The sequence below is a fragment of the Thermobia domestica genome, chromosome 3 (genome assembly GCF_964235325.1).
Source record: "Thermobia domestica chromosome 3, izTheDome1.hap1.1, whole genome shotgun sequence".
Taxonomy (NCBI): Eukaryota; Metazoa; Arthropoda; class Insecta; order Zygentoma; family Lepismatidae; genus Thermobia; species Thermobia domestica.
The window spans coordinates 50221380-50365232 of NC_137456.1; the positions used below are offsets into that span (position 1 = coordinate 50221380).

General features: G+C 37.5%; 1 protein-coding gene across 2 annotated transcripts; it reads right to left on the reverse strand.

Moving 5' to 3' along the window:
- Positions 1-29799: 29799 nt before the first annotated feature.
- On the reverse strand, positions 29800-118957 carry LOC145680384 (endochitinase-like). Of its 2 annotated transcripts, none has more exons than XM_081750822.1 (11): positions 118898-118957; positions 56507-56599; positions 53880-54052; positions 52012-52189; positions 43300-43522; positions 40772-40898; positions 35917-36117; positions 34778-34856; positions 32889-33103; positions 31126-31233; positions 29800-30086 (listed from the first exon to the last, which is right to left on the reverse strand). In XM_081750822.1, the coding sequence occupies exons 2-11, from the start codon at positions 56583-56585 to the stop codon at positions 29952-29954; spliced, it is 1518 nt and encodes a 505-aa protein (XP_081606948.1). In that variant the 5' UTR covers positions 56586-56599; positions 118898-118957; the 3' UTR covers positions 29800-29951. The 2 variants fall into 2 exon arrangements, with proteins under 2 accessions (XP_081606948.1, XP_081606947.1); XM_081750821.1 differs by lacking the exon at positions 118898-118957 and adding an exon at positions 60854-60881.
- Positions 118958-143853: the final 24896 nt, after the last annotated feature.

Sequence of the window (143853 nt, forward strand, 5' to 3'; positions counted from 1 at the left end):
CAAGAAACTAAGAGTAATTAAGAGAAAGTAATCAAATCATCGCCCAAATATTTGAGGATTTGACCGAGGTAACCATTTACAATAGCATTGACATTTACTTATTGGGGGAGATCGGGGCTGGTTGACGAACTGCATATACCTCCTTCATTAATTAACATAATGAGCTGTTGCTACTGTCATAAAAGAGCGACCTATGGATGCAGCTGCCACCTTTATATGGAATTTGTAACTTGCGGATTATGGTGTCTATTAGATAAAGAGTTTTTGCCAGTCTGAAGTATTTTTTTCAGTTCTCTGTTACATCACAGAATCGTCACTACTTGGGGTACAGAGGTAAGTAATATAGCATTAGTTAGATCTGAACTTTGTTTTTATGGATATTCAAACAATAAAACGTAAATGCCAAACAATTGCTGAGTAATTACGACTTTGTTGCACAAAATGGGCTTGGGGTTAGTTGGCGTATGGCATTTGGGGTTGGTTGGCAAGTGCGCCAAACAACCTCATGTGAAATTTTATATCATTTTATTTTTATTGTTACATTGTTTGTTTTATTGTTATATAGTTTACAGTTCTACCAATCTTTTACTTCAATGTTATAGAATAGCATGCAGATATTGGATTGCTGTCAAAATTTAGAAATCGAGAAAAGACTGTATGCCGGACTCTGAATTTTCTGAATATAGTCTGGCAGTCAGTCCATGGTACCGTGCATGTGCGTCCGCATAAAATATTTTTGCATTTTCATGGCCTTTACATCCTCCTAAACAATATTAGGAAGGGTGTCGCTCTTACACCCCTGGGCATTTTGCATAATACCCATTAACCCTTTCGAATCCAATGACGTTAAGCAATATTTAGGACTTTTTTTCAAGTATCTACTGTTTCAACACAATTCATCAGAATTTTATGGTTCATATGTCATTCTCTTTAAAATGATGCAGTCTTTCAAATACTATAAAGATCATACCCTTACAACGTACAAGAAAAGGGAAATTTAGAAAAAAAACTGGGAACTTTCTCTGAAAAATCCCTTTTTCGACATTTGGGGCCCTGGGTGAAAGCATGGTACCCCAATATACATTGAGATATTGGCAATGTTCATGCCAATCATTATTTTGATATCTCATATAATGACGTCGTTATATAAAGTTTCTCAATTCTCTGTGCAAGGGAAAAAAACAGGTTTCACTGGTGCATAGTTAGGTTATGATGCAAACTACAGGCTTTGGTACAAGTAAGCAGCTAATGTTTGATACTAATTGTCTGTAATACTTCACGACATTGTCTTGTCATTGGATTCGAAAGGGTTACTATGGAAACTAAGTGCTGCTATTACTGATAAATCAAATTTTGGGCATTCACCTCAAAGTTATTATTCTACCAGAAACTTTCCGTTGTGTACACTTAGGTTTTTTTTCTTATCGATCACAAGTTGCTTTAAACATCTTAAAAGTGTTGAAGAATATGTTTTAAAAGTACACACACACACACACACACACACACACACACACACACACATATATATATATATATATATATATATATATATATATATATATATTGTTTCTGTAAAAATATCCTTGGCTTCCTGAGAGGATTGAACGAATTATATGGTCTTTAGCACTGACCTGAACACTTGTATATCACTAAACAACATTTTCATTTTCACAGTCACTGCGAGCAAAAAGAGTCTACAAGTCATGAATAAAATATTTGGTCTCCTCTTCGTCTACGTTTGTATTTGCAGAGGCGATTGTTTTATTTTTTTCGTTATTACACCGTGCTTCGTCGTGACAGAGATAAAACACAGTGCGTGACAGTTTAGCTGCATTGCAACGACAAAAAGCTATTAAGAATGGTTTATCAGATGAACAACGACAATGAATCATATCAAACACTTCTGGAGGTGCCAATGCAGTATTTGATAGCAGTGGCGCAAGAACAAGAGATTTCGAGCGTTTCCAGCCATACAAAGGTATCAAACTTGGGAGGCTAAAATTCGCACCCTGACATCAATATAACAATTTGAATGTGTGCTTTACGCACATTTAACTCGAACACTTCCGCTGTAGATGAGAGACTTTTCAAATCAGGAGATGACGTAGCCTTTCGCCTTGATATCTTTGCTATCCACGCATCGACTCGTACATCAGATATATTTTCTCTCCTTTTGCTATCGTAGGAAAGAACATGAAAGACGTGGTTTCTTTTACATCGCCGATATCTGCATGAAATTTTCCAAGTAGCTTGAGTTTGTTGCCTCAGTGCACTCCCTTTTCGATGCAAAACACTGGGCAACCCTGTCCCACCCTGAGAGAGCATGTACATCTGGAAGATCTGGAAGAAATGCCTTATCTGTTTCTACGATTGCACCAACGCCGATAACGGACCTGATAGTCCCACTGCTTTCTATAGTTAACACTCGCGACAGTTTAAGCGTGAGAAAGAAGTACATGAAAAGTATGAGAACATCGGTATCGCGCACGTAACTGTGAGCGCTCTTCACTCTTCACTCCCTTTTGGGCAATCCTCACTACTTGCTGTACTATGATCACACCTGCTTCTTCGTATGTTGTCCGCAAATCAGTTTTGTGTGCTATCTCTTTGGAGTGGAGTCCTTTCCAGTTATGACCAATTTATAGTCCAGATTTCTGAAGTTGCTGGATAATTAACTCTATCAATGGTATCTTGTTCTCAGTGACAGTAAATACGTTTTCCGGATGAAAGTGATGTTCCCAAGCTCGGCTTTTGCCTCCTGCTACCAAACTGGCCAGCTTGGGCTAATCTTGTGCCACTCTTAATGCTGTAGTTGTAGTATCTGTCGAATACCAAATACACATTAGAGAACCTTGTCTTCTGAAACACGTATTCACATACGTTATTGGAATAGCCATGAACAGTTCTATTGTTCGGACAGTGTACACCCACAGTATAGCACTTCCATCAATCACTGTATCTTCTGGTCTGAGGATTACTCTTGCAGATGCATCAACTTTTAGCTGATTTAACATGAGTGATTTCGCCTTTGTTATTCTCATCTCCCGGTAGTCATCAAACATGACAATTGGTACCGGGGCAAGTTCATGTTTGAGGACAGGTTGAAAATTGATGTCTCTTGGCCTTTGTAATCCAGGAACACGAGAGCAGATCAATGTGGCGTCACATACATCTGTAGTTCCAACGCATATCGACTTCCTGTTGATTGTCATCGTTATAACTTCCTTTGGTATGGAGAAACCTGCCTGCCATGTAGCTGAATATTTAACCATTTGATCTATTCCAATATTCAACGCATTGTAAACATTCACTTTTTCAGACGCGATTCTTCCAGTGACTATGTTGGTAAGAAATTGGCAATGGTCATTCGTGTCAAACGGATCAATACACGTTTCTAGCTTACTCCTGAGTTTCTCTCTGTCAATTCTATCTGCTCGAATCCTTGCTGGTTTCCATTCTTTGTAAGTAGTGACTTGATCCCTCTGACTGTCGTTGGTCAAGTCGGATAGATCTTGCAAAATATGGCTAAAAATGGGCATGCTGTATGCCCACGTCTGTATACTTTTTTGTCAGTCCGATGATTCCACGGGATGCTTTACTGTATCTCGTAAGTGTCGTTTCGATATACATGTCAGACCAGATGCCGTTCCACAGCCCTTCCTTGTGATGCATGACGTGCTCCCCTTCCATGAATTTCTTTAGTACATCACCATGACATTTTTGCATTGACTACAAATAATACAAACCGCACCTTGTTTAATTGTGATGACCAGCAGAAAAGAAATATGGCAGAAATAATAATAATAATAATAATAATAATAATAATAATAATAATAATAATAATAATAATAATAATAATAATAATAATAATAATAAAACAGGCTTTACTAAATTTTCCACACTATAGTTTGGATGCAGAGCTGCTTGATGCTTTTTTTTTAAATATAAGCTCTTCCTTTGAATTTACCGCAAGAAAAATAGGTCTAAAGCTCTGAAATTCTATAGGAACATCTTACCAGATTGCATTTTTGGAACACTTCCAAATGCTGCCTTCAAAATATCTTCAAGACCATTTAATGTTATTAGACATCCAACGCAACCAATAAAGATCATTAGTCTGTGTATTCCCCCAAGTTTTGGAATGAAAGTTGAAAAGCGTTTTGGGTAAAACCAGCTAATGTGCACAGCCAACTTATACAGTTGTTGGTCGCTTGTGAATATAGTCACATTTTGTCCGCACATATTGGTAAGTCGTATGGCTTGCTGTGAACATGGTGTCGAGTCTGCAGGATCCATGTCTATTAAGGGGTATATATGACCCTTGTGGCTGTTAGAGAGTCTTGTCCTCGTATTAGATCTAGCAAATTCTAGGGTATCGTGCTCAGTTACTATCCGTTTTATAAATTGGAAATCAAAGTCTCTACCTCTTGATAAGAGTCTGCTCTAAAATTATTGTTCACACAAATATTTTTTTTTCTTACTGGCAAATTAATGTTTTCTCGTCCCACCCATACTTATTTCCCATGGTTAATATAATTTCTTTTTGAATTTTCTGTATATACATAAATTTTACATTATTAAATATGAACTCAACAACAATGGTAAACTGCTCAAAGTATTTTTTGACCATTAAAACATAGGTATACACACCTATATTCATATGAAAGAACAAGAAGTTGAAGAGAGATTAATGAAACTAGAAATTCCGTTAATGGCGGCAGCCATTTCATATTAACGTGTTTTATACAAATTGCCCAAGGGCGTTAGGGCGACACCCTTCCTAATATTACTTGGTAGGGTTAAAAGATTATGAAAACGTGAAAATATTTTATGCGGACGTGAATGCACGGTACACTCAAAATCAGGGGTTTGACGGCCGGACTAATAGGCCTAATTCTCAGGATCAAGAATATTTTGTATGTGCTCTTTTGTTACAAAAATGTAGGCCTAGCTATTGCTTTTTCTTTCTTTGTGGAAAGTAGGAAATAAATTGCATTTCTCGATAATTCAGCTAAAACATATCTTAGTTTCTCTTAGCTACTTTGTGAACAGCGGGAAATAAACTACCTTTCTTGATAGTTCAGTTATTTTAATTACATTTTGAAATAATATGAAGAATTAACCTACACCAAATCATATTAAAACTGATATGGTTTGATAATATTGTAGCTTTCAATGTCATGACAACCAAGCTAGAATGAAAGAAAGAAGTTTTCATATTTCATAATGCTGATTCTTTTAAATGTTGTGAATAAAAGTAATTTCAAACTTCAAATAGCCTACTTCATTGCAATATATATAATAGAATTCAGAAAAATAAAGTATAATTCTAATAAATCCAATTTTTTGTGTGCTTTGCTATATTTAAAAAGAATGCCAACTAGCCCCACGCTATCAGCCAACCAGACCCTCAGTAGGGGTCGGTTGGCATACTCCGTTTTAAAAGAAAGAAAAATTATTTCTCGAAAACTGTAAGCAACAAAACAAAAACAAAAATGGAATTTATTAGAGGAAACATTGGTCTGTCCGTACACATCCATTACATTGCAATACAGTGCACAATCTGCTCATAAAAAAATAAAGAATGAAAAGTTCGCCAACCAGCCCCGGTCTCCCCTATATGTTTAAAATGTTGGTTATTTTGTGAAGACCGGAGAGACATATGATGTAAAAGTTCAATAAATCGTTCATGCTCTAAGGCAATGAGAGATAATTTGCTTGTAATTATGTGTTAATTTTGATGAATTTATAACTGTTAAAAATGAATGTTTTCGTTATTTGCTGAAGTGATTGGCCACTTTCTGCACTGAGGTTATAGTTTGGGGCTCCCGACCTCTTGGACATTACTAGTGATGGGCAGTGGGAATATTCCCAGTGGGAAGGGATTTAAAAAAAATAGGAATATTCCCGGGTTTTTCCCTGGTCTATAAATTCCCGGGAAGGAATTTATATCCATTTCTTTATCTTCCAAATTATAAGAACCGTATGACTAATTACATTATTTTAATATATTATGATTTACTTCTAGATTTTAAAGAATTTGGAGGTTAACCATTTCCATTTGCACTAAAAGGTAGGGTAATTGTTTAGTATTGGAGGCCCAAAACTAGCAAAAAGTAGAACGATTTACGGAACAAATGAGTTGATAGTGGTGTTCAATTAGTCAAGAAAGTATTGAACATAATTTTGTTTAGGGCAGTAGGGGATTTGTACAAACCGTAAAGGTAAGTGGAAGTGATTTATGTGAGAAAAGGAAATGAATTGTTGGTAACGAAGATAGAAAACAACGTGCCCTGCGGGGCTCTACCCCGCCTTCACTCGCTAACACTCGCTCGGCAATGCTGTCTGAATTTAATGTTGGTAACGTAATTTAACGTATGAAACCATAAAACAACCGCATCAGAATAGAATATCGCAAAAAGAGTAGGTTCAAAATCTGGACCCACCAAACTAAACAATAGCCAAAAGTAGCAAAGTACTAATTTACAAATGATGAAAAGAATCCATTTTGTAAAGTAATGTAGAATTATGTAGAAATAGAGATGAAGTACTATTAATAAACCCTGAACCACCGTTAGTAATAGACGTCGGTCTGTCTCCTGTCTCTGACTCGAATTTCTGAAAAGGTACTCGGACTTCTCTTACATGTAAATTAAAGCATGAAATTTCGAGAAATGGGCAGGTAAATATGTCGTGTATGGCAATATTACATGCAAAATTATAAAGATAAGAAAGTATCTTGCAATCGCAAATGTTGACAAAATGGTGGGACATGTGTCTTCTGGCAGTTACCCAACCTAATTTGTTTATAACACTTAAAAATTTAATACGTTTATATCAGTAGTAGAATCAAGTTCAGATAATCCACTTACATGTATATTTAAACTTTTTAGCGGTTTAAAAGTATGTCGACTTACTATACCATTTTTGAAACATATTTACTTTCGTAGAACATATTGTAAATAAATATAGATTTATGCGTACTATCTAAATATAATAAAATATTAATAAAATAACATCGTTCAGAATATACATTTTAAAGGCTCCGCTGCGAACAATAGTAATAATATACTGTGATATAAAAACGAATTTAACTTTGAAATCATAATATAGTAATAGAATGCAATTTTATTTGTGATTGTAGATAAATTCCCGGAAAATTCCCATTTTGGGGAATCTTCCCGGGAATATTCCGGAAAAATATCTTCCCGGGAATTTACCCATCACTAGACATTTTATATACATGTTACAGTTGGCAATATTTTTTAAAATGACGCAGTTGCAAGAAATTTATAAAGCGATCGTTGCTTGTTTTCGCACCTTTGATACTTGACCAACAGTTTTTGGCAGTTGTGATTACCATATATTCTCCTAATTTCACGACTTTTAGTAGTATTGTCAACTTTAACATTCATTATTATATCTCCTAAACGGTGTAAAATATCAAATTGCTGTAAACGGCATTATGATCATTACATCTTTTGAAAATAATCTACGTAATTAGATGTGATACTTATCTCAGCTCTTTTTCGAAATAAAGACCTTTGCAAGAAGTCAAGTTTTGAATTCCTTGTAGCTTTTTTCTTCTGTTTGATAGAAATACATCATATGCTGACCATAGTATTCGACACTAAGGTGCTTTCGATGTGCGATGCACCATCCGTCTCACTTGCGTCATCACTGTTATAAAGACCTCCAAAATTGGGATATTTCTGGATTTTTGTGATATTATAGCATAATTAGTTTGCAACACTGAACAATAAAAGTGGTATTGTTTGTTTTCGATTTGTATGTAGACTTAAAATTTGTAATAACTTAACGTAGTGCTATTCAAAAAATACAACTTTGTGTTGAGTTGGCAATATTTTACATCCGGTGATATTAACCAATACGTGGCTAGGTGTCCCCCTTCCTACAGTTGCTTGATGCAAGGTTTCGCTTCCTTCCCTCTTTTTGTTTTTCTCTGGTCACAATGGGAGAAACGTCGAAAGGAAACGGGCGGCGGTAATTTTGTCACCGGAAACTTCGTCACCGGAAAGTTCGTCACGGTAATTTCGTTAATGGTAATTTTGTCACCAAAATATTACCATATAGGTAATTTCGTCACCGAAAATTTTGTCACGATAATATCATCACCAGTGTCTTTTAGAATATAATACAAATACAATGAATGAATCGGAAAAGTTTTTGAAATTGCTTTCTTTAATCTTCAACTGAAGCAAATCAAAATATAATAATAATAATAATAATAATAATAATAATAATAATAATAATAATAATAATAATAATAATAATAATAATAATAATAATAATAATAATAATAATAATAATTATTATTATTATTATTATTATTATTATTATTATTATTATTATTATTATTATTATTAAATAAAGAGTTACATATTTCAGATATCGTATTTGAGGGGATACGGCTGTTTCGGTGTAGGATGTTTTGATGTAGGACGTTTTGGTGCAGGGCGTTTCGGTGTAGGACGTTTTGGTGCACGGATGTCTCGGTGTAAGGACGTTTAGGTGTGAGGCTGGTTCGGTGTAAAAGTTCCCATGTTTACATCGAAATGTCCACTCTTCAAAATGAAAATTATTCGTTACGGAGAAATAAATTCATGAAGTAGAAAATATAAATTAATAAATAAAAAAATTAAATGCTGCTGTAATTGACAGGGGTTACTTATTTATAGTGGGTCCCCTCGCTTCACTCTATGTCAGAACTTCTTATATCCTCAAATGTTATAATTATGAATTGATTGGGAAAATGTTTTACGGTAATGATATATAGTAAAAAAAACAAGTGTGTGATGTATAAACATTGTGTACACCACACATACCTTATTACGGCAATAACTGTGCACAAATCGCAAAATGCTGCACAATCTTTGAAAGGAAATTTTCAAACACAGGAGGTTTTTCTTCAAAATAACCGCTTTTATATCATGCATACCGAATAAGATTAGCAAATCTAGGAGAAGAAAACTGATTATGAATCAGTGTTGGGATCTTAATTATATTATTACGGAGATGTAAATTGATGTTATAGTTGTAGAGAAGGACAGTGTCAGATAAATGTCTCAAGAAAATTTTTTAATGGCCTAAAGAGCACAAGAAGAGCCTGAATCCTACCAGTTGTTCCCGCAGAAATGGTTTATATTATGAGTTACTCTTTTGTTCTTAAAATAGGTTCAAAGTTGATGAAATGTGACCACTCCACGAAGCTAATAACAAAATGGACTTTGGATTAGACGCTTGAAGAAAAATCTCTTGGAACCATGATCTCACAAGACTTGATGTTAATTTTTCCGGATTTGATGCTTTTACAAGGATGTTTACAAATTTAAAGAGGTTGTGTTGGACTACAAGACCAAATGTTCCATTGTTTTCCTACAAAACAATTAACAGTGGTGATAACAAAACACTATTTACAGAAATTATAGGCTGTATGATGTAGCTATGAGTCATAGAATTTACTGACTGCTCCACACTTTCCACTGTTTGTGTCTCTGTAAACACTAGAGTACGTCCCGTCTACATTTAAAAATTAAACCATATTGATCAGAGTTATAAATATTTTCTTTTCCAATAACATGTAGTGCTTCTTCTTCGCGACAAATGCATTGGTACTGGCTTCTAACTTTTTGGGCTATAGATTTAATCAAACGTCCTGTTAAAGTAAGTACAGAAAGGGGTTTCACGTCAGTGTGCACCTTCTCTCAGTAATCCCTGCCAATTATAATTGTTCTTGGCTAACTGCAGAACATTTCAAACCAGAAGACTATTTGTAATAGTAATCATCATATTGGATCCACCAATTTGAATTTTGTAATTTTAACGTCAGCTTCTGAATCACCTGTCCTAAAACCCCCTTGGCAGTAAGCTGGCCGTATCATTTAATCTTCTATTTTAATGATTATTTTCTGTTTATGCTTGGAGGCCACCTCTAAAAGGGTGGTTTCTACCCTTAAATCCGCACCATTGCCAAAATAAAAAAATATACGTGACGATTATTTTTTGATATTCTACAAGTTTGCAAAGTTTCATTCAAATCAGTAAATTACACTTCCGTAAGTCTCCTTGTTAGTGCTGTTCAAATGGAACACATAAGTTAATTGGCGGACATGAAGTCAGAAAAAAGAAAAAAAATACGCTGATGTTACGAAGAGACTGAGCAATAACAATGAGACTCAATTACAATATTAATCAGTTTACGCTATTGCAGAGTGACTACACTATGACACTTCATGACTGTTCATTACAAGCATATGATTAATGCAATCAAATATTAGGCTATACACCGAAACGTCCTTTACAGCCAAGCGTCCTTACACCGTAACGTCCGTACACCGAAACATCCGTACAACGAAACGTCCAGCACCGAAACATCCTACACCGAAACACCCTACAGCGAAATGTCCTACACCGAAACATCCTAGACCCGTATTTGAGATAAGAGATAAAAGTTTCCAGTAATTCTATCACAGAAATATTATCAACTCGTGTACAGTATTGCTTTTTTTTTCACCTGACTCACTCAACGTGGAGAAAGGTTCAAGAAATTGGATTCACAGAACGGTGCAAGAGCAATGAATATTATGGGAGAAAATGAACGGATTGACATTTCTTCCCGCAACAGATGTGCATCAGGAATACAAAAGGCTTCGGAGGAAGAGCTGGAACTTCTGGACTATTTTGATAGTACTTAATTCAACAAGTTGAAGAAACGGTTTCAACTGAGCTACATCAAGATGCTGTGGGTCAACCACCAAAAAAGAAACTAAAAGTGTGTTTCAGATTTTGCAGAAACGGCTCCAGTCTTTGTGCATAACGTATAACACTGGAACTAAATGTTTGAAAAAAAATTGCTTGTTGTTTCCTATCATGTTATGAATAGTAGAAAATCAACCTGTAAAACACTTATTGCATTATAACAAGTTATATTTTTTTCTATTTTCTGTTCTGAAATTTTGAAAACTTAATATTTGTAAATAGTGATATATAAATCCATTAGCTACACATTTTGCCTGTGCTTTTAACATTTTCTGAAGCTGACATTATGTTCTTTTATTATTGTTTGTTCTTGCGTCAAGTATCCGAAACTTCGATTTTCCAGAGTCGAACACCAAGTGAATTGTTTTCCAAGTTTGATTAAGATAAGAGTAGCTGTTTTGGTCGTTTACTTTGTCTCTACTTAGTTCAACAAAGGTGAAAAAATGACCATGACAAAATTTCCTACATTCTAATATTTTGGTGACAAAATTACAGGTGACGAAATTACTATGTCAAAATTTCCGGTGACAAAATTACCTAAGTTCAGAGGAAACACCTTGGCATATTTCTTCCTCGTTGGCAGCAACACGGTCGCATTACTAGGTGAAAGTCAAATGGTGCGAGGATGTTTCCTCTCGACGTTTCTCCCATTATGCGATTGTTTCAATGGAGGCACAACCAACCCCTGTTTCCATGTCAAATTTTGCAGATGACCCCCGTTGGAGATATTCACGATACGCCACTGGTGTCGCTACTATTTTTATTGCATTCTACACATACGATTTAGTAGTTCATTTTTTTGTTTGACGGCTCTATGTGCATTATTAGCTGAGATAAAGGCCTGCTACGGGTACTCAGATACAAGTCTGCAACAACGCCTCTAGCGGTTAAATGGGAAGGGATATAACAAAGTTTGTCCTCTAAACGTTGCATGGCATTTAATGTACTTTTGAACGATTTCAACAGTTATACCACTTTGCATTGCAAATTTCGAAGTTGCTCCCCGTTGGAGGTATTCACGAGAAGCCACTGTTCACGCTACTATTGTTATTGCATTCTACACATACGATTTGGTGATGCAATTTTTTGTTTGAAGGCTCTACGTGCAATATTAGCTGCGATATAGGCCTGGTACATTCTTATTGAATCACCCGGTATATATATATATATATATATATATATATATATATATATATATATATATATATATATATATATATATATATATATATATATATATGCAAAATGGTGTCTAGTAGTAGTAAACCAGAAGGAGACCCGCACGCTGAGAATTAGTCGACAACGTATGGAACCGGCTGGGCTAGCCACTTATGTCCTATCCGTACCTCCTAGTGGTGCAGACTGGTAACTTCCTGTCCACGGTGAAACTTACAGGTTTCCCTAATGATAGGAAGGCGAACATGGAGGGCTATCACCAACATGCCTGCTAGGCACGGTGATTTTTGCCAAATACCTTCAACTTGTCTAAACAATCATGATAGGACACAATAAACCAAGAAGACCTTTATTCTCCGGAAGCCGAACTGTGTCTGGGCAAGGCAACGTTCAGAATCACATGCAGGCAGAGGGTGCTAAGAATCCCCGGAGTTACGGACTAGGTTGCTATTTAAAACTGACCATGGCTACATACAATGCAAAATCCCTGGCTTCAGAAGCAAGATTCCAGGAGCTGGAAGAAGAGCTACAGAAAGTCAACTGGGACATCGTCGCATTGAGCGAAGTAAGAAGAAAAGGAGAAGAATTAATCGAATTGAAGAAAGGACACTTATTCTACTACAGAGGATCAGAATGTGGCAAGACTGTCGGAGTGGGATTTCTTATCAACGAAAAATTGAAAAACAAGGTCCTTGAGGTAGATAGTATATCTAGTCGAGTAGCAAGGCTTGAAGTCAAACTCTCCCAGAGATACACACTACAAGTGATTCAAGTGTATGCATCTACTACAAGCCATTCAGAAGAGGAAATAGAAGTGGAAATGGAAATGAAATCTTTATGTCCCACGGTTATGCCGGTTAGGCTAAAGGAGACGGTGATAATGAGAAATGAGTGAAATGGTGGAATGAAGAAAGTGGGAGGAAACGGGAGAACCTCGAGAAAACCCACGATCACGGTGTTTGTCCACCACAAAGTCCACACGGCGCGAGCTGGGATCGAACCAGGGACCCCAAGCACCGGAGGTGAACGCTCTACCACTGAGCCACCGCGCCCCCTAAGTGGAAATGGAATATAGGTTGTTGCGGAAAAGAGTTGGAAAGACCTTCACCCAGCACTGTATTGACAATGGTTGACTATGATTATATATCCAGTGAAACTTGTAGAAACCGGAACTTGAATAAAACGAAAATCTGTCTATAACGGAAACTCCTCACAGTCCTTATCGCTGTTATTCCTTCGAGTAAAATTCGGACCCACCGCCTTCTGTTTTATACAAGTTTCACTATATATATTAGCTAAAATGCTAGTTCTTCGCACAGTAGGACGAAGTTTGTGCAAAATATTTGAATCCCCCAACTCCCCATATAATGCTCATTTCAAAGATTGATTACCCGGTTTATTTCGACTGAATCTATTCTTTGTTCATGTCATACTCACCGTGACTTTTTATTTTTAACTCCCCCCTCACTTCCCATACCAGTGGAGGCAATATTTTACGTTAATGGCATTGGGAGTCACCATTCATCTCCGTGACCCCGAACACTAACATAAGAATTTCACACTAATACCAGTAATTTTCGATTATTTGTATATGTGATCCCCCTGTGACCCTCTTGGGGATGATAGATGTATCTCACCCCTACAACATTTTTTCCTGGTTATAAGTAATACGTGTACAAAGTTTCGTTAAAATTGCTCCGGGCGTTCCAGAGTTATGCTACACAATATATAGATACATACAGACACACCTACATACATAATTTTTTTACATATCATCATCTTGTGACCCTCCTAAGGATGAAAGGGGTATCTTTCGCCCATAGTGTAAGTAATACTTGTACCAAGTTTGGTTGAAATTGCTCAAGGCGTTCCAGAATTATGCTAGAACATATACACACATACACATAGGGTCTACATCCGTTCACATATACGTATTTTTTATATACAGTACATCCATGTTTATCCAGGCTATCTGGGTCCAAAGGCAATCTGGAAAATCGAAAATCCGAATAATCCTGATAATATGGATAATAAGCAAAACAAATCCTGAGTCAAGTCACTTCAACGTCTTGTGAGTAAAGCTTTCTAAAACTCGATAAGAATCATTTTATGTACAGTATTACCATAATTTACTGTAATATCTATACACGAACTGTACATTTAATCAAAACAAAAAGAAAATGTTTGTCGTACTTATGGTTACGTTCTTGCTATCATAGTTAAAAATTATTATCTATGTGAACATTAAATTTTAAAAAGTTTCTACAAATCCGGTTTGGATTATCCGGAGATCCGGGTGAACGAGGGCCGGATAAACGAGGTTGTACTGTACGTAGATTAAAAACTTCAAACTTGTTAAGGCATTATCTATACATATAAAAAGGATGTATGTATGTATGTTCGAGCATAACTCTCGAATGCCTGGAGCAATTTCAACCAAACTTGGTACACGTATTACTTACAGTAAGGAAACAAACACTATGGGCGAAAAATACCCCTTTCATCCCTAGGAGGGTCGCAGGAGGATGATATGTAAAAAAATAATATATGTAGGTGTGTCTGTATGTATCTATATATTGTCTAGCATAACTCTGGAACGCCCGGAGCAATTTTAACGAAATTTGGTACACATATTACTTATAACCAACACAAAATGTTGTAGGGGTGAGATATACCTACCATCCCCACGAGGGTCACAAGGAGATGACATATACAAATAATCGAAAATGACAGGTATTAGTGTCGATTTCTCAGTTTTCGGGGTCATGGCGATAAATGGTGACAATCCAGATAGCGTTTCAGTCTCAGTGGAGGTCAGATACCCCTACCATCTCTAGAGGGGTCACAGGGGGAATGACGTACAAATAATCGAAAATGAGCGATATTTGTTTGGAATTCATGGTTTTCGGGGTTGTAGAAATGAATGGTGCCAAACCCGATGGCGTTTCTGTCCAAATGTGGCTAATAAACCCCTATCAACCCTTCGGGGTCACATGGGGGATGACATGTATAGTCGGGATGAACCGAGTAATCAATTATTGAAATGTATATTGTTAGGGTAGTTGGGAGTTCAAATATTTTTATAAACCTGATCTCCCCGTTCGAAGAACGGGCATTTCAGCTAGTTTAACCAATAAAATACAAACCAGGGACACACACAGGCGATAGGTTCTGGTGGTCCGGACTCAGCTCCCCCCCTCAAAGCTGCTTTTCTGTGAATTTAGTCTAATTTTAGGAGCGATTTTACAAATTTTAAAATTCTTTATTCTCAAATTGAAATTGGACCCCCCACTAGAAAGAATTTGCTGTGTATGCGCCTGATAAAAACAGTAGAGGGAAAGTGGTTTGGATTGATTGCAACTACCGTTTTAAGAGTGATTCGTGCAATTAAATAGGGATATTCATTGGTGCAATGATCGGCATCAGAGTGATAAATTTCGTAATAAATTCCAGCGAAAAATTCTACGGGTGCTGAACGCCTATCAAAAATCCTCTATAAATGTTTGATCCTAAAAGCACCCATCTAATTAGTTAATTATTAGTGTTTAGCGTTTCTTTCCAGCACCGAGGCTATATATAACTTGGACCTACACTTTGACATGGGATCCGAACCACCGCAATGCGCTTAAACTTAAAATCTCTCCCACTGGGAATCGAACCCAGGACTTCCTGTGTGGCAGATATATCCTAGGCACTAGACCTGTCTCAAATCCAGTCTCATGTGTAATTATAATATGCGCTTATCCTAGACACTTTTGTCTGATTATCAAATGAAAACCACCGCTTAAGTTGAAAATTACGTATGTGTATACAGTTACTGTAAGCAGTAATGAAAGTGATGTTTAATTTTGTATAGGTGAAAATTCTTTGTATCTCCTTAACATGCACAACGATATGTTCAAAAAATATTTCTAATGTTAAACAAACCACCTGTAGACCTTGTAAACATATTTTATATTTAAGTCAATAGTCGTAACAAGGTACAATACTTTTTAGTAAAAACACTGTATAAGATGTGAAGTTTCAATACTATAACAGTATCTTCATCAGACTTAAACAAAGTAATCTAGTGTTTTTTTTGGAGGGGGGAAGACCCTGCTATGATCCAAGCTTCCAGCAAGTGCGCCCTGTGGACAAACATCAAGTAGTTTTCTCTAGTTATTTCCGGCTCCTCTCACTTTCTTCATTTCACTATTATCGTCTTTTTTCTTAAATTTGTTACATAATCACTGGAAAAAAAATCAAAATGTTGTTTCTACTCTTTCTACATCCCGTGGTGTAGGCCAATGTTGTGGTTGCAATGAGGTACTTAAAAGAACACCAAAAGCGATTCTACTAATGTAATGTCATATAATGCGTTGCCCTTCTTCCTAAGATGCCTCTATTGGCATGCAATAGGTTGTAATAACTTTATCAAGAACGTGGTATGTATAAGCTTTAATGTATGACATTTTAACGAACATACGTAAGACACTATAATATTTATACATGCCATTAAATTGTGTAATTGTGACTCTATATTATGTTTGCAATTGTAAATAAAAAGTACATTATATATCTAAAACAAGGTGACTGAATGAGAAATGGAAGAAGAATACATGTTGATTTCGAAGTTACGACTACTTACTTTATAAATTTATAGTTTATATCTATTCTCAGGTTATCGAAATGACTAATGAAAAATATATAACTACAGTAGTTATGCAAGTCAAAGAAATATGAGTCGAAATGTTAAGTTTTGTGTAAATAAGTTTATAGTTATAAATGAATTTATAAGTACAGAAAAAGGAACATGTCATACGAATAGTTATTTTAGAGAACCTAACCTATTCATTGAAAACCATAAAGTGAAAATTGTAAGAGAATAACACTTACCCGAATAATAAGAAAATATATATACTTTATTATAAGTAGGCCACTTGTGATACTTTTATTGAAGTTATAGCATTTGTTCCAAAGGACGAAACTGAACATGCCCATAAATATATTATAATGAAAGCAATACAAGAAAATATGAAGGTAAATATGTGAGTAATGTTCGTCGGCCACATGGCAGAGGGGCGTAATTTGCATTTTTAATTCTTTACAGGAGAGAAGAAAAAAGATTTTGCTTGATTTGAATCTCTCGGTACTCTCTCAGATTAGAAGCAAACACAAATCTTTTTTATTTTGATATTTGAGGTCAAAGTTTATTTATTATGCCTTTTATCATGTGCATTTTCATGCATAACATTTTTATTGAATTTCTACATGTTAGTGTCGTACATACGCCCTTATGTCATAAACAATTTATTTCCAACAAAGTACTTAAATGAATTTCTACATACCGCTGTTGTTTACTTACGCAATAATAAAACAGTATACACAATGATACAGTATACACAATGAATTAAAAACACAATTATAACAGTAGTCCTTTCCGTCAGTACTTTTTTCTATCAGAGGAATAGTAATTTTTCTAGATTGGACTTTACCACGTTCTGTTTACACAACCAAGATAACGAAAGAGAATATTCAATACCTTTTTTTTTTCATACATAGAAATGCAATAGTGAGATTCAATAGTGCTGATTAATTTTTACCCATAACAAGATTAATTCCAATCTTTATTAGCTATTTCAGATTACGCACAAGTACTTTTACTGAGTGCCCGAGTAGGAAATCTCTAAGTAGTCCTTAGCGTAATCGAATGTAACAGGATTTATGAAAAAGCTGTGATACTCTTACAGTATTACTTTAGTGTTACTGAGTTTCATTAAATCATTCTTCATTTCCTTGCAAATTGGTAGCAGTCCTAAGTACAGATGAAAAGGATTGTATTTCTTTCTAGGTGTTCGGAAGGATCTTGAATGTGAGGATTCTCTTAAAGGCTCTGTCATCCTTTCCTTGAAGAGAATCTTATTTTCGTATTTTGTGCATCTTAGCCATCTTAACTTTTGTCATGGAAAAATAACACCATTCTGATCTTTGAATGTAGCTAACTTATAATAGCTTTTTGCGCCATCAAAATTATAGAAATATTCTGTTGTCATCGAATGTTCCGTGAATGGCTACAGCTTTCGTCTTGCCATCTTAGCAACTATACACCAATCAGAAGGTGTATAATTATCTATGTTCTTCTTTGCGCATTCTATGACTCTATGCATGGAATCAGCTTCCATCTGAGTGTGTTCTGATTCAAGAAACTTGTGGTCAATACAGGTTACACTTGTATTATGGCTGTATACATACACATTGCTGCATTTTCCTTGTTTAAATTCTGTCCACTACAACAGTCTGAATACATCGTCACTTGTTTACTCCAGGAGGTAAATTTCGCAAGTAGAGTAGAATGCAGGAGGCAATTTCATCAGGGCCTCTCTTACCCCTTGTTTCATCCCATATGTAACAAACCCCTTCGCGCGTGGCTAGATTGTAGATGGTGAGGTTGTAAACATTAAGTTTACGAACATAATACATAACACCCGTTTTACGTGAAGGCGTTGTCAAGACTTGTTTGAGATCAAAACAGATAGCTATATGAGTATCGTCCTTTGTTGTTTTTTCTTTGTCTTTTTGCTCTTCTTACCTTGCTTCTTTTCTTTTCAAATGTTATTCATAAACCAATTTCTCTCTTTCTTTTTCCTCAGAAGACAAATTTTTAAAACTGACAAGTTTTATATTGATCTTTCTTCGGCTTGTGTATCTTGATATTCATTTCTTTCAGAATTTTCCAGTATGAAGTAAGCCCCATCACATTTCCAGGTGGGACTTTCTTCTCCTTGCAGTATTCCTTATAAAGGTTGTAAAGCTTCACATACGACAGTCCTGCCTCAACATAATAATAGCAGGTTGAAGATCGACAATAATGAGAGTCAACTCGGGACATCGATAGCACATGCTCTTTTACAATGTTTTTGACTGCTGATGTTAAACTGTGTTTCGGTTTGTGTTTCCCTCAAAGCTCGTGACGATACAGCACGATACCACTAGCACCATCTATCACTAAACATACAACTGGCCAAATGACTTGCCTTGAACACGTTCATTGCAACCGTGCGCTATGAGACAAGTCATTTGGCCAGAATGTTTAATGTAAAGCATAACTTGGAACTAATCTTCTAAGTTGTTGTAATATCTCTGAATATAATAATTACTGTTTATCTTCCAGTTTCCTTTGCCGGCTTGGAAATTCACTTAACAATGCGCCGACAGCTAATGTCCCATATTCTGGAGACCTACATCCCAAGTGGAATATTTGTTGTGATTTCTTGGGGCAGTTTCCTGATCAACCCAGAATTGATACCTGGAAGAATGGTTCTTTTAGTAACCAACCTATTGTCGTTAATCACAATGTTCGAAGCATCGAGGTACGAGTAATTAAATCATGTTACACTCATTATTATATCATCATACAAATCTCAAGCACTTACCGTATGTTAGCTTCTACCGTACCTCCAATTCGTGACTATTTTACCTTAATAAACACTTCCAATTAGTCACAGCCACGTCCATGCACCGTGGCGTACTGAGAAAGAAAACGTACGTTGCAAACAAAAACACGTAAGTTATATGTGTTAATCCTGTAGTTTCTGGTAGTGATGAGCGCAAGAGTCTTGGTCTTGCAGTTTTTGCAAGAGTTTTGCATGCAAGACCAAGACCAAGATCAAGACCAGGAATCCCGATGCAAGACCAAGACCAAGACCAAGACCATACCCGCAAGACCAAGACCAAGACCAAGACCAAGACTCTTGCGCAAGAGTCTTGCACAAGTACCGGCAATACTTGAATTTTTTTATAGAATGTAAAAAAGAAGGAGATGAATTTCTTGGCTTCAGTAAAAATGCTGTTAGAGTGGATGTGTTCCCTGTAGTTTATGCAATCCGTGTGAGTCGATCTGCCTCTGTAGCATACAGCTACAGTATATCGTTTTCTGAATTGGTTGTTCGCGTTTTCTGTAGATATTGCTCGTTTTCAAGCCATACAGGTGTCATCTTGCGGCATGTGAGCTTTCTCAGTGGACAAACATTGTGGACGTGGATTTTCTTGGCATTTTTCCGTTTCCTCCTACTTTCTTCATTCTACCATTTCAGTCATTTCTCATCATTACCGTCTCTCTTAGCCTTGATGTATAATCGTGGGACGTTAAACTAGATACTTCATTTCATTTCAAAGCATATTAGTCTTGTTCTTCTTCCAAAACTAAACAGAAATGTAATAATCAACATCGGTAATATCGTACCCCATAGGTTTCGACTACATGGATATGGCCTTGGCTCTGAGACTCAAGCATACGTTGGAAATTTTTAATGTGTGCTCATAAAATTAATATCAAAATAACATTTTCATGACATTGACAAAAACTTAGAGCATGTGACCGCAAGTTTGATTTCATGGGAGGATGCTTATACGTTGAATAATTGTTTATTAATATAACTTTTAGCCTCCTTAGGTATACGGCACATCGAGGATTGAACGATATAACCAGACCAGCAACCAGAGAGGGGCTAGGGGTCCTGGCCCCCATAAGTTTTCGTTACCCCTCCTGACATCAGTACAAAAATCACAATTAAGATATTTTTAAGGAAATTTTTAATGACTTGCCCCTCTAACTTATTCGTGCCCCCCCCCCCCAAATCTGTGTGGCTGGTTTCGGGCCTGCATATAACATTTTAAGTTTCTCCATGTTATTTTTGTTTCCTATATTGTATATTATTTTTAATTTTTGTTTTTGAAGTGTTTAACTATTTTTTTTACTTAAGTACTTTCTTTTTTTATGTGTTTCAATACTTTTCTTTTGTAATTGTTAATATTTTCCATATATATCTTGCTTTAAAAAAAAAACGTATGCACATGGTTAAGTGCTCGGAGAAGGCTGCAGAGCCTTAACTTCGCCACGTAAAAGAAGTCATAAATAAATATTATAAAATTGAAAGTGACTATTTTTGTGACTCCTAAACCACCCAACCGATCTCGATCTAATTTTCAACATAGATGAAGTTCTGGCCTGGAGCGTTTTTTTATCATTTTACTTCGATGGTGCAACGTAGGGGATGGAAATTAGAGAGATATATGTAAAAAAGATATATATAAATATAAGTGACTGTCTTTGTGACTTCATCACTCTTGAACCAGTTGATCGATATCAACCAAAGTTTCAACATAGATGAGGTTCGGACTTGGGGTTGTTTTTATCAAATCACTTTGACGGTAGAACTTAGGGAGGAGGTGGGGATGGAAAATGTACAAAAATAAATAAAATTTAATAGCTCTTGAACCACCCGACCAACCTCGATTTCATTTTCAACATAGATGAGGATCGGACCTGAGATGGTTTCTGTCATATCACTTTGACGGTGCAGTTTAGGGGAGGGGGAGAGGATATATATTTAAAATGATCGAAAATGACCGATATTAAAATGGAATCTATAGTTTTGGGTTCGCTGAGATAAACAGTGACATTTCTTATGCTGTTTAAATCCAAATTCAGTCCCGGAGCTTGGCGGAGGGAAGGGAAGATATATAAAAATGATCGTAAATGACACGTGATCAAAAATGACCAAATATTAGTGTCGAATCCATAGTTTTCAGCGTCGCTAAGGTGAACAGTGATACTTCCGATCCCGTTTAAATGCAAATTCAGCACCGCAACTTGAGGGAAGAACGAGATATATATATATAAATTATCGAAAATGACCGTTATCAATGTCGAACTCATGGTTTTCGAGGTCATTGAGATGAACTGCCTCGAACTTCCAATGCTGCGCCTCGCAACATGGGGTAGGAGGAGATATATAAGTTTATTGAAAATGACCGATATTAGTGCCGAATCCATAGTTTTCGGGGTCTCTGAAACGAAGAGTGACACTTCTGACGCCGTTTAAATCCAAATTCAGCCCCGCAACTTGGGGAGGAGGAGGGGAGAGAAATATAAAAATAATCGAAAACGACCGATATCAGAGAGCGCTTTACTAATAGTAAAAAGTGACTTACTAACGAAATATATTATTTATTATCATTATTATTAGTTTAACCCAGCGAAATGGGTAATTAATACTAGTAATCCATATTCACAAGTAAGACTTCAAATCACTTGGAGTTTGATGACGTTACTTTGTATTTTTAATACAGGTCAAAAGTATTTATATAAATTGAGTTTACACAAAAGACAGACAATTGAGTCGTTTTCAGTTTTTACTCAAATTATTCTAAAATATTAAGAGGTTTGATAATAATAATTATTATTTTAATTTTCTCTTTTTTTTGGTCAATATTGCTAAACATATGATCATCATCATAATAGCTATTCTGCCATTATTGACAGGTTACTTGCTGCAACGAGAAGGTTCGACGATCTTCGTCTTGACGTAGCAATTTTCTATTTTAATGCCTTTCTTTAACTAGTCTCCTTCGCTCCCTCCCCCTCTTTCCTTCTACAATATCCTCTAGCACGTCCCTCATAATACAGTTCCTCCTCAGCTAATATTCTAATAAGTTCCTCTTCCTCCTCAGCCAATATCCTAACCAGTTCCTCTTCCTCCTCTTAACAATATCTAAAATTCTTCTTCTTCCCCTCTACTGCTAATATATCTAACACCTCATTCGTTTTCCGTTCAACACAGCTAATTCTCTCCTTTTTTCTCCATGCCCAAGTTTCGAAAACCTGCAATTTTTTCATCGCTTTTGCGTAATGTCAATGTTTCTGCTCCATAGAGTACATATTATTATCAGTAAAACGAAATTCAATATTTAATTGGATTGGAAGTTTGTTTAATACAAGGAATAATAATCGTAGTTGAAAAGAAAGATCTGACGCCTTTAGAGTGTAAAAATAATTTTGCAATTCATGGTATTTCAATAATTTGTGCCGTCTTGATTTTCTTTCATGGGTCTCAGGGATAGCCTCCTCAATTTGGGAACCAGTGGAGTGTTGGATCTGTTAAAAAATATAGAAAGATTACGAAACGTTGAGATTTATGCATATAAGTAGTGAAGCGTGGGTACCCATTAAAAAAATAAAGGTCATCACCTATGTTGTACACTATCATCATACTTACACGAGGTTAAACTATATTACATTTAGAAACATACATTGTATTTCCATTACTATTGGCACATTGTAGAGTTTATTATCCCTTATATTCATAGTAAAATTTACCTATGAAAATCTTGAGTTTTCTTAAATGCAAGACTTGCAAGACTCTTGCATGCAAGACCAAGACCAAGACCAAGACTGGGTGTGCAAGACCAAGACCAAGACCAAGACCAAGACCAAGACCAAGACCAAGGGTTTCAGTGCAAGACCAAGACCAAGACCGGGTGTGCAAGACCAAGACCAAGACCAAGACCACCCCGGTCTTGGTCTTGGTCTTGCATTTGCTCATCACTAGTTTCTGGACTTAACGACCATCTGTGTGTAGGACAGCAAGAAAACGTAAGTTGTATATGTACTTTCTGTAAAATAACAATTCATGTGATGTTGTCTACAGTAACAGTATATATATATATTTCGGTACGTCTAGTTGTGACCGTATGTGCAGATTAATAATGAGGACACATTCTGATTATCAGTACGCAGCATTATTGGAAGAAGTAAGTATGTGTGTTTATTACGCTCATCCATGAGAGCATTACCATGTACGATTAGACACAGAATTCATAGTGTACGTGTCAATTATACGGATTTTCCGTATGTCGCATGCAACTTGTCTGTACACAACAAAAATGTGATGTTAAAGTAGGTGTTAAAACAGCATACTTTGATTATCAGTTCAGTGTATTATTTCCACACCGTGGCATCTCTTTCGAATAGGCATTTCCTTTCTGACTAAAAGTTTTAATTTAATGATTGTATTTTGTAAAGGTAGTCTTCAATATAGCACACATAAAAAATCTCAGAAAAATATTTCTTAATTGCGGAGCACAGAGCTTCAAAGAATCCAAAAATGCGTTCCTTTTATTATTAGAGTTTCTTACTTTAAACTACAAATCAGTTCGAGGCAAGATGGCGTCAGGATAGAAAGAACTGTCTCGAACTCCAGCTTAATACTATGTTTTGTTTAATACAAGTGTTATTTTTTTAATGTTGTTTATTTTGGATGCAATTTTTTTTTTTAAAAAATGTGGACATTCATGGCGTGACTACTTTTCATATTCACAATAATTTAACTGTATAACCATATAGTTTAACACAGGGGATTTCGGGCTGTATGCCTGCTCCATTTTGGTTACAGCTTAATTTGTGATGACCACAAGTTTAGTGCAAACTAATTTCTTTAATACAATTTTACTTCTTTATAACAAATTATAGAGCAGTAGTCGACATGGTTAATGGCTGCGACACTCCTTTTATAAAAAAACTACAAGTGTTATAAGAATAAGATAATAAACTACAAATAAATTTAGTAGGATAGTGAAAGGGAAGTGACAAATAAAATTCGTACTATATACAGGGTGGCCCAAAAGTAGGTATACAGACCAGCATCGACCAGTATGACATTTTAATTGATTATGATAATGAATTAATTTGGTTTCATTTGTTCCGAGATTAAGGTATAAGTGAAAATAAATTAAGAACAGATAAGGAAGAAACTAAGTCAATACCTGTATTGATAATAAGTAAATGACACAAAATGTCGTGTCCGATCAGTACGGGACAGTATACCTACTTTTGAGCCACTCTGTATAAAAATAACAGGTTAGTAAGACCTATTCGCCTAGTTTAAAATACACTAAAATAATTTGTTATATTTATGATTTCAAATATTTTAGATATATATCAATAGGATTATTTTGTTATTGTTTTAGACCAGAAATGTTAGAAGTACGACTAGTACATCAACTTAAATTAAAAATAGATCACTCGCAGATTGAGAATATCCAGGCCACCATATTATAGTTACATATATAGGTTTTCTTTATATTCAGAACTTGACTTCCAGTTCTTTGAAAGACATGTTCTATTGGGGACTATACATTTCTTCCACTCTTAATTTTACACATTGAAAATTTGTCGTCACATCACTGGTTTAGTTGGACTGGAACACGTTCCGACAAATATTTGTCTTAGATATTCTGCAGTTCAGTAACAAATTGGCTCGTGAGCCGTGTGTCTTATAGTCATTCGATAAAAGATTGTTTCCAACTAAATCACCCCGAGATACATGTTATAAACGTAGTTAATCTCCATACTATTGTATTACGGCTACAAATACAACAATTTCTGTACCAAAAACCTCTCAATGCCTTTTAAAAATATCATATCCTACTACATCCTTTACATTATTTCTATCATTCACTGTACATATTAGCAATTGGTCATAACACAACATTACTATAATTAGATATTCTAGTATATTCAAATAGTTGATTATCATCAAATAGACAAATAGGGCCCTAGTTAATTTTTTTTTTAAAAAAACGTCATCTTCCGTTACTTTTCTTATTATTGTTTTATTGCCAACGTCTTAGACACTTGGAAACATATATCGTATCTTTCTCTATGTGGTTTCCTTAATAAGTGGCGCAGACAGCTTCCTCTCAACCGACAGATAACGTACAAAATGGTGATCATTACTTTATACGTACGAATAACGAAGCGAAAATCAATCGCAAATTTCGATTAATTAGAATCAATGCATGAACGGAAGGAAGTGTTTTCCGTAATCAGGTAGCTCTAAAGTACTTTATAACGCAATAAAATATCAGTGGAAATGTTTATTATAGCATAAATATCTAGTAACTAATAGTGAGAATTTATATTAATTTTTATTTTTATCAACGAAGAAAGTTTTACACAGTATGTTTGACATTTATACCAAGCAATGCCCAAGTTTTTATATTTCCCGTAATCCTTCAAGAAAATTGTATTGTAAGGGTATGAATTTTCTGACATTTGCCACGAGTAAAAACGCTGCCATTTGTTTTTGTTATATGCAACAGAAACATAGTATGAGTTCTAACACGACAGCAGATAAAGTAATATCAATTAACTGTTTAAATAGAGCAATATGAAACAGGTAATAACTGCAATAGGCAATGGGAAAAAGTACAGTATGTGGGTCAGTGGGATAAGCTCATGATGTCGTTTATTTAGATGACGTTACTCATGGCGAAAGAAACTAGACACTATACATAGGTGGTCATAATGGCAGATGCAGATGGGCGTATATTACATACCTAGCTGACGTATATAGCATACGGAAGACTGTTAGATGTCAGATATACTGCAGCGGCATTATGCAACTTCTATACGGAAAAAGCAGTATGCATATAGCATATAGATTAACGTAGTAAACATACGTGAGACGTACATTTCTAAAAGATACCGCTCTTCGGATAACTGATTTTTCTAAGTTGACTCTTGTTTTAGTACACACCTATGCCATACTTATCGGTAGTTTGTATTCGTTCGATTTTTCTACGAAATTGCTTTGCCCTGTTAGAATCTACTTATTTATATGAAAATAATGAAACTTCAATGTTTAACAATCCTTCACTTTGATACGAAAAGCCAGCTTTAACTGTCTTTATGCAAATTTATAAACTCAAATTATCTATAAGTAACGAATTCGAAAAAGCAAAAATTTCAAAATCTTTTGACCCAATATGTAGGCAGTCAAATTTAAATGGGTTTCGCTCCAGCTGCAGATTGTACTATAACTCTGAATATTTTCTCCTTAATTATGACCATGTTGTATGTGGGTATTTTATTTATTTATGTTTTGTTTGACTAAATATGTTACAATCATGCAATTAATTGTTTATTAATACAAATTTAGATCACAATGCAAAATGTTATAAGCATTAAACATATGAAAATCTATGAAATTCAATATAGAAAATTGATGTGTTTAAATTCCAAAATTTAAAAGTATACGCTAATTATGTTTACATGTTGTCTTCAAGTCATGCCGTCCTTTTATATGTAGTTTTATGTTTCTTTTATAGATCTGGAATTCCTAAATCTCTAAATGTACAAGCTGTTGATGTTTGGCTTTTATCCACCATACGTTCGTATTTTCTGCGCTGCTTGAATATGCTTGCCTCTTATTCAAGTTACGGGGCAAAGAGGACAATACCAAATTACATGTAGCTGAACCTAAAAAGTTTCTATACGTTGCAACTTTGTACCCTGTGAAGAAGCGACCGAAGAAATTTAAAATGGTAAGTACTGTAGGTCTATTTATAGTCATAAGCGCGTAAGTTTTACCGAATCATGAACTATAAAGTGTGACAATTTAATTCACGAAATGCTCGTTGCACAATAGTGAAGGGTCAATCAAAACGACGTAGCAAGTTCTTACATGTGCTTGACTGAGTTACAAATCAGTTGAGTTAATCATTACGGAGTAACAGAGTGCGAGTGTTCGTCGAGTTTAAGATTGAAATGATGAAAAAATTCGGAGAACTTTTCATGGGTTGACCATAGATCTTACAATCATTAGTATTTTATCAATTATGATTCAATCACAACCCTCACGAAAATAAAATGGATATCAGGATAAACCTGATACGCGAAAGACAATTTTACTCTTACTGGTTAGAACAATTTGTTGGGAATCAATACCATTTTTAAGATGATTGTTAACACTCTTTCAAGCAGGGGTAATGGGTTACTACCATTGTGCGGTCTGTTGAAGCCCATCTTCCAATTATACCTTCTGGTAAAGATTATTGGGCTATTAATTAAAGATTACTTTCTCTCAGAGACGTGAGAAAGTGTCCAATCCTGTCACATGTATTTCACTCATTTGGGAATGCCTCGAACCTATTCTCCAGAGCAGAAAAGGAAATCTCGTATGTCAGAATTTTGCTGTTTGCGGTAAACCTGGAGTAGTGTTTTGTGTTTGCGAATTCCTAGTCTACAAATCAATTCAGAAACTTTACCAATCACTTTATTCTCCTGACTTACAAGGCAGGGTATCCCGGTGTAATACGCCGATTGTGATAAGATTTCACAGACATAGAGAACATTGAAAAAGAAGCGATACATATTTCTTTTTTTTATATCGGCCAACAAGCGCATCGAAAGGGTCAAATAGGGGCACAAACATGAGTTCAAACTGAGATTATGTTTACAGTTACCACAGTAATCATACAATTTGTTACTAACCTTGTGAAAATAACTTAAAGACCATATAAAATTTATATACTATACAACTCTGAGCTCTGCTGGTCATATCTTTTTCTTTCCCTTTTTCACGGAAGTCCATTTGGAAGCTTTGGATGACGTATTGATTTTTACTCTTTATACAACACTAACGTTCGGTTGCTACTACCTGGTGTTGCCAGTGGTAGAGGAAAACATTACGTCAACCGCGAAAATGTGAGGAAACATCTCTTTTTAAAACTTCACTGTCATTTAGGCATTTCACAGCAGACAGTTCAGATATTACTGAACGGAAGATACATTCTGAAGTCCTCAGAAACTTCTTCCAAGTAGAAACCATTTCTGTTAGCTAAAATATAGGAACCATTCTCCTTTTATTCTTTCCAAAAGCAAGTTTGTAATTCCTTAAAAAAAAAATTAAGTATACTAGTATACCGGTAGTTTTACACATTTAAAATAGTACTAGTTACAATTCACTTAATTTTACACAGGTACACGTATTAATAGAAGAAAATGTACAGTAGTTTCTTGTAATAATTGAAAGATATTAAGAATATTATAATAATACATGTGCGGGATATAAGCTAGTAGATTTATTTAATCTTATCATATGCAATTGTATATCCTACTATATCTACGTAATCTATGTATGTTTTAGGTTCTCAACCATATAGTATGTAATATTGGAATATTATTTCATTCGTCCCTTTTGGATCATGTAATGCTCAATCTAAGAGAATCACAAGGGTAGACCTTGAGGACCACTTGTGGTTCTTGGCCCACAGTTTGAGAAGCACTGTTCTAAATAGAACCTAAATACTATACATTTGCATTCTGATGCAATATACTGGTTCTCTTACTTATTACTTTTAATAATTACTTTCTGCCACTCTTGTTAACAGTGTGTTGAGATGTACTTAACTAAAATTCAAATATTTATTTGCTTCATTGTTTTTACAGGCGAACAAATTCATCCTTTGCTGCTGCCTGATTAAAACTTACATGTGGCGATTGTTTAGCTGCACATCGTCTTTCTTCGTGGTGTCAGGCAAATGGAATACTTTAGATAAAGTATCATTGTTCATGTTTCCATTTGCATTTCTAGCTTATAATATTATTTACTGGTTTCTTTTTACCCCTGCTTTAAATGGCAAGAATTTAAAAGATCAGTGTTCTTAATTATGGTTGAAACCAGGCTCTAACAATCCTTGGGTTCAGGAGAGCTTATAGTTCACCATATCTATGTGCAACTGTAAATAAACATTCAAACTTTGCCAGAACACTAACTATACGTTAATAATAACCCCAGTTACAGCTTCGGCAAGATATAATTGCCCATCTACTAAATACAGATGTTTAATATGCATCTATAAAGAAGTTAATTGCTTAACAAATATGATCCCCTTTTGTGTTTCTAAAATATACTCATTTTGTACTTAGAAGACATGCTCAAAATGTGTTTGATGAAGACAATGATACATTGTAAGAACTATAACAAAAGTTATCTAATCAATAAAAGGGAAAGAATCTTGTTGCGATCAAATTATGAGAAACATGCTGAACCACTTGAAATGGATATTTGGATGCTGTTATCAGTCACCCTTATGATTTTATTCATATCCACGAGGTCTTCCGATTGGTATACGTCTTATCTTTGGAAGCTTTTCCGTTGCACGCTAATAACATTATATACATTGTTTGTTATATCTCCCCCTATTTTACTATCTTCTACACATGTGTTTGGATATTTAACCTAATAGTATCAAGTAATAGTAACTAATTTAGGGATAAGCGAATAGGTGAAAATTTTACTTATGAAAACTACATTTTGTAGTAAATAAAGATAAGTTTATTACAACTATATTGTACTTGTTTTTATAAATGCAAATATAATACTGTATGTTGTTTAGAGATATTCTTTCATTGTACAATAATAAGTGTCAGTATATTGTGGATTGTCACAGAAATAAGCAAGTGCATTCCAGACAGTTCCATCCGGACATCGGTGTAAGACAGGTTCTCCACCAGAGCAAGTCACATACTGAAATCAAATTAGTATTTTTTTAAGTTGCTATTATCATTTTTAGGAGAAGTAAATGTAAATAATTCCGAGTGTTTTAAACTAAATATGGAACTGACACCAAACCTATAGCCTCTAGAATATAGAAGTTCATAATCTATCATTTTGGATGTAATCACTCAAATTGTAAGTTTTTTCAATTCCATATGCGTTTTTTTTTTTAATGGTGATACTGTTGTTCTCTCATTTCATCATTTCCCGAGATACCATAATTGTTTGTGCATTTATAATCTTGTCAATTAGGTTAAAAGAGCGATGTTTCACTTAAAATGTAGTCTCATTTTGATTTATTTATGTTCTTGTTATAAGCTTAAAAACAGACTATAGAGTAAATTGAATGAATGTTTACATTGAATCTATAAGTCTTAAGTTTGTACTTCATCTAAGGCCATATAATAAACGAAAGTGAAATATTATAGAAGAAGAATATATTGACGTGCATATTTCAAATTTATAGTACATATATCCCTCTGTACCTGAAGTTTATTCTCAAAAAATAGACTGAATACAGGATTTATCATATATTTATGTTTTGAAACCATACGCGACATTACGCCTTACAATTAAGGACGATTACCGATAGTTTAAGACACTTGACTGAAATTATAAGTCTTTTTTCAAGAAAATCTTAACCGATTTCACACATGTGACAGACTTGTTTAAAATGTTATCACACAACAGAGACAGTATGATGTATTATGAAAGTGTTAAGAAACTTTGCAGTACAACCCCCTGAGATGTTATGCAATCATAATCACACTAGAGACTATACGGTTGCCTATAAGCATGTTGTAATAAACACCAATATTAAAGTTAGTATTATCTTTCAGTTAATCTGATTGTGAATGAAAGCCCTCATACATGCATTAGTAAACTAATGAAGTTTCTCTTCAAAAATTTGCTAGTGTTCTAAGTAAAAATTACACTTCATACAAAGTAATTATCTAAGTCAATATCAAATATTAAAGATATCAATGAAGCATGTTTTTTAAATACTTACAACCGAGCAATCCGCTGTTGCGTAAGGTCCACCTCCATTAGAGCAATCTACATTGTTTGGATCAACTGTAGGTACAGGTCTGTGAGTTCCTCCACCACCACCACTTGTCTGAAAGTAAGTTAAATGTTATTACTTTAAACTTTGCTTAAAGTCTTAATCAGTTAATAAGAACTATTTCTCAGAAAGAAACCGCAAGACATATTTTTGTGCTGATACTAATACAGTTAGTTGTTTGGAGTTCAATATCTCTTTTTAGCTCTGAGGTGTATGAGACGTGAACTTTTACTGTTGACTGTGACTGTGAACGTTAACTGTGAAGTTTTAATCATATGCACTCTAATTGAAAATTGAGTCCAATTCAAGATCTTAGCACCAAAGGCGACAATAGAACATTTTAGCTATGAAGGAACCCTGATAGTCAAACAGTTACCACATAAATACGGAAAGCTTTGCTTACACATAATAAGATTCATTAATGCAATGCAAGAAATTGCAATAGAAAAGAGTAAATTTTTGACGTAAAGTTTAATTCTTTTTTATTCGTAAAAATAAAATAATGAAACTTGCCAATAAATTGTTATGCTTTAATTACATGGATAGACATAATTCTCTACACAAGTTTACTCAGAATATTTCCAAAACTTGGAGAAAGCGATGTGTATCCTTAGGTTACTGGTATTATATCATGTATGGTAGATCAACTGGTCTTATGTTACACGTATAAAACTATGAATTGTCCTTGCACTTATAGATCTGTTTGAAGCGAATCTTTCATTATTTTCCTTAATAAGTGGGGTAGTCTCGTATAGCATTAATTTATCAATTTTGGAGTGTCGTTCCGTACTAGTTTTTGCAAAAGTTTCGTGAACACAACGCGAAAACCGAAACGAGTAATTGTAAATGCTACATCAATTATCGCAAACTAAAAGGCATATTTTTGTTGCGTTGACGCAAATCCGTTAAGAATAAGACCCTTTGTCTATCTCGAAAACTACACGTGATGGTCTATCCTCAAGCACGTCATTTTAGCCATCTCGATTAGATATATTGATAAAATGTACAGGATGGGCAAAAAGTTACTTTCCCTAGTATGTGAAGATATACTTGTTTTGGGGAACATAACTTTATGCCCACCCTATATGTATCGTCTTTCGCCTTATTTTTTTATACGCGTACAATAAAAACCTTGCAGAAATAATGGCAGCTTTTAAAACAGATGTTGAATCTACATAATTATCTTACTAATGTAACGTATATTTTAATAGAAAACTATTTTTGTTTTCTTTTTATTAATAAAATTCGAAGCACCACGTTCAAAAGTTAATGTTTCCTCTTGGAACCAAGGATGTTATAAATAGAGGATCTGCCCATATGTATCTTCATCCTGAAGCCAAAAACAACCTAGCATCGGCACATCTGATTGGCTACTCACGTTTCTGCCATCGTCTGATTGGCTACTTTCGTTTCCGCCATGATTGTTGGCTCAAAACATTGCGATCCTATTGGGCGGAGTGGACAGAGTAGGGGTGGCGAAACTGTGACGTATGGCTTCAAGATTTTGTTGTAAGGGCAGATCCTCTATTTTATAAGATCCTTGCTTGGAACTCTCTATTGCTGGCTGTTAATACTGATGGACAATTTTTGAAAATTTTAAAATTCTGAAATTAAGGAAACTTTCCAATTACATTTATTTTTTAAAAATATTTTAGAATTAACTATTATCAACTCTAGAGATCATTAATTAGCTTGTATTAACTTCTTACCGCACTTGTTGTAGTAGGTGGCAAAGTAGGTACAATATAGTCTTTGAGATCATCGTAAACAGCTTGCATCATCGAATGGTTTCCAAATCCACAAATGTTGTGGAAGTCGTCGAAGTCAATGGCCCAGACCATTGCTCCTAAATAACCCTTTTCTTTCACCAACTGAGTTTTGTACTTCACACTGTCTACGTCCTCATATCCTATCCACTGGTTACCTGTCAAAATAAGGAATGTGCTGTCTACTTTAACTGCCCTAAGGTATTCCATTTAACGTTGAATATCCTCAAGAAACGAAGAAAAAAACATATAAACAGAAATTAAAATCTGTAAAATTTGACTTTTTTTTAAAAGAAAGACAGATTTGTTTGTTCGGAGTTTAATTTCCTTTTTAAACATAGATGCTACACAAGACGTAAATCTACAGTTTAACATGAGATCCGAACCTCATGAGCCCTGACTTGAAATCGAATCCTTGTTATATCGAATACAATCATTTAATCATGAGGGAATTCAAAAGATATATTTTTAAGTTGAATTCTGCTGTTGGCTCTATTGCTGCTTTTAAAACGAAATGAGCCGTGTCAGAAAGAATTCGTTAATTACGTTTTAGTCACACAATTAGTTAGTGTCGTATTAGTTCTGTATTAAGGATGATTTACTTTTTGGTAATCAGAGTTAGCTTGGAGTTTTTCTAATAAGCTAATTTGGGCACGATTAACTAATATAACCCCAATACATCTGGTGAGAAAAATAAATGTGGTAATTACCGAAATCTAGACGTGTGCATGCGTAGTCTGTAGAAATAAAAATATATGAAATGCAATTTTTTGTGGTTTGACATTACAACAATTTATTTATAGTTATGAAATCGGATTATAGTTAATTTATTGATTCTTGAGGGATGTGATTAATTGCCTTTGTATTCTCATATTGCAAATTTATTGTGGCTAAACCAGGGTACCCCATGTGATTAACTTATTCAGCTACTACGTCCTAATCAGAGATTCTGACTACACTTCCGATAACCATGCTTTAGTCAAACCCTTAGTATGACGCTAATCATACGTCAAACGACTCTGCATAAAACCCAGCATAATTTATTGGTTATTATTGTAGGTGATCAGTGAATTGTGCTGACATCTTGAAATTGTCTGATTTTTAATTAGGAACACAACACAAATGATGTGATAATATTTTGTGAACTGTCACTGATCTTTTCCCAGTCTGTTTTGTCCAAAAGTCGTTCTTTGGAATGTGTAATTCGTTACCTACTTAGAAATTTGGCCAAGTAGTAGTTAAAGTCAGAGATGAAAAATCAAATATATTTTCTTCTTTCTGAAACATAACTTATAGAGCATGAGGTATCACATGCATTTCCTTATCTTGTGATTGTTTTATTTTGTGTGAGATGGACTGATGATGTGTACAGAAGTGATTCGAAAATATGCATCCGCACCTGAAGACTTAAATATCGCACCCATGGGTTAAACTCCATACCATATTTACAAGGAATCAAAATAGTATAAACAGTAATGCATATATTTTTTGGTAACATTTTATATTTAGCTAAAAGTTTGATCTAAATCAAGTATTTTTGAGAGTTTATAGTTGTTTGGCTAATAATCTATGATAAAAGAAACAATGCAACTTTTATCACCACTTTGTAATAATGTAGTGTTTAGTATAGTGTAAAACAATGAACGTTTTGAAAATGCCATTTGCTAACTTGTAAATGCCGTGCTAGAAAATTGCGTTAATGAAATATGTTTAGAACATATACTCGCGGCATGAGCGAATACTTTGTAAGGTACAAATGACACATCAGAACTCGGCATGACCACACCTGACATACATAATATCAAAGATAAAGAAAATATGGTAGTTCTTACCTTTGTATGTGTAAGGAAGCAAACCAATTTCATCGTAGTCTTTTACCCAAGCATCATCCGTTTGTAACGCGTCACAAATCTGTTGAAGGAATAATGAAGATAAATATACAATAATAATAAACTTCAACAACCATTTACCAGAGTAATTTTAAGGATGAGTGATGACAGAATAGTATTGGGGGTACAAATCTTCATATGCCTATATATGGAATGGAATATAGAACTTATTTCAAACCCTCGTGACGTTTCTTAAGATCAAAATATATATCTCAAGATGTATATCATAAATCGTGAGGTTACGAATGGTAAGAAAATATATCAACACATTATTTCATATAGTAATCAACAGAAGAAAGAGATGATAAATTAGAATAGTTTGTATCCTGTGGGGGAAGCCATCTTGGCAAGTACCTGAAAGTTTGTTTCAGGGACCATAATTAACACTTTGTCATTCACTACTTAACTGGCTGATCGAACTTCTCGCAAGTGAAAATGGACTGTTATAATTTGTGATGTACCTTTTATTTTGATCATTCTAATATTTGTACTAGATTCTAAGGCATGTCCTAGAACTATTTCGAGAATCTCTTTTTCTTAAACAGAGGGAAATATTAAAGAAACTTCCATACGTATTCGTTAACATCTTGGTTGAAAACATGAATCCAATTTAGGGCCTATGTTTAGCAGAAGGGGTCCAGCTCTTTTCTCTACAAAATGTCACAATTTTGTTAATTTCTGTTCACATTAGGTTAGTTTAGGGTAGGTTATGTTAGTCTAGGTAAGTTTAGGTTAGGTTCGATTAGTTTGTTATAATAGTGTATGGGTCCAGGATAATTTTCCAAAAAATGATAGAATTTCGCTTATTTCTACTAATATTAGGTTAGTTTATGTTAGTTCAGGTTAGCTTAGGTTACTTTAGGTTAGGTTAGGTTAGATTTGGTTACGTTCTGTTACGTCGAAGTACTTGCATCATTCATTTCTCCTGTAAATTTTGTGTTTTTTTACGTGCTTCTGGACCCCTTGTACTAAACATACTCCCAATTTAGTTGTTAATAGTCTTATGACTGTTGAGCTTACTAAGGATATGTACTACAACTGTTTTAATGACTGAGGCCTATATTAAAGGGTTTTTAGCTTACCTCGAAGAAAGCAGCCGTGCCACTAGCATTGGTATAAGGGAAAGGGTCTCCACCACCACCACCGTCCCACTTCTTGATGGGAGCTCCAAGGTCATGGCTGTTGGGGTCACCGAGAGTGTATGTGCGACCATAGAAAGGAATTCCCACCACTAACTTGTTGGCAGGGTATCCAAAATCTTCCCACAGTTGCATTGCGTCATGCTATACAGAAAGACATTAATAAGAATTAACAAATTGAGCCAAGAAGTCATGAAGTACCTTAATCCATCACCTTTTGGAACTTGGTGTGACGAAATTAAAGATAACTGAGTAAAACAAACAGTATTCCAATTAAAATTTAAAATAAAAACAATTAAACTTTTAGTTATAAGATCTAGTGGCGGATCCAGGATATGATCAAAGGGAGGGGCTACACAATAATTTGCCGGTTTATCCAGTGTATAGCAGGATTGAAGTCCATTTTATCCAATGTATACCTGAGCGTCAAGGGGGCTATAGCCCCTATAGCTCCCCCTTGGATCCGCCACTGATAAGGCCATATACTATTGAGTGACACAAAGCAAAGGGAAACACATTTTATTTATTTTTTTCCTTTGTTTAAATGCACAATGATTTTTTTGAGCTTTCCAAAACTGGACAATGCCAGGTGATAACAAAATGCTCTTCTTTGTGGTACACTTATTTACCATGTAGGATACAGATAACTCATATTCAACAACTCCCAACTGTGACATGAATAAGAATAATGATAATCTCTTCAATCATTATGATGTAGTTCTTTTCCTTAATATTAATTTTTCACAGTAATAAGCAAGATATGATTCTCTTAATAAATGAATTGACTTATTGAATATTTGTCTTAACAATAAGTTATTTTCTGTTTTGAACCACTTTAAAAATAACTTTACAAACCTTAATAATAAACCGCAAACGCCTGAGTCTGTCATCACGTTAGTTTCTATTAACAAACAGTTATTTTAATAGATGTCGCTATGTGCACTATTGTTTGCTTGTCTCACGCTAATAATGATGCCATCTTTGCTATCGGGTGTTAAACTATGCAGGCAGTTTGCCGATGTAAAACTATTGTAACAATTTGTTTTCAACCTAAAAATTGTATTGCTTCAATTTAGTTATTTCAACAACACAGGACAAGGACTGTAACTATACTTAGATTTGAGTAATAATATGTATGTAATCACATGTTTAACCACATAGTAAGCTAATCAAACGTATTTAGTACAGTGTTCGTAGTTTGAGGGAAAATTTCGAGGTAAATTTGGCAAAAGAGAAAAAGAGAATTTTTTGATAAAACGTGAAAATCCAGGGAAATTCTCGTGCTGACTGATTTGCAAACATAAAATGCTTAATTTTTTTTGTTTATTCTTCAGAAATAAGACAATACAATAGCAACAGTTTGTGTATGTGCTCAAAGTAGCCCCCATTGCTGGCTGGGTTCATTTTTTGTAAAAAAAAAAAAGTGAAGGAAAAGTAAATGAAATAGAAGCAAAAATCAAATATATAAAACAAATGTGGTTGGCACCTCCTTTAATACAACTAAACTAATCTTATCACCAAACTTCTATAATAGAAATTCAACATTCAAGAGAGCAGGGGAAATTTGATAAGGAAAATTTTGAGTCAAGTAAGGGAAATTTTCATAAGGAAATCTACGAACACTGATTTAGTAATATAGGGCCTTATGCAGAGTCGTTTTGAAGTGTGATTAGTGACATACTAAAGAGTTCGACTAACATATGTTTCCTGCAATAGTCAGGCCTTTTGTGCGACACTAATCATATGTCAAAACGACTCTGCATAATGCGGATATTGTTTAGCTTGGAGATTGGAGTGGTTGATGGGCAAGCTTAAAATAAATTAATACATAAAATTGCTAAATGTGACTAATTAGAGCTTTTACCTAAGTGCGATTTGAAGCTATTGTGTATAGCAAGCCGAAGGCTCGGGGGCAGGGCTTACTTTTAAATGAAGTAATCACTCAAAATGTATCTATTAATTGCTGTTCAGCTACAGTAAATGCTAAGTTTGTTTAATCTACTATTACGGGCATTTAATGGCAAGAAATAAGTACTGTATATTAGTGACTTATGAAAATAATGAACGATCTAAGAAATATATTCTGTTACATTTTGTGGAAGTTTCTTTATAAGATATCTCGAATAGTTGACAACGTTTATATTGGTTGCTTAATTAGAGTATAATCTTTCATTTCAGCATCAAGGCATAGAATGTGATCCAAACCATTACTGTGGTTTTATTCGAAGCAAATGTCCTCATATTCGGGCCTTATTCTTTAATGGCTTTTCCAAATTCGCGGATCGCAACACAACGCAAATATACAATTATTATTTTTTGAAGAAAATTGTATAATATTTTGGTAGCTGGTGACTTTAATATGCCATTAATTAGTGGTACGGATTATGATCTTTTGAATGGGGATATGTACTGTAGATCTTTTGCTAATTTTATAAGTTTACATAATATGTTCTCTTTAAATAATATAAAAAAAAACTGTAATTCTAGAACATTAGATTTAGGTGTTAGTAATATTGGAAATGATATTGTGGTACAAAGATGCGAATTACCACTTATAAAAGAAGATTTGCATCATCCTGCACTAGAAATAATTATTCCATTCAGAGATCATGGCCGTATGCTGAAAAATGAAGTAAACTTTATTTTCAATTTTCATAAAGCTGATTTTTTAAGAATGTATCAATTAATTCGAGATAAAGATTGGACTATCTTAAGACAATTTGACAACATCAAAGATGCAACAGAAACTTTTATATGATACTGCGTGAAATAATTACTAATACTGTACCTAAGGAACGAGAATGTAGTGTTAAAAAGTATCCTTGTTGGTTTACTAAAGAGATAATCGGTATGTTAAAATTAAAGGAGTATTATAGAAAACATATGAAAGGTTCTGCATATAATGGTGATATGTATAAAATAATGAGAAGGGATTCAAAGAAAATGATATGTAAAGCGTATGAATACTATGTTAAAGAAAGTGAGAAGGGAATTAAAGAAAATATAAGGTCATTTTGGTCTTTTATAAAAGTTAAAAGAAATAGCAATAATTCTAGTAATAAGGTTATGACCTTGAATGGTGCTGTACTGGATACAAACAAGCAAGTAGCTGATGGTTTCGCAAATTATTTCCGTTCGGTATATGATAAAAATGTAGCATCATATAACTGTTCTGACTCAATACAAATGAAAGTAAGTAATACTTTGATAATGGATAAAATCTCAGATGAGGAATATAAAAGAGCTCAAACTTGAGACCCTTATTATTCCTTCTCTTTATAAATGATATGCCAAGATATGTTAAGAACTCAAAATGTATGTTGTATGCAGATTATGTTAAGTCGTATAAAGAAATACAAACGAATTCTGATATATTGAAACTACAAGATGATTTAAATAACATATATACATGGAGTATAAAAAATAAATTAAATTTTAACATTAATAAATGTAATTTAATGATAATTACAAAACAAAGAACTGTAACTGAAACTCTGCCATATTCAATAGGTAATCAATATTTGGAGCGTATATTTATGTCTTGGGAGTTACAATTAGCAGCGAAAAGTCATTTAATAAACACATTTCATTGATCACACAAGATGCCTTCAAGCAATTGGGGTTTGAAATCAGAAGCACTAAAATGTTTACGAACGTAAATGTCATTGGAACTCTTTTTAAAACTCTAGTACTGCCAAAATTGGAATATGCGTCAGTGATCTGGACAGCTAAATGTAAAACTCAAGAAAACCAGATAGAAGCAATACAAAAAAGATTCCTAAGGTACTTATATTAGAAGAAAACAGGACAATCTGCTCTTGTAAATAGAATATCTTACTCTAACTTGTCTACACAAAATAGTAAATGGCATATTTAATAATAGTGAATTTTTACAATATATTAAATTTAACAGAACTTTAAGAACAAGAAATCTGTTTTGGTATAAAACATCCAAAACAAATACATACAATAATTCACCGTTGGTCAGAATGTGTAAGCTGTATAATAATATAGCACAAAGTGGAGAAGAATTTGACAATCTTAACCAGGAAGCATTTATAAAATTAATCAAAAATATTTTTTTTACTGAATAATGGTACAAAATAAAATAAATATAGGCGTAATTATGGACTTTACCTATGTATTGATGTCTACTTGCTTGCAAATATATGTGCGTGTGTTTATATATGTATGTATTCATATAAAACCTATATAGGCCTACCTGTAGGGTATGTACTTCAATATGTGTATCTGGAAATATTCAGAAACATAAACCATAACTGTTGTTTATAGCGATATCTATTATCTAACTTTAGGTATCTGAGAAGAATGTTTCTTGCGATTTTTTGTATTTTTATTTTCAATATTTTCTTTTTAATACTATCGTGTTTTTCTTTTTTAATTTTTTATCATTTACTAATCTAGTAATTGTTCCTTTAATGTATATAATAGATTGTAAGAACCTTCTGTAAATGGAGAATGTTTTCTCTGTTAAAGGTAAATAAATAAATAAATAAATTATAACTGCTATATCGACTATTGCAAAGGAGCTCATGTGGTTAGGATTCCAAGTTAATCAGTAGGCCCGTCTCATATAGTCTCGCTGCTGAGAGGGACGTTAAACTCAAAATCAACAACAACTATCGCAAAGTTTGATTTGAATTGACGCATCAACTATGAAATAAGATCCCGAAAACTGAATGCCAGTACCGGCACAAAAAGCACATGTGTTAAGAGTTAAGCTACACTACAACAGCCACAAAATGAAACATTTTAATTTTATATTACATTAACTTACCATATTCAATGCATCGTATCCGCCCTGATCTAATCCTGGTCGTTTATACATGGGACTATGGACATCGGCAAATCCTGTCCATGAACCTCGAAGATCATATGTCATACAATGAATTGCATCAAGAAGTCTGAAAGAAGTGAAAAAATGTTTAGAGTTTACTTTCTTAACTTTTCTAAAAAAGAAAAAAAAGTTAGTAAGAATAAACAATAATGGTTATGATTTTCGCATTAGAGTACTGAATGTTGATATGGTGAAATATTGGTTGTTGGTTGTAGTAGGTAAACGGGCTACCGACAAAGAATTGAAAATGTTACAATAACATGAGTTAAACTGTTTTGAATATAACTAAACTTCTAAGTATTCATTAACTGATTGCTTTGTAGTTACGTCGATTGTTAACAGTAGTATTACCCACGAAATGAGAAATTTATTGACTTGTTCTGATTCTTATCTCGAAAACGAGATGAGAAGTACACTTTTTAAATTCGAGATGAGGCGAAGAACATGCCAATTCTCATATCCTTTTCCAGCAGCGCAAATATGTCTTCAACATTGGAAGGGGGAGGGGGAGTAAGACCGTACATTTTTCTTTTTCTTTTTTGTTAAGCGATGCTCAAAATATTTACGAAGCTGTAAAACAATCCTGTGGAGGATCAGGGAAGCAGAATTGTCTTCAACATTGGGAGGCGGGCAGATTTGAGGCTTATTCTGGGGAACGTCAATTCATCTCAGTTTCCTTTGTGGCAATCAGACACAAATAATCACATTCCCCTCCCCAAAAAAACAAACACATTTCAAATCAGATTATTGGGGGGACAGTCCCCTCAGTTCCAAGATTGGAGGAGACATATCCCCCTCATCCCCCGGGATTTGCGCCAGTGTCCTTTTCGAGATGAGACGAAAAATCTCATGAGTCTCATGGTCTCATGGTCAACACTAGTTCACCCAAGCCTTCGATCTCAAACGTTGTTTTCCCGTTACATTATTCGTACTATAAGAACTAATAAATTGACAATATGATTGTACGAACACAATAAACAGCATTCATCAACGAATATACAAGCCATCACAAAACATACCTAAATAATCAATATGGTTTAAATGTTGTTATACTACATCTTTCATGGATATTTCGCTACACGATAAGATTATGGAAACTTCTAGATGAATTATTTTAAAAAAATCAGGGCTTACAGTTTGTACATTACATAAAGTTACAAAAGGAGATAAGATAATTTTTCGAGACGAGAAAATAAAACCTTATTTCTCGTACCGTCTCGTCTCATGGGCAATACTAGTCAAGACCGAGGGTATATAGTCCTTGCCCATAGCCTACTGAATAAGTGGAGCCCTTGAAATAGTATTTCAGCAAGAGGTAGAATGATTAGATGTATACGATTTGCAGATGATATTGTGCTTGTTACAGAACATAAACAGAAAATCAATAAGATGTAAGAAAACTTAAGAAAGGGCTGTGAAGAATATGGAATGAACATAAATGTTAGAAAGACAAAAGCTATGGTGATTTGAACGAAGCGGGCGGTGTCAAATATAGAGATAGGAGGGGGAAAAACAAAATAAGTGGCTACTTTTCGATACTCAAATAGTATTATTGTGATGATATGAAGTGCGAACGTGAAATAAAAGCAAGGATAGGAATGGCGACCTCTTTAGGAGGAAGAGAAGACTATTTTGTGAGACCTTCAATAAGAAGTTGAGAAAAGACTCACAAAATAAAATGCTTTGTGTAGAGTATTGTACTGGATGGGCCAGAAACATGGACATTACGCAAAAGTGGTGAAGAACGACTAGAACCTTTCGAAATGTTAGTGTGGAGAAGAACAGAGAGGGTATTCTGGGTAGAGCGGAAAACGAATGAGAAGTTGTTAGAAATGGTGGAGAGAAAATAATAATTTTAGATATTTTTAAGAACAAGAATAGAAACTGGGTGGGACGTTGGGAAAGAATGAACTGTGAGGGACGTGCTAGAGAGTATGGTGGTAGGAAAGAGACGGATAGGGCGAAGGAACTATACAATTAATGGATTATATTAAAACAGGGAAATCGTAAGTGAAGACGAAGAGGTTAGGGGAAGACCGTGGAGCATGAAAGCTTCTCAGTTGCAGCAAGTGATCTGTCAATAATGGCAGAACACCTATGATGATGATTGGTAGTATAAGGTTACTTGCTTTTTATTTTTTTATTTTTTATTTATTTACTTTTGTGGATCCTACGTTAAGATGCTGGTGTAACACAACTACAATATTGAAAAGTGACGTTAAATTAAACCTATATGGAAAACTACCATTTAATAAACAAGATTATTTGATGATCATTAAGCTCTTTAAAAGTCCATATTTACCTTACTCATATTCCTGATGTATCTAACCACTGAGAATTCATGATTTCTATGGCCCTCTCATTTATGACGTGAATATGAAAGTTAAAGCAAGATCTCATTTCTGAGAATTGAAAGTATTCGTCCATCAAAACGAGCAAATTCAGTATACGCTGAATGGATTACTTACTGGCTTAATTGTGGAACGTGGTATCCATCTTGCAGACGGAACCGAGCCACTGGAACAGCAGCTGTAAGCTCCCATCCTTTGCCTGCCTCGTCGAATGCTTTCCTTAACGCCTTCACAAACTTCAAATAATTATCTTTGTCAGCGTATCTGCCTCCCCTGTCAGTTGCACCAGGGTATTCCCAGTCCAGGTCAAAACCATCAAAGTTATATTCGTCCAAAAAATCTGCAATCACAAGATATATATATATATATATATATATATATATATATATATATATATATATATATTTAGTATTAATATAAGCTTCCTTAAATACAAATGTTTCATTATTATTGTAAATGTTGCTGAACCTGATTTTATAGCTCTTTTTCTGATTCTAAAATTCAGTATGTTTATCTTAATTTCCCTTCTCGTAAATGGGTTTGTTTGCTCTGTAAGCGGCTATTCACAGAACACATCTATATGAAAATCTAGTGGGACTAGAGTGTCACGTAGGTCATAGGCTAGACATATACGGGCTTTTACATTTTCTTATATTCTCTATTGAAATTCAAGTTCTTTGGGCTCAGACAAAAAGTATAAAGACGTAATTCTTTCTATATTCTCCGTGGAAATTCAAGTTCTATGCTCAGACAAGAAATATACAGACGTACTTTCTTCTATATTCTTCGTTGAATTCAAGTTCTATGGCCTGCTCAAATGACAGCCAATCAGATTCGGGCAATGTCAAGGAACAGTGACGCTGTTGCAACTGTTTTTCTTGACGTCACAAGGAGGGGAGGGAGAAAGTAGGCTACTTATCAGAGTTAGCAGCTTTAGGAGTAAAAAATAAAGAAGAAAATATAAGAATATATGGCTAAATATATTTAGTTGAAGTACTAAATAAACTAATATTGTATATGCAATATTCAACTCATTTCGTTGATCTAATTGAAAAGCACAATACAACATTTTCTCCTTGTTCAACTCATACATGAACCTAGGGCTTTCTTTACATGTAGGAGGATTTTTGTATTCCTGCCAACTCTGCAGAACATTCTTCTTCCTCTACATCTAGCCCAGTGATTTCCAATTATCGTCAGAATTATTACGTGTATCTTCGTTGTCAGTAGTGCTCTCAACGGGTCGGGTCGGGTCGGGTTGAAGACCAACCCGACCCGACCCGTGACCCGAATTGACTGACCCGACCCGATGACCCGACCCGACCCGACTGACCCGAACCGTGATCCGACCTGATTGACCCGACCCGACAACCCGACCCGATCTGACCCGACTGACCCGACCCGAAAACCCGACCCGAGTGACCCGACCCGATAACCCGACCCGATAACCCGACCCGAGTTGACCCGATTGACCCGACCCGACAACCCGACCCGAATAACCCGACCCGACAACCCGACCCGAGATGACCCGATAGACCCGACCCGACAACCCGACCCGACAACCCGACCCGACCTGACCCGACTGACCCGACCCGATAACCCGACCCGAGTGACCCGACCCGATAACCCGACCCGAGCTGACCCGACTGACCCGACCCGACAACCCGACCCGAGTTGACCTGACCCGACCCGACCCGACCCGACCCGTAACCCGACCCGAGCTGACCCGATCCGAGTCGGGTCGGGTCGGGTCAACCCGATCCGTTTGAGAGCACTATGGTCACAACACTGGGTGAACACCAAAATGCACTCCCATTGGGAATTGAACCCGGACCACGTGTACCGAAGTCTTACACGTTAACCACTAGCTAGATCAAGCGGGGATTTGTATATGCATCTTAATGAATATTTGGCACTTTTGAGGTTTGGTTATTTCTTTTTATAACTGATACCAATGTCCGACGTGGGAGAAATTTATTTTTATTTTTATTTTATTTATTTATTTATTTATTTATTTATTTATTTTTATTTTATTTTTTTTCTTTAGTTCTATGTGACGAAATTTGTCTTCAAGGTCAGTGTTCTCACCTGCTGGGACGGCAGGGCGTCCTCTCGCAAGGCAGTAGCAAGAGTCTCTTGGCGGAGACAAAAGGAAATCGTTTAACTACAATGATAAGGGTTGAGGAAACAGGAGAACACCTGTGATTTTTTCCAACCCTTCAACTTTCATTCCAAAATAGGTTCTTATGATTCCGGGACCCTTACAACTTTGATTTTTCTTTCTCGGTAATTAAAACGTATTTTACAGTATATATAGTTGCACGTAAGAAGATACATAATGTAAATTTAAAAATACAGGTTGATATTTAATTATCAAGTACTAATTTTATTTCATCACTTTCAGTCCAACAAATGAAATTCAAACAATTCGCTCCCTAGGTCTTGGTCATCAATGCTGCGTCTTATTCTTTGTTTTGCAGTCAAGCCTTGGTCCTGCATTTCGTAGTCTTGGTGATCTTTCATGCTATACAAGAGCCAAGAATGCTCACCTCATCGGTACAAATGAAGACCAAGTGTGATTTTGATTATGGTATTTCATACTATACGGAAAGCTAGAAAATACGCTCATCGCTACTTGGTGATCACCAAAACAAGGCCAAGAGCAAGATTACTATGCAATTCGTCTTGCATATCCAATCTTTATCTTGTTCTTGTATCGATGTCCTTGGGCTTGGTGAAATAAAATGAAATATTCACTTCAAGCAGGGGTGTAACCAGCAGGTTCGTGTAGGAAGGGCCCGTCGTTTTTGAGGGGGGGCGGCTACAATGTACAAAGCAAAAAATGTGTTGCTGCTAGTGTTTTTCAGGCCTAAAAGAAAGGAAAATTTTGGTTTCCTTCTGGAAAACTAAAAACACTATTTTATCTTATTTATTATTATTATTATTATTATTATTATTATTATTATTATTATTATTATTATTATTATTATTATTATTATTATTATTATTATTATTATCCATAAATTATATTCAAGATAGTTTTTATTATGCTTAATCAAGAACTACTGCCCGGGACCAAACGCTATACTTTTGTGCATAACTATAAAAATAACCAGAAAGTTCTGTCCCTTTTCGTGGAGGTCTGTGTTCAATTGGACCTCACACCGTGAGTTGAATGCGAGTGGAGATAAGGCGAACGTCAGTTGTTGGTGTGGGTATATCCAACATACTACCTGGTTGTGGCAATTCAGATACACAGTGAACTTGCGTAAAGACAGAGGGAACATGGGACATCCACAGAGCGTCATAAGAGCATGTATGCTGAACGAGTTCAAATGGAGGTCAAACGCCGCTGTAGCGGGACAGAAAATATGCCAAGCCTTTGTTGAGGGTGTCGTGACGACGCGGACAGTGCAGCGATGGTTTAACAAGTTTAAGGACGATGACCAAACACCCGAAAACACCACATGCCAGAAGACCAACACATGTACGTACAAAGAGGAACTGGAACTACAATTCAGTGTGTGGAGAAACCATTCGGCAGCACATCCATCAAGTTGGGAAGAACTACAAGTTGGGTCTCACATGTTTTGACTCCGGGCCAGAAGGCAACGCGGCAGTCGCATGGGTTTATTTACTGTTTCGGCCATTTCTGGACAGGGCGTTGACATGTGATAAAAAGTGGGTCCTATACGAAGCTCCACGGCGCCGTCATCATTGGTTAGCATCCCATGAACCGATTTCAAAACAGCCGAAACCAGCACTGTACCAGAAGAAGGTCCTTCTGTGTGTTTGGTGCATCGTGCATCGGGAACTGCTACCAGCTGGTCAGAGTATCAATGCAACTGTGTAGTGTCAGCAGTTGAGCTGTGCTCAACAAAAACTCAAAACTCTGGAGCCATCACTTCTGAATTGCAAATGGGTCCTCGTTTACGGGACAACGCTAAGTCCCACGTGGCTAGGATGACTCAGGACACCATTCTCCGCCTTGGATGGGAAACAATATTGCAACCACTATATTCCCCGGGTATTGCACCGTCCGATTATTACCTGTTCCATTCTTTGGACAATCACCTTAGAGGCTGCCAATTCAAATCCCTAGTAAAAGTCCAAAATGCACCTGATACCTTCTTCGTTTCACGGCCCACCAACATCTACCGCGATGAATTTCATGGCCTTCAGGAACGTTTTCAGAAGGTCGTCGATGTTGATGGGGACTATTTTTGATCTTCCAGGTTAGGTGACGTATCGATGTTCGAAGGTGGTGGGTGAAAAAGCAACAAAACTTTTCTTGGTTACCTTTTTATTTAAATTTAAGACCTTGTATACAGAACCTATGTACACAAGATTGATTTTCTTTAAATTTCACTTAATTTCTTTATAGTTTCCTGACAAAAATATTTATTTATTATTCGTGACTAAAAAAAAACAATTATTTTATTACACTGAGTAGAAATAAAAGAGAGCGAATGAAATCCAAACTGAATAAAACCATTGTTTCTCACCAAATTTTCCATTCTCTGTCTTTTAAAATAAATGTTAAAGCATATAAAAATATAATGTACTTACAAATCAGTTTAGTACCTTTGTTTTATGGCTGTATTTATAATATCTTGTTAAAATGTTTGTCTTTAAACTGTCAAATATAAATCGCAGTAAATTGTGTAATCTGCTGTCACAAAAATGTATCCTATTTTTCGATCGGTATGGAAAAACAATATTTCTCCATACTATTTTACCGTATATTATTAATTGTCAATAACTTTGTTACTTTTAAATGAAGGAAGCGAGATAATTTTACTATGATGTTGTTAAAGCTGGTCATTTGGGGGGGCAGGAAACCATTTGGGGGGCCTGGACCCGATGGCCCCCCCTTAGCTACAGCCCTGAGTTTAAGGTCCCTCGATTCTGCTTCGAGGCTAAGGGATATGGTGACCATGAGAAATGAATGAAATGGTGGAATGAAGAAAGTGGGAGAAAACAGGAGAACCCCGAGAAAACCCACTACACGGCGTTTCTCCACCACAAAGCCTACTTAACACAAGCTGGGATCGAACCATGGACACCATGAACCAGAGATGAATTCTCTACCACTGAGCTACCGCTGCCCTGCTTGGGCTTGGTCGTCCATATCCAATCTTTCTTTTGGCCTTGCTTAAACAACTTCTAGTTTTGTTCTAAATCCAGACTCCATATTGGCGTAGATATTAATATTACAGTCGATTGGTAAAATCAATCTTCCACATTTAAAAATTAAAGTACACACAAGTACAAAAATAAGCATTTACCATAAAAACACTAGCTGCAAGTGTTCAAAATACATTTATGGCTTCTATAAAATCAATTGAAAATTGCTATTTTTAATTACGCAGGTAGTGTAAAACAGCAGTTTTCGACTCCAGCCGAGTTTAAGCTCAACCTAAACTTAGTTGACCAAAGTGAACTGACCCGACCCGACAACCCGACCCGACTGACCCGACCCGAGTGACCCGACCCGAGTTGACCCGATTGACCCGATTGACCCGACCCGATAACCCGACCCGATAACCCGACCCGAGTGACCCGACCCGATAACCCGACCCGAGTTGACCCGATTGACCCGACCCGACAACCCGACCCGAATAACCCGACCCGACAACCCGACCCGAGCTGACCCGACTGACCCGACCCGACAACCCGACCCGAGTGACCCGACCCGATAACCCGACCCGAGTTGACCCGATTGACCCGACCCGACAACCCGACCCGAATAACCCGACCCGACAACCCGACCCGACTGACCCGACCCGACAACCCGACCCGAGTGACCCGACCTGATAACCCGACCCGAGCTGACCCGACCCGACAACCCGACCCGAGCTGACCTGACCCGACCCGACCCGTTTGAGAGCACTAGTTGTCAGTGATATAGAGTATGCATTTGACAACCAACCAATCAAATTAAGTTACGATAGCTTCTTGGAAAATTTCAATGCTTAGATATGTCATACAAATGTGGGAGTTTACAAGTGATAAACAAATGGATACAATGATCTTGAACTGCAATTTGTGTACATTCTGCTTGTATACTTCTCTACACGAAACCAATAACATGGGAATTATATGGAGTGTTCCGGGACAAACTTCTGCAAACGTGTTCAGGACTTCAATGCAAGAACTACTAACAGCGGCGTAGCGTAAGGGAACGCTGGTATGCCCGGCATCCCCTGTTAATAAGAAAAAAAAATATATAAATTGTTTGCTTGTAATTATCACAATTATTCCCACTGCAATCTTCTGGATGCGCTCTCTCGCCGTCACGCCTTACTGTGACAAGCGAGACCTACGCATGCGCGTCACTCAAATGCACATTTCCTGTCTTTCCTCCTGTCGTATGCTATGTTCCTTGGGCTTCCAAGCTTACTGCAAGCATCGGGGTTTTCGTCTGCTTTCTGTTGAATGCGCATGCCCAACCACTTGCTTCTCCTCAACCCTTGCAACCCAACAGTTTGCTTTAGTTATACGCTGGCATATTCAAGTATTTCCAACTCTCTATATTTTGAACTAAGCTATAGTTTTTGTGCAGAACGTACGAGCGCCAACATCAAGGAGATAGAACAAAACAGAAATGGTTAGTTCAATGCCTTTTTGAAAAATGTAGGTTATGTAAATAATAGTATAAAAATAGTTATGCTCTAATCGTAATTAAATGCATCGTAATTGTATTCGTAATTAAAGGCGAACTATTAATCTTCATCAGAAATACATAGTATGTCCAGTAGCGTGGCCAGAAACTCTTTGAGGGAGCTCACACACACAAGCATAAATACAAAACATTCTGTAGAATCACGATCACCGACCTGGCAGGCCAAGAGAGCCAGCACTCCCCCCCCCCCTTCGCAAAGATTGCTTGGGCCCTTCAGTCACTGGCACATATCCCGGGGAGATGAGGGCGACATGTCCCCTCCAATCTTGGAATAGGAGGACTGTCCCCTCCAATAATCCGATTTGAAATTGTGATGATTTGTATCCGACTGCCACAAAGGAAAGTGAGATGAAATTGATGTCCCATGACTTGTTTCATTTTTTAAAAAAGAGTCGTATTCTTTAATATTTCATTGCCATTAATTATTGTTAGTCTATTTTCAACTATTTGTTTAATTCCTGTAACGATTCCTATAATGCAATTGAGATCATCATAATTTTGCTCAAATAAGAGTATTGTTGCGCCATACATAGTTGATTTTCTTTCATAGTTTTGGAGAAGTCATTATTTATATTATTACAAAACAAGTATCCTAAAATTTTAATGTGGATTATTGTGGATGCGTAAGTAGAAACGTATTAATTATAAATATGCACGTATTCAGATTTCAGAATGTGTTCACGGCACTGATTTGTAATACTGATATGTACCACAATTTCATTTACATCGCCTGGTATATAATATACAACAGGTTCATCTCAGAAATCAGATTCATCTACCGTAATATGAGTCTCATCTCTCGTCCCCCCAGAATAAGCCTCAAATATGCCCTCCTCCCAATGTTGAAGACAACTCTGCTCCCCTGATCCTCCACAGCATTGTTTTTCAACTTCATAAATATTTTGAACATCGCTTTAAAAAATATATATATATGGAAACGGTCTTACCCGTCTCCCGAATGTTGAAGACAGATTTGTGCCCCTGCCTTCAGTATCTGGATATCTGACAACGAAGTACATACGCAGAAACAAACCCCCAGAGTTGGTTTAAGTACTTTCTATTTGCATCTTCAAATGATATGCGTATACACTCAGGCCCATATTCACGAATGGACGTGAGTTCCGGATCCAAGATGACAAATTTCTAGGGGCGACTTTTTCAAGAACGAGATTGAAGTATGGTATGCGGAGAAAGAAGCTGCCTACAAGAAAGAAATAAAGGGAACTATACTGGAAACAATGTTCGTACTACCGTGGTGCTGAGTTTTCTCGTCACAACGGTAGCGACAAGAAGGAGTTGATACAGTTGCTTATTGCCTTTAACGTAATCCACGCATTTGCTTCTATATGTCCTACTAGGCCACCAATTACGGGGGCCTCCCTTCTAAATTTTTCATAACTCTATATTTCCCCTCGGAATAGCTATGTATTGCTGATTGCAGTAGTACTGTATCGCCCAAGTGACTAACTTTGGCATCCCCATTTCGGAGTACCACGCTACGCTACTGACTACTAAACGCCTAATTATAGAGATGGAGCTAATTTAAAGTAATTAATGTAATTTGTTCATAGAGTGGATCCCGGTGTTGGAGGAGTAAATTGGCGCCATCTCCGTAATTCGGCGTTTCCAACCAAAGTCGCAGCTGAGGTTCTGAACACATATGCAAAAATTGTCGATTTATTCCCGGAACATCCTGTATAACAACTATTTATTTCCTTTTACTGGTATACTGAAAAGGAAATCAATCTTACAAATGTAATAATGCAAGAAAATTCGAAAGTGACAGAATGCGTTTCAATGTCTGTATTGTTTGGATTGTATTTTTTGAAATTTCTTATCTATTTCAAAAATCTGTAGAAAACAAACCAGAATCAATCATTATTACAACTGCTAGTTCTCTTTACTAAAAAGAAATTTAACATACGAAAGAAAAAATTACAGATTTTAAACAGAGTTTATAGATTATGGCAACACTAAGTTGCATGTATTTGAGAGATGGTGATAGCTGTGTAAATGAATTTTCTAGGAAAAATTTCAACGTACACCTAATGACCTGTCAGTGATAGCGAAATATTAATGATAAAACGTCAGTAATTAGTATATTGACACACACACACACATGTATTTTTACTGAGATTTGATACCAACAACACTTTTAACAAACGTATCAATTCTGTCCTGGCTCGATACGAGCTCTGAGTATTTCCTTCCTCCTTCGGCCCATCCACCAACGGCAATCGTGGTCTTAATTCCTGGGTACTTCTTCTTCAGATCTGTGAATCGTCGGTAGCCACCCAGTTGGTCACCTTGATCTAGATCACGCTATAGGCAATCACAAGAATAGTCAATAAAAATATTTACCAACTTTGTGATCTCAGTATGTTATGAACAGTCACAATTATTGTTTAATTACACGGACTTTGCAAATGTTTGTTATTTTTGACAGATAATTTCACTAGTTTTAGGTAGATCAATATGAATATTTCCATCGTTATAGTCGCAAAAATCCCAGTTCTAACAACAGTCATTTTTTGGAGTGAAACTTCGATTTACTCGACTTAAGCGTTTGTTTGTCCGGATTCTCCTCCGAGATGCTTGAACCGTTTTTATCCAAATTTGACATGCTGATTTTGACGTAGCATTGAGGAATAATCACCGAAAACGGGATACCCATAGACTTAACATTGGAAAAGCATTTGACGGACGAATTCTCATTGTAAACAATGGAAAATAGAATTTTCAGCAGCGAAACCCTTCTCGTTTTCCTCTGCGCACACATTTGTTTTTAAAGCTATTATGCTTCCCGCTGATTGCAAAGTCAACTATTTGCATGTCATGTTCATTCACGAAAATAATTGATGCACTAAGAAAATTCTATTAATAATCAATAAAGGTCAATTATTTCGCTCCAAATTTGCAATTATTGCATATCTAGTTAATATTTTTTCAGAGAAAGGCCAATCTGAAGATTTCATCAAAAGAGAAAGGATGAGCTTCTGTTCTAGCTGCAGAGTGTGTATTACCAGCCGCATTTTCGCGGACCCCAAGAGTTTCAGATATCCTCTGATCTTATTGTCCGATACAGATAAGACATCAAGAATCATGATCTACATATAGCGGAAAGTAAAGGCAAAGTGCTGTCGGCCCTCGCAGCCAAGCGTGCTAGCGCAACATGCTAGTAATGAAATTCGTTTCTGGTGTGGGTTCAAACCCTACACAAGGTTTTTTAAAAATTTTCATAACATTTTTTTCATTAAAATAAGCTTGCAGTTTTACTATACGGATCCATAGTAAAAGTAGTAGTAATAATAATAATAATAATAATAATAATAATAATAATAATAATAATAATAATAATAGCACTAGTAATAGTAGTAGTAGTAGTAGTAGGAACGGGTTAGAAGCCCCGCAGGGGTTAGTTAGGTTCTGTTCTCTTGCCCAAATTTTTCTGTACATTTTACATGACCAACTTCAAACAGGGTAGGGTGCGCGCGAATACTGAAACTCTTGGGATTGGCGTAAATGCCTACCGGCCTAGTCCACACTGGAATATCATTCAGTTTTTCTATTGCTAATTATTATTTAATGTTATGGATTACACCAAGTCTAAATTTTGAAATACTCGTATGGGCGCTCCACAGGAAGATTCATTATTGGGATCTTACTTTGAATTTAGACAAAATTTAAGAGATATTTTGAAGAACTATAAAATACTATGAATACTTAAAATTTGATTTTACCTAAACTGATGTTTATGAAAATAGTTAACACAGCATTTTGAAAAGAAAAGGGAATCCAAATCTCTTCGATTCACAAATTAGTTATGATAACATATATTACTAATTTAACAGAGAAAATTTATGAAAACACTACTGTTTTATATTGCCAAATGTTTTGACATGTATTTATCCTGGAATGCTGAATGTATCGTACAGGAATAAGAGAATTTACGAGAGAAAACTCTTTTACTGTGGTGTTACATAAAAATATTAAAGTATTTGTGTGAACGTACCTCTGGATCAAGCACCATCACTTCCCATGTTCCATTACTAACACCACAGAAGGAGTAGATGACATGAGTGCAGAGGTCTCCTGGAATGTCATCATTGTCGTAGGACCCAATGCCAGGCCGATAAACAGCCCAGTTACTAAAGTAGCAACTACGACGTCCTGATGTTTGAGTATCTGAAGAATAGAAAATATTGTCATGAGTATTGTATATGAACAATTGAGGAAACTGGTAACAACCATATTCTAGAAATGATTTATGAACTGAACATTCATAAGCTTGTCTCAAACATACTAAGACCTCGAACATGGAAAAATACCAAAATATATCACAAAAGTAACAATTCTTTATAGTAATGTTCGTAATACTCAAATATTTTGTATGGCTGCGAGAATCATATGTATATTGCTGACACCACATCAACGATACTGTTCTATAGTACATATTTAGTAATTTATAATGTTTCTATTATGGAGTGCTAAATATATCAATGAACTAGAATTGTATGTTTGACTATTATTTTTTGGTTTAATATATGAATTAATAATGTAAATAATTAAATTTATAATCTAACAAAGCGACATTAAGAACCTTATACATAGAAAGTTAGTAGCTCACTTCTTACTAAGAAATTACATGTATCAAAACTTATGACTCTGACTCGTCAGATATGGAATCAGATAATTGCGTGTGCATTTATCATAACAAGCACTCTCTTATGACTTCTCATATGTCATGATGCGGATTGTACAATTGAAAAATCCAATACCACATAGATGAAACAAAAAACGTTCAACTCATTACAATTTTTGGAGTTATCGTATAAAAACCTAACCACATTTGTAATAAAGTACTCTTTGAAATATTTGGGAAAGAGCAATAATCATCCACAAAAATCACCATACTGTAAGCAATTTCAACTCTAACTCATTCAGTTAGAAATGATATATTTATTCTTCCAGTAAGATGAAAAGGACGCCTGGCTGCTTTCACTATTTTGTCCATAACTATTGTAGCGAATGTTTTGTGGCACCTACAGTAATTTCTTTTACCGTTAGACTGAAGAAGATTTGCCACTGTGGAATTTTTTTTTTTTTTGGGGGGGGGGGTAGATTTTGCGTATTCTGTCACACTAGTTGTGTAGAAATCCCATTCATGATAATGGACATTATATTGCTGACGACGACTAAACTGAATTTTGATTTGATCGTGGAATGTTCTGGATTTTAATAATGTGACAATAAACTGTTATTTACGGTGAGATATGTCCACTGGTAGCTCTTAATGGAAGTCACATCAATAAAAAAAAAATGAAATTTTATTTCTACAAGGTAAAGAAAGAAAATTTAACATTAATTCTTACAAGAATTAGTAAGTGTTCAAGTTTTCTTCCCTTAGCCTGTAGTGATAAATAATTTTTAATGTTTACCAATGTGAGTTCCCTTAAGATCCGCCACTTTGTGTATCTGTGATTTTGTTGTTTTGGGAAGTAAGGAGAAGGGATTGTAGGGATAATGCCGTGGGTTCGGTCAGCAATGCCTTAGGATTCGCAAAAGGAGATCTCGGGTACACTGTAAATTAACATCATGAAGAATTAACGAAGTGAGACCTATGTATCTTGAGACATGTCTAGGTGCAAGGGATCCTAAAAATGACCGTTATGTATTACTATGGATGATGTTAATGAGTTCTTTATTGGAAGACAAAATTAAATAAATTTAGCCAAATTACCGTTTTCTGCAATTATCACTAGAAGGATTAGTGACTCAAACTTTAGACCTAACGAATACTGATTTCCATGAAGAAATTATTGACAATAAATAGGAACGTAAATTTTAAGTATGCGAATGGCTCTGACAAGGGCCATTTAGAAACCACAGAATTGCTAGTATCTGAAGCTTATGCAACATTGAAGACATCACGCATTTGAAAACCTGAGGCGTTGCACAGCACATTTCACTAATTGGACCCACAGGACACATTTTTCGAGAAGACTAACAAGCAGGGCCGTGCCGTGGAAAATCAGCGCCCGGGGCGAGAGTATACGATGGTGCCCCCATACATATATTCCAAGCAATTTTTCCTATCTTGTTTCCTTTTTTCTCCCGAATTTTTGTCCCCTTACTTCGGCGCCCGGGGCCGTTGCCCCGCTCGCCCTCCCCCACGGCACGGCCCTGCTAACAAGGAACACTTGGTCTAGTAAAGCTACGAAGACTTAAACGACCATGTGTTATCTATCTTTTGTTATCAATACACCTAGACGAACTTCTCTTTAAACGGAACCTGTATGAATAATACTCTCATTGGCTTAGAATACGCAAGTAAGTCTGATTCAGTGTTTCTTTCAGAAAAAAATATTCCCGGGGACACACTTAGTATTCGGAGGGGGCACATTATTTTCAAATGGTACTATTCTATTTATTATTATATTATAGATATTATTACTTTGGTCTCCTCCGGGGGGCATTATCCCCCCAAAAAAAACATGTCTGGAAGAAACTTTGGTCTGATTTCCAGTGACCGTGGTGTGTCCATACGCTTACAAAATAGATGTTCTTTCTCATATAGAAATCAGTTGTAAATACCAGGCAATCAACACTTTTCAAGCACAATGAATTATAGCTACTTACCTTCATAAAGACTATATCCTGTGCTAAGTGCCAAAAGAGATGCTGCAACAATACAAATTGTTGCACTTGACGGTGCCATTGTTCAAAAGATACCTGTAAAAAAAAAAAAAAAAGATAATTACGTTTACAAGTTTTTCTCGAATAAGTTAAGAATGCGTATATATATAACATAATATTATGTAGATACATAATGTAAGATTAGATAACGATAAATAGCATTAGATTAGATAGGCATGTAGCAGAACAACAATGACCTTGAAACCGGGAAAGATGTAAACTACACTATTGCTCTCCTAGGAGCAGCAAATGTGGTCGCTGAATTGTCTCGGTTGCTAGATAAAGGAAACACATGAGTTGAAACAAAAGTCAGAACTTGATGCGATGGAAAATCACGGTAATGGAACTGTAAATATTTTTTTTTTTTTTAATTCTGTAAGTTTATACGACAGATGCAGTTATACTCGTAATGGAAATTAAATATTTTACTCATGCACTTTTTAAGACGTTTAATAAGGTGGGAAATCATTATCTAGCCTAGATTATTAAATTTACTTAATGGTTTATCATGTGTGTCGCACAAGAGTAACACACAGATAAATCAGAAAGTATGAAATAACGATTTAAAGAACCTATACACACATAAAGAAAACAAAGAGAGTCAACAATATGGCGGTTATCTGCATCAAGTAATCCCCTTCTAAAATCTGCCTCAAATATACAGGAAGTTGAAATATTAAATGCATAACTGAAATAATAAATCAAACGAAGTATTTAAAATAATGGCATAGGTAAGGCAATTGGTTACTTTTAAATACTCCTTGAGAATGGACAACTTTCTGTCTATTAGTGGCGTAGCTATGGGATGTGCACAGGCACACCCTAATGAAACAGATTAATTTTTTTCTTTATCCTTTAATTGTTTTTCATTCTGAAAGTTTGTTATCTGCAATTCTTGAATGCATTGAAATAAAGTTTTATCTGATTTTTAAAACCCTTAAAACCCAATACATTGAGCACGTAAAAACGTTATATTGAGAGGGTTGGTGTGGTGGATTTTAATAACTTTTCTCCACACTCATGAATAGTTCTGCTGAATTAAATCTTTGTACACATTCACATGAAAATTTCTGCTTTAATTATTGACTTTGTATACATCCATATGAAGTGTTCTGCTTTTATTATCTTTATGAACAACCACATGAAAATTTCTTTTTTATTACCTTTGAGTACATACACTTTTTGAGAACATTTTAAGGAAAATAAATAAGGATCCGTACGATACATGGGTAGGACTAATTCTGTTCCATAATTCGTGTAATTTTCTAAAGCACTGGCAGAAGATGAAGTTTTCACACTATTCACACTATTTTGCGTTACTAAAATAACATTCCAGATTTCAAAACCTTACCTTTCTCCTACAATAACAACAAATTTCATATTGACAAAAACATTTTTTTTCGTATGTCCGTGCAAAAAATAATCATGCTGAATTTTTAATGTGACTTTTGGATGTGGGCTGTAGCCCCATATAAGTTACTAGCACATGCAAGGAGCATCAGAATATTAGTTCTGTGGCATTTGTGCACTGTTAAAAATACTTTCTTAAATTTGAGAAACCGTTTCTTATCTGTGCACCGAGAATATCTTTTCTTAGAAACAAGAGTTTGAAACTCTCATTAATGAGAAGTGAAGAAAAGTAGATGGTATTGTATAAAGAGAAATGAGAAAATATACTGTTATTTTCCTTATGAATGAGAATTGCCAAATCTCATTTCTAAGAAAATATTGTCTCGGTGCACAGATAAGAAACGGTTTCTCAAATTTAAGAAATTATTTTTAACAGTGTGATGAATCTTACGCTTACTGGCGTTCCTAAAATAAAAATTGGGATTTTAGTAACACTCCACCCACCACTTTTTTATGGCCTTTGCCCCCGAAAGGGGGAGCCTTACCCAAAATAATTTTTGAGACGACTCCACTAGCATTGCAGATGAGTGTCATTGCATTTTGTATCAAATAACACTCATTTGTACCAAAGTCCTTAGCAATAGTTATTGGAGAAAACTGCCTCCAAAATTTAACATTGAATTTCCGATAAGAAAAATGAACTGTTGTGTTTACGCTCCCAAAAGAGGGGCTAAACAGTGATTTTCTCTAATTTACTTTTGAAATTTGAAAAATTCAGACATTTTCCAATAAGAATGCCAAATTTCACATTAATAGTGTGAAAACTTCATCTTCTGCCAGTGCTCTAGAAAATTATACGAATTATGTAACAGTCTGTATATTTAAATTCTAATATTGTGTGTTTGCATTAAAAGTGTTTTTCCTGAACACAATAACGACACCTTTATATAAGTTACCAGTACTACATGCAACACTACAATTAGATTTTTAAGCTTAATATTATACCCGACAGCACTTGACGGTTCCGTGTAAAGAAACAAATAACGATGTAGTGGTAACCGCAAGCACAGATGTTATTAAACAATACTGCGTGTACAACTCGTAATTTTTGTTTGTGCACTTTATGTAGTAACTAGCAATACACGTTAGCTGACATTTTACGAAAGTTCTTGAAAAAAATAAAAGCACTTGGAAAATGCAGAAACGGATTTTGTATTAATCGTTTCTACATTTTCCAGCTAAACATTAGCAAATGTACGAAAAAGGAGATAGTAATAGAACTGAGAGACACTTTTCGAACTCCTCCCACTCAGAATGTCATCAGATTGTTAAGGCAGTAGAAAGAAAAACTTTCATATGCCAAGATAGAAGACAAGAAATGAATACCAACATTGTTCCCCGGAAAGTTTGACCCCAAAACTTGAACGTGCATTATACACGAAAGTATTACAACATTAGACTTCCAAACTATGTTATGAATGGGTATTGGAAGTAGTGAAGGTATTAGAAATTTTTTCCTGGGGTAGAGGACTTTTAATAGACAGGAGGTGAAAGTAGTATTGCAAAATTAGTATTAACTCAGGTTCAGCACGATCAGAGAAATGCCTCGAGCGGGAATTTTCACCCCTCTGGGTCACCTCTGAAAACATCACTGGTCTGAAGTGTTATAGGACGGCTATGTCCGTCTGTCAATAGATATCATAGTAAACACAATAAGACAGATATAGTTTCTTTTGAATCGAGTCAATGTCCTAAGAATAGGTTTAGCTCCATTTTATCTGTTAACCTTCTATTCAAATCAAAAATGAGAAATTAACCATATAAGGTTTCAATGTTAATCATAATAGAGCAAAATCGGTAACGGATAGTGACCAATGTTTTTTTTCTTTAAATCGATGCTGCGTCTGAAGAAAAGACACCATCTTTACCTTTATCTGTCTAATAAAAACCGGAACTGGTAGAATTTTACAACTACTTCCGATTTCAATATTGATCTTTATATAGCAGAAACAATTAGAGATAGTAATGACTTTTAATATGGATCTAGAGTCCGAGAAATAAGTTCTACAGCAAAAAACAGTACGAGACAGCAAGTAATGGCTTTTTAAATATGAATCTAGCGTCCGATAAATAAGTTTTATACCAAAAACAATAAGAGACTGCGAGTAATGGCTTTTAAATATGGATATAGCGTCCGATAAAGTTCTATACCAAAAACTATAAGAGACTGCGAATAATGGCTTTTTAAATATGGATCTATCCTTCGATAAATAAGTTCTATAGCAAAAACAATAAGAGACTGCGAGTAATGGCTTTTTAAATATGGATCTAGCGCCTGATAAATAAGTTTTATAGCAAAAACAATGAGACTGCGAATAATGGCTTTTTAAATATTGATCTATCCTTCGATAAATAAGTTCTGTAGCAAAAACAATAAGAGACTGCGAGTAATGGCTTTTTAAATTTTTAAACATGGATTTATCGTTCGATAAATAAGTTCTATAGCAAAAACAATAAGAGACTGCGAATAATGGCTTTTTAAATATGAATCTAGTGTCCGATAAATAAATGCTATACCAAAAACAATAAGAGACTGCGAGTAATGGCTTTTTAAATATCGATTCAGGGTTCGAGAGATAAGTTCTATCTTTAATATTGTTCCTCTATTTCAACTGAAGTTATGGATATACTATTTTCTAGTTTCGGTGTTGAATTCACACAGTTTGGACTACTATCACAGTACACATTGTTAAACAAAGCTTGCTTGCTTTAAATATCTTCTTAATTGATCATTTTTTCTCCCTTAAGAAGATGGTAATAGCAAGTTCAACGCGACTTAAATAGCATTACTTCGTTTTATATAACTATTTTACAAACTATCAAATCTCTTACAAATTAACCTAGTTTACAGTTATAATTAAAGTATTTAGCGGAACTTACTATCTAATGTGTTCTTCAGCTCACAGTTCAACTGTGAAATACACCTTTCACATTAAGAGTTTTTATATGCTTGATTTATCTGATGTTTTCTACTTCTTTCAACAACTCGACCTAATTTTCGTTAACAACTGAAGAAAACATGTAAATAGGGACAAGGTGTGAGAGCGTATTGTGATGAAATAAGTTCAGTGTCTATGTATTTGATAAAAATCGAGGGAAGTGCAAGATAAATAGTAAAGTAGTTGTTTAACCACTAATTAATGAATCAATTTATCAAAAATTTGATGTACTTGAGATAATCTCTTTGTTCTTGCATTTTGACTCTTGAGTTACACAGAAGTTGACAAATGGATTCATCTGGTGATTGCATATCCTTGAGAACTAATTGTATCTGATTACGTGTTTATTAGATCTTGGGCTTACGAATATTGCTATGTACAAAGGTCGATATTATGAGCTCATATTTTAAAAATAATCATTCAGGAATATGTTTCCCTATTAATTATATAATTATTTTAACACATAAGAACTTGTTCTAGATATAGCAACTAGAATGTGGAAAACCACTCGAACATGATTTCAACGCTAAGCACTCTTTTTACTTTTGTTGTGATACCCAGAACATTTACAATGTGTACAGAATCAATGACGGATCCACTTTCTGACTAAAGGCGAAGAGTGATAGAGCGTTGGCTTCGCACTCGGGAGGTCGTGGGTTCGATTCTCGCTGCCGACCATCCTAATTGGGATTTTCCAGGGTTTTGCTCAGTCCTAGCAGGAAAATGGCCAGGATGATACCTATTAAACAGACCCTGGTCGATATCTTCTCAAATCCTTTCCATTGTTATTGTTGTAGTTAGATATCCAGTATAAAATGACCTCTGAGCTGTCTCTGGTGATTGTTAAATAAATAAATAATGTATGATCTCAGTAACGTACACAACAGAGGTTTGGAGGTTTTAACCCCCGTGAGCAAGATGTTACAAAAAATGGAAATTTTCCGCATTAAGATGTGCCTACATAAACCTGAAATTATATGAACTTAAAAGCTTGAACCCCTTCCTTGATGAACGACGTATAACATTGGATGACCTGACCTCAGTAGCATAAGTACGGAATTTTGAAATCTTAAGTATATAATGCTACCCTGTATTTGATCATTTCTGGCGAAGGATTATCACTTAAAATCGTTGCTCTGCATCACAGAGATGTCAAATTCGCGAGCCTTGAAAATTGAGCATGAGTACTAGTGAGCACAAGCACTATAACTAAATAGCAAGCTAGATCCTAGATCCAGAGCTAGCGCAAGTCTCATTGTGGTTAGCGGGCCGGAAGTTGCTCAAGTTGCATGACTCTTTTCAGCACCGAGGCTATATGAAACATAGATGTACAGTTTATGGCGGAACCCGAACTAACGTAATGCGCTCTATTTAAAAAAAAATGCTATCCCGAAAATCGGCTTAGGGACCTGGAAGGTATACGCCCTAACAAATACACCAGTAGGAAAGTTGCGGTTGCCGATCGTTATTTGTTTTCAATGTGTCATCTGGACCTTCCTTTCCGTCAGTAGTTACCAGTTCACCTCTGAGTGTCGAGGTGTGAAATTGGTGCGGTAAAATGGGCGACCTGGCAGATTTCCAAAGAGGCATGATTGTTGGTGCCCGTCTGGTTGGAGCTTCAGTGGCAACCGTGGCGAACATTGTGGGGGTATCGAAAGGCACTGTGTCCAATGTCACGAGGGCATACACAATTCATGGGCAAACGACGTCTGCAAAGCACAACAGTGGTCAAAAGACAATCCTTCAGATAGTGACCGGAGGGCATTAAAACGGATTGTAGCTGCTAAAAGGAAGACCACTGCAATGAAAATTACGTCTGAACTCAATTTTGGCCTACAGAACCCAGTTTCATCGAAAACAGTGCGACGGGAACTTCATAAAATGAAAATTCATGGCAGGGCAGCTATCGCTAAACCCCTGGTCACAGCAGTAAATGAGAAGAGGCGTATCCAGTGGTGCAAGGAATACAAGGCGTGGACTCATGAGCAATGGAAACACGTAATGTGGTCCGATGAATCGACCTTCACCTTGTTTCCAACAACCGGTCGTGTTTACGTATGGAGAACACCGTCACAGGCTTATGATACAGACTGTCTGCTTCCAACTGTAAAGCATGGGAGTGCTTCTGTTACAGTATGGGCAGTAATATCGTTGTTTTCTGCAGGTCCCATCATAGCCCTGCATGGAATGATGAATGCTAAGGCTTGTGAGGCCATTTTGGGGGACCAGGTTCTACCCATGGCCCAAATATTGTTCCCTGATGGTGATGGCATTTACTAAGATGATTTGGTACCCTGTCATGCTGCAAAAACGGTGAAATCATGGTTTAAGAAGCATGACCAGGAGCTATCACAGCTCCCCTGGGTTCCACAATCACCAAATCTGAACATCATTGAGCCATTGTGGTCTGAGCTAGAAAGGCGTGTTCGGTCTCATTACCCACCACCACCATCCCTTAAGGAACTGGAGCATGTTTTGGAGGAACAATGGTACAAAATTCCACACATCACGATTCAGGAGTTGTATACTTCCATTCCACGTCGGATCCAAACTGTTTTGGACGCAAAAGGAGGCCCCACACCATACTAGGTATGATTTTCACTCTTTTGCAAACATTTTAGATTTTTTGTCCAATTCCTATATATATATATATATATATATATATATATATATATATATATATATATATATATATATATATATATATATATATATATATATATATATATATAGGGTGTTTCAAGGGGGCCCAGGAGTCAACTTCAAATTTTCAAATGGGAACATGTATTGAATCATAGCTCATTCGGTAGTCCTTGGAAAACTAAACAACTTTTGTAGGAAACAATTTTCGATTTGGGCCAGTTTTCAAAATAGCCGCAAAAAGTTGGTCCTGTATCAGATAAAACGTCCAGTGCTTATAAATCAGAAACGGCTGGGAATAGAAAGATGAAACAGAAACTGAGATAGGGAACGATGATAAAGCATATTAAGTGTTGTTGTGGTGACCCTCAGGGCGCTCCGTGAAGGGGCCCAGGGGCCAACTTCAAACTGATACAGGGCATTTTGCGGCCATCTTGAAAACGGTGGCCCAAATCGAAAATTGTTTGCTACAAAAGTTGTTTAGTTTTTCAAGGACTACCAAATGAGGTATGATTCAATACATGTTCCCTTTTGAAAATTTGAAGTTGGCCTCTGGGCCCCTTTGAACGAGGACCCTGGGGATCACCACAAACAAACCATGTGATGTACCCTATGACACTCCTCTATCTCAATTTTTGTTTCATCTTTGTATTCTCAGCCGTTTTTGATTTATAAGCACTGGACGTTTTATCTGATACAGGACCAACTTTTTGCGGTCATTCTGAAAACGGTGGCCCAAATCGAAAATTGTTTCCTAGAAAAGATGTTTAGTTTTTCAAGGACTACCGAATGAGCTATGATTCAATACATGTTCCCGTTTCAAAATTTGAAGTTGGCCCCTGAGCCCCCTTGAAGGAGGGCCCTGGGGGTCACAACAACAACACTATGTGATGCGCCCTACGACATTTTCCTATCTCAGTTTTTGTTTCATCTTTGTATTCTCAGCCGTTTCGAATTTATAAGCACTGGACGTTTTATCTGAAACACCGTATATATATATATATATATATATATATATATATATACCCCTCCCCAAATTGCGGGTCTGAATTTGGATTTAAACGGCATAGTAAGTGTCATTGTTAATCTCAGCGACCCCGAAAACTGGATTCAACACTAATATAGGTAACTTTCGAACATTTTTATACATCTACTCTCCTCCTCTTCAAGTTGCGGAGCTGAATTTGGATTTAAACAGCATCGGAAGTGTCACTGTTCATCTCAGTGACAACGAAAAATAGTGGATTCGACACTAATATCAGTCATTTTCGATCCCCTCCCCTAACTTACACCGTCAAAGTGAAATGGTAGAAACCTTATCAATGTTGAAATTTGATCGAGATTGCTCTTGTGGTTCAAGAGTAGCAAGCCACAAACATAGTCACTTTCATTTTTACTTATATACAGAGTTCGCCAGAAAAATGAATATTTTTTCTACATTCTTTGTCATCGTGTATCAGGATATTGGCATTGATAATTGTTCTGAAATTGAAATGTTGTAGTATGGTTTTTCATCCAACAGATGTCGGCGTTGTCAGTTGTTTTCAGTTAAAATTATGTTGCGGTACGGTTTTACACTCAACAGATGTCAGTACTGTCAGCAGGGTAAGCGAGATAAGAAAATGGCTGGTGCAGGCTTGACGTTCGAGCAGCGTAAGTACGTTTTGAAGTGTTTTATTATGCTTCGGAATGCCATCAAAATGGAGAGGGAAGTTTGGTGCTGAACCACCAACCTGCCTAGCAATCAAATGCATTATTGACAGTTTTGAGGCGTATGGAACGATTTGTGATATTTACAAAGGCGACCACTGAAACGACCGTTCGTTGTTCTGTTAGGTGTTTGACCTCCAATGGCCAATATTTTGAACATCTAATGTGAACATATGCTTAGTTGAAGGTTTATAACACATGTTTGAAAAATAATTAAGTGTAATTAAGAAATATGATATAACGTTTTTTTTCTTAACAGTGTACATTTTTCTGGCGGACTCTGTAGATAGGTAACGGAATCCACTGAAGAGATGATTATTCAAACTTCGTCCAAAGAGCAGTTCAACCAATAATTAGAGAATAATCCGTGCACTTTCTGATTATTATGTTTTATTCATTTCACAGAGCAATTAAAGTTACTCTTCAGAAGCATGCGTCCAACAATAAAACTAACTCAATAATATAAAAAACAAAATATCACAGAAGTTCACGGATTATTTTCTAACTATTGATTGAACTATTCTTTGGACAAAGTTTGAATTTTCATCTCCTGAAGTGGATCTTCTCGTGAATAATTATCCCTGGAAAATACATTGGAAAGATAGGAGATACGTGCAGGCCGGTAGCCAGCCCAAAATTGTAGGGGAGGGCCCGGATGAAGTTAGGGGGGCCCGATCCAACCATATCATAGTTCATCACCATAATATAGTTCATTTGCAATACTACCATGAAAATTTTAGGAGGTCAGCAAAAATTTAGGGGGGACCGGCCCCCCTAGGCCCCTCTTGGATACGGGCCTGGATACGTGCACATATCTGCTGGCGATTAGCAGAGATGGAGTGCGTCAGTTGTTCGTGTGTCAAGTGGGTCAACATTTATGTGAGTTAGTGGGTCGTAGGTCAGCTGGACGTAATCCGTTGATACCTATCACTCACCGCGACCCACTGACTCACCATGACCTACTCTAACCCACAGACCCACTCTGCTCAGTGCATTGTAGACAACGTCTTCTGAACACTGGTGAATTTGTGTACGATTTGCTCTCAAGGCCTTCATTTTTCTTCCTTTTTCATTTGTTTCTATGTATATACCTGAAATAAGTATATCTAAGTAAGAAAATAACTTCACTTTTGTTATAATAATAGGAATAATTGAAATAGGACTTACAACTTGGCTTTCAAAGACAGTTGAATTTTACACTATTTCTATTTCTTCATGTTGACCTACTTAATTATAATTTGAGACTTTCAAATTTTATTCTATTTTCCACTGAAAACTATGTATAATTCAACAAGGAATTAATTATATATAAAATTCATGGAAATATGACGTATGACAAACACTACAATTTTATATCGTAAAGATCAGATCCATCAGTATTGTACCAGAGCTGTGCTTGAGCGATTGAACGCAGAAATTAAAACTCCGATTAGTGATAATTTCACAGGCTTGTTTTATTACAAGTGTAAACTCCTTAGTCAGTGGAGAGGAGGGTGTGGATCATGGGTCAGAGTAGATCATGGTGGGTCACGGTGGGTGGTGGGTCAGTGGATCATTGGTCGAGTTTTCATTGACCTACGCCATCTCTGGGATAAGTGCTCCTTTAAACTCACCTTAGAAAATGACTATCTCTGCTGAATTATATATGATGATCATTGGAGTATCTAGGATATTTTGCTAGGGAGGAGGCATGCCTCCTTGCCCCTTATTTCTAAGAATTGAGAGAACCTTACCTGTGGTCTAACGGTATTCTAGGGGTCAACGGTGTTCTAAGGGAACATGGTTCCCCTCTAGTTACGCCTACGAAGGACAGATTCCTAAGAAACGTGGTGCAACATTTCAAGACATTTGTGGCGAAAATGTGCAACGATTTTCTAAGTTAGCAGGGTGAAAACGTAGTAGATACTAGTTTTCAGTACATAAGAAGATTATGATAACCGTATACGAAAAAGATATCCCCTCAAAATAAACAGAAACAATGTTCGCTGGTCTTCCGCCGGCCCCGGATTAGATTCACATGAACCTATTTTTACCATTTGTTACTATTTGCTACCATTTATTTGTCGTTGTTTTAATATGCCTTCCTTGGGTTTAACCCTCTTCCATTTCCGTCGTTCACTCTAAACTATTACTTACGAATACGTATTCATCTGTATTTATTACTGCGCAATATTAGCGCCATCCAACTGTTAAGTGTTGCAAACTACTCACTACTCAGAAACAAAGAAAAAAATTAATCCTTTTTATCTTTCAAACTACCACCATAAACCACACCCTACAACCTATTATGTAAACAAACTGTTAGAAGTGGGTTGGAGCGGATCCCCCTATCAAATACATGTCCCTGGAACGTCAAAAATTACGAAAATATTTCTTTCCTGTACTACACTCAGAAACAAAACGTATGTGGCGTACGTGAAAACCGTAGGTTACATGTTTAAATCCTGTGGTTTTTGGACTTAACGTACAACAAACGTATAACTGAAAAAGTAAATTTTATACGTACTTTCCGAATAAGTGTAACGAATAAACGTACTTTCCGTAGGAACAAAAGAATTGTATATTGGCCGTCAACATCTCAGATACAGATGGACGTGTGTAACATACAGCTGACGTATATAACATATGTATATGTACGTAATATACGGAAGATAAATAGATATCATACATTCTGCAACGACATGATGTAACATCTAAGCGGGAAAAAGTATGTAGCATATGGATTACGTAGGCTCCATACTGATTTCCGAAATATATATAAGGATTACGTCTCAATATACTGCTGTGCAGGCAACGAATTTTCCTCAGTGTAGATTGCCACACAAGGGAATACTTATATTCATGAAATATGAACTTCTTCTAACAGGAAATGCATTCTTATTACCTTAGAAAATGTTTTAAGGGAGAAGATGCATTAATGCGTACAGATTTACTACAGAAGGGCTAAGTATAACTGCAGCGTGTGCACATATTGGATAAAACACGAATTAACCTCAAAACACAAATCAATTTGTGCTAGGTAGCCACTAAAAAGCGAAAATACTTCTAACCAAGTGAGGACAGGAGCGCAGCAGGTGAGATCGAGCGGTAGTGAGGTGGTGCATCCATAAGGAACAGGTGCGTCAGCGACATTGGTTGTACGCATAAAGAAGGGTAGTAGGAAAAAACTTTATATGTCATAGAACACATGCTTTGTGGTGGCACAGCTTTGGAACATTACTATGACTCATTGTACACTATCTTTACATGTCACTTAACTTCATTATGGTGTATTACGTGGTAAAGACCACACTTTTCATTTTATATTTCTACCTTATTATACATGTAAGAGGTAAGATCCATATTTATATTTTGATTACTTATACAATCTTATTGTGAAATCAAGTAAGATATTTCTTAGTGAATTTTACAAATTTATTCCCCCATAAAATGGGATAAGACTCATAAAATTAGATTACTCTCATGCTGACATTTCAGCTAACATTTCTCTCATGTTGTCATTGCTTTTCATTTCTTCGTAAATTTTGTTTCTATTATCGGTTAAAGTGCATTTTGTCATCCATTCGATTAACACATAGCAATAAAAATATTTTAATAAGAAAGGATTAAATTTGAAATTTACATGTATAACAAATATTACACTTTCAATTATTTCCTCATATATTCGTTTTTTAAACAAATAACAAAATGTAATATCTCAGATTGAATTTTCAAGCCTCGACCTTAAGTTTCACAAGTTCTTTATGAAGACTTAATGCCTCACCACACTCAGCTACCGTTAGCACAAGTACTTTTTAGCAGCTACTATCTATATAAGAGCGAAGGGAAAATGCAATTTCCTCTGTAGAAATCTTCGGGTATTGCAATGGATCTAGGCTCACGTTTTTGGATTTAGTCTCTGAAAATGTTTCTAGGTTTTTCAGAACACAAGTGTATCCTGCTAACTACTCCCCTTTATGTATAGTGTATGACTAACTACAAATACTTTCCCAATATCATATTAGTTATAGTGATTCAATTTAACGCAATCTATGAAGAAACTTTTACCATACCACTATTTGGGCAAAAGTTAGTTTGGTAATACGTTAGCCGCCAAGCCATATTTCGGGGGTATTTTGTACCCCACGATTTGTGCATCAGAATTATGCACATGGCGGCCAGAAGATATGAGGAAATAATTGAAAGTGTAATATTTGTTATACATGTAAATTTCAAATTTAATCCTTTCTTATTAAAATATTTTTATTGCTATGTGCTATCTTGCATTGTGTTTTAATGTTTTTACTTTTATTGCCAAAACAAATACAAGATTCTCAGTTTAAAATCTCTAAAATAATCAGTGACATTTGGATGGTGTGAAATTAGACAGAAATAAACACAAAGAAGTATGTAATTAGAAATGTATACGCCAAACTAATTTTATATCTCATAAAATACATTCCTAATGCAAAAATTTTTGATAGCCAATTAATTACATAACTTATTGACAAATTAAAAAAAAAATATAGGCCTATCTATAAATATAAAAATGTCAGTAACTATGTTTGTGACTTCGTATTCGTAAATCGTAAACCACCTGACCGATCTCGGTCAAATTTTCAATATTGATAAGGTTCCGCCCTGGGATGGATTTTATCTATTCACTCTTACGGTGCAATGTAGGGAAGGGGGAAGTGAGGTGAGGAAAATATATAAAAAATATCTAAAATAACCCATATTAGTGTCGAATCCATAGTTTTTGGGGTTGCTGAAACTCACAGTGACACTTTTGAAGCCGTTCTAATCCAAATTGATCTCCATAACTTGGGAGAGGGGAGATAGATGTATAAAAGTATAAATAAAAATCAAAATGACTAAGCTTGCGACGTAATAACTCTTGAACCACCCGACCAATTTCGATCAAATTTTTGACATAAATGAGTTTCAGGCCTGGAACAGTTTATACCATTTTACTTTCATGATAAAACTTAGGGGAGAAGATGTGGAGTAGGAGATACATAAAAATGATTGAAAATGATCGATATTAGTGTCAAATCCATAGTTTTCTGTGTCACTGAGATGAACAGTGACACTTCCGATGCCGTTTAAATCCAAATTTAGCCCTATTAGTACTTCTAAGAGGAGATGGTGACGTGTGAAAATAATTGAAGATGACCCACATTAGTGTTGAATTCATAGATTTTTTTGGTCCCTAAGTTGATTGGTGACAGTTTTGGTGCCCTTTATGTCCAAAATTAAATGTACGAGGGCCACTACGAAAGTTTTGAGATACGCATTGTTATTGCACAGTATTTGAATTCCAACAATTGCGTTCGGAAGTGGTATCCAGAGCGAAGAAGCGAAGCAAGTTTCAACTCGCCTCGCTTATCGGCGTGGCCGCATCGCCTTCACTTGTTTGTTGATGTAAGCAGTATTCGGTTGTCTAGAATAGAGCTCGAAAGGGAACATTTTCGGGCAATGATCCTTTACGATTTCAAAAGTGGCTTGAACGAGACACAAAGCCTTGACCGTTTGCAGGGGGCATTTGGGGATCTTGCTCGTTCCCGTGCTACAATTTTTCGGTGGTTTGGTGAATTCAGAAAACTACATCGCTTAAAGATGAAGAGAGAGCTGGATATCCGGCAACAGCTGTGTCAGATGAAAACATTGCCGCTGTGGAACAAATGATTCGTGAAAATCCTCGAACAACTTTCAAGGACATAGAATCTACAGTGAACATTGGATCGCCAGCAGTAACAAAAATTCTTCATGATCATCTTTGGCTCAGGAAGGATTCCTCTCGTTGTGTGCCTGAAACTTTGACTGAACAGCAGAAGCGCATGCGTGTGGAATGGTGTCAAGGATTGTTTGCAAGATTTGATGGAGACAATTCTCGACGCGTCTCTGACATTGTTACTGGTGATGAGACTTGGATCTATCCTGAAAATAAACGCCAGTCTACAGTTTGGATATTTCCATACGAAAATCCACCCATGAAAGTGAAGTGACAGCGAAGTGTGAGGAAGAAGATGGTCGCAACTTTCTTCTCCAAATTTGGCCATGTTGCAACTGTTCCACGTGAAGAACAAAGGACTGTTACTGATCAGTGGTACACCACTGTTTGCTAACAAAAGTGTTCCAGAAGCTTCGGGAATGGCGTCCATGAACTCTGTTGCGTGAGATCCTGCTTCATCATGACAACGCGCTCGCACACTGCCAACATCACAATTCAGTTTTTAGAATCTACTGAGGTCAAACTTATGACTCATCCGCCGTATAGCCCTGACCTGGCCCCGTGTGATTTTTTCTGTTCCCCAGGATCAAAGATCGCATGCGTGGGAAGATATTTTGCAGCCCTAAAGAAGCTGTAGTGGCTTACGAGAATGAACTTTCAACACTTGAAGAAAAAGACTGGCAACACTGCTTCCAGAAGTGGTTTTCGAGGATGCAAAAGTGTGTACAGTGTAATAGTGAATACTTTGAGAAAATGTAAGTGTTAAATTGATTTTTAGTATGTAAGTTATTTCACATCTCAAAACTTTCAAAGTGACCCTCGTATTTCCCCCTTTCGAATAACGGATAGAGTAATTAACGTCCCTTCCTTGGGTAAAAGATTTAGGACAATTTAGGCCTTATATTAAATTTTAACGAAATATTATACGAATATAGTAAAGAATTGTTCCGATTTACAAATTTAGGTTGAATGGATATATTGGAACGTATTGGAAATGGTAAACGAAAATTTTATTTTTATTATAATTTCTAGCAGTAGAAGAAGTAGAACATTATGAACAATTACACAATTGCAAGGAATCAATAACGTTTGTATGTGCCTTCTGTATTCATTAACTATTTGTTAAACGCGTTACGTTCCCAGACAGTACGAATCAAGGTTGCTACAGCTGACATGTTCTAGACACGTTGTTGGTATTTCTATACAGCGTTCACTGAAGAATGTCGTCTCAATCCTATGACCGAGATAAATGAAATATTTTTCATTTCATTATACATCGGAAGTATCAATATTGCAAATGATAATAATTTTCTTAATTCACTCAACGGGAATCCAACCGAGGACCCACACTTACGAAGCCGACGGTTAACCCACTATTCTAAGACATCACTCTTAAAGCAAAGTAAAAAGACTTGGTGTGAGATGTATTTAGCAAATGGTACACTTTTACGATTCCAATGTTGTAATAACGACGAAACACTCTCATTTCGGTCATGATAAAATACTAAAGAGTCCTGTAGAAACTATAATTTAAACATTTTAAGTTAAATTGAAAAATAAAGACATATAAACACGCAAGGACATGAAGGACAAAATGTTCTTTAGAAAGATTCGAACTTTTAACTGTCACTCTTCTTGATTGAAACCTGATGTTTCACACTGCTGTTTTTTAGAAACTGATTACCGAACGTTTCTCAGTAACATAACTTCAGTATGTTTTACTCGTTTTACTTAATTTTACTGTTTTTTCCATTGACTTCCTTTAAGAGAGAGACACACGAACATAGAAAATCGAATACAGTTAAAGTTCCAAAAAACTGTTCCACCGGAAATCGAACCCGCCATGTACACTAAAGGCGCACAGGTGCTCTCTAGTCTAGCAGGGAGGGCAACTACTGGACTATTTTTGAATGACGAACAATGGAGCATAGTAAAATAAATGCTTTAGCAGGACGATGAGAAACAAATGTTCCAATGGAAATGATATCAAATAGAAGATATCCAGGGAAAGCAATTACTAATACGTATATTTTACTTTCGTATTATTATTATTATTATTATTATTATTATTATTATTATTATTATTATTATTATTAGTAGTAGTAGTAGTAGTAGTAGTAGCACCAGTGGTAGTAGTAGTAGTAGTCTTAGTAGTAGCTGCTTTGTAGTTGCTGTTATTGAAGTATGAGTGGTACCAATAGTATTAGTGGGTGTTGTTGCAGCATTTACATAGATAATAAGAATTTTAATTCCCTGCTTGAACAACGATGGTATATGTTACATTCAACTACAGCTTAAACATATTTTTCGGATATTTCTTTACAATTATATTCCTTCACAATGCGTTAATATACATTCTAGATTCTCGTGTTTATTGTTTTATCCAGTCTCCTCGATATTGGTGGAATAAAAATCTCGAGAACAGGCATTTCTAACGGTTGGCCTGTGAAGCCATGATGTGTAGCCGTACCACAGTTATGCCCTTTAGAGTAAAGGACACTAATTGAAAGATAGCGAAAGTAAACAATTATTAAATAATTGGTGGAATGAGAAATGGGAAGAAACAGGAGAACTCCGACACGAATTAGTCCATCAAAAACTCATTTGGTCTGGGATCGATCCATTGGATCCCTTACACCAAAGGAGAGCGCTTTACCACTGAACTACATTGCCACCTACAATTACTTTATGGACTCACTGTATAGCATAGGAAGAATGAGTGCAAAACTGAAATCGACTTTATTTGCCCAATACACCATGACATTAACCTATAAACCACATTAACTTAAACACCATTTCTATTTCACTCATAGAGTTATTCTTTTTAGACCATTTATATTTCAAGTAAAAGGAAACCCCTGGTAGGTCTAGTTTGAAGAATAGTGAGAAGATACAACTTTAAATACAGGTTAACAAACCGCAATAATTAAGTCCTTTAAATAAAGAATTAATGTGCTTCATGTATCAACAAATCGAAACGGAATGACAACAGTTTTTTGATCTCTTGATATAAAACACGTTGTTACCCAATTAACTAATAATAGATTACATAACTCAAAATTGAATCATCCGAAGTGGAAAAGAATGAAAGAAATGTTTGGAAAGAACTAAAAAAAAATAACAAAATGAAATGTGGAAGTACCTCTGTAAAGTGGTGAACGAAACAGGAAAGGCTAATTACTAACTACTAAGAGACGAAAGGGAATTCTTAAGATTCACTGATTTTAGATGGACTTTCATATCATTAAATATTGAGAGAAAGAGAGAGAGACAAACTTTATTAAAGATCTCATTTACTTACTCACTCTCCTATTCATGTTCTTTACAAACAATATTTGCGTCACTCTTAAGTTAAGTGTGTCACTGTTAGATGTATCAGCATTAGAAGAAATTAATAAAAACTGATACTGTCTGCCACTTAATAGTGTATCTACATTTTCATACATAACAGTAACCCTAGTAGCAGAAACAACTTGCAAACCACTTACTGTAAGCTTGCATTTCAAGTCGGCCAACTTTCCATCCAGCTTGATTGGAGCGCGTGCAAGCATGCCGCAAACTGGATTCCAGTAACGAAGTTGTATGTGGGCAACCTTGCATTCAGTGGTCCATTCAAGCTTGACGCAAGCGTTTTACAAGTCACTTCAAGTCAATATCCAATGAATGACCAGTGATGCTATGACGCTATGCAAAGTGTCTAAGGTATCGCTTGCAAGTACAGCAAAAGGCAGATTGTATGAAAACATGCATTTCACGTGCAAGCGTAGAATGCCAAAAGCCAAGAACGCGCCAACTAGCCGAAAGCTTTCTTGGTACTGGGACTCATCAGTGGCGTATTTACGATTAACTTCTGGAGGCTTTGCTAACTTTATTACTGGAATTATGAAAATTCTGTAAGATGCCATTTAGTCTAAAATAGTAAATACAATTTCGGGGAAGCTGAAGCCCGGAAACTCCTCCTTAACCCTAGATTACTAGACTTATTTTTTTTGTCTTCTAATACTAGACTGGGTGAAAATTCACCCACATATTTTTTAATTGTTTTTACACTATGTGTGATTTATTTGATTTGAAGCTTAGAATTATATTTTAAAGTAGATACACTTATACTTCTCTTGGACAATGTTTCGGTAAACAATATCAAAGGAAACCTGTGCAAAAGTTAAATGAACTAAAATCCCACTTTCACCAATAAAATATTAGTCAGCATTTGTTTAATCACTAATAATTAAACTTTTATGCTTTACCCAAAATGTTTACAAAACTAAAACAAACATTTCCATAAGTTTTCATTGTGTGTATTTTATTTCTTTCGGTATATATTAAAATACACTTTTTTGGACAATACGAGAAAAGGTGCGTATCAGACAATTGTGAGAGACTATCTATACATTCAATACTAGACTGGGTGAAAATTCACCCATTTCTTTTTTTTTTTAATGTAAAGTGCGTATTAAGGAAATGTTTATTACTGAAAGTCTACTGTTCTTAGAGCACACGATTTTACTCAAATAGTGCTCTCAAAACTTCGCTACATTTTCATTCCACAAGTCCTTTAACTGAACTTTATAGAGGAACCCTTACTGACAAGCTTTACAGAAAGTTCCTCACACAAAAGAAGCACAGTTCCAGATAGTTCCTCCACAAAATATTCAGCCAGTCTTTTGTTACCATTTGGTGTTTCCTTCCCGATATAAAGAATTCCGCTTACGACGTAAAATGAGTTAGAATCGACCATAAGAACTATCTTAATACCATATTTGTCAGGCTTGCTTGGTATATACATTCTAAATCTGCAATTTCCTCTGAATGCTAGGAGTTGCTCGTCAATGGTCACTTCACACAATGGTTGATGGTGCTTCTTACGATGAGAAATAAATCTCTCCCATACCCAGCGTATGTGGGTAAATGGATCTTTAGTTTGTCTTTCAGCTCTATCTGTTTTATCATCAAACCGAAGGCAGTTTGAAATAAATACAAATCTTTCACTTGGGTACACTTCCGAACCAAGCTCTCCCCATAAGACCTTAATTGACATGTGATTGTCTTGTCTAGCTCCTGAAATGAACAGAATACCAATATACGCCTTGAGTTCTTCAACACTGAGATCATTTACCCAGCCTGGGTTTCGAGTATAAACTGTTCTTTGATGTTACATCTCCAGATTTGTGTAAAGTACAATTTTACTAAGCAGTTCGTCATCCATGAACAAAGACCAGCAGTCCATTTCAGAAGTTATTTTTCTTGCATTCCCTATAGGACCAGGAATGTTACGTATTATATTTTTCGCAGATACTCTCGATTTATTTCGAGGTTCAACAGTTGACCACATTCCATGTTTTCTTTCTTTGATAACTGGTTTCTTCAGAAGAAGATGAAGTGAATTTTGAGAATTAGGTTTCCAGGGTAAACTTCTTAATTCTTCGGTATTTTTTTTTAGATCTACGTCTTTGTTTTGAAGGATGTTTCACTGAGAGTGAATCGGCGACGTTCTCTTGGGACGTTGTTTGGAAAGCTATCTTCTTCGGAGTCGGATGAAGAAACACACTCGTTAGGATTAAAATCGGGATCGAAGTCACTATCGTCACAATCAATAACATCATCCTCAACTTCGTCTACTTCTAATTGATCAGGTTCACTGTCCACAAATTCTTCTTCAACTGCATCAAAATTGTCTGTATCAAGTTCTTCCAAAAGTGCACTAGCAATTTCCCGATCTCTCAAAATGCGTCTTTTATCCATGATATCCTTCCCAGTCACCAACGAATTTCCTCCCGAAAAAAAAAAAAAAAAGCAAATTAATCCACACAACACTTCTTGAGCACTTACTATTACAGCACACAACTTGTGATTTCGTGTTACGCACTCACTAATAAGTGTGATGAATTCAATTTTTTGTTAACAAGAGTTGCTTATTCAATAGTAACGCAAACACTAGACTGGGTGAAAATTCACCCACCTGCCTGTATTTGACGCTGAACTAAATCTCAAAACACTACTTTCAACACTCGGTCACACACTGCACGGAAAAAGAGGAGAATACCAGGAACCACATGATACTAGATGGTGGTACCCTCTAGTAACACACTACGAAAGCAAACTATGGGTGAATTTTCACCCAGTCTAGTAATCTAGGGTTAAATACGCCACTGCCTATCACATACTGGCGTCTTGCTAATGTCACAATGAAAGCTTTATAAGGATATTCTTCATTATCAGTTTCATCTTAACAGCTGGCGTAGTTATATAGCCCAATTTCATTTTGTTTACAAAAAAATCGTTTCTCGAATACTACTCATGACGATTTATATTTAGATTCAACTGTAGCTCCATGTCTCAAGTAGCCTCCGTGCTGAACGTGAGGCTAAACTGCAAAATAACCAATGATCTTTTGTTGCATATAAATGTTTTACAGGTCTGAAGTTTTAAATATTTTTTTGTATATGCATATAACTAAGCTATAGTTTCGTATTTACAATCCACTCATAAGTGTACTTTTTTTTTCAATTGCCATTTTGCTAATATGAATCAACAATTATTATGAAGAATATAACTTACAGTTAAAATTAATTGTTGAAACAGGTGCTTAGTAACACTGTTATGATATTAAGCATCACAAGCTATAGACATTTTTACTACTTAATCAGTGCGCTGATCGTATCGATTTCAGAAACAAAATTGAAGCTGACTTACTTTTAGGTAAGGGATAAATTATTTTAAACACATATCATTTATAGTATCAGACTCAATTATTATTTACAAAATAATACATGTTATGTTAGTTTTATGTGAATAATGATTATCGAGCGAGCGACCTATCGTTATCACATGTATTCAAGCACGTACGCACATGGGCGACCGAAAGGGGCTCAGGCCCCCTGGCTCACGAAAGCAACTTAAATTTCTTAAGATTTTTTTAAATGTAAATAATAAAATACCAATCATAATATAGCAACAAGGGAGATTAACCCCCCTAGAAAATTTTCTTCGGGCACTCGTGCGTACACAAGTTTCAGATTTAATATGAGAACAAATTATATTATTTTTTTTAAAAATTATCCCTTAAATTAGACTAAATTTAGAGAAAAGTCGGGATGTCGAGGGCGGGATCTGAGAGCTCAGGGTCCAAAGCGTTCGTGTTTGCATGTAAGCTTTCGTGTAGTTGTAGATGCAGAGATTATACATATATTTATCAGTGGCATTTTTTTTTTTTTAAATGTGAACCATAGGTGTAAATAGCTCAAGCAAACCTGATAACACAGGATAAGAAAAACGTAAAGAGAAAACGTGAGAGAAATAACATATTTCTGTTATGTCCTAATCTTATCTTCATCTATGACAATGCTTTGAGTGTCAATCTCTTCGTAACGTAACGTAACGTAATATAACTAATACGCAGAGCGGGATGGAAACAAACGATTATAGTGAAATAAATGCTGAAAGAAGCATATTAAATAATAATAATAATAATAATAATAATAATAATAATAATAATAATAATAATAATAATAATAGTTGTCGCTGTAGCCATGAATTCTACAATTGTATCAACAATAAATCTATTGATAGTAACACGGTAGATTGATAATAGCAATTAATAACCAAGGTGTGTGGATATATCATTGTTATGTTGTAGCAAACAATAATTATACAAGAAAATTGTTGAGGTAACGGGCTGGCCTCGTATCTCCAAGGATCGTAAAATGAGAATGAAGTAAATGTATTTTTGTGTCGTTTGAAAATACTTCGGTAAGGCTATATCTATGTTATGTTAAATTTTTATCTCATGTGCAAAACTGTAAGTTAGAATTTTAATATTCAGTCAATTGCTACTTTTATATGTTTAGTAACATAGTAAGAAAGAGATTGAACTGTTGAGACCAACAACCAGTAAAATTCACAAGGCAAACAATAACAAACTCCGGGTCTGCCGTGGGTCAGTGATAGGTGGTGGGTGTAGTCAAGTAATCTGAGAAATTTGGCTGCCAATTGTGAGGATAAACCCGTTGAAGGCTGTCCTTAGTAAGAGCATAGATATCCTCGGTGTTTCTGTATTAGCATCCCTGTCGAGTTCAGTAGTCACGAATAGTAAAGAAAAGGAAAGAAAAAAGAGGGTAAGAGTCAGAAAGTTAAAAAAAAAAGGAGTAAAGCACTCAATTCCGATGCATGAGTGACTAGTTCGGTTCCGGTACTTGCCAATTGGGCTTGTGGTGACAAACGCTGCGTGCGTTGTTTTCCTCGGGGTTAACCAGTTTCTTTCCAGTTTTTCTTTATTCCACAATTTCATTCATTATCAATTTTATAACTGTTTCCCTTTGTCTTTGAGCATAATAGTGGGACATTAAGCTAGAAAGAATATTACCAGCAAATATATTTTGCTATAACATTAGAATCTGACATTTCACGATGACACCTTGTTTGTTTCACTTTTGTTGGCTAATAAAAAAATGGGTTAATTCAATACAACACCTTTATCCGACTTTTGATATCATTCCCGCATTTGTTAATAAAATTTCTACATTTTTTTAAAAGTTTCATTTTTCATTTCTTAAAAAGAAATGGCTTTTTCAGAGTATACCTTTAAAAAGGGTATACTCTACTTACACACCGAGTTTTGGTATTTTCCCCCTCCCCACTGGCTCGAGATTAATTACTCACTAAACCATGAATGTTGGAGTGACTGTATGTGCAAGTGAAGGTCACTGGCTGGAGATTAATTTCTCACTAAACCATGAATGTTGGAGTGACTGTATGCGCAAGTGAAGGTCACTGGCTGGAGATTAATTTCTCACTAAACCATGAATGTTGGAGTGACTGTATGTGCAAGTGAAGGTCACTGGCTGGAGATTAATTTCTCACTAAACCATGAATGTTGGTGTGACTGTGTGTGCGAATGTAGGCCACTGGCTGGAGAGTAATTTCTTACTAAACCATGAATGTTGGAGTGACTGTGCGTGAGAGTGAAGGTCACTGGCTGGAGAGTAATTTCTCACTAAACCATGAATGTTGGAGTGACTGTATGTGCAAGTGAAGGTCACTGGCTGGAGATTAATTTCTCACTAAACCATGAATGTTGGTGTGACTGTGTGTGCGAATGTAGGCCACTGGCTGGAGAGTAATTTCTTACTAAACCATGAATGTTGGAGTGACTGTGCGTGAGAGTGAAGGTCACTGGCTGGAGAGTAATTTCTCACTAAACCATGAATGTTGGAGTGACTGTGCGTGAGAGTGAAGGCCACTGGCTGGAGAGTAATTTCTTACTAAACCATGAATGTTGGAGTGACTGTGCGTGAGAGTGAAGGTCACTGGCTGGAGATTAATTTCTCCCTAAACCATGAATGTTGGTGTGACTGTGTGTGCGAATGTAGGCCACTGGCTGGAGAGTAATTTCTCACTAAACCATGAATGTTGGAGTGACTGTGCGTGAGAGTGAAGGTCACTGGCTGGAGAGTAATTTCTCACTAAACCATGAATGTTGGAGTGACTGTGCGTGAGAGTGAAGGCCACTGGCTGGAGAGTAATTTCTTACTAAACCATGAATGTTGGAGTGACTGTGCGTGAGAGTGAAGGTCACTGGCTGGAGATTAATTTCTCCCTAAACCATGAATGTTGGTGTGACTGTGTGTGCGAATGTAGGCCACTGGCTGGAGAGTAATTTCTCACTAAACCATGAATGTTGGAGTGACTGTGCGTGAGAGTGAAGGTCACTGGCTGGAGAGTAATTTCTCACTAAACCATGAATGTTGGAGTGACTGTGCGTGAGAGTGAAGGTCACTGGCTGGAGAGTAATTTCTCACTAAACCATGAATGTTGGAGTGACTGTGCGTGAGAGTGAAGGCCACTGGCTGGAGAGTAATTTCTTACTAAACCATGAATGTTGGAGTGACTGTGCGTGAGAGTGAAGGTCACTGGCTGGAGATTAATTTCTCCCTAAACCATGAATGTTGGTGTGACTGTGTGTGCGAATGTAGGCCACTGGCTGGAGAGTAATTTCTCACTAAACCATGAATGTTGGAGTGACTGTGCGTGAGAGTGAAGGTCACTGGCTGGAGAGTAATTTCTCACTAAACCATGAATGTTGGAGTGACTGTGCGTGAGAGTGAAGGCCACTGGCTGGAGAGTAATTTCTTACTAAACCATGAATGTTGGAGTGACTGTGCGTGAGAGTGAAGGTCACTGGCTGGAGATTAATTTCTCCCTAAACCATGAATGTTGGTGTGACTGTGTGTGCGAATGTAGGCCACTGGCTGGAGAGTAATTTCTCACTAAACCATGAATGTTGGAGTGACTGTGCGTGAGAGTGAAGGTCACTGGCTGGAGAGTAATTTCTCACTAAACCATGAATGTTGGAGTGACTGTGCGTGAGAGTGAAGGTCACTGGCTGGAGAGTAATTTCTCACTAAACCATGAATGTTGGAGTGACTGTGCGTGAGAGTGAAGGCCACTGGCTGGAGAGTAATTTCTTACTAAACCATGAATGTTGGAGTGACTGTGCGTGAGAGTGAAGGTCACTGGCTGGAGAGTAATTTCTCACTAAACCATGAATGTTGGAGTGACTGTGCGTGAGAGTGAAGGCCACTGGCTGGAGAGTAATTTCTTACTAAACCATGAATGTTGGAGTGACTGTGCGTGAGAGTGAAGGTCACTGGCTGGAGATTAATTTCTCCCTAAACCATGAATGTTGGTGTGACTGTGTGTGCGAATGTAGGCCACTGGCTGGAGAGTAATTTCTTACTAAACCATGAATGTTGGAGTGACTGTGTGTGCGAATGTAGGCCACTGGCTGGAGAGTAATTTCTTACTAAACCATGAATGTTGGAGTGACTGTGCGTGAGAGTGAAGGTCACTGGCTGGAGAGTAATTTCTTACTAAACCATGAATGTTGGAGTGACTGTGCGTGAGAGTGAAGGCCACTGGCTGGAGATTAATTTCTCACTAAACCATGAATGTTGGAGTGACTGTATGTGGAAGTGAAGGTCACTGGCTGGAGATTAATTTCTCACTAAACCATGAATGTTCGAGTGACTGTGTGTGCGAGTGAAGGTCACTGGCTGGAGAGTAATTTCTTACTAAACCATGAATGTTGGAGTGACTGTGCGTGAGAGTGAAGGCCACTGGCTGGAGATTAATTTCTCACTAAACCATGAATGTTGGAGTGACTGTATGTGGAAGTGAAGGTCACTGGCTGGAGATTAATTTCTCACTAAACCATGAATGTTCGAGTGACTGTGTGTGCGAGTGAAGGTCACTGGCTGGAGATTAATTTCTTACTAAACCATGAATGTTCGAGTGACTGTGTGTGCGAATGTAGGTCACTGGCTGGAGAGTAATTTCTTACTAAACCATGAATGTTGGAGTGACTGTGCGTGAGAGTGAAGGTCACTGGCTGGAGAGTAATTTCTCACTAAACCATGAATGTTGGTGTGACTGTGTGTGCGAATGTAGGCCACTGGCTGGAGAGTAATTTCTTACTAAACCATGAATGTTGGAGTGACTGTGCGTGAGAGTGAAGGTCACTGGCTGGAGAGTAATTTCTCACTAAACCATGAATGTTCGAGTGACTGTGTGTGCGAGTGAAGGTCACTGGCTGGAGATTAATTTCTCCCTAAACCATGAATGTTGGTGTGACTGTGTGTGGGAATGTAGGCCACTGGCTGGAGAGTAATTTCTTACTAAACCATGAATGTCGGAGTGACTGTGCGTGAGAGTGAAGGTCACTGGCTGGAGAGTAATTTCTCACTAAACCATGAATGTTCGAGTGACTGTGTGTGCGAGTGAAGGTCACTGGCTGGAGATTAATTTCTCACTAAACCATGAATGTTGGTGTGACTGTGTGTGCGAATGTAGGCCACTGGCTGGAGAGTAATTTCTTACTAAACCATGAATGTTGGAGTGACTGTGCGTGAGAGTGAAGGTCACTGGCTGGAGATTAATTTCTCCCTAAACCATGAATGTTGGTGTGACTGTGTGTGCGAATGTAGGCCACTGGCTGGAGAGTAATTTCTTACTAAACCATGAATGTTGGAGTGACTGTGCGTGAGAGTGAAGGCCACTGGCTGGAGAGTAATTTCTTACTAAACCATGAATGTTGGAGTGACTGTGCGTGAGAGTGAAGGTCACTGGCTGGAGAGTAATTTCTCACTAAACCATGAATGTTGGAGTGACTGTATGTGCAAGTGAAGGTCACTGGCTGGAGATTAATTTCTCACTAAACCATGAATGTTGGTGTGACTGTGTGTGCGAATGTAGGCCAGTGGCTGGAGAGTAATTTCTTACTAAACCATGAATGTTGGAGTGACTGTGCGTGAGAGTGAAGGCCACTGGCTGGAGAGTAATTTCTTACTAAACCATGAATGTTGGAGTGACTGTGCGTGAGAGTGAAGGTCACTGGCTGGAGATTAATTTCTCACTAAACCATGAATGTTCGAGTGACTGTGTGTGCGAGTGAAGGTCACTGGCTGGAGATTAATTTCTTACTAAACCATGAATGTTGGAGTGACTGTGCGTGAGAGTGAAGGTCACTGGCTGGAGAGTAATTTCTTACTAAACCATGAATGTTGGAGTGACTGTGCGTGAGAGTGAAGGTCACTGGCTGGAGAGTAATTTCTCACTAAACCATGAATGTTGGTGTGACTGTGTGTGCGAATGTAGGCCACTGGCTGGAGAGTAATTTCTTACTAAACCATGGATGTTGGAGTGACTGTGCGTGAGAGTGAAGGTCACTGGCTGGAGAGTAATTTCTCACTAAACCATGAATGTTCGAGTGACTGTGTGTGCGAGTGAAGGTCACTGGCTGGAGATTAATTTCTCCCTAAACCATGAATGTTGGTGTGACTGTGTGTGCGAATGTAGGCCACTGGCTGGAGATTAATTTCTTACTAAACCATGAATGTTGGAGTGACTGTGCGTGAGAGTGAAGGTCACTGGCTGGAGAGTAATTTCTCACTAAACCATGAATGTTCGAGTGACTGTGTGTGCGAGTGAAGGTCACTGGCTGGAGATTAATTTCTCCCTAAACCATGAATGTTGGTGTGACTGTGTGTGCGAATGTAGGCCACTGGCTGGAGAGTAATTTCTTACTAAACCATGAATGTTGGAGTGACTGTGCGTGAGAGTGAAGGCCACTGGCTGGAGAGTAATTTCTTACTAAACCATGAATGTTGGAGTGACTGTGCGTGAGAGTGAAGGTCACTGGCTGGAGATTAATTTCTCCCTAAACCATGAATGTTGGTGTGACTGTGTGTGCGAATGTAGGCCACTGGCTGGAGAGTAATTTCTTACTAAACCATGAATGTTGGAGTGACTGTGCGTGAGAGTGAAGGCCACTGGCTGGAGAGTAATTTCTTACTAAACCATGAATGTTGGAGTGACTGTGCGTGAGAGTGAAGGTCACTGGCTGGAGAGTAATTTCTTACTAAACCATGAATGTTGGAGTGACTGTGCGTGAGAGTGAAGGTCACTGGCTGGAGAGTAATTTCTTACTAAACCATGAATGTTCGAGTGACTGTGTGTGCGAGTGTAGGCCACTGGCTGGAGATTAATTTCTCCCTAAACCATGAATGTTGGTGTGACTGTGTGTGCGAATGTAGGCCACTGGCTGGAGAGTAATTTCTTACTAAACCATGAATGTTGGAGTGACTGTGCGTGAGAGTGAAGGTCACTGGCTGGAGAGTAATTTCTCACTAAACCATGAATGTTCGAGTGACTGTGTGTGCGAGTGAAGGTCACTGGCTGGAGATTAATTTCTCCCTAAACCATGAATGTTGGTGTGACTGTGTGTGCGAATGTAGGCCACTGGCTGGAGAGTAATTTCTTACTAAACCATGAATGTTGGAGTGACTGTGCGTGAGAGTGAAGGCCACTGGCTGGAGAGTAATTTCTTACTAAACCATGAATGTTGGAGTGACTGTGCGTGAGAGTGAAGGTCACTGGCTGGAGATTAATTTCTCCCTAAACCATGAATGTTGGTGTGACTGTGTGTGCGAATGTAGGCCACTGGCTGGAGAGTAATTTCTTACTAAACCATGAATGTTGGAGTGACTGTGCGTGAGAGTGAAGGCCACTGGCTGGAGAGTAATTTCTTACTAAACCATGAATGTTGGAGTGACTGTGCGTGAGAGTGAAGGTCACTGGCTGGAGTGTAATTTCTTACTAAACCATGAATGTTGGAGTGACTGTGCGTGAGAGTGAAGGTCACTGGCTGGAGATTAATTTCTCACTAAACCATGAATGTTCGAGTGACTGTGTGTGCGAGTGAAGGTCACTGGCTGGAGATTAATTTCTTACTAAACCATGAATGTTGGAGTGACTGTGCGTGAGAGTGAAGGTCACTGGCTGGAGAGTAATTTCTCACTAAACCATGAATGTTCGAGTGACTGTGTGTGCGAGTGAAGGTCACTGGCTGGAGATTAATTTCTCCCTAAACCATGAATGTTCGAGTGACTGTGTGTGCGAATGTAGGCCACTGGCTGGAGAGTAATTTCTTACTAAACCATGAATGTTCGAGTGACTGTGCGTGAGAGTGAAGGTCACTGGCTGGAGATTAATTTCTTACTAAACCATGAATGTTCGAGTGACTGTGTGTGCGAGTGAAGGTCACTGGCTGGAGATTAATTTCTCCCTAAACCATGAATGTTCGAGTGACTGTGTGTGCGAATGTAGGCCACTGGCTGGAGATTAATTTCTTACTAAACCATGAATGTTCGAGTGACTGTGCGTGAGAGTGAAGGTCACTGGCTGGAGATTAATTTCTTACTAAACCATGAATGTTCGAGTGACTGTGTGTGCGAATGTAGGCCACTGGCTGGAGATTAATTTCTTACTAAACCATGAATGTTCGAGTGACTGTGCGTGAGAGTGAAGGTCACTGGCTGGAGATTAATTTCTTACTAAACCATGAATGTTCGAGTGACTGTGCGTGAGAGTGAAGGTCACTGGCTGGAGATTAATTTCTTACTAAACCATGAATGTTCGAGTGACTGTGCGTGAGAGTGAAGGTCACTGGCTGGAGATTAATTTCTCCCTAAACCATGAATGTTCGAGTGACTGTGTGTGCGAATGTAGGCCACTGGCTGGAGATTAATTTCTTACTAAACCATGAATGTTCGAGTGACTGTGCGTGAGAGTGAAGGTCACTGGCTGGAGATTAATTTCTCACTAAACCATGAATGTTCGAGTGACTGTGTGTGCGAGTGAAGGTCACTGGCTGGAGATTAATTTCTCCCTAAACCATGAATGTTCGAGTGACTGTGTGTGCGAATGTAGGCCACTGGCTGGAGATTAATTTCTTACTAAACCATGAATGTTCGAGTGACTGTGCGTGAGAGTGAAGGTCACTGGCTGGAGATTAATTTCTTACTAAACCATGAATGTTCGAGTGACTGTGTGTGCGAGTGAAGGTCACTGGCTGGAGATTAATTTCTTACTAAACCATGAATGTTCGAGTGACTGTGTGTGCGAGTGAAGGTCACTGGCTGGAGAGTAATTTCTCACTAAACCATGAATGTTCGAGTGACTGTGTGTGCGAGTGAAGGTCACTGGCTGGAGATTAATTTCTCCCTAAACCATGAATGTTGGTGTGACTGTGTGTGCGAATGTAGGCCACTGGCTGGAGAGTAATTTCTTACTAAACCACGAATGTTGGAGTGACTGTGCGTGAGAGTGAAGGCCAGTGGCTGGAGATTAATTTCTCACTAAACCATGAATGTTCGAGTGACTGTGTGTGCGAGTGAAGGTCACTGGCTGGAGATTAATTTCTTACTAAACCATGAATGTTGGAGTGACTGTGCGTGAGAGTGAAGGTCACTGGCTGGAGAGTAATTTCTCACTAAACCATGAATGTTGGAGTGACTGTGTGTGCGAGTGAAGGTCACTGGCTGGAGATTAATTTCTCCCTAAACCATGAATGTTGGTGTGACTGTGTGTGCGAATGTAGGCCACTGGCTGGAGAGTAATTTCTTACTAAACCATGAATGTTGGAGTGACTGTGCGTGAGAGTGAAGGCCACTGGCTGGAGAGTAATTTCTTACTAAACCATGAATGTTGGAGTGACTGTGCGTGAGAGTGAAGGTCACTGGCTGGAGAGTAATTTCTTACTAAACCATGAATGTTGGAGTGACTGTGCGTGAGAGTGAAGGTCACTGGCTGGAGATTAATTTCTCACTAAACCATGAATGTTCGAGTGACTGTGTGTGCGAGTGAAGGTCACTGGCTGGAGATTAATTTCTTACTAAACCATGAATGTTGGAGTGACTGTGTGTGCGAATGTAGGCCACTGGCTGGAGAGTAATTTCTTACTAAACCATGAATGTTGGAGTGACTGTGCGTGAGAGTGAAGGCCACTGGCTGGAGAGTAATTTCTTACTAAACCATGAATGTTGGAGTGACTGTGTGTGCGAGTGAAGGCCACTGGCTGGAGATTAATTTCTCACTAAACCATGAATGTTGGAGTGACTGTGTGTGCGAATGTAGGCCACTGGCTGGAGAGTAATTTCTTACTAAACCATGAATGTTGGAGTGACTGTGCGTGAGAGTGAAGGTCACTGGCTGGAGATTAATTTCTCACTAAACCATGAATGTTCGAGTGACTGTGTGTGCGAGTGAAGGTCACTGGCTGGAGATTAATTTCTTACTAAACCATGAATGTTGGTGTGACTGTGTGTGCGAATGTAGGCCACTGGCTGGAGAGTAATTTCTTACTAAACCATGAATGTTGGAGTGACTGTGCGTGAGAGTGAAGGCCACTGGCTGGAGAGTAATTTCTTACTAAACCATGAATGTTGGAGTGACTGTGCGTGAGAGTGAAGGTCACTGGCTGGAGAGTAATTTCTTACTAAACCATGAATGTTGGAGTGACTGTGCGTGAGAGTGAAGGTCACTGGCTGGAGATTAATTTCTCACTAAACCATGAATGTTCGAGTGACTGTGTGTGCGAGTGAAGGTCACTGGCTGGAGATTAATTTCTTACTAAACCATGAATGTTGGAGTGACTGTGCGTGAGAGTGAAGGTCACTGGCTGGAGAGTAATTTCTTACTAAACCATGAATGTTGGAGTGACTGTGCGTGAGAGTGAAGGTCACTGGCTGGAGATTAATTTCTCACTAAACCATGAATGTTCGAGTGACTGTGTGTGCGAGTGAAGGTCACTGGCTGGAGATTAATTTCTTACTAAACCATGAATGTTGGAGTGACTGTGTGTGCGAATGTAGGCCACTGGCTGGAGAGTAATTTCTTACTAAACCATGAATGTTGGAGTGACTGTGCGTGAGAGTGAAGGCCACTGGCTGGAGAGTAATTTCTTACTAAACCATGAATGTTCGAGTGACTGTGTGTGCGAGTGAAGGCCACTGGCTGGAGATTAATTTCTCACTAAACCATGAATGTTGGAGTGACTGTGTGTGCGAATGTAGGCCACTGGCTGGAGAGTAATTTCTTACTAAACCATGAATGTTGGAGTGACTGTGCGTGAGAGTGAAGGTCACTGGCTGGAGATTAATTTCTCACTAAACCATGAATGTTCGAGTGACTGTGTGTGCGAGTGAAGGTCACTGGCTGGAGATTAATTTCTTACTAAACCATGAATGTTGGTGTGACTGTGTGTGCGAATGTAGGCCACTGGCTGGAGAGTAATTTCTTACTAAACCATGAATGTTGGAGTGACTGTGCGTGAGAGTGAAGGCCACTGGCTGGAGAGTAATTTCTTACTAAACCATGAATGTTGGAGTGACTGTGCGTGAGAGTGAAGGTCACTGGCTGGAGAGTAATTTCTTACTAAACCATGAATGTTGGAGTGACTGTGCGTGAGAGTGAAGGTCACTGGCTGGAGATTAATTTCTCACTAAACCATGAATGTTCGAGTGACTGTGTGTGCGAGTGAAGGTCACTGGCTGGAGATTAATTTCTTACTAAACCATGAATGTTGGAGTGACTGTGCGTGAGAGTGAAGGTCACTGGCTGGAGAGTAATTTCTCACTAAACCATGAATGTTCGAGTGACTGTGTGTGCGAGTGAAGGTCACTGGCTGGAGATTAATTTCTCCCTAAACCATGAATGTTCGAGTGACTGTGTGTGCGAGTGAAGGTCACTGGCTGGAGATTAATTTCTCCCTAAACCATGAATGTTGGTGTGACTGTGTGTGCGAATGTAGGCCACTGGCTGGAGAGTAATTTCTTACTAAACCACGAATGTTGGAGTGACTGTGCGTGAGAGTGAAGGCCAGTGGCTGGAGATTAATTTCTCACTAAACCATGAATGTTCGAGTGACTGTGTGTGCGAGTGAAGGTCACTGGCTGGAGATTAATTTCTTACTAAACCATGAATGTTGGAGTGACTGTGCGTGAGAGTGAAGGTCACTGGCTGGAGAGTAATTTCTCACTAAACCATGAATGTTGGAGTGACTGTGTGTGCGAGTGAAGGTCACTGGCTGGAGAGTAATTTCTCACTAAACCATGAATGTTCGAGTGACTCTGTGTGCGAGTGAAGGTCACTGGCTGGAGATTAATTTCTCCCTAAACCATGAATGTTGGTGTGACTGTGTGTGCGAATGTAGGCCACTGGCTGGAGAGTAATTTCTTACTAAACCATGAATGTTGGAGTGACTGTGCGTGAGAGTGAAGGCCACTGGCTGGAGAGTAATTTCTTACTAAACCATGAATGTTGGAGTGACTGTGCGTGAGAGTGAAGGTCACTGGCTGGAGATTAATTTCTCCCTAAACCATGAATGTTGGTGTGACTGTGTGTGCGAATGTAGGCCACTGGCTGGAGAGTAATTTCTTACTAAACCATGAATGTTGGAGTGACTGTGCGTGAGAGTGAAGGCCACTGGCTGGAGAGTAATTTCTTACTAAACCATGAATGTTGGAGTGACTGTGCGTGAGAGTGAAGGTCACTGGCTGGAGAGTAATTTCTTACTAAACCATGAATGTTGGAGTGACTGTGCGTGAGAGTGAAGGTCACTGGCTGGAGATTAATTTCTCACTAAACCATGAATGTTCGAGTGACTGTGTGTGCGAGTGAAGGTCACTGGCTGGAGATTAATTTCTTACTAAACCATGAATGTTGGAGTGACTGTGCGTGAGAGTGAAGGTCACTGGCTGGAGAGTAATTTCTCACTAAACCATGAATATTCGAGTGACTGTGTGTGCGAGTGAAGGTCACTGGCTGGAGATTAATTTCTCCCTAAACCATGAATGTTCGAGTGACTGTGTGTGCGAGTGAAGGTCACTGGCTGGAGATTAATTTCTCCCTAAACCATGAATGTTGGTGTGACTGTGTGTGCGAATGTAGGCCACTGGCTGGAGAGTAATTTCTTACTAAACCACGAATGTTGGAGTGACTGTGCGTGAGAGTGAAGGCCAGTGGCTGGAGATTAATTTCTCACTAAACCATGAATGTTCGAGTGACTGTGTGTGCGAGTGAAGGTCACTGGCTGGAGATTAATTTCTTACTAAACCATGAATGTTGGAGTGACTGTGCGTGAGAGTGAAGGTCACTGGCTGGAGAGTAATTTCTCACTAAACCATGAATGTTGGAGTGACTGTGTGTGCGAGTGAAGGTCACTGGCTGGAGATTAATTTCTCCCTAAACCATGAATGTTGGTGTGACTGTGTGTGCGAATGTAGGCCACTGGCTGGAGAGTAATTTCTTACTAAACCATGAATGTTGGAGTGACTGTGCGTGAGAGTGAAGGCCACTGGCTGGAGAGTAATTTCTTACTAAACCATGAATGTTGGAGTGACTGTGCGTGAGAGTGAAGGTCACTGGCTGGAGAGTAATTTCTTACTAAACCATGAATGTTGGAGTGACTGTGCGTGAGAGTGAAGGTCACTGGCTGGAGATTAATTTCTCACTAAACCATGAATGTTCGAGTGACTGTGTGTGCGAGTGAAGGTCACTGGCTGGAGATTAATTTCTTACTAAACCATGAATGTTGGAGTGACTGTGTGTGCGAATGTAGGCCACTGGCTGGAGAGTAATTTCTTACTAAACCATGAATGTTGGAGTGACTGTGCGTGAGAGTGAAGGCCACTGGCTGGAGAGTAATTTCTTACTAAACCATGAATGTTCGAGTGACTGTGTGTGCGAGTGAAGGCCACTGGCTGGAGATTAATTTCTCACTAAACCATGAATGTTGGAGTGACTGTGTGTGCGAATGTAGGCCACTGGCTGGAGAGTAATTTCTTACTAAACCATGAATGTTGGAGTGACTGTGCGTGAGAGTGAAGGCCAGTGGCTGGAGATTAATTTCTCACTAAACCATGAATGTTCGAGTGACTGTGTGTGCGAGTGAAGGTCACTGGCTGGAGATTAATTTCTTACTAAACCATGAATGTTGGAGTGACTGTGCATGAGAGTGAAGGTCACTGGCTGGAGAGTAATTTCTCACTAAACCATGAATGTTGGAGTGACTGTGTGTGCGAGTGAAGGTCACTGGCTGGAGATTAATTTCTCCCTAAACCATGAATGTTGGTGTGACTGTGTGTGCGAATGTAGGCCACTGGCTGGAGAGTAATTTCTTACTAAACCATGAATGTTGGAGTGACTGTGCGTGAGAGTGAAGGCCACTGGCTGGAGAGTAATTTCTTACTAAACCATGAATGTTGGACTGACTGTGCGTGAGAGTGAAGGTCACTGGCTGGAGAGTAATTTCTTACTAAACCATGAATGTTGGAGTGACTGTGCGTGAGAGTGAAGGTCACTGGCTGGAGATTAATTTCTCACTAAACCATGAATGTTCGAGAGACTGTGTGTGCGAGTGAAGGTCACTGGCTGGAGATTAATTTCTTACTAAACCATGAATGTTGGAGTGACTGTGTGTGCGAATGTAGGCCACTGGCTGGAGAGTAATTTCTTACTAAACCATGAATGTTGGAGTGACTGTGCGTGAGAGTGAAGGCCACTGGCTGGAGAGTAATTTCTTACTAAACCATGAATGTTCGAGTGACTGTGTGTGCGAGTGAAGGCCACTGGCTGGAGATTAATTTCTCACTAAACCATGAATGTTGGAGTGACTGTGTGTGCGAATGTAGGCCACTGGCTGGAGAGTAATTTCTTACTAAACCATGAATGTTGGAGTGACTGTGCGTGAGAGTGAAGGTCACTGGCTGGAGATTAATTTCTCACTAAACCATGAATGTTCGAGTGACTGTGTGTGCGAGTGAAGGTCACTGGCTGGAGATTAATTTCTTACTAAACCATGAATGTTGGAGTGACTGTGTGTGCGAATGTAGGCCACTGGCTGGAGAGTAATTTCATACTAAACCATGAATGTTGGAGTGACTGTGTGTGCGAATGTAGGCCACTGGCTGGAGATTAATTTCTCACTAAACCATGAATGTTCGAGTGACTGTGTGTGCGAGTGAAGGTCACTGGCTGGAGATTAATTTCTCACTAAACCATGAATGTTGGTGTGACTGTGTGTGCGAATGTAGGCCACTGGCTGGAGATTAATTTCTTACTAAACCATGAATGTTGGTGTGACTGTGTGTGCGAATGTAGGCCACTGGCTGGAGAGTAATTTCTTACTAAACCATGAATGTTGGAGTGACTGTGCGTGAGAGTGAAGGCCACTGGCAGGAGAGTAATTTCTTACTAAACCATGAATGTTGGAGTGACTGTGCGTGAGAGTGAAGGTCACTGGCTGGAGAGTAATTTCTTACTAAACCATGAATGTTGGAGTGACTGTGCGTGAGAGTGAAGGTCACTGGCTGGAGATTAATTTCTCACTAAACCATGAATGTTCGAGTGACTGTGTGTGCGAGTGAAGGTCACTGGCTGGAGATTAATTTCTTACTAAACCATGAATGTTGGAGTGACTGTGCGTGAGAGTGAAGGTCACTGGCTGGAGATTAATTTCTCACTAAACCATGAATGTTGGAGTGACTGTGCGTGAGAGTGAAGGTCACTGGCTGGAGAGTAATTTCTTACTAAACCATGAATGTTGGAGTGACTGTGCGTGAGAGTGAAGGTCACTGGCTGGAGATTAATTTCTCACTAAACCATGAATGTTCGAGTGACTGTGTGTGCGAGTGAAGGTCACTGGCTGGAGATTAATTTCTTACTAAACCATGAATGTTGGAGTGACTGTGCGTGAGAGTGAAGGTCACTGGCTGGAGATTAATTTCTCACTAAACCATGAATGTTGGAGTGACTGTGCGTGAGAGTGAAGGTCACTGGCTGGAGAGTAATTTCTTACTAAACCATGAATGTTGGAGTGACTGTGCGTGAGAGTGAAGGTCACTGGCTGGAGATTAATTTCTCACTAAACCATGAATGTTCGAGTGACTGTGTGTGCGAGTGAAGGTCACTGGCTGGAGATTAATTTCTTACTAAACCATGAATGTTCGAGTGACTGTGTGTGCGAGTGAAGGTCACTGGCTGGAGATTAATTTCTTACTAAACCATGAATGTTGGAGTGACTGTGCGTGAGAGTGAAGGCCACTGGCTGGAGAGTAATTTCTTACTAAACCATGAATGTTGGAGTGACTGTGCGTGAGAGTGAAGGCCACTGGCTGGAGAGTAATTTCTTACTAAACCATGAATGTTGGAGTGACTGTGCGTGAGAGTGAAGGTCACTGGCTGGAGAGTAATTTCTTACTAAACCATGAATGTTGGAGTGACTGTGCGTGAGAGTGAAGGTCACTGGCTGGAGATTAATTTCTCACTAAACCATGAATGTTCGAGTGACTGTGTGTGCGAGTGAAGGTCACTGGCTGGAGATTAATTTCTTACTAAACCATGAATGTTGGAGTGACTGTGCGTGAGAGTGAAGGTCACTGGCTGGAGAGTAATTTCTCACTAAACCATGAATATTCGAGTGACTGTGTGTGCGAGTGAAGGTCACTGGCTGGAGATTAATTTCTCCCTAAACCATGAATGTTCGAGTGACTGTGTGTGCGAGTGAAGGTCACTGGCTGGAGATTAATTTCTCCCTAAACCATGAATGTTGGTGTGACTGTGTGTGCGAATGTAGGCCACTGGCTGGAGAGTAATTTCTTACTAAACCACGAATGTTGGAGTGACTGTGCGTGAGAGTGAAGGCCAGTGGCTGGAGATTAATTTCTCACTAAACCATGAATGTTCGAGTGACTGTGTGTGCGAGTGAAGGTCACTGGCTGGAGATTAATTTCTTACTAAACCATGAATGTTGGAGTGACTGTGCGTGAGAGTGAAGGTCACTGGCTGGAGAGTAATTTCTCACTAAACCATGAATGTTGGAGTGACTGTGTGTGCGAGTGAAGGTCACTGGCTGGAGATTAATTTCTCCCTAAACCATGAATGTTGGTGTGACTGTGTGTGCGAATGTAGGCCACTGGCTGGAGAGTAATTTCTTACTAAACCATGAATGTTGGAGTGACTGTGCGTGAGAGTGAAGGCCACTGGCTGGAGAGTAATTTCTTACTAAACCATGAATGTTGGAGTGACTGTGCGTGAGAGTGAAGGTCACTGGCTGGAGAGTAATTTCTTACTAAACCATGAATGTTGGAGTGACTGTGCGTGAGAGTGAAGGTCACTGGCTGGAGATTAATTTCTCACTAAACCATGAATGTTCGAGTGACTGTGTGTGCGAGTGAAGGTCACTGGCTGGAGATTAATTTCTTACTAAACCATGAATGTTGGAGTGACTGTGCGTGAGAGTGAAGGCCAGTGGCTGGAGATTAATTTCTTACTAAACCATGAATGTTGGAGTGACTGTGTGTGCGAATGTAGGCCACTGGCTGGAGAGTAATTTCTTACTAAACCATGAATGTTGGAGTGACTGTGCGTGAGAGTGAAGGCCACTGGCTGGAGATTAATTTCTTACTAAACCATGAATGTTCGAGTGACTGTGTGTGCGAGTGAAGGCCACTGGCTGGAGATTAATTTCTTACTAAACCATGAATGTTGGAGTGACTGTGCGTGAGAGTGAAGGCCACTGGCTGGAGAGTAATTTCTTACTAAACCATGAATGTTCGAGTGACTGTGTGTGCGAGTGAAGGCCACTGGCTGGAGATTAATTTCTCACTAAACCATGAATGTTGGAGTGACTGTGTGTGCGAATGTAGGCCACTGGCTGGAGAGTAATTTCTTACTAAACCATGAATGTTGGAGTGACTGTGCGTGAGAGTGAAGGCCAGTGGCTGGAGATTAATTTCTCACTAAACCATGAATGTTCGAGTGACTGTGTGTGCGAGTGAAGGTCACTGGCTGGAGATTAATTTCTTACTAAACCATGAATGTTGGAGTGACTGTGCATGAGAGTGAAGGTCACTGGCTGGAGAGTAATTTCTCACTAAACCATGAATGTTGGAGTGACTGTGTGTGCGAGTGAAGGTCACTGGCTGGAGATTAATTTCTCCCTAAACCATGAATGTTGGAGTGACTGTGTGTGCGAATGTAGGCCACTGGCTGGAGAGTAATTTCTTACTAAACCATGAATGTTGGAGTGACTGTGCGTGAGAGTGAAGGCCACTGGCTGGAGAGTAATTTCTTACTAAACCATGAATGTTCGAGTGACTGTGTGTGCGAGTGAAGGCCACTGGCTGGAGATTAATTTCTCACTAAACCATGAATGTTGGAGTGACTGTGTGTGCGAATGTAGGCCACTGGCTGGAGAGTAATTTCTTACTAAACCATGAATGTTGGAGTGACTGTGCGTGAGAGTGAAGGCCACTGGCTGGAGATTAATTTCTCACTAAACCATGAATGTTCGAGTGACTGTGTGTGCGAGTGAAGGCCACTGGCTGGAGATTAATTTCTCACTAAACCATGAATGTTGGAGTGACTGTGTGTGCGAATGTAGGCCACTGGCTGGAGAGTAATTTCTCACTAAACCATGAATGTTGGAGTGACTGTGTGTGCGAATGTAGGCCACTGGCTGGAGAGTAATTTCTTACTAAACCATGAATGTTTGAGTGACTGTGCGTGAGAGTGAAGGCCACTGGCTGGAGAGTAATTTCTTACTAAACCATGAATGTTCGAGTGACTGTGTGTGCGAGTGAAGGCCACTGGCTGGAGATTAATTTCTCACTAAACCATGAATGTTGGAGTGACTGTGTGTGCGAATGTAGGCCACTGGCTGGAGAGTAATTTCTTACTAAACCATGAATGTTGGAGTGACTGTGCGTGAGAGTGAAGGTCACTGGCTGGAGATTAATTTCTTACTAAACCATGAATGTTGGAGTGACTGTGTGTGCGAATGTAGGCCACTGGCTGGAGAGTAATTTCTTACTAAACCATGAATGTTGGAGTGACTGTGCGTGAGAGTGAAGGCCACTGGCTGGAGAGTAATTTCTTACTAAACCATGAATGTTCGAGTGACTGTGTGTGCGAGTGAAGGCCACTGGCTGGAGATTAATTTCTCACTAAACCATGAATGTTGGAGTGACTGTGTGTGCGAATGTAGGCCACTGGCTGGAGAGTAATTTCTTACTAAACCATGAATGTTGGAGTGACTGTGCGTGAGAGTGAAGGCCAGTGGCTGGAGATTAATTTCTCACTAAACCATGAATGTTCGAGTGACTGTGTGTGCGAGTGAAGGTCACTGGCTGGAGATTAATTTCTTACTAAACCATGAATGTTGGAGTGACTGTGCATGAGAGTGAAGGTCACTGGCTGGAGAGTAATTTCTCACTAAACCATGAATGTTGGAGTGACTGTGTGTGCGAGTGAAGGTCACTGGCTGGAGATTAATTTCTCCCTAAACCATGAATGTTGGTGTGACTGTGTGTGCGAATGTAGGCCACTGGCTGGAGACTAATTTCTTACTAAACCAAGAATGTTGGAGTGACTGTGCGTGAGAGTGAAGGCCACTGGCTGGAGAGTAATTTCTTACTAAACCATGAATGTTGGAGTGACTGTGCGTGAGAGTGAAGGTCACTGGCTGGAGAGTAATTTCTTACTAAACCATGAATGTTGGAGTGACTGTGCGTGAGAGTGAAGGTCACTGGCTGGAGATTAATTTCTCACTAAACCATGAATGTTCGAGTGACTGTGTGTGCGAGTGAAGGTCACTGGCTGGAGATTAATTTCTTACTAAACCATGAATGTTGGAGTGACTGTGTGTGCGAATGTAGGCCACTGGCTGGAGAGTAATTTCTTACTAAACCATGAATGTTGGAGTGACTGTGCGTGAGAGTGAAGGCCACTGGCTGGAGAGTAATTTCTTACTAAACCATGAATGTTCGAGTGACTGTGTGTGCGAGTGAAGGCCACTGGCTGGAGATTAATTTCTCACTAAACCATGAATGTTGGAGTGACTGTGTGTGCGAATGTAGGCCACTGGCTGGAGAGTAATTTCTTACTAAACCATGAATGTTGGAGTGACTGTGCGTGAGAGTGAAGGTCACTGGCTGGAGATTAATTTCTCACTAAACCATGAATGTTCGAGTGACTGTGTGTGCGAGTGAAGGTCACTGGCTGGAGATTAATTTCTTACTAAACCATGAATGTTGGAGTGACTGTGTGTGCGAATGTAGGCCACTGGCTGGAGAGTAATTTCATACTAAACCATGAATGTTGGAGTGACTGTGTGTGCGAATGTAGGCCACTGGCTGGAGATTAATTTCTCACTAAACCATGAATGTTCGAGTGACTGTGTGTGCGAGTGAAGGTCACTGGCTGGAGATTAATTTCTCACTAAACCATGAATGTTGGTGTGACTGTGTGTGCGAATGTAGGCCACTGGCTGGAGATTAATTTCTTACTAAACCATGAATGTTGGTGTGACTGTGTGTGCGAATGTAGGCCACTGGCTGGAGAGTAATTTCTTACTAAACCATGAATGTTGGAGTGACTGTGCGTGAGAGTGAAGGCCACTGGCTGGAGAGTAATTTCTTACTAAACCATGAATGTTGGAGTGACTGTGCGTGAGAGTGAAGGTCACTGGCTGGAGAGTAATTTCTTACTAAACCATGAATGTTGGAGTGACTGTGCGTGAGAGTGAAGGTCACTGGCTGGAGATTAATTTCTCACTAAACCATGAATGTTCGAGTGACTGTGTGTGCGAGTGAAGGTCACTGGCTGGAGATTAATTTCTTACTAAACCATGAATGTTGGAGTGACTGTGCGTGAGAGTGAAGGTCACTGGCTGGAGATTAATTTCTCACTAAACCATGAATGTTGGAGTGACTGTGCGTGAGAGTGAAGGTCACTGGCTGGAGAGTAATTTCTTACTAAACCATGAATGTTGGAGTGACTGTGCGTGAGAGTGAAGGTCACTGGCTAGAGATTAATTTCTCACTAAACCATGAATGTTCGAGTGACTGTGTGTGCGAGTGAAGGTCACTGGCTGGAGATTAATTTCTTACTAAACCATGAATGTTGGAGTGACTGTGCGTGAGAGTGAAGGTCACTGGCTGGAGATTAATTTCTCACTAAACCATGAATGTTGGAGTGACTGTGCGTGAGAGTGAAGGTCACTGGCTGGAGAGTAATTTCTTACTAAACCATGAATGTTGGAGTGACTGTGCGTGAGAGTGAAGGTCACTGGCTGGAGATTAATTTCTCACTAAACCATGAATGTTCGAGTGACTGTGTGTGCGAGTGAAGGTCACTGGCTGGAGATTAATTTCTTACTAAACCATGAATGTTCGAGTGACTGTGTGTGCGAGTGAAGGTCACTGGCTGGAGATTAATTTCTTACTAAACCATGAATGTTGGAGTGACTGTGCGTGAGAGTGAAGGCCACTGGCTGGAGAGTAATTTCTTACTAAACCATGAATGTTGGAGTGACTGTGCGTGAGAGTGAAGGTCACTGGGTGGAGATTAATTTCTCACTAAACCATGAATGTTCGAGTGACTGTGTGTGCGAGTGAAGGTCACTGGCTGGAGATTAATTTCTCACTAAACCATGAATGTTCGAGTGACTGTGTGTGCGAGTGAAGGTCACTGGCTGGAGATTAATTTCTTACTAAACCATGAATGTTGGAGTGACTGTGCGTGAGAGTGAAGGTCACTGGCTGGAGATTAATTTCTCACTAAACCATGAATGTTGGAGTGACTGTGCGTGAGAGTGAAGGTCACTGGCTGGAGAGTAATTTCTTACTAAACCATGAATGTTGGAGTGACTGTGCGTGAGAGTGAAGGTCACTGGCTGGAGATTAATTTCTCACTAAACCATGAATGTTCGAGTGACTGTGTTTGCGAGTGAAGGTCACTGGCTGGAGATTATTTTCTTACTAAACCATGAATGTTCGAGTGACTGTGTGTGCGAGTGAAGGTCACTGGCTGGAGATTAATTTCTTACTAAACCATGAATGTTGGAGTGACTGTGCGTGAGAGTGAAGGCCACTGGCTGGAGAGTAATTTCTTACTAAACCATGAATGTTGGAGTGACTGTGCGTGAGAGTGAAGGTCACTGGCTGGAGAGTAATTTCTTACTAAACCATGAATGTTGGAGTGACTGTGCGTGAGAGTGAAGGTAACTGGCTGGAGATTAATTTCTCACTAAACCATGAATGTTGGAGTGACTGTGTGTGCGAGTGAAGGTCACTGGCTGGAGATTAATTTCTCCCTAAACCATGATTGTTCGAGTGACTGTGTGTGCGAGTGAAGGTCACTGGCTGGAGATTAATTTCTTACTAAACCATGAATGTTGGAGTGACTGTGCGTGAGAGTGAAGGTCACTGGCTGGAGATTAATTTCTTACTAAACCATGAATATTGGAGTGACTGTGTGTGCGAGTGAAGGTCACTGGCTGGAGAGTAATTTCTTACTAAACCATGAATGTTGGAGTGACTGTGTGTGCGAGTGAAGGTCACTGGCTGGAGATTAATTTCTTACTAAACCATGAATGTTGGAGTGACTGTGCGTGAGAGTGAAGGTCACTGGCTGGAGATTAATTTCTCACTAAACCATGAATGTTGGAGTGACTGTGCGTGAGAGTGAAGGTCACTGGCTGGAGAGTAATTTCTTACTAAACCATGAATGTTGGAGTGACTGTGCGTGAGAGTGAAGGTCACTGGCTGGAGATTAATTTCTCACTAAACCATGAATGTTCGAGTGACTGTGTGTGCGAGTGAAGGTCACTGGCTGGAGATTAATTTCTTACTAAACCATGAATGTTGGAGTGGCTGTGCGTGAGAGTGAAGGTCACTGGCTGGAGATTAATTTCTCACTAAACCATGAATCTTGGAGTGACTGTGCGTGAGAGTGAAGGTCACTGGCTGGAGAGTAATTTCTTACTAAACCATGAATGTTGGAGTGACTGTGCGTGAGAGTGAAGGTCACTGGCTGGAGAGTAATTTCTTACTAAACCATGAATGTTGGAGTGACTGTGCGTGAGAGTGAAGGTCACTGGCTGGAGATTAATTTCTTACTAAACCATGAATGTTGGAGTGACTGTGTGTGCGAGTGAAGGTCACTGGCTGGAGAGTAATTTCTTACTAAACCATGATTATTCGAGTGACTGTGTGTGCGAGTGAAGGTCACTGGCTGGAGATTAATTTCTTACTAAACCATGAATGTTGGAGTGACTGTGCGTGAGAGTGAAGGTCACTGGCTGGAGAGTAATTTCTTACTAAACCATGAATGTTGGAGTGACTGTGCGTGAGAGTGAAGGTCACTGGCTGGAGAGTAATTTCTTACTAAACCATGAATGTTGGAGTGACTGTGTGTGCGAGTGAAGGTCACTGGCTGGAGATTAATTTCTTACTAAACCATGAATGTTGGAGTGACTGTGCGTGAGAGTGAAGGTCACTGGCTGGAGAGTAATTTCTTACTAAACCATGAATGTTGGAGTGACTGTGCGTGAGAGTGAAGGTCACTGGCTGGAGAGTAATTTCTTACTAAACCATGAATGTTCGAGTGACTGTGTGTGCGAGTGAAGGTCACTGGCTGGAGAGTAATTTCTTACTAAACCATGAATGTTCGAGTGACTGTGTGTGCGAGTGAAGGTCACTGGCTGGAGATTAATTTCTTACTAAACCATGAATGTTGGAGTGACTGTGCGTGAGAGTGAAGGTCACTGGCTGGAGATTAATTTCCTACTAAACCATGAATGTTGGAGTGACTGTGTGTGCGAGTGAAGGTCACTGGCTGGAGAGTAATTTCTTACTAAACCATGAATGTTCGAGTGACTGTGTGTGCGAGTGAAGGTCACTGGCTGGAGATTAATTTCTTACTAAACCATGAATGTTGGAGTGACTGTGCGTGAGAGTGAAGGTCACTGGCTGGAGAGTAATTTCTTACTAAACCATGAATGTTGGAGTGACTGTGCGTGAGAGTGAAGGTCACTGGCTGGAGAGTAATTTCTTACTAAACCATGAATGTTCGAGTGACTGTGTGTGCGAGTGAAGGTCACTGGCTGGAGATTAATTTTTTACTAAACCATGAATGTTGGAGTGACTGTGCGTGAGAGTGAAGGTCACTGGCTGGAGAGTAATTTCTTACTAAACCATGAATGTTGGAGTGACTGTGCGTGAGAGTGAAGGTCACTGGCTGGAGATTAATTTCTCACTAAACCATGAATGTTCGAGTGACTGTGTGTGCGAGTGAAGGTCACTGGCTGGAGATTAATTTCTCCCTAAACCATGAATGTTGGTGTGACTGTGTGTGCGAATGTAGGCCACTGGCTGGAGAGTAATTTCTTACTAAACCATGAATGTTGGAGTGACTGTGCGTGAGAGTGAAGGCCACTGGCTGGAGAGTAATTTCTTACTAAACCATGAATGTTGGAGTGACTGTGCGTGAGAGTGAAGGTCACTGGCTGGAGATTAATTTCTCACTAAACCATGAATGTTCGAGTGACTGTGTGTGCGAGTGAAGGTCACTGGCTGGAGATTAATTTCTCCCTAAACCATGAATGTTGGTGTGACTGTGTGTGCGAATGTAGGCCACTGGCTGGAGAGTAATTTCTTACTAAACCATGAATGTTGGTGTGACTGTGCGTGAGAGTGAAGGCCACTGGCTGGAGAGTAATTTCTTACTAAACCATGAATGTTGGAGTGACTGTGCGTGAGTGTGAAGGTCACTGGCTGGAGAGTAATTTCTTACTAAACCATGAATGTTGGAGTGACTGTGCGTGAGAGTGAAGGTCACTGGCTGGAGATTAATTTCTCACTAAACCATGAATGTTCGAGTGACTGTGTGTGCGAGTGAAGGTCACTGGCTGGAGATTAATTTCTCCCTAAACCATGAATGTTGGTGTGACTGTGTGTGCGAATGTAGGCCACTGGCTGGAGAGTAATTTCTTACTAAACCATGAATGTTGGAGTGACTGTGCGTGAGAGTGAAGGCCACTGGCTGGAGAGTAATTTCTTACTAAACCATGAATGTTGGAGTGACTGTGCGTGAGAGTGAAGGCCACTGGCTGGAGAGTAATTTCTTACTAAACCATGAATGTTGGAGTGACTGTGCGTGAGAGTGAAGGTCACTGGCTGGAGATTAATTTCTCACTAAACCATGAATGTTCGAGTGATTGTGTGTGCGAGTGAAGGTCACTGGCTGGAGATTAATTTCTCCCTAAACCATGAATGTTGGTGTGACTGTGTGTGCGAATGTAGGCCACTGGCTGGAGAGTAATTTCTTACTAAACCATGAATGTTGGAGTGACTGTGCGTGAGAGTGAAGGCCACTGGCTGGAGAGTAATTTCTTACTAAACCATGAATGTTGGAGTGACTGTGCGTGAGAGTGAAGGCCACTGGCTGGAGAGTAATTTCTTACTAAACCATGAATGTTGGAGTGACTGTGCGTGAGAGTGAAGGTCACTGGCTGGAGATTAATTTCTCACTAAACCATGAATGTTCGAGTGACTGTGTGTGCGAGTGAAGGTCACTGGCTGGAGATTAATTTCTCCCTAAACCATGAATGTTGGTGTGACTGTGTGTGCGAATGTAGGCCACTGGCTGGAGAGTAATTTCTTACTAAACCATGAATGTTGGAGTGACTGTGCGTGAGAGTGAAGGCCACTGGCTGGAGAGTAATTTCTTACTAAACCATGAATGTTGGAGTGACTGTGCGTGAGAGTGAAGGCCACTGGCTGGAGAGTAATTTCTTACTAAACCATGAATGTTGGAGTGACTGTGCGTGAGAGTGAAGGTCACTGGCTGGAGATTAATTTCTCACTAAACCATGAATGTTCGAGTGACTGTGTGTGCGAGTGAAGGTCACTGGCTGGAGATTAATTTCTCCCTAAACCATGAATGTTGGTGTGACTGTGTGTGCGAATGTAGGCCAGTGGCTGGAGAGTAATTTCTTACTAAACCATGAATGTTGGAGTGACTGTGCGTGAGAGTGAAGGCCACTGGCTGGAGAGTAATTTCTTACTAAACCATGAATGTTGGAGTGACTGTGCGTGAGAGTGAAGGCCACTGGCTGGAGAGTAATTTCTTACTAAACCATGAATGTTGGAGTGACTGTGCGTGAGAGTGAAGGTCACTGGCTGGAGATTAATTTCTCACTAAACCATGAATGTTCGAGTGACTGTGTGTGCGAGTGAAGGTCACTGGCTGGAGATTAATTTCTCCCTAAACCATGAATGTTGGTGTGACTGTGTGTGCGAATGTAGGCCACTGGCTGGAGAGTAATTTCTTACTAAACCATGAATGTTGGAGTGACTGTGCGTGAGAGTGAAGGTCACTGGCTGGAGATTAATTTCTCACTAAACCATGAATGTTCGAGTGACTGTGTGTGCGAGTGAAGGTCACTGGCTGGAGATTAATTTCTCCCTAAACCATGAATGTTGGAGTGACTGTGTGTGCGAATGTAGGCCACTGGCTGGAGAGTAATTTCTTACTAAACCATGAATGTTGGAGTGACTGTGCGTGAGAGTGAAGGTCACTGGCTGGAGATTAATTTCTCACTAAACCATGAATGTTCGAGTGACTGTGTGTGCGAGTGTAGGCCACTGGCTGGAGTGTAATTTCTCCCTAAACCATGAATGTTGGTCTGACTGTGTGTGCGAATGTAGGCCACTGGCTGGAGAGTAATTTCTTACTAAACCATGAATGTTGGAGTGACTGTGCGTGAGAGTGAAGGTCACTGGCTGGAGATTAATTTCTCACTAAACCATGAATGTTCGAGTGACTGTGTGTGCGAGTGAAGGTCACTGGCTGGAGATTAATTTCTCCCTAAACCATGAATGTTGGAGTGACTGTGTGTGCGAATGTAGGCCACTGGCTGGAGAGTAATTTCTTACTAAACCATGAATGTTGGAGTGACTGTGCGTGAGAGTGAAGGTCACTGGCTGGAGATTAATTTCTCACTAAACCATGAATGTTCGAGTGACTGTGTGTGCGAGTGAAGGTCACTGGCTGGAGATTAATTTCTCCCTAAACCATGAATGTTGGTGTGACTGTGTGTGCGAATGTAGGCCACTGGCTGGAGAGTAATTTCTTACTAAACCATGAATGTTGGAGTGACTGTGCGTGAGAGTGAAGGTCACTGGCTGGAGATTAATTTCTCACTAAACCATGAATGTTCGAGTGACTGTGTGTGCGAGTGAAGGTCACTGGCTGGAGATTAATTTCTCCCTAAACCATGAATGTTGGTGTGACTGTGTGTGCGAATGTAGGCCACTGGCTGGAGAGTAATTTCTTACTAAACCATGAATGTTGGAGTGACTGTGCGTGAGAGTGAAGGTCACTGGCTGGAGATTAATTTCTCACTAAACCATGAATGTTCGAGTGACTGTGTGTGCGAGTGTAGGCCACTGGCTGGAGTGTAATTTCTCCCTAAACCATGAATGTTGGTGTGACTGTGTGTGCGAATGTAGGCCACTGGCTGGAGAGTAATTTCTTACTAAACCATGAATGTTGGAGTGACTGTGCGTGAGAGTGAAGGTCACTGGCTGGAGATTAATTTCTCACTAAACCATGAATGTTCGAGTGACTGTGTGTGCGAGTGTAGGCCACTGACTGGAGAGTAATTTCTCCCTAAACCATGAATGTTGGTGTGACTGTGTGTGCAAATGTAGGCCAGTGGCTGGAGAGTAATTTCTCACTAAACCATGAATGTTGGAGTGACTGTGCGTGAGAGTGAAGGTCACTGGCTGGAGATTAATTTCTCACTAAACCATGAATGTTCGAGTGACTGTGTGTGCGAGTGTAGGCCACTGGCTGGAGATTAATTTCTCCCTAAACCATGAATGTTGGTGTGACTGTGTGTGCGAATGTAGGCCACTGGCTGGAGAGTAATTTCTTACTAAACCATGAATGTTGGAGTAACTGTGCGTGAGAGTGAAGGTCACTGGCTGGAGATTAATTTCTCACTAAACCATGAATGTTCGAGTGACTGTGTGTGCGAGTGTAGGCCACTGGCTGGAGTGTAATTTCTCCCTAAACCATGAATGTTGGTGTGACTGTGTGTGCGAATGTAGGCCACTGGCTGGAGAGTAATTTCTTACTAAACCATGAATGTTGGAGTGACTGTGCGTGAGAGTGAAGGTCACTGGCTGGAGATTAATTTCTCCCTAAACCATGAATGTTGGAATGACTGTGCGTGAGAGTGAAGGTCACTGACTGGTTTATTGAGAAATTAATCTCATTAACACACAGGCAATCCGCTCTTTTTAGACATCCTTCATTCCGACGCTCTCACCGACTCCACCTACCGGTACAAACTTTTGCTTTAAATATATTTATATCTTTACATATCATCAACACGCACCTGACACCGGACGAACCAGAAATCTACGACATTTATTTCATTGACGATCACATTCCTCATCTTTTTCCATTATTGCACAGATATCCTCAGCATTAACAAGAGCTTCCCCTGTGTTCATCAGTCCCACATCACCCAACTCTTGCAGCAGATACATTCTTTAGCAATGTATTATAATAATCTAATGTACCATATTTAAAATCTATGTTTAAGCAGGGAATGCATCCCCAAAATACATATGCGTCAGTTAACACGCCATTGTCATTAAAGTGATTTCTTATTATTTAGATAGTTTGATAATATCAAGTCAAAATATATTGCTTGACTCTCTACATCTACTTAAAATCGGAATTTTTGAAAAACGTAATGAAATACTATGTTAGAACATGTGAAATACATTGTTCCGCAGGTCAGAATATATTAGAGAAGAGAGAGTGTCTCCAGATATTTTGCTTGAAATAAGAGATACAAAGCTTATTTTATTTTTTGATCTAGCGGAATGTACCGGTGTTGGCCTACGCGTATGATGCTTGCGAAAGTCAGCGACAATGAGCGCCTTTGGCAAGCGTGATACCCCTACCTTTGAGTAGATAATACATAATCAGATATGTTGGATCATTTGGTTTATCTATTTATTGAACAAGGACTATTTAATAAGACTTGAAGATGTAAGTTACGGCAACTGATAAATCCAGCATGTCTCATTATGGGGGCTGACAGCCAGACTGACTTTTATTTAGTGTATGTATCTACATTGGACGCTTCTTTTCCTTGTCTGCAGCAGTAATAACCAAAGGCCGTCCGTGACTATGTTTCTGCGAATAAAAAATGACAAAAAAAAAATCGATGATTTGACCCTACTTCAACCATAACATAAAGATTGAACAGGCATTAAATTGTACTTAAAATAAAACTTGGTTTTAACTATGAAAATATATCCTTTAATCTTTTGCTTATTAAATCCGTTCTGCAAGTAAAGCCGTTGGTACTTGGTCTTTTTTTTTTTTTTTAAAGAAAAGCACAGATTTCATTAAGAGGCCTAATCACTGCGGAATTAAAATACCGCTAATTTTACAGTAATTATGTGATATCCTCAAATAGGTAAAATATAATCGAAATGTGGAATAAGACTGCACTGGACAATATTATTTTATGAGGTACCATTATCACGAGTCACCTAATAACTTTCCGTTTGCAGCCATTTATAAAGGCGAAAATAAATGCCGATTTTCTAAATGGCTGGAAATCGAAAGCAGATTAAGTGAGTCAGGATAACGGTATATCATGTAAAATAATATTGTCTAGGGAGCTTTTGTTCCACCTTTCGATTACCTTTTATCTATTTCAAGATATTACATAATTACTGTAAAATTAGCCGTCGTCTTAAAGCATATAGGAAAGGTGCCTCTCAATGACTAGGCGTTTTAGAGAGGAAAAGGAGCTCAATGATCATAAGTCTTAAAGCATGTAATAAATGTACCCCTTAATGACCAGGTGTCTTCGAGAGAGGTAGAGTGCTCTCAATGACCGAGCATATTAGAGAGTTGGTAGTTTGATCAACCGGGCGAAATTGATGTCTTCTTCACTTCACTTCACTTTATCTTGACAGGTTCTTGTGTTGGAGTACCGGACTTCTTCATTTGAAGTCCTTGCCTTACATGTGTATTTTGTAGTCATCGTGTGATGAGACATCTGTATTAGTGATTGAGACACGACTGTCGCACCTTCTTGGTAAAATAGGGTTTAGTAGCCCATAGTTTTATGGAGAAACAGGATTCGGTAGTAGTTTGCCATTGGTAACTTTAAACGAGAATACTGGATCCTGATTGGTGCTCTAAGTATCCAATCACTATATCGAGTATTGTCCTCATAAGGATTTTGGTCCTGTATGTAAAGTAACTGCTATTAATCTTGAAGCGCTGTAATTTCATCCAAAATTTCCCACAATATAGATAATTTAGTAAAAAATGTCTTGACCTGCTTTCTGTGGTGTACTATCTTCTTTTGTACAAAATGTTGCTGAAAGTTTGCCACTGCGTCTCTTGTCGAATGTTGGCAATGATGGACAACATCCTTTTCATTGCTGTCGTTTGCAGAGTCCTTGTTTACTTCATGCACGGGGTGTAAAAACACATGGTTACATTCAGCATGGTGTGAAGAAACATGGAACCTTATAATATATGCAATAAACTCACTATCATCGTAGCTGTGAGTTACTCCAGCTATCCGGCTTTTTCCGATGATCTTACGGAAACGTTTCTTTCTAATGCTTTCATGTATTCTGTACTGTTATTTCATGACTGAAATGTGTTATGTGTTAAGTATGTAGTACTATTTCATCCATTGTTATATTTGTTCATATGAGAAATACCTGCTCATTTTATCAACAATGCCTCCCCATATGACACATACATTTTGTAAGATTAAATATCCCAAATTCGAGGTAAATTTTCTTGTGACTCTAAGGACGGACATGTTTGAAAATAGTTGTATTGGATTAATAATCCTCAAGTTAGTAAAAAGAAATGCAATTAGAAATTTGTTCAAGCATGGACAATTTATACTAGTGGCATAAATGTTAATTTTTTTGACCTCCCATAGCTCGGGAACCCAAATCTTCGATTTAAATACAGAGTGTCTCAAAAGTCTCCTGACATAGGGTAAGTATGCTATTATTAGAAATGAGTTGATTGAGTTGATTTTGGGTTTAACGTTCCGTTCAGCAGCGAGGCTATATGAGACGTGGACCTACTGATTAACGGGGAATCCGAACCACATGAGCTCCCGCCGGGAATCGAATTCTATGTTATTATTAGAGTTACAACAAAACGCAAGAGGGAAAACCGTCTCCAAATATGATGCTTTCAATCTAAAGTGAAAGATTTTTTTTAAAAATCGGATGAGTCGTTTGGGCTGTACACTGTTTATCCACCCAATATTAAATGAAAATGCAACGTTGTCATTAATAGAGGGGTTTGGGGAGGGGAGAGCGGGGCAGGAGATGGATAAATTTTGTAAGGGTATGGTGAATGGAGGCATGTTTGAAATTGGGGCTGTCCATCGACACGTTAGTGTCAAAGACAGTAACTTCATTCACTTATGTTGTAGGTCCAGGTAAGTGACAACGTTGATTTAACATTACGCGCATAAAGAGTGTACAGTCCAAATGGCTCGTCCGATTAAAAAAACGAGAAACTGCTTCACTTTAGATTGAGAACATCATATTTGGAGACGGTTTTCCCTTCTTACATTTTGTTGTCACTCTGATAGTAACAGAGTTACCTCATGTCAGGAGACTTTTGAGACACTCTGCATACTGTATATAGCTTTTCGTTTTCAAAAAAAAAAAAAAAAAAAAAAAAAAAAAAAAAAAAAAAATTTGACTGCCCATAAATCGGTGACGGTAAGTGTACACATGATAATATTTCACACGTTTTTATAGCAGGACGAGGTCTACCATCTTACCAATATTGATCCCTATCGGATGTATTCGGCTGAACTCGAAGGACATATAGTGTCCTTGGTTTTTCAGGTGAAAATGAAACAAGGGACTACGAAAACAGTTTCGTATTGTGTCTTACTATGTTAATATTAAAACTGACAATTGTGTGGTTTATTACTAGTTCCGGTATCAGCGGAAGAATAAAGCTGAGATGATATCTATTCTCCGGAACACTGAATCCATACAAAAAGTCGTTTATTGTCTCCTATTAACGTTTTCGTTCTATTACAATTAATAGTAAAACCAGAAGAAATAGCAGATGTCTACCATTTCCGATTGCAATAGAGGAGTAAATTCAGAGGGAAACTATTCTCGCAATACTGAACCCATATCAAAAACCTGCTTCTCGCTATCTATTACAGTTTTACACTATCGTGATCGGCTTGAACCCGGAATTCATAGGTGCGTGAATTTGGCCCTTCACATGTCGTCAAAGTAACCAAATTTTGACCATCGTTAGTGCTGCGTTAGTGCTGTTTTCTGCAGTAAATTTTTTATTAGTGCTGCTAAACTTCAAAAATTAGAACAAAAATCAAAATGGGACCAGCAAATTTGATGTAGCCCGCCACTTGTCGAAAAACTTCACAAAATTTCGTCCATCGTTAGTGCTACGTTAGTGCTTTCTGCCGTACAAATTTTCGTTAGTGCTTCTAGGCTTCAAGAATTAGAGAAATTTTAAAACGGCGTCAAAGTGAAGTTGGACCGCCACTTTGTCGCCGAAATTCACCAAATTTCGTCCTTCGTTAGTGCTACGTTAGTGTTGTTTACATTCGTAAAAAATTTTCGTTATTGCTGCTGAACATCGCTAATTAGAGCAAATTCACAGGAACACCTTTTTTAGCGATAAACTCGCAAATGGGAACAAATTTTGCACTCGATCATCTCATTTGCAAATTATCGGTTAAAAACCCTTGTACTGACCTTTCAAGATACTAAGTTTTTCGGTAAGTTCTTGGATAGGTTTTCGCCTGCTTGAACGAACAATTTTGCCATTTTTTGCACGTTTTATTCTGTTTTTGAGAATAATGGACGCCCGAAGGTTGCTCGTCTTTTACCGACTCATTTCTGCTTTTAAATCGCTCTTACCCCTGGTAAACAGTCTTCAGAGTTATAGCATTATAGTCATACATAAATTTCAATCTTTTTATGAATTTCTTTGGAAATTTTTTGCAACAACTTGAAACAGAAGTTACGTTTCACGCCTTGCTCGAAATCCATGATGCATGACAGACACGGTAAACACAATCTCACTTCAGCGGCTCTGGAAGATGACTGGCAAGTCAGGACGAATTCAACTTGACGCTGCCTGTCTCAATGCATCTGGCTATGGCACAAATTACATCAAATAGCTGTAGCGTCAGCAGTTGCTGCTAAAAAAAAAATCATTCACCATATTTTTTGATTATATTACGTAAATGTTCATTTCCGGAGTTGGCCCAATGGGAAATTACTTCCCCTGGAACATAAATCTCCGCTCGTGTTCAACGTAGGTTACCCGTATTTTTGCAGTACTATCTTCACTCTCCGTATATTCATTGAAGTTGCTCTAATTCTTGAGGTTTTGCAGCACTAACGAATTTTTTTACAGCTGGAAACAAACTAACATAGCACTAACGATGGACGAAATTTGGTAAAGTTTGGCGTCAAGTGCCACTACTTGAAGTTGGCTGGACCCATTATAATTTTGCTCTAAGTCGTGAAGTTTAGCAGCACTAACAATTCTTAAGGCTAGTAACGATGAAGGAAATTTGGTGAATTTCGGCAACAATTTGCGGGCAAACTTCATGTTGATGCCATTTTGAATTGCTCTAATTTTTGAAGTTTAGCAGCACTAATGAAAATTTTTACGGGAGAAAACAGCATTAACGTAGCATTAACGATAGCCAACATTTACTGTAGTATGGAGACAAGTAGCGTGTTGCGTGAAGTTGGCCGGACCATTTGATTTTGCTGTAATTCGTGAAGTTTAGCAGCACTAACCAGCACTAATGTATTACTAACGATGTTCAAAATTTGGTGAATTTTGGTGATAAGTAGCGGGCCGACATAACACGTATCGCCAGTTCAGAGTTCAATTGAAGCCGTCAAACCGCAAACGCAGACAAGTCCACGCCTATAAGACCTGGACTATAAGGACACTATACGGCGCGTTAATAATACGGAAAAGTGAGCGTTATTTTTTCGGACTGTACATACATTAAATATGCACAGTATGTCAAAATCTCTTTTCAGTAGCTTGAAATATTTTCTTTTCTAATTTTATATTTTCTCATTTACAACGATTACTTTTGAAGTATTACACTAAACTTTTAGTGCTTCAGCGTGCCGCTACAGAGAAGACACTTCTTATCGCTTCCAAGTTTCGAAAAGTTTTTCTGAATACGACAGTTGTGACGCTAATCGTGTGGATTGTATTTTTCACGATATTAATTCCCTCCTCTCCTAATAAATTGCGGAACTCCCTATGACCCTTACTCTTAGCTATGCCACTGAATATTTCTAAATTTCCTCTACTTCGTTTACGTACACGACACATTGAATATTGCCAACACTCGGAAAGCACATCTTAGCTTCGCGTTACAAACGTTCGTAAAGTCCATCCAATGTAGGATTGTCATATGTCCGTATTTTGTACGGACTGTTTGTATTTTTGAGTCCGTGTCCGTGTCCATATCGTACAAAGCATGAAATAGGAAAATGTCCGTATTTGACAGTTTTTGGAGCTGCCCGAAAATTTCCGAGTCTGGAATCGCTAAAATCTCGGACGAAAAGAATTGTTTTCGTCATATATTTGTATTTTAGTAACTATTAATAAAGTAAGTTATGTTGTAAAAAGTGTCTCATTTTTCCATCCAGAGTTCTTTTGATTAGATTTGATATACGCAATCTAATGGCATGAATTATTATATTCGTGTTCATGAAAAAATTATAAAAGTATTGGTTTCCAATAGTGTTTTAAGTATTATTGTAAACAATTGTGTAATAACCTAAAAAGGTGATTTTTAGGTAAGAAATTTCGAAATATTTATTCTGTGTTTGGGTACTGTATTTTTGATGGGTCGTTATTATAATTCTTGTCCGTATTTTGAATCAAGAAATTATGGCAACCCTAATCTAATAGCATACCAATTGCCCCAATCGGCCAGCGTTAATGCTGTGTTGTTAATGCCACGAATTTAGCGTCCATATAGTCTAAACACTAGGAGAGGAGCTCGACAATACGAGGAATGTTCATATTTGTATCCTTCGTGACGAGCCTTTCACCAACCAACCCCAACAATTCATCAAAGGATTTCACTGATATCTGGTAGTATCTGAAGAATTTATCATTGTACCTTCAGTACAGTAAATGAAATTGGTCAGTTGAAAGCCTGTTTGTCAACAAAGAATAAGTTGACTATCCCTTTGGGGATCCTATGGTACATTTTGAACCATACGCATTTTTCATGATACATTGCGTTATTTCTCTTCTATTTGAGCTTTTTCGTCCGGTTTTTTTTTGTTTGTCAAGTCTAGAGGCATTGTAGAAGACATTACGTATTCAGACCGTCCTGCGTCCAGACATAGGAGGTGATGACGTCATAATTTTAAAATATATTTTTTCCCTTTTTAAGCCTATGTTCATTATTTTTTGGCGGGCTTACTTTTTCACGTAGAAGATTGAAATTTTGCACAAATATTCAGTCCACCGAGTAGTATTTACTAAAATTTTTTGCGATTTCTGTGTTAAAACAGGGGGGATACATAGGGGAAAAGGGTTGAAAAAGGGATATTTTTACCCCAAAAATTCCGTTTTTCAGGATTTTCCCGCCTCACATACATGATGGAGACACGTTAGTCATACCGTCTAAATGGCAGTTCTATTCTGAAGAGAATGACGGTCGAAGTATTATTCTAGGGTAATTAGGGATGTGTCAGGGAATTTAAAAAAAAAATATACTTCTATATAGGGAAAAATATGACATGGTCGGTATATTTTTTTGGCGGGCTTACTTTTGCACCTAGAAGATTGAAGTTGTGCATAAACATTCAGCCCACCTAGTAGTATTTATCAGATTTTTTCAGATCTCTGCGTTAAAACAGGGGGGGGGGTCCAGAGGGGAAAAAGTTGAAAAAAGGGATTTTTAGACCAAAAAATCCCGTATTTCGTGATTTTCCCGCCTCACATACATGATGGAGACATGTGAGTCATAGCGTCTGAAAGGCAGTTCCGTTCTGAAGAGAATGACGGTCGAATTATTATTCTAGGGTAATTATGGACGTCTCAGTGAATTTTTTATCAAAATATACTTCTGTATAGGGTAATATGGGGCATGGTTGGTATATTTTTTTGGCGGGCTTACTTTTGCACCTAGAAGATTGAAGTTGTGCATAAACATTCAGCCCACCTAGTAGTATTTATCAGATTTTTTCAGATCTCTGCGTTAAAACAGGGGGTTCCAGAGGGGAAAAAGTTGAAAAAAGGGATTTTTAGACCCAAAAATCCCGTATTTCGTGATTTTCCCGCCTTACATACATGATGGAGACACGTGAGTCATACCGTCTGAAAGGCAGTTTTATTCTGAAGAGAATGGTGAGCGAAACATGACCCTAGGGTAATTAGGGGTGTCTCAGGAAATTTTTCCCTGAGATCATGGTGTTTTGCGGTAATTTTGTTGCATTGTGGGGATTCTTGATAAAATTTCTCCCGCCCTTACTATTCAAGATAGAAACTTGAAATTTGGTACACGCATTTAGTTTACTAAGTACTATTTATCAGATTTTTTTAGGTCTCTACGTTCACACAGGGGGGGGGCAGAGGGGCCCAAAGTTTGACAAAAAAATTCCCTCAAAAGTTTCCCTTTGACATCAATTTTCCCTCTTTTGGTATATGGTATGGGCATGCAAGTGATACCATTTGAAAGCCAGCTCTATTCTGAAGAGAATGAGGTATGAACCTTGATCCTAGGATAAATAGTGACGATGCAGTAGCTGCTTGACTGAAAGCCTAAAAAATGACCCAAAAAGCCAGGATCCGGAAAGGGCTATTTTCTAATTTCCCGGTTACTTTCCCTTTGTAACCACTCGATGACTAGGACAAAAGCGTCCCTGCAGGTTGTGTTCATATCCACGACTTAGAGAAAAATAATTTTGTTGTAAAAATTGAACTTCAACGGGCGTAAAGCGCGCCCTACAGTCTTGTTACGGTAGTAGCATCGCGTTACCAACCTACGTATAGCATCTCTATTGTCGGGCAAAATAAGGCGTTTTTCCGTGTTACTAATGCCGCGTTTAGAGGATCCATATTGAGCAGACCTTATGGAGCTGTAGCTCTATGCTCAAGGTTCCAGGTTTCTCAGTCATTTACTGTTCGCAGTATTCTACTTTTTCTGTAACCTTATTCGTTGGAAGTTGAATGTGCTCCCTCTGCCTGTTATACCTGCATCTATATCTTTTTAGCTGATGAACTTTTTTTTTTTAAATTTTCATATGAATCAATTTCTCACTTTATCATTTTGCTGTTTTTATGTGTACAATTATATGATCCTTACTTCTCCCCTGGCTGCATTTTTCAGTTGCATATCTATTTTGGTAAATACAATGTTATGATAAAAGAAAATGTCGGTCCCGAGGATAGTTCTTACCGTTCTTTAAGCTACTTCTGGCTTTTTCCCTCAATCAATTCTTTCTATATGCGGCATCTACTAAGAACTTTCATACAAAGGGCACTAGGAAAGTTTTGCAATAGAACAGAACGGATCATCACAGGAGTTTACAATTTAGAGCATGTTTAAACATGTACAAACCTGCACTGTAGAAGCTCTAGTCATTGTCTCAGTGTCAGTTGATTTTCAGCTATGTTGGTGAAAAATGTGGAGACGTCGTCGTGGTCAAAACCTGAATACAGGATAATTTTGCGCTACGATTTTGCACGTACTTTAAGTGTTGATCAGTGTTTAGATTAAACGATTCCTGTGTTTGGAGATGATTGACCTCATCGTACAACGATATTTAGCTGTTACCGAGAGTTTCAAGAAGGAAATTTCACCCTTGAAAACGCTTCAAGGTCAGGTCTGCCATCTTCATCTATGACTGAACAAAATTTTGCTGCAGTGAGGAAACTGCTTGAGACAGATAGACGGGTTACATCCCATCAAATAGAGTTATGATTGGACATTAATGCACCAGCAGCTATTCTCCGCGATCAGCTTCGAGTTAGAAAGCTTTGCACCCTTTGGGTACCACATTACTTGACCGACGAGCGGATTGCACACCGTGTTTCATGCTGCCGTGAAATGATGAAAAAAAAAATGGAAAATCTTCCTTTGTGAACAGTGTTGTGACTGGTGACGAAACTTGGCTCTATAACTATGACGTTCCGTAAGGCTCAAAACAAAGTGTGGGTGTTCGAAGATAAGGAGATCCCTTGGCGTGGATGTTCGAAAGTCCACATCAGTGAAGAAGAGAATGGTGGTGGTATTTTTTAGTGTGCGAGGAATTGTCGATCGAGTTCTCTTAACACACAGAAGACTGTCACAGGGAGGTGGTATACCGAGGAATGTCTGCCTAAAGTTCTTACAGCTCACAAACAGTTGCATCTAAACTCAAGGATGAATACATAGTTTGTTCACCACGATGAATCTCCACCGTTCAAAAGTTTGCTCAGAGAATTTGGCCAGCACTGGACTAAAACTGTTAGAGTATCCTCCGTACAGTCCAGATCTCGCTTCCTGTGACTTCACGCTGTTCCCCCATGTGAGGGCCAGACTGAAAAGAGGGCGTTTTACAAGCTATGACTCTGTACTAAGGGCTTGGGACGATAAGTGTGCTAAGATCTCTGCCGAAAGATGGCAGAATTTCTTAGAAGACTGGAAATGGAAAAATGTGTAATGTGTGGTGGAAAGCACTTCGAAAAAGTATAAGAAATAAGGTCGTATTGAACAACTTTCCTACTTCTCCTGTACTAACTGAATCAAATTTAGTCCATTAGGAATGAGTTCTGTCCGCAAAGATTAACCAATTCTCCCATTTTGAATTTTTTTCAAATCATATTTGAAAAATAAAATGAAATGAAATCTTTGAGTTTTACGTCCCACGGTTATGCTGACTAGCCTAAAGGAGACGGTGATGATGAGAACGGAATGAAGTGGTGGAATGAAGGAAGTGGGAGGAAAGAGGAGAACCTAGAGGAAACCCACCATACGGTGTTTGTCCACCACAAAGTTCACTTGGTGTGAGCTGGGATCGAATCAGGGATCCTCTGCACCAGAGATAAACGCTCTACCACTGAGTCATCGCGGCCTCCTCAATCCATATTTGAGTAAGATGATCCTCCATAATAGCATTAGCATTAAATGCTACCTAAATATTGTTAGGAATGTACACATACCATTTCTGTTCATGACTTATTAAATACATAATTTTTAGCCGGGTTACAAACTTTACCATTATTTAACCTATCTCCAGAACGGTTTGAGATATGAAATTGCTGTAAATGGCATTATGACTTTCACATGTATTGAAAACCATCTAGGATATGCAATTGGATGAAGTACTTTTCTAAGCAGATTTTTCAAAATAAAGGCTTTTGAAAAAGTCAAATTTTCAATCACTTTTATCTTTGTTCTTATTTATTCGAAATCTGTCATATCATTGCCATAGTATTAGATACTAAAGAACTTTGAATGTGCATTACCCGTGTACCCCACTTGCATTATTACTAATATAGAAGCGACCGAAGTATTGATATTTGTGATACTGTAACGTCATTAGTTTGCAGCACTGAGTAACAAAACTTAAACTATAAGTTCTTGTTTAACATGTAGATCAACGTTTCCCAACCTTTTTCAAATTGCGGCACACTACGGGTGTTACTTGGATTCTCGCGGCACACTTATAGGCATTATTATTTGTAAATATTAAACACAGTGGTATTATTTCTGTGATTATTGATCTCCTCACAGAGAAGAAAGCTCTTTCACTGATTTTTCCCCGTGGTAAATCATTATGCTTATTTTTCATTCTAATTAGAAATAGAAAACAAATGCAATGAAATATTGGACTCAGATTTTTAAAAATACGCTTTCTTTTTAAAAACTGTATCCAACCTTTTACTAAGAAGGAAGGTCACTAAATAACGAACGAACATACAAATCTCTGTCACTTTTAAAACACAAATGTAGGTAATTTGTCGAAAGGATTGAATGATATTTTAAATTTTCAAGTTACGAAATAGTCTGCAACAATAAAGAAGCAATAATGGTCATAACAATTATAACAAATGCTTTTTCAACATTAGAAACGTACAGAACAGTAACCCGGTATGAAACTTAAAATTGTAGATTCATAGTGGAGGTTCATAGTAATGTGAAATACAAATATACATTTTCCCCTACGTTTTACAATTTGATTGCTATAAAATTAATAATTTTGTTTCGATTCCTCGCGGCACACCAGCGGCCCATTCACGGCACGCCGGTTGGGAAACACTGATGTAGCTGTTAAACATGTAATAATCTACGTAGCGCTGTACAGACAAAAAAAAAGCATGTGGCATACATAAAAAAACAGGTTGCGTCCGTAAATCTTGTAGTTTTTTGACTTGATGTACGACTATATGTAACATCCTGCAGCAAATGTATAGGGTGATCCAAAGGTTCCGTACCGTCCCGTACTGATCAGCTCACTGTATTTCATATCATTTCTTATTGTTATCCATCAGTTTCTTCATTATTTATTCTTAAAGCCTTTTTACTTATACTTTAAGCTCGAAACAGCCGAAGCAAATAAGCCATAAGCTAGAATGTTATACTTGATCAATGCAGGAGTGTATATCTACTTTTGGGCCACCTGGTACATATAACTGAAAACGTATGTTTTATAATAAGTGTTCCATCTATACGTACTTTCCGTATGAAAGAAAGAACTGTATATAGGTTGTAAGGAATACTTTCCGTATAAGTGTTCCATCTATACGTACTTTCCGTATGAAAGAAAGAACTGTATATAGGTTGTAAGGAATAATTTCCGTATAAGTGTTCCATCTATACGTACTTTCCGTATGAAAGAAAGAACTGTATATAGGTTGTAAGGAATAATTTCCGTATAAGTGTTCCATCTATACGTACTTTCCGTATGAAAGAAAGAACTGTATATAGGTTGGAAGGAATACTTTCCGTATAAGTGTTCCATCTATACGTACTTTTCATGTGAAAGAAAGAACTGTATATAGGCGGTAAGGTTTTCACATACAAATAGACGCATATAACAAACAGCTGTCGTATGTAACATACGTATACGTTTGCAATATACGGAAGACTGTTAGATGTCAGACATCTTGCAGCATCATGATATAACATCTAAGTGAGAAAAGGTCAATACGTATGTAGCATATGGATAACATATGCTCCGCAAAAATTTCCATGGTAAACATATGGTTTCCGTATATTGGAACAATATACCTCTGTCCGGATAACGGATTTTTCTCACTGATTGAAGAATTAAAACTTTCTGTTTGATTAGTAACACTGTTAACCTACTGGTACCACCAAATATGTGAAACAACAATGTTCCTTTGCCAATAATTGCATGGTAGAAAATTTCAGTAAAAAGTATGTGAAGAATATTTGTTTTGGGGAAAGCGACTTTGTGCCCACCCTGTATATTTAAGTAAATAAGTAAATAAATAAATAAATGAATTATTGAGTAAAGAAATTAAGTGAATTATTTCTAAAGTATATATATTTTTATTTTGGATCTGATTTGTTATTTGTACCAATTGCAATTTTCTCTTTTATGTGCAGTGAAACAAGACCCTTTGATTGCATCCTCGCGTAGACCATTATGATTAACATATACATACCTGTACTTGAAACCATCGTTTTGTGACAGAGCACTGGAACACCAAATGACACAAATACCATTCCAACAACTACTTATATTATACGTTTTTCTTTTTCAAATTAGTTGCTTTGAAGAAGATAGGTAGGCGATATGTTTTTCCAATATATTACTCACAGTTGTGGAAAGAACTCTTTATGATAACCAATATCTTAAGAAGTCACAGCAAATGGGCCCGATAAACTTTCGTAAACCAGGAAACCAATCTATTTTTTTCTGTCTTTCTTGCGTTCTCTCCAGGTCGAAATAATTCAGAAGCAAAATGTTTACGATCACTAAATCCAATGGGTATTCCAGTACGTTCCACGTCAATCACTGGCTTTTGTCTGTATTTTTCCAACAGATGAAATTATGTTGGCTAAGTAATAAGATAAATTAAGTTTCTACTACAATTTTACAGTATATTGTACTAATAGAATGCCCGGTTTTCAGAAAAAATAGGTTTAGGAAAAATATTTCAATAATATATAGGCTTCGAATTTCTTCTGGTTTTCTAGAAACTCTTTTTCTACTCCAAGTTTGATTTCACTGGAGTTCCGAAAACATTCAAATAATCGTTCTCACTATAAATTTCCTATTTTATATTAGAGAATTTTCGAAAACTTCAAAACAGGCTTCAGTTTTGAAGCTAGGCTTACCATCATATGGCAAAGTTTTAAAAAGCATGACATTTTTAGATTTCAGAAAATGATTCACGTTACTCCACACATCACTTAAAGGTATAGTGAGAAAATGTGATTTATACAACTGAACTTTTACAATACCAACTTAATAGAAATATTAAATTTCTTCTTTCCTTCGCAATTACAGCCGAATGTATTCTAATTCCTTGCAGATTGAACATTTTATTTTTCTTAACAATAATACTGCATGTGTTGTAAATATCTACTCTTAAATACAATTGAACTAAATGTATTGTAGAGATATAGTTTAGACTATGGATTTTATTGGCTAGATATGTATTTAGGCAACTTTCATTTTTATTTTAAACTAGCAGAATACTCGTTCTTCGCACGGGGAGAATAAGTTTCATTTTGGACATAAAGAGCTGAATATGGATTTAAACGGCGTCGGAAGTGTCACTGTTCGTCTCAGCGACCCCGAAAACTGTAGCTTTACATCTACATATAGTATCAGCGACGCCAAAACTGTGTCGGCGCTAACATTAGTCATATATAATGCACCGGTGCACCCCCTAAATCCGGCCCTGTATATATATATATATATATATATATATATATATAGACCTATATATATATATATATATATATGTGTGTGTGTGTGTGTGTGAGAGAGAGAGAGAGAGAGAGAGAGAGAGAAAGAGAAAGAACGCTGCTTAGCTACTGGGCCAGTGGTTCTCAACCGATGTGTCGCGTCACAATGGTGAATCACGCAGTCCTCTAAGGTGTGTCACGAAATTTTAGAATTTAAAAATGAGGAAAAAAAATAAGAAGAAATAGTTAAAATCGAGACAGACTCTACCAGTCAACACCTCCGCAGCGGTAGCAATAATGCTCAGTGCTGTCTGGAGTCAGTAGAAAAACTAATTGGTTTCACTTTATAATAGATATTATTACTATTATTATTATTATTATTATTATATTATTATTATTATTTATAATAAAAATATCAAACAATTGTATCGTGATATCCTGGGCATTCTTTAAGGCCAGTCAGTCAAAACAAGTTCAGAACCGCTGTACCACGCCACAAAGGGGCATATGAATGACAAAAATGAACTTTCTCAAATGTATTTACTGAAAAGTTACTTCTAAAATAAATTTTACCAAAAAGAAGGAAATGCAAAATAAATTTCTTAGAGTTTAAAGTAGAGAATTTCTTAGGATTTCTTAGAGAGGAAATTCTTAGAGTGTTAGTTATGCACCTTATCTCAGTAGCGTATACGAATATTTTAATATAGTATAACAATATTGATTCTTTTCTGGTTGTTGATAACAGAGATTATGATTTTTTTCTAGTGGTATATTACTGATGCATTACTTGATACGTGAATCCGGTGTCTTATGAGTCACGTGCATTTCGATGTTTGTTTCCACAATTCTTGTTATAACATATTGTTCAAGGAAACACTGAACAGGGATTTTGTTACAAAAGCAGATCCACAAATGTTCCGCAGTGCTGATCTGGAGACGACGCCAAAGTGCCGAGCAACTGCATCGTCGGCAATCGTGCAGGTCAAAGAAACAGCTGTATCCTTTGTTTCTCGAACAAATCTTGTGCAATCTGGTACATTTTCGTACATGCAACCGTGCATTGTTCTGCTGAAATATGGTGTCTGAAGGAAGGATATGACCTCAGAAGATTCTTTCATGTGGCGGTTACTCGTCAGGTTAGTCTCTTTGCTCAGCAGCAGAAATAGCTTGTTGTATACAATAGCACCCAACACCATCTCAACTGAATTTCAGCCACTATGAAGTTCAACAGTGCAGTTACCAGACTATTCCCACCACCATAGCGTCTAGCGAGTAAACGATCAGAAACATAGGCGCCGAGTTTGGGGGGCAGGGCACTTTTGCCCCCCAATATTTAAAGGTGGGGTCCTCGCCCCCCAATATAATTCAGTTGAGGAAGAATTAACAATAAGGAGCAAGAATTTCTGTTGTAAATTTCGTCTTACCTTTAACTCAATATTAAGAACAGCCTTCTTATTCGATAGAAAGCACCGTTTTCAAAACGATGTTTAATAGAGCACTGAAGCTTCAACTAACACTATGGCAACACTGATATGAAGTGCAGATCAATGTGCTGCAGCGAAGTTCCCAGAATTTGAACTTGAATTTATTTTAATGTCTTTAGACAAATTTGACTTAGCTTATGAATTTCGCAGCGGAGCGTATGCAGTGGACCGAGGTCTGGGAGGAAGGGAGCCTTTATCAAGCAGTTGATACAAACTTCCGAATATGATTATATATTTATTCATTGTTTTGGGCCCCCCCAATATTTTCTTCAAGTCGGCGCCTATGATCAGAACTATATTACATGTTGAAGCGAAACTAGTCCACAAACAGCACAATTTCCCACTCAGTATCCCAGTTCATATATCTATTGTAGCCAGAGGTGTTTATGGTTCTGGCTCAATGGAAATCGACGTAAAAACATGCATGCTGTCAGTCCAAAGTTTAGTACTGCCGCGAAAGCGTCTACACACACAAACGTACACCTGTTACTGTGTTCAAGTGTAGAATTAACACTGTTGACGACGCTGTGTCATCACGGTGTAGTCACATTGTTCCATCGTCACTGGGTACACTTTCTTTTGTCTATTGTTGTATTATACATTCATCACTTTTGTGACAGGTTGTACTGTACTGTACTGTACTCATCAATTCGCGGTACTAGATGCTGCCTTCCTGTAGGCTGACCATGTGGTCCTGTTTGTACGCGATCATTTATTTATATTACGTCCTTGGAGCTGCATGAAGCATAATGACGCTGGCACACGTTTCCTGTTCCTTTGTTCACGTATAACAACACGAATTCTACTTCAAACAAATCAGAGGCAAGCTACACCGACGCATGCGCCATCTTGCTGAAATTGTAATACTTTGTATGTAATATCTTATAATCCCCCTGTTCATTCGGAAAGTGATCTGCAGACCCCTTGCAATGCTATCTGAAATTCCACATGGTGTTAAAAAATATACTAATTAGAATACCACTGAGAAGAAAAATAATGCAATAAGTAATTTATTCTAACGATACATGATTGTTTCCTAATGAACGAAATTTCAATTGAAAATACAGTAACTTTCAAGACTGGAAATCAGTTTTTTTATTTTTTATTTTATTTATTTTTTTATTTATTTTTATTTTATTTTATTTTTTATTATTTTTTAAAGGAAATCTTGATAAACAATGTTCTCAAATGAAGGTCACTAATGTGAAGAATGATTCTTTTTTTCATAATTGCATTGAAATCTGGAATAAGTTTTGTCACCATCAATTTTAGGTCCGATTCCTCATTAAGATGATTTCACTTTAGGGTTTTAAGACTGCAAAGAGGAGAAAAGGTCTGCTCACATAAGTAAGTGGCAGGGAAAGGCATCAAATATTGCAATGCCTTTTTAGACAACCCTTCATACTCACAACGCAAGTGCAAAGTTCAGTTTCTTTGAAAACGTGTTTCCATGAAGTATTGCAGGAAAGTTCCAATAGTTTTTCTTGTTGTGTGTTAGAGAGATTCATACCTTGTATGTCATGGATTTCTACATTAGTGAAAGGATTTTCAATGCAATCATTATCAGGTTGTGGTAGGGGGAAATATTATCGAAAACTTGCACCTAATACTCTCAAATGCCCTACAAGTGTTTTGTGCATTTTAGCAGAGAGTTTTTCATCTGAAAAATCAATGTACTGGAGCATTGGAAATGGTGAATAGTTATTGTTTTGTACTCATACTGTCCACAGCTGCATTTTCTTAATCTTAAAAATACTTCTTGCACAACACTTGTGAGTTCCATTTTATTACAACTCATTTCAATTTTTAGGAGTCGCGGACCCCACTTTGTGAACCACTGTTTTAGATAATGCTGTTTACATTATCTAAAATGACCATATTTTGCATTATCTAAGATGAGAAAATGACTATATATCTCAAACAGCAGTGTATAACATGGGGATCTTTTATGTGGGCAGGGGGGATTATCCTCTTTAGGTTTGAGATATATAATCATTTTAATCAATATTATAGTAATTTATTTGTGAAAAATGCGAAACCACTGAAACCACTGAAACCACTTATGTTAATGAAGAGCGGAGGCCACGGTGGCTCAGTGGTAGAGCGTTCACCTCTGGTGCTTGGGGTCCCTGGTTCGATCCCAGCCCCTGCCAAGTAAACTTTGTGATGGACAAACACCGTGTGCGTGGGTTTTCTCGGGGTTCTCCCGTTTCCTCCCACTTTCTTCATTCCACCATTTCATTCATTACTCATTATCACCGTCTCCTTTAGCCTAACCGGCATAACCGTGGGACGTAAAACTCAAAGACTTCATTTCATTTATTTTTGATGAAGAGCCTTGCCCTAACCCTTCTCAGAGAAATACCTCGAATGATGCTATTGGTATATCATAGACTCCAACTACACGGGCGTAAGAAGAGTGCATTGTACTCCGAGAAGCATGTTAGTAGTGGGCGTTGCCTATAAGATGACTATTGGTGTCAGGTGCTTCCGAAATTTGAAAAAAAGAAATCGGTGCCTATGCATCTAATGTATTTGGCATGTTCTACTGGGATCAAACTAGTACCACTAGATGGATGATTTTAAAAGCTCGCAATAAATCTAATGCAACCTCGCAATTCGTGAAGAATTTCTGAATTTGCTAACCCAGTTCTAAAACATTTTATCAGGTTCCATCAATTAGCACTATGATATATAAAAATAGTTTATGGAACATTATAGATTTAGATCACTGGCCACTAAACTTACGAAGTTTCTCAGGTACCGTACCGTTTTTAAATCCTACTGTGAGCTATATATATATATATATATATATATATATATATATATATATATATATATATATATATATATATATAACGTGTGCGTGGATTTTCTCAGATTTTGTTTATTGCTTATAAACTTACATCTCTGGTAAATATGAAATCAAACAATCCAAGTTAGTAAATGTCTAATACATACACGAAAAACTTAACGTGCACAATCCCACGCGTATACAATCAACTGTGAGATGAGATTGACAGTGATAGTTGTGCGGGAGAAACGAGCAGTTTGTTGTTGTCAGCGCCCCCTGTCGTTAGCGTCAAGACAGTAGAGGAATCAAGGTTAGCTAACCGGAGTGTTAAGAGTCTTCATCCCGGCAAAATTAAAAATACCGCTAATTTTACAGTAATTATGTGATATCTTCAAATAGATAAAAGATAATCAAAATGTGAAACAAGAGCGCCCTAGAGAATATTATTTTACATGAGAAACCGTTATCACGACTCACTTATCTGCTTTCGATTTCGATCCGTTTTGAAAATCGGCATTTATTTTCGCGTTTCTAAACAGTTGGAAACGGAAAGCCACTAAGTGACTTGTGATAACGGACCTCACGCAAAATAATATTGTCTAGGGCGCTCTTGTTCCATATTTCAATTATCTTTTATCTATTTGAAGATATCACATAATTTCTGTAAAATTAGCGGTATTTTAATTTCGACAGGATGAAGACTCTTAACACAATAAACTGAAAATGTTTCCGCGAGCTACAAGTAGCTCGCAATCTACGATTTGGCGATAACTGATTTACACAATTGTCAACCCCAGTCATATAACGTGTCTCCAATTCATAGGTTTCCATTACACTTATCAGTATCTGTAAATGTTCTGAGTAGGAAATGTTTTTGGTGTTTCGATACTCGTGTAATTACATTCTTTTATTTAGTAAAAATAAGTGTTCCGTTTCAAGAAGTAATTGTAACATAAATCTTTATAGTAACTGATTAATTCGTTACCAAAGTGTACAATTGAATATAAATAATTATTTTAATACAAAAAAATTGATGTAGTCGAACTTCTGCTTTCCAGGTGTAAATGGTTTCTTTCTGTTAAGTCTGAAAAACAAAATTCGAGTAAAATAAATAATTCGCATCATTACAAACTTTACATTTCATTTTATTAGAGTGCAATATAAGTTTCTCCCCTGAGAAATATCATTCCAGATTTCTAGAAAATTCATTCACGATTTTTTGGATAACATGATTTTTGGTAGGAACACCGTGAGTAGATGGGAGGCACTTGACCCCCGGTAGCTGAAAAATCGCCTTTTTTTCCATGGTCTCCTGAGAGCAAGGAATCAATTTTCCACTGTCTCACGATACGCTATGACCCACGCACCGTCAGCTCACGATCTTTTACGACCTCTATGTTAGGGGTGTATTCATTCCCTTTTATGAGCACTTTTTAGGGGGTGTACTCGTTCCCTTTTATGAGCACTTTTTAGGGGGTGTACTCGTTCCCTTTTATGAGCATATTTTCCACCCCTTACGAACACATAGAAGAGCAGATAACACATAAGACTACGTAACACTCAGCAGAGCAGATAACACATAAGAGTACGTAACATAACAAGGGTGTACTCGTTCTCTTTTATGAGCACATTTTAAGGGGTGAACTCGTTCCCTTTTATGGTCACTTTTTCAACCCCTATTTGAACATAGCAGAAATTACACTGAGACTATGAACACACAGCAGAGCAGATAATACATAGCACAGCTAATAAAAGAGTATGGCTCATTTTTCAACCCTTATTTTACCATAACACTTATTACATAAGATTACGAGCACATTCCCCAACCCTTATTTAAACATAGCAGAGAATACATGGAGACTACGAACATAGCACAGATTACATAGCAGAACTAAGAAAAGAGTATGGCTTATTTTTTAACCCCTATTGTAATATAGCAAACACCTATGTAACATAGCAGACAATGAATACCAACATAATAGAGGGGTGTACTAGTTCAACCCCTATTTATACATAGCAGAGGTAATAAAAGATATGGCATATTTTCCAACCCCTATTTTAACATAGCAGAAATTACACTGAGACTACGAATACTCAGCAGAGCGGAGAATACATAAGATTCGTTCCACCCCTATTTGAACATAGCACAGCTAATAAAAGAGTATGGTTCATTATTGAATCCTTATTTTACCATAACAGAAATCACACAGAGAGTACGAAACATAGCGAAGAGTAAACATAGTCCATTTTAGGGGGTGTACTCGTTCTCTTTTATGATCATATTTTTCAACCCTTATTTTAACATAGCAGATGATACATAAGACTACGTACTTTTTCCACCCCTTATTTTACCATAGCAGAGACTACGAACACATAGTAGAGCAGATAATCTTTAACACTTTTCCACCCCTATTTTTACCATGGCAGATAATACATAAGACTACGTAACATAGCAGGGGTGTACTCGTTCCAACCCCTATTTTAACATAGACAATGAGCACATTATAACAAAGATTACTGAAACGTCCACCCACGGTCTACAGATAGTCATTTTAAGGGGTGTATTCATTTTCCACCCTTACTTGAACATAGCAAATTCATTTCACCCCTAATTGAACATATTAGAGATGTATTCGTTTAGGGTGTATTCATTCTCTTTTATGAGCACCTTGAACCGGCGACCCACGGTCTTTTACGATCTCCATTTTAGGGATGTACTTGTTCCCCTTTTAACCCTTATTTCCCACAGAGGCTACGGACATAGCAGATTACATAGCAAACGGGGTGTATTCGTTCCAACATAGCAAAGAATTCTTTTTTACTTGGGTCTTATAGTTTATGTGGGATACGCCCTTTCTATGACAATTTTAACCGATTTGGATGAAACTCGGCATATGGGGGTTTTCGACCATGCTGAGTACGAATATCATACTTATTTTTACCTGGATCCTATAGTTTTTGTGGCATACGCCCTTTCTATGACAATTTTATCCAATTTGGATGAAACTCGGCATATGGGGGTTTTCGGACATGCTGATTACGAATATTATATTTATTTCTACCTTGGTCTTATAGTTTATGTGGGATACGCTCATTGTATGACAATTTTAACCGATTTGGGTGAAACTCAGTATATAGGGGTTTTCGGACATGCTGATTACAAATATCATACCTATTTTTATCTGGGTCTTATAGTTTATGGGGGATACGCCCTTTGTATGACAATTTTAAACGATTTGGATGAAACTCGGAATATAGGGGTTTTCGGACATGCTGATTACGAATAAAATACTTATTTTTACCTGGGTCTTATAGTGTATGTGGGATACGCCCTTTCTATGACAATTTTAACCGATTTGGATGAAACTCGGCATATGGGGGTTTTCACACATGCTGATTACAAATATCATACCTATTTTTTATCTAGGTCTGATAGTTTATGTGGGATACGCCCTTTGTATGACACTTAAAGCCCAATCACTCGTAAACGAAGCAACATATTGAGGTGTTTTTCACATTTAGTAATTGGTCACCAGGTACCACATGTCCCAAAATAATGACCACCGAGGTCAAAGGTCAAAATACTTAAAATCTAATAACACGAAAACTGAGCCACATATTGAGGTGGTGTTTCCACATTTAGCAATTGGTCATTACTACTAAAAGTTCCAAAAATAATTACCATCGAGGTCAAAGGTCAAAATACTTAAAACCTAATAATTCGACAACTGAGACACATATTGAGGTCGTGTTTCCAAATCTAGTAATCGGCCACCAACTACTACAAGTTCCAAAATACTGATCATCGAGGTCAAAGGTCAACATACTTATAACCTAATAACTCGAAAACGGATCCACATATTGAGATCGTGTTTCCAAATCTAGTAATTGGTCATCAGGTACTACAAGTTCCAAAATAATGATCATCGAGGTCAAAGGTCAACATACTTAAAACCTAATAACTCGAAAACGGATCCACATATTGAGAAGGTGTTTCCAAATCTAGTAACTGGTCATCAACTACTACAAGTTCCAAAATAATGACCACCGAGGTCAAAGGTTAACATACTTTAAACCTAATAACACGAAAACTGAGCCACATATTGAGGTGGTGTTTCCAAATCTAGTAATCGGACACCAACTACTACAAGTTCCAAAATACTGATCATCGAGGTCAAAGGTCAACATACTTAAAACCTAATAACTCGAAAACGGATCCACATATTGAGGTGGTGTTTCCAAATCTAGTAATTGGTCATCAGGTACTACAAGTTCCAAAATAATGATCATCGAGGTCAAAGGTCAACATACTTAGAACCTAATAACTCAAAACTAGAGCCACATATTGAGGTGTTGTTTCCACATTTAGTAATCGGCCAAGAACTACTACAAGTTCCAAAATAATGATCATCAAGGTCAAAGGTCAGCATATTTAAAACCTAATAACACGAAAACTGAGCCACATATTGAGGTGCTGTTTCCAAATCAAGTAACTGGTCATCAACTACTACAAGTTCCAAAATACTGATCATCGAGGTCAAAGGTCAACATACTTAAAACCTAATAACACGAAAACTGAGCCACATATTGAGGTGGTGTTTCCACATTTAGTAATCGTCCACCAACTACTACAAGTTCCAAAATAATGACCATCGAGGTCAAAGGTCAACATACTTAGAACCTAATAACTCAAAACTAGAGCCACATATGGAGGTGTTGTTTCCACATTTAGTATTCGGCCACCAACTACTACAAGTTCCAAAATAATGATCATCAAGGTCAAAGGTCAGCATACTTAAAACCTAATAACACGAAAACTGAGCCACATATTGAGGTGCTGTTTCCAATTCAAGTATCTGGTCATCAACTACTACAAGTTCCAGAAGAATGATCATCGAGGTCAAAGGTCAAACTCGTAAACGAAGCAACATATTGAGGTGGTGTTTCCACATTTAGCAATTGCTCATCAACTACTACAAGTTCCAAAATAATGACCATCGAGAGCTAGTAAACGGAGCAACGGATAAATTTTGACTGGCTCAGAATTTTATATCATTTTGTACTACTAGAATAAACAAAGGAATGGAATATTTAGTTTCGTACCAACTAGAAAAAAAGAAGTGAAGAATGAATAAAATTTAGGCGGATTATTTTCTTTTGTACCAACTGAAAAAGAGAAGAAGAGCTACTTTAACTAGCTCATTATGTACCGTTTAAAGAAACGAAAATTGACTATTGTAACTTTTGAACTACTGGAATGTTCTATTTTTGTATCAATCAGAAAAAACGAAGAATAGCCGTTCATAATTTCCGTAACGAAAGAATAATTTCGATGTTCTACTTTTTATACCAACGAGAAAAAATGAACTAGCTGAATATTTTATAATCGGATAAATTTAACCGGGTCAGAAGTTCAATTTAAACAAACGAAGGTCTCTTGAGTGAGCTTTCCAATTTTGTATCAAGAAGGACTATTTTCTAACTAACTCAGAATTTCATTTCATTTTGCAACACTCAAATTTGGATGGAGTATTTAGTTTTGTACGAACCAGAAAAATTTGATTGGATTATTTCAATATGTACCAACTGGACAAAGTGAAGGGCCGTTAATCAAATAAAATGAAGGAATAAATTTGGGTAGAATATTTAGTTTTGTACCTAGCAAAATAAGAAAAAGAAGTGAAGAACGAATAAAATTTGGATGGACTATTTTCTTATGTACCAACAAAAAATGGAGCAAATTTGAGTGGCATACATACTTTTGTACCAACGATAAAAAAGAAACCGAAGGAGGAATAAATTTGGGTGACCTATTCAGTTTTGTACTAAGCAGAATCAGCATTCTATACTTTTCTGTGCCATTTATTGGGGGTGTCCTATTTCCTTTTGTACCAACGAGGCCATTTTTAACTGACTTAGAATTTGTACCAAACTAAAAAAAGCTACACAAATAAATAAAGCAATCAATTTTAACTAGCTCAGAATTTCTAGACGATGTTGTACTATTTAAACAACGAAGAGATAAATTTGTGTGACCTATTCAGTTTTCTACCGAGCAAAATAATAAAAAGAGGTGAAGAACGAATAAAATTTGGATGGACTATTTTCTTATGTACCAACAAAAATGGAGCACCAACGACAAAAAGAAACCGAAGGAGTACCTATTCAGTTTTGTACTAAGCGGAAAAAATTTGCACTAAAAAGCGAAGAAGTTAAAATTTAAATAGCTCAGTATTTATGTACATTTTTGTACTACTAAAATAAACGAAGGAATAAATTTGGATGTTCTAGAGAAGAAAACGGAGAAGGGCCATTTTATGATTTTGGACACTCAAAATATACAAAAATATTAATTTGTATGACCCATTCGGTTTTGTACTAAGCAGAAAATTTGTTGGCTTTTTTTAGAAAGACCATTTTATCTTTTGTATTCATATTTTCCGGCTACTTTTGTGCTCTACAAATAAACGGAGGAAAAGCAAAGAGAGACCATTTTATGTGCCTTTTGTAACGAAGGAACAAATTGGAAGGAGGTTCATTTTAACTAATCCTGCTGCGAGTAGATCAATTAGTACATAGATTAAAAAATAAAACAATATGGCATTATTGCGACTTTCATTTTCGAATACATACGGATTAAACCACTTGGCAAAAAATACTACTCTCTCCTTATGCTTATTTGGAGCAGACTTAAGAGGACCAAGCATTAAAAACCCGCTAGTAGGGCGTTGATTCAGTAAACCCGTTATGCTTTAGAAAACAAATTCTTTCTTCTACAGTCTTCGGCATGCATTTTAGACCAAGAGCAGTAAGATTAATATTAAATAACACTTCTGCTGGATAGAAATTCGATTATCTCGATCTTCTATTTTATTCGGCAACCCCAATAAGCATCAGTAAAATATTATTTGATGAGTAAAATTAGCTCTAAACAGTCTTGTATTGGATTCACTCATCAGTATAGTAGTTAAAGATAATTGCTTCCCATCTCGTAATACCCTGTAAACGCTTGTCTGAACAATGAACAAAATCAATTAGATAGTTGTAAATTTTAATGGAAGAATTACCTGAATTCTATCTAAGACAATCTACACCCCCGGAATCATCATTGTTACAAACAGTGTTAATAGGCTTGTCCTTCCATCCCAATATTAAAATAGAAGTTCTGAAATTTTTGTATTTGCACATCCTAGTACTTCTTAGTTATATCTCCCAAATACTGTACACCTCTTCCCCATTTAATTTAGCCTTAAATCTGAGAAATTGGATCGTATAAATGTTTTCGCAGAATGGCGGTGTAATCGGTTCGCCACTATCAGAGATCATTATTGCTGGTAGACTAGAAAATGTACACTACAATACACCTTTAAAACCTACTCTCATTCGAAAAATAAACTGCACTATACCGCTATAAACTGGAAATTCTTACACAATTTATCGTTCTTGTTATCGAAGTGTAATGTAATACCACCTAAATTCTCTTAAGTCTGCTCCAAATAAGCATAAGGAGAGAGTAGTATTTTTTGCCATAATGGATTATTCTGTATGTATAGCTTTATTGTGAGAAAAACCATTTGTTACTCTTTTTCACCAAGTATCCAAATACTGCGAGGTCCAACAGATAGGTATCAGGAGATACCGCAAAAAGGACAGTTTTACCAAATCGTGTAAAGCACCCAAGTAAATCTGCAATCTGGATACTTGACCTGAACTCACACTCATGATTCCAAAGTGTCCCATGATTTGTAGTAGCTCATCCAAAGTGTCTTGTGCTCCCCCATAGCGAAAGAAAGCTGTCACAGTATAACTATTACCCTTAGTTTTCATGGCAAAAAAAGGTAGCTGATTGGAAAACAGAACTGTGCGCAGTTAAACCTTAAGTCTTAATATCTACCTGCGATAAATGCTTAACAAATTCTACCATATACCATTTGTTAGAGCGATTATTAAACAAATATCTATCCATCAATAATTGTCTACCACATCGTTATAGTGGGCATTGTGCTCAACAAAACATGGCTGTATACCATTATCCAGCCCAAAATATCTAACTGTACCTAGAATAAGCGGGGCGCCCATTACGTTGTACCACAGGGAAATGAAAAACTTCGGCCATTGTAAAATAATACCAAACAATTTGTACTTATACTCTAAAATTCAAAACAGTAATGCACACAACCAAGTATGTGTTAAAGTTTTTAGTCGTTAATACAAAAGTAAAGAAGCCAACAAATTTCTGCTTGGTACATAACTAGATATTCTATACCTTCTCGGTGGTACTAAATAGTACGAAATTCTTAGTTTGATACAATGGTACAAAACTAAATTACTTCACTTTTCTCAGCTGGTACAAAAGAAAATATTCCGTTCAAATTTTATTAATTCTTCACTCCCTTTTGCAATGTACAAAACTAAATTCCGTACATATGCCACTAAAATTAATTTATTCTTCCCTTTGACCTCTAAAATAATAATAATAATGATTTCAAATTTAATTTTCCATTTTTTCACACACTCTCTTTCTATCTCTACTTAATTAAAAACTATCGTTTCTACTAATACTGTATTTACCCGTAGGGAACTGTCTCAAAATTATCTATTCGTTTTCTTTTACTAGATGGGGATAATTTCCAAGTAAAGTTGCCGAATAAAATAGAAGATCGAGATAATCGAATTTCTATCCAGCAGAAGTGTTATTTAATATTAATCTTACTGCTCTTGGTCTAAAATGCATGCCGAAGACCGTAGAAGAAAGAATTTGTTTTCTAAAGCATAACGGGTTTACTGAATCAACGCCCTACTAGCGGGTTTTTAATGCTTGGTCCTCTTAAGTCTGCTCCAAATAAGCATAAGGAGAGAGTAGTATTTTTTGCCAAGTGGTTTAATCCGTATGTATTCGAAAATGAAAGTCGCAATAATGCCATATTGTTTTATTTTTTAATCTATGTACTAATTGATCTACTCGCAGCAGGATTAGTTAAAATGAACCTCCTTCCAATTTGTTCCTTCGTTACAAAAGGCACATAAAATGGTCTCTCTTTGCTTTTCCTCCGTTTATTTGTAGAGCACAAAAAGTAGCCGGAAAATATGAATACAAAAGATAAAATGGTCTTTCTAAAAAAAGCCAACAAATTTTCTGCTTAGTACAAAACCGAATGGGTCATACAAATTAATATTTTTGTATATTTTGAGTGTCCAAAATCATAAAATGGCCCTTCTCCGTTTTCTTCTGTAGAACATCCAAATTTATTCCTTCGTTTATTTTAGTAGTACAAAAATGTACATAAATACTGAGCTATTTAAATTTTAACTTCTTCGCTTTTTAGTGCAAATTTTTTCCGCTTAGTACAAAACTGAATAGGTACTCCTTCGGTTTCTTTTTGTCGTTGGTGCTCCATTTTTGTTGGTACATAAGAAAATAGTCCATCCAAATTTTATTCGTTCTTCACCTCTTTTTATTATTTTGCTCGGTAGAAAACTGAATAGGTCACACAAATTTATCTCTTCGTTGTTTAAATAGTACAACATCGTCTAGAAATTCTGAGCTAGTTAAAATTGATTGCTTTGTTTATATGTGTAGCTTTTTTTGGTTTGGTACAAATTCTAAGTCAGTTAAAAATGGCCTCGTTGGTACAAAAGGAAATAGGACACCCCCAATAAATGGCACAGAAAAGTATAGAATGCTGATTCTGCTTAGTACAAAACTGAATAGGTCACCCAAATTTATTCCTCCTTCGGTTTCTTTTTTATCGTTGGTACAAAAGTATGTATGCCACTCAAATTTGCTCCATTTTTTGTTGGTACATAAGAAAATAGTCCATCCAAATTTTATTCGTTCTTCATTTCTTTTTCTTATTTTGCTAGGTACAAAACTAAATATTCTACCCAAATTTATTCCTTCATTTTATTTGATTAACGGCCCTTCACTTTGTCCAGTTGGTACATAAGGAAATAATCCAATCAAATTTTTCTGGTTCGTACAAAACTAAATACTCCATCCAAATTTGAGTGTTGCAAAATGAAATGAAATTCTGAGTTAGTTAGAAAATAGTCCTTCTTGCTACAATATTGGAAAGCTCACTCAAGAGACCTTCGCTTGTTTAAATTGAACTTCTGACCCGGTTAAATTTATCCGATTATAAAATATTCAGCTAGTTCATTTTTTCTCGTTGGTATAAAAAGTAGAACATCGAAATTATTCTTTCGTTACGGAAATTATGAACGGCTATTCTTCGTTTTTTCTGATTGATACAAAAATAGAACATTCCAGTAGTTCAAAAGTTACAATAGTCAATTTTCATTTCTTTAAACAGTACATAATGAGCTAGTTAAAGTAGCTCTTCTTCTCTTTTTCAGTTGGTACAAAAGAAAATAATCCGCCTAAATTTTATTCATTCTTCACTTCTTTTTTTCTAGTTGGTACGAAACTAAATATTCCATTCCTTTGTTTATTCTAGTAGTACAAAATGATATAAAATTCTGAGCCAGTCAAAATTTATCCGTTGCTCCGTTTACTAGCTCTCGATGGTCATTATTTTGGAACTTGTAGTAGTTGATGAGCAATTGCTAAATGTGGAAACACCACCTCAATATGTTGCTTCGTTTACGAGTTTGACCTTTGACCTCGATGATCATTCTTCTGGAACTTGTAGTAGTTGATGACCAGATACTTGAATTGGAAACAGCACCTCAATATGTGGCTCAGTTTTCGTGTTATTAGGTTTTAAGTATGCTGACCTTTGACCTTGATGATCATTATTTTGGAACTTGTAGTAGTTGGTGGCCGAATACTAAATGTGGAAACAACACCTCAATATGTGGCTCTAGTTTTGAGTTATTAGGTTCTAAGTATGTTGACCTTTGACCTCGATGGTCATTATTTTGGAACTTGTAGTAGTTGGTGGACGATTACTGAATGTGGAAACACCACCTCAATATGTGGCTCAGTTTTCGTGTTATTAGGTTTTAAGTATGTTGACCTTTGACCTCGATGATCAGTATTTTGGAGCTTGTAGTAGTTGATGACCAGTTACTTGATTTGGAAACAGCACCTCAATATGTGGCTCAGTTTTCGTGTTATTAGGTTTTAAATATGCTGACCTTTGACCTTGATGATCATTATTTTGGAACTTGTAGTAGTTCTTGGCCGATTACTAAATGTGGAAACAACACCTCAATATGTGGCTCTAGTTTTGAGTTATTAGGTTCTAAGTATGTTGACCTTTGACCTCGATGATCATTATTTTGGAACTTGTAGCACCTGACGACCAGTTACTAGATTTGGAAACACCATCTCAATATGTGGATTCGTTTTCGAGTTATTAGGTTTTAAGTATGTTGACCTTTGACCTCGATGATCAGTATTTTCAACTTGTAGTAGTTGGTGTCCGATTACTAGATTTGGAAACACCACCTCAATATGTGGCTCAGTTTTCGTGTTATTAGGTTTAAAGTATGTTGACCTTTGACCTCGGTGGTCATTTTTTTGGAACTTGTAGCAGTTGATGACCAGTTACTAGATTTGGAAACACCTTCTCAATATGTGGATCCGTTTTCGAGTTATTAGGTTTTAAGTATGTTGACCTTTGACCTCGATGATCATTATTTTGGAACTTGTAGTACCTGATGACCAATTACTAGATTTGGAAACACGATCTCAATATGTGGATCCGTTTTCGAGTTATTAGGTTATAAGTATGTTGACCTTTGACCTCGATGATCAGTATTTTGGAACTTGTAGTAGTTGGTGGCCGATTATTAGATTTGGAAACACGACCTCAATATGTGTCTCAGTTGTCGAATTATTAGGTTTTAAGTATTTTGACCTTTGACCTCGATGGTAATTATTTTTGGAACTTTTAGTAGTAATGACCAATTGCTAAATGTGGAAACACCACCTCAATATGTGGCTCAGTTTTCGTGTTATTAGATTTTAAGTATTTTGACCTTTGACCTCGGTGGTCATTATTTTGGGACATGTAGTACCTGGTGACCAATTACTAAATGTGAAAACACCACCTCAATATGTTGCTTCGTTTACGAGTGATTGGGCTTTAAGTGTCATACAAAGGGCATATCCCACATAAACTATCAGACCTAGATAAAAAAAATAGGTATGATATTTGTAATCAGCATGTGCGAAAACCCCCATATGCCGAGTTTCATCCAAATCGGTTAAAATTGTCATAGAAAGGGCGTATTCCACATACACTATAAGACCCAGGTAAAAATAAGTATTTTATTCGTAATCAGCATGTCCGAAAACCAATATATTCCGAGTTTCATCCGAATCGTTTAAAATTGTCATACAAAGGGCGTATCCCCCATAAACTATAAGACCCAGATAAAAATAGGTATGATGTTTGTAATCAGCATGTCCGAAAACCCCTATATACTGAGTTTCACCCAAATCGGTTAAAATTGTCATACAAAGGGCGTATCCCCCATAAACTATAAGACCAAGGTAGAAATAAATATGATATTTGTAATCAGCATGGCCAAAAACCCCCATATACTGATTTTCATCCAAATCGGTTAAAATTGTCATACAAAGGGCGTATCCCACATAAACTATAAGACCAAGGTAGAAATAAATATAATATTCGTAATCAGCATGTCCGAAAACACCATATGCCGAGTTTCATCCAAATTGGATAAAATTGTCATAGAAAGGGCGTATGCCACAAAAACTATAGGACCCAGGTAAAAAATAAGTATGATATTCGTACTCAGCATGGTGGAAAACCCCCATATGCCGAGTTTCATCCAAATCGGTTAAAATTGTCATAGAAAGGGCGTATCCCACATAAACTATAAGACCCAAGTAAAAAAGAATTCTTTGCTATGTTGGAACGAATACACCCCGTTTGCTATGTAATCTGCTACGTCCGTAGCCTCTGTGGGAAATAAGGGTTAAAAGGGGAACAAGTACATCCCTAAAATGGAGATCGTAAAAGACCGTGGGTCGCCGGTTCAAGGTGCTCATAAAAGAGAATGAATACACCCTAAACGAATACATCTCTAATATGTTCAATTAGGGGTGAAATGAATTTGCTATGTTCAAGTAAGGGTGGAAAATGAATACACCCCTTAAAATGACTATCTGTAGACCGTGGGTGGACGTTTCAGTAATCTTTGTTATAATGTGCTCATTGTCTATGTTAAAATAGGGGTTGGAACGAGTACACCCCTGCTATGTTACGTAGTCTTATGTATTATCTGCCATGGTAAAAATAGGGGTGGAAAAGTGTTAAAGATTATCTGCTCTACTATGTGTTCGTAGTCTCTGCTATGGTAAAATAAGGGGTGGAAAAAGTACGTAGTCTTATGTATTATCTGCTATGTTAAAATAAGGGTTGAAAAATATGATCATAAAAGAGAACGAGTACACCCCCTAAAATGGACTATGTTTACTCTTCGCTATGTTTCGCACTCTCTGTGTGATTTCTGTTATGGTAAAATAAGGATTCAAAAATGAACCATACTCTTTTATTAGCTGTGCTATGTTCAAATAGGGGTGGAACGAATCTTATGTATTCTCCGCTCTGCTGAGTATTCGTAGTCTCAGTGTAATTTCTGCTATGTTAAAATAGGGGTTGGAAAATATGCCATACTCTTTTATTACCTCTGCTATGTATAAATAGGGGTTGAACTAGTACACCCCTCTATTATGTTGGCATTCATTGTCTGCTATGTTACATAGGTGTTTGCTATATTACAATAGGGGTTAAAAAATAAGCCATACTCTTTTATTAGTTCTGCTATGTAATCTGTGCTATGTTCGTAGTCTCCATGTATTCTCTGCTATGTTTAAATAAGGGTTGGAGAATGTGCTCGTAATCTTATGTAATAAGTGTTATGGTAAAATAAGGGTTGAAAAATGAGCCATACTCTTTTATTAGCTGTGCTATGTATTATCTGCTCTGCTGTGTGTTCATAGTCTCAGTGTAATTTCTGCTATGTTCAAATAGGGGTTGAAAAAGTGACCATAAAAGGGAACGAGTTCACCCCTTAAAATGTGCTCATAAAAGAGAACGAGTACACCCTTGTTATGTTACGTACTCTTATGTGTTATCTGCTCTGCTGAGTGTTAAATAGTCTTATGTGTTATCTGCTCTTCTATGTGTTCGTAAGGGGTGGAAAATATGCTCATAAAAGGGAACGAGTACACCCCCTAAAATGTGCTCGTAAAAGGGAACGAGTACACCCCCTTAAAAGTGCTCATAAAAGGGAATGAATACACCCCTAACATAGAGGTCGTAAAAGATCGTGAGCTGACGGTGCGTGGGTCATAGCGTATCGTGAGACAGTGGAAAATTGATTCCTTGCTCTCAGGAGACCATGGAAAAAAAGGCGATTTTTCAGCTACCGGGGGTCAAGTGCCTCCCATCTACCACCGTGACATGAGAAACGTTGTTTAATGTTCCCGGACAATCGATCGTGCTAAGGGTGAAACACCCGTGAAACACGTCAGGTTACTTTCCAGTCAGGAAATTTATATTCTTGGCAGAATCTAGCTTAAATAAGTCCATGTATGCATTATAGTTCCAGATAACCTGTCATTGCTTGCAGTATATTATACATAAATATACAGAACCTGCTTTTGCTGCTACATATACCCTCCATTCCGAAAGAAACCGAACTTTCGAAAACAAATAGTACCACTAGTGCCATCTGTTGTAATATTTTACCGGTAGATGGCGTAGTCCCTCATTGACAACTGGTATAAATGTCATGACATTTGGATGCACGGCAACAAAGCTATTGCGTTTCAACTGTCAGTGTGTTGTGTACATCGGTCGGAAAATGAGTTTCAAACAACGAGCTGCAATTGAGTTTTGTGTTAAACTGGGTAAAACTTTTAGTGAAACGCACCAAATGCTACAAAATGCATATGGTGATGAGTGTCTATCCCGTACGCAAGTTTACGAGTGGTTCAGGCGATTCAAATCGGGTAGAGAGACGCTGGATGATGACGAAAGATCAGGCCGTCCCAGAACCGGATTATCGGAAGAAAACATCGAAAAAGTGCGTGAATTCATCAAACATAACAAAAAATCGTCGGTGAAAGTTATTGAAATGGAATTAGGCATTCCTCAAACAACCGCATACCGCATTTTGACCGAAGTTTTGGGCCTTAAGAAGGTTAATTCGCGGTTTGTACCACACAAACTCACCGAAGACCAAAAAGATGATCGAATTGCGCATTGCAAAGACATCGTTAAAAGTGCTCGGCAGGATCGAAACTTCTTGAAATCAATTGTAACTGGTGACGAGACGTGGTGTTTTGAATATGAGCCCGAAACAAAGCGGCAAAGTGCTGAATGGAGAGCGCCGGATGAAGGAACACCCAAAAAAAGTCGCTTGGTGAAGTCAAAAGTTAAGGTGATGCTGATTTGTTTTTACGATTCAAAAGGAATTATCCACAAAGAATTTGTTCAGCCCGGCCAGACAGTCACTGGAGAGTTTTACTTGGGCGTCATGAAGCGTTTGCTGGCAAGAATTCGTCGTATTCGGCCCGAATATCGCGAAATCGGCAGTTGGACTCTTTTGGACGATAATGCACCATCACATCGTTCGCGACTTGTAACTGAATTTTTGGTCAAAAATCACATTATTCGGTTGCATCATCCGCCCTATTCACCAGATCTCGCTCCGTGCGATTTCTATTTGTTCCCGAAACTGCATTTGGCGATGAAAGGAAAGTGGCACGCATCGATTGATGCCATTGAGAAGGCGACGACCGCCGTCCTAAAGACCATTCCAATAAAGGACATGGAGAAGTCGTTTGACAACTTGTTGGAGCGTGCAAATATGTGTATCGATGCAGAAGGGGAATACATTGATTAATAAAAATGATTTGTTCCAAAATGTACATTGCTTTTTTTTTTTTTAAACGTTCGGTTTCTTTTGGAATGGAGGGTGTATATCTGAAAACTTACAACATGGTGTTAATTTTATCCTCCATTTGGTCCCTTGTTCTTAATTGATTTCAATCCCAAACAGTAGAATTATATTCTAAAGTTGAAGAAAGACATGCAAAGTTTCGAAAATCGAATACATTTTACGAAAGCTATCAAGAAACATAACACAAATTCAGTTAAGTCAAGTGGTAGAAACTCGGTTCAATAAATCCACATGGCCTGGAATTGAACCAGGAAATCTTCACATAAAAATGAACGCTCTAGCATTGAACCACCGTTCCTCCACTTTTAGAGTCAATTGTGTTCGTACTTTCTGCGAAGCCAAGCATTATTGGGCAACTTAATCTACACCTGGTACCACTTCTTTGTAAGAAAGAAACATGCGAATACATTTTTGTCTTAATTAAAATGGAGTGTATTAGCACAGATATAATATTACTGGTATTTACTTTGTATTCCAAGGTACTAATTAGAATATTTTTTGAGACAAGTGACGGAAACTACCTAATGATGCAATAGAATGCATACCAAATAATGATAAATATAAAAGTCCGACATTCACTTAAATTAACCGAAAAAGAAAAGTTTCAGCAATCAATTCTCCCCACCGTCAGTGTTCTTTGAAATTTACATTTCTCGAAGAACTGCATTTTCCTTAGGTTTCCTTGCTTTAAAACATACTCTCTTCCCATTTCCAGTAAGTAGATTTAAAGTAAATAAACGCCAACTAATTATTAATTTGTACACAAATGTTAAACTGTTTCACACCATTTAGCCCTGAGTAGTATATATCACCGCTTGTTAAGAAAATTTCTTTATCAACTCTCAACCATTATTTATACAGGGAAGAGAATTTATAAAAATTTAGTTGTTAAGTAACGTAGGTAAATCATGATTAACACACTCTATGGGGAAGATTTATCGCTGAAACAGTTTGCGATTGTTTTTTAATCGGATGCCTTAGGTAGTTGAGGTATTATTATTATTATTATTATTATTATTATTATTATTATTATTATTATTATTATTATTATTATTATTATTATTATTATTATTACTATTATAGAAAATTGTTTTAAAATAATGAAACAACCTGTGCATTTGTTTATGTTTGAAGTGTTGTATTTAAAGTCAAAAAGTAATGAAGCAACTGTATTATCCAGATGATGGTGAATTTATGTATCAATTCCATTACAGTATTTAGTTTGATTTAATTTTGTTAATTTCCAGTTCTGTGTTTATTCTAATCTTGTGATTTCGTTTATTCTCTGTAGCACTGATGCTGGAGATTACTAATAACCGAGCTTATAATAATAGTCTTCATGAGAAAACACGAAATCCTGAAGTGTTCCAGAGTGTGTCCTGTGTGTGAGTTGCAACAGTATTAATTCCTTTTCGTACAACACAGTAATGATTCCACAGTATTCGCAATATGGATTCCCCAGCAGTGTATGTCAGGTGGACAGGGAATAATGGGATATCCTACCGTTCCTTCTATAAATTGGGACATATCCTTATAATCCATTGGCACCGCCGTCATAGTCAGGTTCACCTTGGCAAGTACCGCCGCCACAGATTAATAATGTAGGCGTTTCTTCAAATCAGCAGTTAGTAGTACCTTCCTCCAGTGAAACAGAATCTGTCACTGAAAAGTCTAGTTGCTCAGGAAACTCGGAATACTCAGCACTGATGAAGACGCAAAACAATATGGAACATTGTGATCAAGTGAATGGGGTATTTCTGAATAAGGAAGACGTTACAAAAAATTATCAAATGAAAGACAATTCTGAAAACATACCATCGTTATTATCTATAAAAGTATGTCCTCCTCCGAACAGTGATAACAATGTAGAAATGATAAAATATGGAAATCCATATAAGGCAAATAAAAATATCTGGCGACCAGAATGTGTTGTACTAATGGAAAACGTACACATTGAAACTACAGTAGAGAATATACTTGTGTTTTTCAACGGTTTTAAACTTGTACAAAATAACATTTATTTCGGCTACAGTGAAGATGGTGTGAGAACGGGTAGTGTAAGAGTTGAGTTTTGAAGTCCAGAGGAAGCGAAACGGGCTATAATTGAGCGTAATTTTTGCAGAATAAAAAAGCAAAAGGTTCGACTAACACGTTTGTATTAAGAATAAGTGTTGTTGAATTAAAATATGAGCCATTATATGTAAGTGAATATGTAAGATTTAACATGACAACTTAATATATGCTATAATAAACCCATTACAATGTTATGTAACAAAGCTTTAATGCGTATAGAGTTCCTGTATGATTTTAAATTTCTTAAGACTAAGTTTATCAAAGTAATTAACAAAATGTTTCAAAAAATAACACACTATAAAGAAGGAAAACATGGAGCCAGTGTGACTATATTTTGTCTACTTTAATAATCATGTTTCAAACATTCCAAAAAAGTAATAATTATTCGTATTGGTGCTAATGTGATTGTTACGTAGTTTAATGTGTGTGTGTATATACACGTTATGTGCCTTATATCCCATGTTACCAAAAATGGTTGGCCCAATATTGATTTTTAGTTGACATTACCAATTATCAACCGTTGAAACGATGGTTGGGCATGTCCGCTTTGCGTTTGTTGGGCCAACGCACCATTTCTCAACGTTGGTCCCACGAAGAAAACAACAGTTTTTCAACAATCTCCCAACCGTTGATGTCGCGTCAACCATTTGTTCAACCATGTTTCACCCGTTAATGTTTATGTCAACGTTGGGCCAACAAAAGATCAACCGTTACCGCAACCGTTTGACAACGGTTAGCATTTTACAACGTTGGCCCAACAAAAAGTCAACCGTAATTACAACCATTATTCAACTTTATACACATATCAACCATATATCTACGTTGGGCCAACGACAATAGAAACGATAACACAACCGTTAATGCACTTCAACCATATATCGACATTGGGCCAACGACAGGACACATGATAACTCAACCGTTAATGAACGTCAACCATTTATCAACTATAGATCGACATTGGGCCAACGACAATACAAATGATGACACAACCATTATTCAACTTCCAACCAGTTATCAACGTTGGTCCAACGTTGCGCCAACGATAGGTAACAACGATATTTCAACCAACATGGACTGGATGGCGGGGATGGTAGCTTCCTTTGTCGCAGCAGGAGAATAACGGTGTTGTACCTTGTACAGAACCAGACAATAGTGACGCAGCCAATGGTGTACGGGTAGCAAGCCTGCTTGCCAAGTGGCATTCGGCTAGGTCGAGCGTAACCACGAACCCTTCTCCGGCAGGGCTTTCTCTGGGTTTCCTCAGTCCCACCTGGGGAATACCCGGATGCTGAGTTGTGCAAATCCAGAGCCGCGCTACCTTCCCACATTCTTCTCCCTCCCATATCGGCCTAAGCATTGATATCTAAAAGTTATAAATAAAGTTCAACTTTTCTTTTCTAGTGAAATTGAACTTCATTTATAACCTTTAGATATCAATGCTTAGGCC

Bases quoted from the DNA above. Each gene is read 5' to 3' on its own strand.
- LOC145680384 (XM_081750822.1), bottom strand. From the start codon at position 56,585: ATGGCACCGTCAAGTGCAACAATTTGTATTGTTGCAGCATCTCTTTTG. The intron at 54,053-56,506 runs GTAAGTAGCTAT...TCTATTCTTCAG, and splicing joins AGGATATAGTCTTTATGAAG to ATACTCAAACATCAGGACGT. The intron at 52,190-53,879 runs GTACGTTCACAC...GATTGCCTATAG, and splicing joins TGATGGTGCTTGATCCAGAG to CGTGATCTAGATCAAGGTGA.